At 39.7% G+C, this 118,337-nt stretch overlaps 1 long non-coding RNA gene and 25 other non-coding genes across 26 annotated transcripts; 13 read left to right on the forward strand and 13 right to left on the reverse strand.

Annotated features, from left to right (window-relative positions):
* The first annotated feature begins 474 nt into the window (after window positions 1-474).
* Window positions 475-556, forward strand: TRNAS-AGA (transfer RNA serine (anticodon AGA)). Its single transcript has one exon. It is a non-coding gene; the product is annotated as a tRNA-Ser (tRNA).
* A 6,577-nt stretch (window positions 557-7,133) lies between these two features.
* TRNAS-AGA (transfer RNA serine (anticodon AGA)) lies at window positions 7,134-7,215 on the forward strand. The gene has a single exon. It is a non-coding gene; the product is annotated as a tRNA-Ser (tRNA).
* A 4,834-nt stretch (window positions 7,216-12,049) lies between these two features.
* TRNAS-AGA (transfer RNA serine (anticodon AGA)) lies at window positions 12,050-12,131 on the reverse strand. The gene has a single exon. It is a non-coding gene; the product is annotated as a tRNA-Ser (tRNA).
* A 2,679-nt stretch (window positions 12,132-14,810) lies between these two features.
* On the forward strand, window positions 14,811-14,892 carry TRNAS-UGA (transfer RNA serine (anticodon UGA)). The gene has a single exon. It is a non-coding gene; the product is annotated as a tRNA-Ser (tRNA).
* A 1,840-nt stretch (window positions 14,893-16,732) lies between these two features.
* TRNAQ-CUG (transfer RNA glutamine (anticodon CUG)) lies at window positions 16,733-16,804 on the reverse strand. Its single transcript has one exon. It is a non-coding gene; the product is annotated as a tRNA-Gln (tRNA).
* A 6,230-nt stretch (window positions 16,805-23,034) lies between these two features.
* TRNAS-AGA (transfer RNA serine (anticodon AGA)) lies at window positions 23,035-23,116 on the reverse strand. Its single transcript has one exon. It is a non-coding gene; the product is annotated as a tRNA-Ser (tRNA).
* A 4,847-nt stretch (window positions 23,117-27,963) lies between these two features.
* Window positions 27,964-28,052, forward strand: TRNAR-UCU (transfer RNA arginine (anticodon UCU)). The gene is given in 2 exon segments: window positions 27,964-28,000; window positions 28,017-28,052. It is a non-coding gene; the product is annotated as a tRNA-Arg (tRNA).
* Window positions 28,053-33,850: 5,798 nt separating this feature from the next.
* TRNAL-CAA (transfer RNA leucine (anticodon CAA)) lies at window positions 33,851-33,957 on the reverse strand. Its single transcript has 2 exons — window positions 33,920-33,957; window positions 33,851-33,896 (listed from the first exon to the last, which is right to left on the reverse strand). It is a non-coding gene; the product is annotated as a tRNA-Leu (tRNA).
* Window positions 33,958-37,384: 3,427 nt separating this feature from the next.
* Window positions 37,385-37,457, forward strand: TRNAK-UUU (transfer RNA lysine (anticodon UUU)). Its single transcript has one exon. It is a non-coding gene; the product is annotated as a tRNA-Lys (tRNA).
* A 3,230-nt stretch (window positions 37,458-40,687) lies between these two features.
* TRNAK-UUU (transfer RNA lysine (anticodon UUU)) lies at window positions 40,688-40,760 on the reverse strand. Its single transcript has one exon. It is a non-coding gene; the product is annotated as a tRNA-Lys (tRNA).
* A 185-nt stretch (window positions 40,761-40,945) lies between these two features.
* On the reverse strand, window positions 40,946-41,018 carry TRNAK-UUU (transfer RNA lysine (anticodon UUU)). The gene has a single exon. It is a non-coding gene; the product is annotated as a tRNA-Lys (tRNA).
* A 1,871-nt stretch (window positions 41,019-42,889) lies between these two features.
* Window positions 42,890-42,961, reverse strand: TRNAM-CAU (transfer RNA methionine (anticodon CAU)). The gene has a single exon. It is a non-coding gene; the product is annotated as a tRNA-Met (tRNA).
* Window positions 42,962-50,752: 7,791 nt separating this feature from the next.
* On the forward strand, window positions 50,753-50,860 carry TRNAL-CAA (transfer RNA leucine (anticodon CAA)). The gene is made up of 2 exons: window positions 50,753-50,790; window positions 50,815-50,860. It is a non-coding gene; the product is annotated as a tRNA-Leu (tRNA).
* Window positions 50,861-53,305: 2,445 nt separating this feature from the next.
* On the reverse strand, window positions 53,306-53,412 carry TRNAL-CAA (transfer RNA leucine (anticodon CAA)). Its single transcript has 2 exons — window positions 53,375-53,412; window positions 53,306-53,351 (listed from the first exon to the last, which is right to left on the reverse strand). It is a non-coding gene; the product is annotated as a tRNA-Leu (tRNA).
* Window positions 53,413-58,344: 4,932 nt separating this feature from the next.
* On the forward strand, window positions 58,345-58,417 carry TRNAT-CGU (transfer RNA threonine (anticodon CGU)). The gene has a single exon. It is a non-coding gene; the product is annotated as a tRNA-Thr (tRNA).
* Window positions 58,418-64,794: 6,377 nt separating this feature from the next.
* On the forward strand, window positions 64,795-64,888 carry TRNAI-UAU (transfer RNA isoleucine (anticodon UAU)). The gene is made up of 2 exons: window positions 64,795-64,832; window positions 64,853-64,888. It is a non-coding gene; the product is annotated as a tRNA-Ile (tRNA).
* Window positions 64,889-79,533: 14,645 nt separating this feature from the next.
* On the forward strand, window positions 79,534-79,606 carry TRNAF-GAA (transfer RNA phenylalanine (anticodon GAA)). Its single transcript has one exon. It is a non-coding gene; the product is annotated as a tRNA-Phe (tRNA).
* A 3,036-nt stretch (window positions 79,607-82,642) lies between these two features.
* On the reverse strand, window positions 82,643-82,715 carry TRNAR-ACG (transfer RNA arginine (anticodon ACG)). Its single transcript has one exon. It is a non-coding gene; the product is annotated as a tRNA-Arg (tRNA).
* A 1,138-nt stretch (window positions 82,716-83,853) lies between these two features.
* Window positions 83,854-83,935, reverse strand: TRNAS-CGA (transfer RNA serine (anticodon CGA)). The gene has a single exon. It is a non-coding gene; the product is annotated as a tRNA-Ser (tRNA).
* A 4,666-nt stretch (window positions 83,936-88,601) lies between these two features.
* On the reverse strand, window positions 88,602-88,674 carry TRNAV-AAC (transfer RNA valine (anticodon AAC)). Its single transcript has one exon. It is a non-coding gene; the product is annotated as a tRNA-Val (tRNA).
* A 4,231-nt stretch (window positions 88,675-92,905) lies between these two features.
* Window positions 92,906-92,979, reverse strand: TRNAT-AGU (transfer RNA threonine (anticodon AGU)). Its single transcript has one exon. It is a non-coding gene; the product is annotated as a tRNA-Thr (tRNA).
* Window positions 92,980-95,220: 2,241 nt separating this feature from the next.
* Window positions 95,221-95,294, forward strand: TRNAI-AAU (transfer RNA isoleucine (anticodon AAU)). Its single transcript has one exon. It is a non-coding gene; the product is annotated as a tRNA-Ile (tRNA).
* Window positions 95,295-98,287: 2,993 nt separating this feature from the next.
* Window positions 98,288-98,361, forward strand: TRNAI-AAU (transfer RNA isoleucine (anticodon AAU)). Its single transcript has one exon. It is a non-coding gene; the product is annotated as a tRNA-Ile (tRNA).
* Window positions 98,362-102,303: 3,942 nt separating this feature from the next.
* On the forward strand, window positions 102,304-107,785 carry LOC132374498 (uncharacterized). The gene is made up of 3 exons (XR_009505677.1): window positions 102,304-102,746; window positions 104,203-104,304; window positions 106,803-107,785. It is a non-coding gene; the product is annotated as an uncharacterized LOC132374498 (long non-coding RNA).
* A 2,346-nt stretch (window positions 107,786-110,131) lies between these two features.
* Window positions 110,132-110,214, reverse strand: TRNAL-UAA (transfer RNA leucine (anticodon UAA)). Its single transcript has one exon. It is a non-coding gene; the product is annotated as a tRNA-Leu (tRNA).
* Window positions 110,215-111,591: 1,377 nt separating this feature from the next.
* Window positions 111,592-111,665, forward strand: TRNAT-AGU (transfer RNA threonine (anticodon AGU)). The gene has a single exon. It is a non-coding gene; the product is annotated as a tRNA-Thr (tRNA).
* The last annotated feature ends 6,672 nt before the right edge of the window (window positions 111,666-118,337 follow it).

Consider the following 118,337-nt stretch of genomic DNA (forward strand, 5'->3'; position numbering starts at 1 on the left):
GTTGTATGAGTTCTTTATATATTTTGGATATTAATCCCATATCAGATATATGATTTGCAAATATTTCTCCCATTCCAATGGTTTTATGGTTTTAGATTCTTCATTCAAGTCTTTAATTCATTTCTATCTGGACATAGGTCTTGGTGATGATTTTTTGGATTTGACACCACAAGTAAAAGCAACAAAGGCAAAAATAAGCAAGTGGGACTGTATCAAATTAAAAAGCTTCTGCACATCAAAGGAGACAATAAACAAAATCAAAAGCCTTAACCTCCTTCCATCAGAGCATCCGAATAAGGTGTCATTCCAGTCTGAGGAGGAGGTGTTACTTGCCACAACTGCATATTTGTCTAAATGATGCCAAAGAGTAAGAAACTTTGCTTAATACAAGTACATTTTCTGATAGAAAATGTGACACTTTGAAGAGAGCCGAAGCTCTCTACAGCTACTTCCACGAAAGAGCTCTCTTGTCAAGTAGTCGTGGCCGAGTGGTTAAGGCGATGGACTAGAAATCCATTGGGGTTTCCCCGCGCAGGTTCGAATCCTGCCGACTACGACACCCTTCCCTATTGAGGCATAGCCAGTTGGGGAAGAATGCTGTTGCCTTAAAGAGAGAAACTGGATTGTTCTCCAACCTGGCTCTTTATGGTTGCCGCTGAAAGGCTCCACGAAGCACGCCGATTGCGCCCCAAACAGCGTGGGGTCTTCTTATTACTATTACTATTTTTAAGTAATTACTACTATTATTTTTAAGTAATTCTCCCTAGAAGAGCCAAGGCTTTGATGATGCCTTCCTGCTTCCTGCAATCAAAACCCTCCTTACAAGGCAGCCTTTTCTAAAGAAAACAACTTGGCAGAAACGTTTTCCCCTTATCGGGGCTCTTCTGCTGTCATGTACATCCTTGTTCACGTACAAAACGAAACTCCACGAAATCTTGGATCAAATACAAGTGAAAGCCAAGACTCATAGCTATGGTTGCGAATCCAAACTGGGTATTAATAGGCAAACCACTACATAACTAAAGGTATTAATTAAGCCATTTTTTGGGTAACCCAACAAAAATGTTGACGACGTTATGCCAGACTGACTTGTCCTGGGGTCCAGGACAGTGGTAAAGAGAGAGGGACTTAAAATGAGGTGAAGTTTTGACTCATTCTGGGCACAGAATTCAGATGCAAAATCCCATTGTATGATTAACATGTATGGGTTAATGTATTAAAGTGTTAAAGGAATGTTAACCACAGCTGAGCGCCTTTCTAGGAATTCCTAGGAAAATTTGATTATCACTACCTTGACAGTTTAATGGAACTGGTCCTCACCTCTCTTGTGGAGATTGGCGCAGTTGTCATACTTTGGTACACCTCACCCAAGAATGCATCTAATAATTTTTCTTAAACACAGTGCTTTCCATATTTATTGATTAAATACCAGATGCCTTCTTCTTTCATGTGTGTGTTCAGAGGAATGAAGTACAATAAAAAGCGTTGAGTTGCAAAGTCACATGGGTCAGTGATGCTGAGCTGTGACGAGTCCTCTTTGCTGAGCAGTGCCCGCCTGATGAACATGACTTGGTTTTGTCTACTAAGACCTGGGCTTCCAGAGGATGAACTTCTTTCTTTGCAAAACTCATCATCTCTCATCAAGCCGTCTCTCACATTCAGCATATGGGTTACTTTGACTCTGAGAAACTAACAGAATTCTAGAATGTCAAAGCTAATGAAATGTTAAGGCCCTTCTGTGGAAACAATTCCTAACTTTAGAGCTGAGGAAAGTGACTCACATGACATCAATGTACAGAATTTAAAAATAAAAATTTGTTCAAAAAGATACCTTAGAGAAGAGTGTTGATAGTATAAGCAGAAATCCCTCTCATTCTGGATACTTCTTTCTGTAGGAGCCCATGGAGAATGAAGCTCCGGTTCTGGGGGCTGGAATAGAGATCCTGAGCCAGGACTGACCATTACACAGAATCTTGCTTTGTGGAGAATCAGCCTGTGATCTGGTTTCCAAATACTGCTTAGGATTCTGGAAGGGGTTCTTCTCTCTTTACTTTTAAATCGCTGAAATTTCTTATAAACAAGGAAAATAAAACCAAAACCAAAACACACTGGTGAACAGTGAAACAAAAACCAGAGTTACAGCAACTGCAACAGAGAATGTAAATAAGGAAGTACATTTCCAATAGAAATAAATGTGAGCCACTGACATAATTTAAAATTTTCTAGGAGTCATATTAAAAAGTAAAAAGAGACAAGCATAATTCATTTTAATAATATATTTTATTTAACCCAGTATATCCAAAATATCATTTCAACATGTAAGCAATATTAAAAGTTGACAGTGTGATATTTTACGGTTTTTTTTTTTCATACAAAATCTTCAAAGTCTGGTGTGTATTTTGCAGTAAGAGCTCATCCCAAGTAGGACCAAGTGCTCAACAGTCACATGTCTCAAGTGGCTAAAGTATTGGACATCACAGATCTAGAATGTGTAGAGAGCATAGAACTGAGTTCATAGAAGACTGAAACCAAGGGAGGGTCTACACTGCAAGCAATAGGCTACAGTCCAAGATAGAAGTCTTCTTGGCATGCACTTCTCGGTGCTTTCGGGACTCGTGCTGCTGTAACACCCAGTAACTAAACTTGCTATTTCCGGGAGCTCTTCCTCACCTCTCTAAGGAGTGTCTGCGGAAGCCCAGCGAGTCCTGCTCCCAGTTCCTCTTCCCGCGCGGTAGGCAGCACCTGGCCCAACATGGTGGACAGCTCCTGTTTCAGTACCGTGGGCGCTGTCAGCCCACCGAAGATTCTATTTCTAGGAAAGCAGAGGCCAGGAAGTTCACGGGCCTCCTTCACTCATGTCTCTTTTCTTTTCATTTGTTTCAGCTGTGGGGATCATTCGTCTCTGATTGGCTGATTTGCTGTCCTTAAAGCCAAGGTAGAGTTCCTCAACTGTGAAATTGATTATTAGCTTCTCCAATGTTGTCACTCCCAGGTTCTTCACCTCCTGAAATCCTGTGCATTCTTAAAGATTGCCTCCCCACGTCTTCTACTTTGAAAAGTCCTCAAGTTCATCCTTCATTCCCCTCCTTCTCTGCCCCTTATGGTGTCTTTGCCATAACATTGTTTAAGAAAATGCAACAATAATATTAGTGCTTCCATATTTCTTTGTTTATATGTCTCATATGAAACTACTTCTACATTTGTCATGCATTCTGCCTGCTAGCATGTGTATTTTTGAAGAAATGAACTGTTTAAGTCTTATCTTAATCCTCCAAGCCCAGGTAGTCAGTTATTAAATAACTTTAAATGATGTAAACTAATGTAGTAGAAACTAACCCCATTTATGAATCGAACTGGTGTGTGTTCTTTAACTAGTATGTTCCTTTAGTGCATCCTTTCATCTCTTGTTTTCCTGGCACCATTTAAAAGTCTCAATAAAGTAGATGGTCAATTAATCCATCATTTTTCCTTATATACGTTATGAATCTTTGATATTTCCTTTGCTACACCTGTTAGTCTTTCAGAAGCAACAGAACATCCTAAATTAAGTGCTATTTATGAGCTATCTTTGACTTTGAAAAGGAAAGTGCCACCTCTACATGGCAATTGCAGTAAACACTCAGTAAAAACACAGAATTCAGAATAATCATTAAGACTTAAGAGAGCCAATGTTGTCTAGCATCTGTCTCCTTTTGCATGCTACCTTCTTCAACAAGAAAGGGAGAATATCACAAATCAAGGGCTTCTTCTCAGTGGAGATCTTAGAGTAAGGGTTGAAAAGGAAATGAAATAGAGGTTCCAATAACCTCTGGTTGAAAAAGAACAAGGTTCCATTCCACTCTGTGGGACCTACATATGTTTAATTCTAGTGTCCCAAATGGGTACCGTGAGAAACCCACACCCATGATCCCTCTGAAGAAGGCGAGAGACGCTCAAAGAACTGGTTTGACTGGGATTTTAGCTTCAGGCATGGGTGCACTTTGGCTTCCTAATTTACAAAATTGAGGTTAATGACTCATATAGCCATATGTCAAAGATGATATTTCTTCAGCAACTTTGTACTTAATTACAGTTTAGTAATGGTTAAGCTTGTTAGTTAAAATTAGGTTTTGTAACATAAAGGAGACTCTTCAATGTAGAGGGTTCTCAACCTCGTGTCTGTGTTCTCCAACAGTATTTGTGAATCCCTGATATGGTTTCTACAGTTGTTAGCTTTGTGTCAGGGCCATCTCTCTGTGAGAGGGTGAACAAATTTTATTTTACATACCATGGGATTTTGAGACAAAAAATAATTTAAGGGTCTCTGTCGTAATAACTTCATGACCATTGAATGAGAAGAATTTGTTAGCTCTATTTTGTTGTTTTGGGAAACACATAAAATGACTATGAAAAGATATGTGGGCTCCAAACAAATTTCTTCTAACTGTTGTAATAGATTTGTCTGACATGAACCCAACATCTGTCTTCCCAGTGACAAATTCACACTTACCACTATACTGGGGAAGAAAGTTTTATTGAAAATCACTATGCTCACTGCCATGCCTTTGTATATTTCTGATGTCCACAGACCAAAACAGGCACACGTCCATCTAAAGCAAATAATTTTCAAAGTCTTGCCTGACCCATGTTGCTAAGGGCATTGACAAAGTTTTTCTTTTTCTTTACATTTCACTATCACGTTGCTCCTGAGAACAAATAGGCAGTATCTTAAGGATCTAGTTCACAAGCTACCTCTTGTGTGTAGAAAAGACATGAACTGGTACTCTCTTCTAATCAGCACCTTCAAGTCCCATTCACCTAAAATTACAGATTTCAATTTTATTTATGCTTTTCACCTTATCTCTGTCATCATGCTGTCAGTCTTAAGCAGTTTCTTCAAACTGTCGCTGTGTGGGCTATATTTATTTGCCCTGTTTGTGGAGTATCCCGCCTAATGGACTTGAATCACAAGGGCAGGGGTCATGCTCTTTGCCTTGTTAACTTTGTGTTATTACACCCCAGTCAATATGATTAATTCCATCCAGAAATGGGGTTTTATCATATCATGACCCATATGAAAGAGACTTTTTAATTAAGGTGGTTAATTAACCATTAAGGTGGTTTCCAGATGTAATGATTAGCACTCTGGTCTCTGAATCCAGCCATCTTGAGTTTAAGGAAGCTGTTTATTTCACAGCTTTGTTTCCCTGTTGTCAGGAGTTCATTGTCTACAAAAGCCATACTAAGCAATTTTATTCCTGATCTCTCTCAGCACTTAATATCTGTATCTAGGAGGCTTCAGACAGCCTCATCATGTTTCATAGGGAAATAAAAAGGGGTCAAAAGTAAATACATTCATTTAAAATAGCATCAAAAGGAATAAAATATTCAGGAGTAAATTTAACAAAAGAAATGCAAAACTTATACTCTGAAAACTACAAAACATTGCTGAAATGAATGGACATCTAAATAAAGAGGAATATATCTCATGTTCATAGATTGGATCTTAAATTAACATTGTTAAGACGGCAATTTTCCTCCAAATCGTTCTACAGATTCAATGCAATTCCCATCAGAATCCCAACTGACTTTTTTTGTGGGAATTAATGAGTTGATTCTAAAACTCACATGGAATTTCAAGGGACCTGGAATATCCAGAACAATCTTGAAAAGAAGAAAAAAGTAAGAGGACTTGTACTTCCCAATTTCAAAACTAACTACAAGGCAATGATAATCAAGACAGTGTCATAATCGTGTAAGGATAAGCATATAGATCAATGGGATAGAACTGAGAGTCCAGAAATAAAGTCATATGTCTATGGTCAACTGATTTTTTTAAGGGTGCCAAGACCATTCAGTAGGGAAAGAATAGTCTTTTCAACAAATGGTTGCTGGGAAAACTATGTAATTACATGCAAAAGAACGAAGTTAGATACTTACCTCATACAATTTACATAAATTAACTCAAAATGAATCAAAGACATAATGTAAGAGGTAATATTATAAAACTCTTAGAAGGAAACATAGGAGTAAATCTTCATAACCTCAGATTTGGCAATGGATTATTAGATATGACAGCAAAAACACAAATAACAAAAAATAATTGCTAAATTAGACTTCTTAAAAGTTAAAAACTTTTGTGCTTCAAAAGACACTATCAGGAAAGTGAAAAGACAACCCAAAGAATGGAAGAAAATATTTTCAAATCATATATCTGATAAGGGACTTGCATCTAGATTATACAAAGGACTCTTACAACTCAAGACAAATAACCCATTTAAAAATGGGCAAAGGACATGAATAGACATTTCTCCAAGAAAGATATACAAATGGCCAATAAGCACATGCAAAAAAATGCTGTAATTAGTCATCTGGGAAATGCAAATTAAAACCACAATGAGATACTACTTCACATCTTCTAGGATGGCTTGAATGAAAATGACATATAATAGCAAGTGTTGGGGAAGAATGGAGAATTCAGAACCATCATACACTGCTGGTGGGAAGGAAAATCATGCGTCCACATTGGAAAACAGTCTAGCAGTTCCTGGAACAATTAAACATAGCTTTACCATGTGACCCAGCAATTCCACTCCTAGGTATATAGACCAGAAAAAGGAAAATATATAAATAAGTAATAATGATAGTAAAACTCAAGTTTTTTTGAAGTATGTACAGTGAAAACTAAAATCTCTCTCCAGTCTATGTGCTCAGCTATTTAATTTCTATCCACAGTAGCAAACTGAAACCAGGTCTCATATAACCTTCCAGAGTTAAAATATATGCATGCACTTAAGCTCTATTTTTTAAAAATCATTGCTGTTACATATAATTGTCAAGTGAATGTTAAAGTTTGTTCCAATTTGCAGGGGGTATCTATCTCATGAATCTCCACCAGAGGCTGTCAGAGCAGAAGCTGATCTCATTCCAACAATCCATCAAATAAGGAGTCCTTCCAGTTCTGAGGACAAAGTGTTACTTGGCAATATGGTTACAACAGCATGATAGTCACCCAAATGACATCAAAGAATAAGAAACACTGACTGCAAATACTCTTTCTGATACATGATTTAGTCTTTCTGGTATGTGATTTGCTTTTATGAGACCTAAGTTTCAGCACAGCTGTTTACTTTTATAAGGAACCACCTTGTCGTGTAGTCGTGGCCGAGTGGTTAAGGCGATGGACTAGAAATCCATTGGGGTCTCCCCGCGCAGGTTCAAATCCTGCCCACTACGTGGTAGTTAACTGAGTTAGTTCCTTAAGGCTGTACATTTTGACAAATCCTGGAGTTGCTAGTCCAAAGACAAAACATGAATTCTAACTAAGATGCAGGTGGTTACTAAACTTGCCAGTTTATGATCCTGCAATTAACTTACTCATGATGGGGCTCCATCGTGCTGGCCAGAAAAAAGAAGTCATAATTACTGTATTTTCCAGTAGGTTTGACCTGTATCCTAATATATTTTCTTTCCTCCCAAGAAGAGTCCTAGCTTCAGAGATACCTTGGTGTTTCCTGGTATCAAAATCCTACTTGCTTCTCCATGGAATTGTTACCTTTTCAGGGATTTCCTTTCTCATATATAACTGTATCCTTTATATGTCTCAACACACTCATATTTTCATCTGTCTGAGTGAGGTTGATCTACATCGCCAGGCTTGCTTCACACAACTCCAGCCTGTTTATGGGGAAAATAAAGTGCCAGAAGTAAATGCTATCTGAAGACAGCAAAATTCTTTGCCCCCATGTGACTGGAAAACTGTATCTACCAAAAAGCAGTAATCAACTGATATAAAGTTTATTTTCCTTCCCTATTAAGAATTTTAATACTTACAATAATAATAATCATATTATTATTATTATTAATCATATTATTATTATTAAACAAACATAATAATCATGATATGAAGCTCAAATGATTTTGAGGTTATATGCAATGAATAAAATCTATCTTCTATCCGTGTGCTCTAGCTGTTTAGTTTCTCTCCACAGTGAAATGAATTTTTGTATAACCTTCCAGAGTTATATGTGTGTATAGTATTCAATCCACTCTTTATTTTTAAATGAATGGTAGCAAACTTATATTCAGTGATGGTCTTGGTTTTTCCTCTCCCTTAAACATATATTCTGACCTGTACAAAATATGCCCAACTGATTTTTTGACAACAGTACAAAAAACATTCATTGGAGGAGGGATAGCCTTTTCAACAAATGGACTTCCATAGGTAAAAACAAAAACCCACATTGACCTAAACCTCATTCCGTATACAAAAATTAAAATAAATCAAAACTGAAATGTAAAACTATAAAACTTTTAGAGAATAACATAGGAGGTCTTCAGGATCTTAGTCCTTAGACTTGATACAAAAGCCCAGTCCTTAAAAGGAAAGCAGATAAATTGGACCTCATCAAAATTAAAAACTTTTACTCTTCAAAAGACACTATTAAGAGGTTGAAAAAAACAAGCTACAAATTGGGAGAAAATATTCGCAAACCACATATCTGACAAAGGACAATATCTAGACAATGCACAAGAATTCTCAAAACTCAGCAGATTAAAAAAATAAACAACAACAAAAACCCTAACAATCCAATTAGAACATGGACAAAACACATGAGACATTTCACTGATGGGGATATACAGATGGCAAATCGGCACATGACTAGGAACATGTGCAGGGAGTTTGGCTCAGCTTTATAAAGTTGACTCTAGCAATGGCAAAGTTCCGGGCCATAATGATCTTACAGCTTTCCCGCATACCCTTTTTCAGGTCTTGGCTCAAAACTTTCCATTTCCTAGAAAATGACTGATGCTCAGCTGCATAGGCCAAATGAACCTCTTTGGAGGTGGCTACTGTGTTCTATTAATGCTGGCGGGAGAATACTGGCAGTCGATACAGATGTACTAGTGAGGGCCCCCTTCTCCCCCTGCAAAATTGTCTTGGGCTGTCAACATTGGCTCTCCAGTTTCTGTGGCAGAGAATAGGGAAAAGAACAGAAACTCTGAGAATCAACTGGAGAAGGCGAGCAACCTGCAGAATTCAGAAGAGAATCAAAAAGAATGAAGGACAGCTCAAGGAGGAAACCAATCATCATCTTCTGAGGTTTGACTTCTTGCTGCTACAAACCACGCTTGCCTCAGGGGAAACTTGCCCCGAGGTTACGGCAAAATCCTCATTTCAGAAAAGGGGCTTGTCCTTACCCTTGGGAGCTGTCATTTCCAGTTCGGGACCTTGGCAACCTGTTGAGTTGCTGGGGCCTTCTATCTTAATTCCTAAGTCTCTCCATTTCCGAGCGATGAGAACACGTTCAAATGAACCTCCCATATGAGGAGACCTTTGAAAGTGGAGAGCGAAGCGTTGATGACTCCTTATCGGGTTATGGAGAGGAGGAATCGCAGTTGGCTCTGAATCCCGCAAGAAGGGGGAACTTGGAAAAAGGGAGGCTTACTTTGGCGTCTCCAATAAGGGAGAGCAGCAGAGCAAGTGAAACCTGCGCAGCCACAGGAGGAGGGGAGAAACTAAAGCTGAAACGGAGATATTGTCCACTTTTGCCTGATAGATAGGAGTGCGTGCTTGGAAGGAGGGAAAAGAAGAAAGGTAGTCGGTTCCAGGACCAAGAAAAAATCCTGAGGCAAGGGCTTTGGTTGAGGAAGAACCTGACTCTTGAAAGGTTTTATAAGGCTTTGCTGGGTTCTTGTTCTGGAAATCTGACATTGTAGCCATCCTTGTTCCCTACCTAGCTATCATAATTCCCAATCCAAAGGGAATGATTGGCATCCACTTGAAGAAAGGGTTGAAGATTTGTGAAGACCTCAAACCAGAGATGGTGTGGCATTAATATTTTGAGAATGACATGACTGTAAGGGCGGGAAATAAAGTGAAAAGTGTAGAGGAGGCGGACAAAGAAAAATAGTGAAAAGAAGGCATTGAAGTGTTGGGAAAGTGGGTAAGAATCAAGATTGAAAAGTATTTCTCAGCTTTTTACAGCGAGCAGAGTGGTGCAGCGGGAGCATGTTGGGCCCATGACCCAGAGGTCGGTGGATCGAAACCATTCTCTGCTAGGCTTGCATGTTTTTCTCAAGTCCGGAGATTTTTTCCTTCTTCCTACACCTACTGAAACATCCACAAAGCAGAAATGGTAGTCAAAAGAAAGCCACCGGAGACAATCTCACAATCATTCTCATCCTCACATCTTCCTGGGGCAGGAGTATCTCATTTTCTCTGCTCCAGCTATCTTCAAAGCCCACAGAATGATGGCAAGTGCTACGCAGTCTTACTTGTCTTACACCTCAGCTGCTTACTCCCTCACTGCTTGCTTGACTCTCACTTAGAGGTGCTCAAAAAATATATGCTGAACGGAAGAAGCCTTACCGTGACCATGGCCACACACATTTCCTCAACTGCTGGTCGTTGTGGTCTTTGAATGGGATGAAGTCAAGATAAACTGTGGAAGGAAAGCATTAGAGAAAGACCTGGAATGATGGGGAATCTCCATGTGTTGGGCGGAGGCAGAGGTGGATTAATGTGATTCCACCTTGTCCTAGAGGAAGGGACATGGAGGCGAAAGTGTCCAGTTGGGAAATGCTGGGTAATGGCGGGAGAAGAGGAAGAGGAGCAGAGAGAAGAGGAAAAAGAATGGAAGATGACGAGAAAGGAGACCAGAGTGCAAGTGGAGAAAAGGAAGACATAAGGAGAGAGAAGGAAAGGAGGAGCAGTTGAGTGGAAGTTCAGGAAAGGAAGGAAAAAGTACAGGATTGTGGCGATGTGGAGTTTGAGGGAGACGGTCTTCACCAACTGAAACAAAAATAATTTCAGCCTCCCGTTTGTTTGGTTTCAGGTAAGGGACCAGGAGGGAACTTGACACTTGAGCCTAGGACTTCCTGACCTCCCGCCACATACCTAAAAGGCATCAAGCAAATACATTATGCTTCAGTCCTCTTCATCAGCTGGATGTTGCTTCTTCCTCAAATAGAAGCCGGTTTCCCTCCGCACATTTTTGTATAATTCGGGCCTGGGGCTTTTCTCCTGACTACGCGGAGGTAAAACACACCCCCTTCATACACGTGCAATCATTGATTCCAGGAATAAACTCCCTGAATCAATCTTACCCTAAGTACGCAGCCCGACTTTGATCTACTTTTACCCTCTACTTTCGCGTATTTATCGTCAATAATGCAGAGATCAACAATGACCTGCTCAGCTGCCACCGACCCCCCGATCCCCAAGGCCTGGGGTGGAATTAGGAATTACCAAGACTTCGGAAAGACCCATATGTTCCCTCACATTATGGACCACTGAGTTGATAGAGACACACACTTTTAATCTGAGCATCTATGATTCAAATCCCTGTTATTCTTCTTTTGATTTCAGCCTCACCAGATATGACCTACCACCTACCTGGAAGATCGCTGCCCAGTGGAGAATGTCTGGGGACCAAGTAAGTTAAGAATAAGAAGAAAGTACAACTTGCACATCCATCCACAGTCATACCAATAACTGCTTTGGGGCCCCAGTAAATGCCAGCCAGGTGTAATGTTGTCGTCCCTATCTGGCTGGATCACAAAGGAAAATGGCTTTATTTAATTTCTTTAGTTGTGTAAGTAATTTGCTTATTAATACCCAGTTTGGATTCGCGACTTGGTGACCTAGCTATGAGTCTTGGCTTTCACTTGTATTCGATCCAAGATTTCGTGGAGTTTCCTTTTGTACGTGAACAAGGATGTACGTGATTAGAGAAGATAAGGGTGCGATTCTTTGGACACGGAAATGCTCCTATCAAGTTTTTTCTTTAGGAAAATCTGTTTTGTAAGCAAGGTTTTGATTGCAGGAAACAGGAAGGCGTCACCAAAGCCTTGGCTCTTCTAGGGAGAATTACTTAAAAATAATAGTAGTAATTACTTAAAAATAATAATAGAATAAGAAGACCCCACGCTGTTTGGGGCGCAATCGGCGTGCTTCGTGGAGCCTTTCAGCGGCAACCATAAAGAGCCAGGTTGGAGAACAATCCAGTTTCTCTCTTTAAGGCAACAGCATTCTTCCCCAACTGGCTGTCTCAATAGGGAAAGGTGCCGTAGTCGGTAGGATTCGAACCTGCGCGGGGAAACCCCAATGGATTTCTAGTCCATCGCCTTAACCACTCGGCCACGACTACATAGCAGTTGCTCACTCTATTAGCATAAGTAGCTGCATGGAACTCCAGCTCTCTTCAAAGGATCAAATTTTCTACCAGAAAGTGTATTCGTATTAAGAAACATTTCTTATTCCTTGACATCATTTAGACAAATATCACGCTATGGCGGCAAATTGGCAAGTAACACTTCCTCCTCAGTCTGGAAGGGCACCTTATTCTGATGCTCTGCTAGAAGGAACCTAAACAGGAGACATCCTGAGAGACCAGTTTCCTGCTCTGTCAGCTTCTGATGGGGATCCTTGAGATACACACACTCAACAACTGAGACACACTCTAACATTTGTTGCAGAATTATGAGTATAACCACGATTTGAAAAACTCGAAATGACCATCAGTTTTAAAAATAAATTTTGGGACATCCATATAGTGGAAGATTCTGAAATTTCTAAAAGATTTCAGTCTTTTAGAAAACTCACAACTATTTGATTTGAAGGATTGTCCCACCTATATCAACACTTTTTTTATTTTCCTGCATCCATATGCAGGAATAACTAGGGAACAAACCTCAAATAAAACAGCTCCCCAAACCTTAAAAACGTGAAAATTCATGTTACAAATTTAAAAGACTTATAAAACTGTGCTCAGTGTTCTTTCAAAATGATTTAAAAAGAAGAAAAAAACAGTTAAATGCTAGCAAGCAAGAAGGGGTGGAGAAGTCTTCATTATTTCTAACAATCTCTAAATGGCATTGATTATTTGAGAAACAAGTTTAAGGTGAATGCTTTCACTGTGGAGTGTATTGAACAAGACAGATGATTAATCCAACTACCACTTGAGGCAAATATCAGCTCTCGAGCAACATCAATAAATAACCAATAAATCAATAAAAGACATTGTTCTGCTATTCACTTACAAACGTTGATGATTACTTTACACTGTCAAAAGCAACAACAACAAAATTAACTCATAATCCTGCAACCCAGAAACCAGCACTAGCAGAGTTTTGAAGTATTCCTCCTCTACTCCCAATATTTCATATGCAAAAGTTTTGCATAGTTGAAGTCATGTTCTTTGCATCCTGCTCTTGTCAGTGAACATTATAAACATTTTCCCAGATCAATTCCAAAGTGTTCCCAAATTTTGTTTTACTGGCTTTGTAATGATCTATTACACAGATGAAGCAAAATTCTATTTTTAAATAGCTGTTTTTTGCTATCACAATGAGAAATAAAAATAAAGATTTTTATGCAGTACGTGTTTTTCTTTGTTAAGATTATTTCCTTAAGAGGGTGCTTCTCAAACTTCGGTGGGCATCAGAACCACCTGGAGGGCTTCTTGTTAAAACAAATTGCTGGATCTCCCGGCTTCTGCCCTCCCGCCTCCTAGCAAGTTTTTAATTCTGTAGATCTGAATTCAAGCCCAAGAATCTGCATTTCTCACAAGTCCCCAGGTGGTGCACACGCTGCTGCTGGGGACAACCACTTTGATAAGACCGCTCAAGGACAACAAACTTAAAAATAAATTTACTGTGTTAAAGGTTATAAACTCCTTATGAATCTAAATGGAGGTATATAGCAAGCGCCATGGTAGTAAGACCAAATAATATTTGCAAGACTACAGTGAGGGGAGGATTATTCTTACTATCCTAAAGAAAAACATGTTTTTTAACTACCAGAGAGACAAATTCCAGCCTCGATCATGGAGATCACGTTCCTTTTGTATCTGAGATTCTCTTTAAATCTACTAGTTTATGCCCTGGGGACGCACTTCCATTCCTAGAATTCAGAGAAAGTCCTTGGTTTTGGAGTCCTTGACATTTCCATAAAAAGGAATCTAAGCCAAGTGTCCCCTTCATCATCCCATTCTCATAAACCAGATAGTCTCTGACTCAAGAATCAACCTTATTAATTTAGCTAGATTTATTCTGACATACACATGTTTGCATTTCTTTTTGGCGCTATTCTGCGTTGAGAATGTCTTCCTGCTGAGTTCGGATCCCTGGAAAACCTGTATTCTGAGTTCCTTTCCCCCGGGCTCCGGAGGCTGAAGGCTTCGTGCGGTTGGGAATTGCCTCGCGTCCTTCACTAGGACAACATGAGTGACCTTCAAAAGAAGGGGTCCGAGACCTCTCCTGCCTTGTCTTTTCCAGTTAGGACAGAAATTGCTCTCCCCCCCACCCCGCCCCCTCATTCCGAACTGTCGCCGCAGTCCGATTTTAATCGTTCTTTTGGAAGCATAAGTCAGTTTGACCCATGGAAGAGATTCCTGATTTAGATTTTAAACCTGAAAGTAAACACGGATGACTCCCCACCCCCACCCCCGCCATTTCTCACACGTTCCCTTCATTCGAGTTCCTTCTCCCATTGGTATTTGCGACTGGAGGTTGTTTAGAGCTCACTCTAAACTCAAAGCTCCCCTTCAGCAGGTTCCCGAGAATTAGGTGTGATCGTGCGTGTCCAAGATTATCACCGACTTTTGGACAAGCTCCAGCGTCTAGGAAGTTCGAGTCACTTGTCTAGGAGTATTTTATTGAATTACATCACCAGTTGGCTCTTGATTTGCCCTAGATGAGCTCTTTCATTCTCGAGGGAGTGGCCTGGACAGGCTAAGAAACGTTTTGTTGCCAGACCTACTGTTGGGGAACGTGCCACACATCCACCACTAGTTTTCACCTTAGCCCACTAAATGGCCAGCAAGTTGGTAGTCGTGGCCGAGTGGTTAAGGCGATGGACTTGAAATCCATTGGGAGCTCCCCGCGCAGGTTCGAATCCTGTCGACTACGGTTTTACCAGGAACCCTGCATGGTTAAACACGCCTCAAAGAACATGGCAGTCCCTCTTGCTACTAAAAGCACAGTGATATTCTCCTACTGGTGATTCGTCACTACCGTCAACCAAAGGGCTGTCGGGATTCATAAAAAGTAGCGACATGGACCGTTTTTGTTGAACACTTAAGATGTGATATAAGCAAGAGCTCCATAATATTTATATCTCCATTTGGTATTTAAACTGTGTGATGGCAATAAATGTATGCAGTAAAGATAGAGTTACAGTTGCAGAGTAGAGGCGTTTTTTGCATTTTCATCTGGGACAGAAAATTTATGTATCAATAAATACAAGAAAGATAAAACAAACTTCAATTTTGACCAAACTAAAAGTGATCTGTGCAGTATATAAATGATGGAGCATGAAGAGTAGATTTCACATACTGTGAAGGTCAAAGGAGTGTAATGAGACCATAAGTAGTGTTTTCACAGTACAGTATTTGCAAAAACAAACAAACAAACAGAGGTGCATAGTGTTTCACAGTTAGTGGCACTGTGAGAGAGAAAACCAACACTCTCTGGTTTTGAACAATGGAATATGTTCACATGTAGAAGCAGGAACTTCACAGAACTCATTTATTATGAAGGAGAATCTACATATGAATGTTTGGATAAGCAATTTACACATGGGCAATGTTAAGAAGAAGCAGACAGTGAATAAGATCGGTGTATGGGGGGAGAATCTTCATTGTGAGCACACTTGGAGTGAGTGATATGTGTTGGTTGTGAGAAAAAAATTTTGCTTAAAAATTCCACACACAACCTGGTATCATAAAGAGACTATTTGTGTGTGGGGGGGGGGGCGTGGGGGGGAATCTTCCCAGCCCCTAGTCCATGTGAAATGCTTGCAAATTTCTAATTCAGGAAAACAAAACAAAACAACCCACACTTCATCCAAGACAAATACTATACTAAAAAAAAAAAAAAAAAAAAAAAAAAATTCCTGAGACCTTGGCAAAACAGTACAAGAACAAATGAAAAAAAGGAAAACTTATAAACAAAGAATGTAATTAGTAAAGAAATCATTCATTAGCATGTCACTCATTTTATCTGAGAAAAAGGAATGTTTGGTGTTTTGTGCATGGCACAATGACCAGATGAATATTGCAATGAAAATATCATTATGGTTTCCCCCCCCCCAATTTTAACCTGAAGTGTGTTAAATCTGTAGATATTTTTAAAATGTAATAATGAGTCTTGCATGCCCTTTTACTTAGAGTCACCTACTTTAAGATATTCCATATTTAGATCTGCCCCCCCCCCCACCCCGCCGTGTCTGTGGTGTCTGTCTGTATTTAGTATATATAAAGCATTTATATATACTGGGTTCAGTGGCCTTGTGGATGGGGTGGAGGGCGTCAGAAATTGTGCAGGTAGAGGTCATGGGCAGAAGAGAAATTTGCTATTAACTGTATATTATCCAATACTATTAGATTTTTTTATTTCCCATATTTGAAATATTGAACAATTTCAAATATTCTTTTTAATGTGCACAGAAAATAAACTTTATTAAAAGAGTCGTTATTGCTTTTTATTAGAGTTGGTTTTCTAGTCGCAGCAGAGTGCAGGGGTTTTGTTATCTTCCACCTGTACTTAACTTACTTCTGATACTTCTCTTATTCCTTATAAAATGAATTCCATTAAACCAGAATGGAATTCCACTTCTGCCTCCTCACCCAGATGCAGATATGTTTGGACTCACAGGAGCTCACAGGAGATATCAGAGGCAAAATTGATAGCGGTCTTTTAGGTGGACAGTATTTTCCAGGGGAAAACAAGTGAAATGAAAGGATGAAGCAGGTTCCACCGAGACTTGAACTCGGATCGCTGGATTCAGAGTCCAGAGTGCTAACCATTACACCATGGAACCGCACACAGGGTGCTTCACCTCTTAATTGTCCATGACATGTCGTAGTAACTCTACTGAAACCATTTAGCTTAAACAATCAAAATTTTTAGTTACGTCCACTCACGTCATTTTCGAAGAAAATCCTAGGGGATTTAATTTTATTTATTTTTTACTTTTTATCTTATTTTTTGCGAAGGAACCCATAGGGTCCGCCCCCACCATTAACTCAGAAACTTGGTGATCCTAGTCCTCGCTTTCTTCATTAAGAAAAACAGAGTGAGCGGTTCTTATATACACCAGCACTCAACTGAACGTCTTACATCCATTATATGATTTAATACTTAAAAACTCGCTGAATTTTTTTTAGTCTTTATATAGACAGGAAAACTGAGTCTTAGAAATTTCAAGTCTTTTATCTGCACCTCTGCTCAATTTCACCCATGTGATATTTTTCTCCACAGAGATTATGTAGTTATCAGGTCCATTGCCTCTAGGAAAACAAGCTTTAATGTGTTAATTTCTGGCACAGTCACAGAAGAAACCTTGAGATAAGCTATGTTTTCGAGAAAATGGAAAAGGTATGCTTGAAGAAAAAGTCTGAATTTTGTCACCTGTAGCGATCGGTAAGGGACGCGATATTTCAGGATCAGAGACTCATCACACTCGCCTTCATCAAGAAGGTGCCCAGTGAAGGCTGCCAAATTGTACTAAAGACTTTGTGGGGTGTTTTTGTTTGTTTGTTTGTTTTACTGCTATTCCACAGACACCGTTTTCTTAGATCCGGCGCGCTTCCTTAAACACTAGGTTTCTTGGGCGGGGTCGGTGGATCCCTCCGCGTCCACGCAGCCAATAGAGCCCCTGTCTCCCTTCCAGCTCGCTTGGTCTCTCGCCTCCTTTCGGCTGCACTCACCGAGGCCTCCCAGCAGCAAGTTTCTGTCGCGATTTCCACAGAACTTTAGCCGAGTTGCGCTTTGGAATTTGTGTTGGTGGAATTCCGGGGATGCTGGCTCCTTTCCCAGCACTCGTCCCAGTAGATGTGTATATAGGCATTCTCCTACGACTGCATAAATGACTTCTAACTCCATGGAAGGACATCTGCCTCCTTAAATGAGGCGGCGCAGCGACTACCCGGGGAAAACAAATGTCCGCCCTCAGGACTGTTCTGAGAGTTCAGTGACAGAGGCCTCTGCGATGGCAGCGAGAACGTCGCCACGTACGGCCCTCCGCCTCTCACTCACAGCAGCTTCCTGCAGTCTGGTGCACTCGCCCACGCGGCGGAAGACAACGGAATGGAACTCTCCTGCTAACTGAGATGAACAAAATTGCAAAGGGGGCCCACTTCTCCTTCCAGTAGTCTCAGTGATTACAAACAAACACACGAGGATCTTGCAAAACATCAACCCTGTGCAAAACCCTTATAGTGCGGACCTACTAAGGGCTATAGGAACTTGTACCAGACTCTGAGTTGTGTTCGCCCAACACAACTGCATATGATCTCCAGCGCGTGAAGAAAGTATTATCCGTAACTCACAAGAGCACAGAACAAAAACCATAGCCAAAGGAAATAATTGTAAAGGGAATGTAGAACTAACTCTTGCAGAGTCCAGAGATAAAACCTTCCCACCTTTCCTAAATAAGCCATTCTCTCAGGCCGGGTGATAAACGATGTCACCTCTTTGTCTAGGGCTACCATATATATATGTATATGTATATGTGTGTGTATATATATCAGAAAATCAGGAAGAAGGAATGGGATAAGAAGAAATTAGAAATGAAACAAATCAAAGAATTCAAACAGAGATTTTTTTAAGTTCTTACTGTGGAAAAAATTCATTACATTAGCACCTTTTTCAAATCATTTGTTTAACTAGTTTTACTGAATTCCTGTGAAGGATCAGATGCTGTGCAAGGTGCTGGAGGCATAAAGATAAATAAGATAAGTGCGCAACCCCTGTCCTCGTGGAGATTCGTATCTACTAGGAAGGAAGCTCTATCAACGTGTACATAAAACAAAGCCTAGCCAGGAATAGGTTGGAGAAAGCGCTTGTAACGCAGACTAATGGCACAGGTATGATGGAAAGCTAAAATACAAATAAAATGGAATTTGGTTTGCACAAGAATTAATACTGCTACTCTGCAGAAAGTGCTGGTCCATGATCTTCCATACACAAAATGCATAATAAGAGTGCAGCATATGGATCCTGATTGTAAAAGGAGTGGTTTATCTTGGGCAGCAACAATATAGTAACATATAAAAGAGAAAATTAAAGAATAAGCTCCATAATGGACTTAGAATTATGGCTCAGACAAGCCCCATTGCTGTTTACTTTTAGGAGGACATGCCAGCATCAGTATGTGAATGTGAAAAACAAGTAGGGCATTGCTGGTGAACATAGGAGCTTCCAGTGGGGCTTTTATCCTTAATATATTGGTGAGCATTGGTTGCCATGAGGGAAAAAGGCATTGAGCCCATGTAGAAAAGCTGCTTGTACTAGTTAAAAAGAATTTGCTTGGGACCTCATGGCCACCGAAAGGCATTTAATGCATTTTTCAAAATAATAAAATTAAGTTGACATTTTCCTCTCTCTCCCTTTAATAGATTGTGAAGTTATTAGGGGAGACTTCTAAAACCTTTGTTTCTTTAGCACCCCATGGCAAATGGAATGGGAACTTAGGCACTCTCTCACACCAAGATGAACCTAGACACAAAACACAGCACTTAGCAAACCATACCAGGGAATTCACAAAATTATTGAAGACTCTGTGCCTTAGGCTAAGAGTTTCTCCTTTATATCATGTAGCCTAATTGTAACTATTAAAAAATGAAATCACTCAAGTAAAATTAGGCATAAAGCTGCTAAAGAAACATCTTTAAATTCAGGCTCCATGATTCATTAGCCCCAATATTGTAACTTAGGAGGCAAAGTTGCACACACGCCTGAGGCTGAGATTCTAGTCAAACCAGTTCTGAGTGTCTCTCTCATCTCAGAGTGGTTATGGGATGTGGGTTCCTGACTACGCAGTTTTGGGAAGCCAGAGTTAGACATCTCTAGGTCAGGACCAGTGGATGGAACCAGGCTCATTTTTAAGCACAGGGTGATCAGAATCTGCACTGCAGCTTATCCTCAATCTTTATCCACCGTTTCCTATGAGACAAATTATGTTTGAATTACATTTTCCTCATTTCTTTTGAGGAAGGAAACATAAATTTCTAAGTAGCAGCATGTCCCTAAAGTCTCAATGAATATTCTAAAGCTTGTATAAATTAAATATATTTTTTTCCCGAGGCTTTTCTTGTTGCAGTTGTCCAATTGGAGGGAGCACCTGGTATCTCCAAGTCATAGCTGTTACATAAATCATGCTCTATCCAGAATTTCTTGCTTCTGGAAGTTTAAGAAATGGAGAAGAAAATCCAGAAATTGATGGAAGTACAAAGAGAAAGATAAAAATCACAGTCTTGGTGGGTTATTTTTGCACAATACACCTCTCTGAAAAACTAATTAAAAACACACATGAAAAAATAGCCATAAGACAAAGGAATGCAATTCATATAATATACATACATATATAAGGAACCGTGCACATATCAACTTCTGGATTCCAACTTTTTCCAAGCACACGTGGAGTTATCCCAAACTTGACATTTTACCAGGCCACAAAGCAAGTCTCCAAAAACAACAGGGTTAGATACATGCTATTATTTCAGAACAATAAAATTATGCCAAAAATCAAAACATAAAAATTAAAATTTGTATTTGTTTACAAAATAATAAATATGCTTCTAAATAATTTATGGTTTAAAGACCAAATGTCAATCAAAATTAGGAACTATTTTATATAACATTGTAAGTCAACTATACGTCAATAAAAATATTGACAAAAAAAGAAAGAAATTAGGAACTATTTTGAAATAAATGATAATAAAAATAGTGCATGTCAAGACATGTACTGTGCAGCAAGAAGGGTACTTAGAGGGTAAGTACCCTAAATATTCTAGAAGGGTACCTTAAACACATATGTATAAATAAAATAAATGCTAAAGAGTAATTAAGCATTCATTACCTGAAATTAAGAAGCAGCCACTAATTTAAATTCAATTGAAACTAGGAAAGGAAATAATGAAGCAAAGAGCAGATAGTAATGCAATAGAAAATAAATACAAAATGGACTCAGAGTGTTCATCAAAAAGAAAGCACAGCTAACACTTTTAGGAACGGAAATGGACTATGTTGAAGACAAATCATCCAGTGAGTTTGTGTCCATTAACCCAAACAACAAAGAAACAAGTGGTTGTGGAGAAAGCTTTAATATTTGACTCCTAGGGACTACTCAGGCTGTAAGCTCCAGGAGCGCTCATGGAAACTCTATGGCTTTTGGAAGAAATCTTGTGACAGTCACATACTTAAAATTTAAAATGTATGGTTGCCTTATGAGTAATGCATTTGAATGCAAAAATTAAGTAATGCACTTTGAAAATGAAAAATAACCAACAAAACTAACAACAAAAATGGTAATCTCTTTTTTCTTTTTGATTTCTTATTGTGACAAAATATACGTAACATAAAATTGACCATTTTAACCATTTTTAAGTGTACTGTTCAACGGAATTAAGCACATTCACATTGCTGTGCAACCATCATCACCATCTATCTCCAGAACATTTTTCATCTTCTCAAACTGAAACTCTGTATCCATTAATTAATAACTGCCCATTTCCCCCTCTTCCCAGCCCTGGGCAGCCACCATTCTACTTTCTATCTCTATGAATTCACTCTAAGTATCTCATATAAGCACATTTATACAGTATTTGTCCTTTTATTACTGGCATATTTCACTTAGCACAATGTCTTCAAGGTTCATTCATGTTGCAGTATGCACCAGAATTTCACTCCTTTTTAAGGCTGAATAATATTTCATTGTATGTATATTTTGTATGTTTGTACATTTTGTTGATCCATTCATCCATCAGTGGACACTTGGATTGCTTCTGTCTTTCTGCTATTGTTAATAAAGCTGCTATGAACATGGGTGTACAAACATCTGTTTGAGCCTTTGCTTTCAATTATTTGGGGTATACTAAGAAGTGCAATTGCTGGAACATATGATAATTCTATTTTTAATTTTTTGCAACTTCATTGAGATATAATTGACATATAACATTGTGTAAGTTTAAGGTGTACAACATAATGATTTGATATATGTATATATTGTGAAATGATTACCACAATAAGGTTAGTTAACACTTCACTAAAAGGAGTATGAAGGTGGCAAATAACACCCAAAAGGATGTTCAGCATCATTAACCATTAGGAAATGCAAATTAAAATAACAATGAGGTATCATTACACACCTATTTAAATGGTTAAAATTAAAGATACAGACAACATCAGTGGCTGGTGAGGATGAGGAGCAACTAGAAATCTCATTCATTGGTGATATTAAAGAAAAGTACAGCCACTCTGGAAAACAGTTTGACAATTTCTTATAAAGTTATACACTTGCCATGTACCCCAGCAATTGCACTTCTAGGAATCTATTCAAGAAAAATGAAAATGTACATACGCTAATGTTAATAGCTTTTTTCCCCACAATTGCCAAAAACTGGAAACAACCCATATGTCCTTCAATGGATAGGTGAAGAAATAAACTGTGGTACACCCACACAATGGAATTCTATTCAACTGCAAAAAGGTACAAAATTTTGATATATGCAACAACTTGCATAAATCTCAAGGCATGTTCTATCTTAAGTGAAAGAAGCTAATCTCAAAAAGCTAATCTTACATTTTGTATGATTCAGTTTCCATAAGATTCTCAAAAAATTCAAACAAAGCAACAGAAAACGTATCTGGTTATCCAACTGTTATGTACGGGATTAGGAGGTGACTATAAAGGGATAACACAAGGGAGGTTTATGGATTGATGGAACTGTTCTGTATCCTGATTATGGTAGTGGTTACACGAATATATGAGTATAATTTCAAAAAGCCAATATTACTCTATGACAAAATTTTTAATAAAATAGAAGTAGCTTAACACTTTCACCAACGTGTCTCTTTGGGGAGGGTTTTGGGGAGAGAAAAACTCAGACACCCTTGAGCCTTGTACAAGGATGGGAGCTGGGAATTACTAAGGCTCTACTAGGGCAAACTTCTTGAGGGAGTAATTTGTTCTTTCTTTGTTTTTCGCCGGAAGCACGTTTTTGGCAGGCTGGGGCAGGTGCACTCTCCGTCGTAGGTTAAAATCTCAGTCGTAATCGGCAGGATTCGAACCTGCGCGGAGAGACCCCAATGGATTTCTAGTCCATCGCCTTAACCTCTCGGCCACGACTACTGATGTGGAAAGAGAAGGTTCTCTTTATAAAACGATATGTGGCAGATATAAAGATAAGACTCCTGTGTAGATAAAAGTGTGTGCAGCGAGTTGGGCAAAAACACTCAGGTGAATGAAAGCTTGGGGAGGGAAGTCAAACTCTCTCCGGCAGCCACGACATTTAGGAGAACTGGGATGAGAGTACTCGCTGTACAAGTATCTTTGTTCAAAGTTCAGGTCAGTTCACCAACTAGCGCCTGCCTCCCTCGCAGATGAGTTGGGTTCATGCTGGGTGCTGGGGTCTCCGAAACAGGAACCAAATTTACTCAGCACCGAGGTGAAATCAGCGTAATCCTACTTTTAGGCGTGGTGGGACCAACCCTTCTGCTAGAACTTCTAGCCTGCTCGATGAATGATACTGTGCTCAACGGGTTTCAGGGAAGGAAATGTTCCCTCTGATTTGTGTCTAAGGTGGAGGGAGAGAAAAACGACGTTGAAAATCTCCTCTGGATTCCCTCACTCGTTGTTCCTAGGCTCCTAATTTAGGCCCAAAGTGTTAATCTCACTGTGTTTGGGAAAGTGCTTTGCAGATGCAAATACGCTTTCCCTTTCCAGACACGTTAAGAAGAGGCATAGCCGGTCCTTGAGTTTCATTTTCTGTGAGATCGTAGCTGCTTTCTAAAAAATGGGTTGCGTGGTTCAGTTTTTTGGGGGCAATGCAAGGGCTCGTTTTCTCTAAATGTAACCCATACTGCACGTTTCCCGTTCTCCTTTTTACGTTTGTAACTCACTGGTTCCTTCAGCAGAATTTCCAGATGCTCTGCAGAAATGATTCAGAATAGAATGGTTAAATGCAGATGCTGGATCCCAAGATGCATATATAGATCCCCATTTTATGACCAACAAACTGTTAATGGGTAAGAGGTGAGAGCTGATGAATAAGATGTATCTTGAGAAAGCTGGTAGGTAATTGCTTGGATTTAATACATTATATTTAACCAGACGTAACAAAGTGTTCTTTAAATAGAGTTCTATTCAATTCAGATATCACTGAGAAAGCCTTATGGGGGGGGGGGGTAGATCTAATTAAATATCAAATAATTTACTTTTATCTATATCCAGAAAAGATCAATAATACCATGACTAACAGAAGAAATCTGGTCATGAAAAGCAAGTGCATCACTCACCTGTGTGCTCATAGATTCAGAGCATTTCTAATGTGTTTTTCCATTGGCAATTTTGGAAAATTCCCAACCATTTGCATTAAGAGATTGCCAAATATATTTAAAATCTTTATCTTCTGTCCATGTAGGAGTATTTTTGGGGCAGACCTGTGTCATGAGGGTTCCTAAAACATTTTTTTAAAGTTACAATTTTTTGTTATGAAAATAAAAGCCCATAAAAGATTAGTTTATCAAAGTATGCATACAAAATAATTTTAAAAGTCTAATTAAATATTAGCAGGTGATGGGGGGAGAGACACCTCCATGGATTCTACAAACTTCTAACTAGCATCAATTATTCAAGAAACAAACTCAAGGCCCACGTGATTGTGAAGGGCATTGAAAAAGACAGTTGCTCAAACCAAAGACTACTGAGGTAACATTCAGTAACCTCAAAGTCCTTGAGTCTACGTTTAGAGAATTCGTCTTTCTTGTGCCAAGTAAAATAAGTTTCTCCTTCTTGAGAAAACTTGGGTAATGATGACTAACACACTGGGGGTGGGGTGGAGAGAAACCAGCAAAAGCAGCACTTTGGTTTATCTCTCCCTCAGTATTTTGAATGCAGAAAAATGTGAATAGTTGAAGTCATACAGGATATGAATTGTGCCAATATCTTCCAGATAGAAACCACCAGGAATACATATGCATTTGAACAAGTTGGACATAGAACTCCTTGTAGCAATTGAGAACACAGTGGGGAAGCATGGGTACATCCTAGTAAAAGAGTACTAAAAAGTACTTAAAGAATTTAGTCTTGTGTTGGGCGATTTGGCAAAAGAGTTAAAGAATCAGGACTTTGTTTTAGATTAAATGCTGTCTGGAAGTAAGGGGTGATTCTGTGATTAAATAGCTTAAATTTAGGATTAGGATTTAAAATCTTATCCTGAAGGAAGGAAGAATAGACCAATGCTAAAACTATGATTGGCAGAAAACCGTAGTCATTTTTTGGCATGTGTATTTACCAAGATAAGGAGGTTTGGGGTCATTTTTGTGGTTTGAACAATGTTTTTGTGCAAGTGTGTGTGTGTGTGTGTGTGTGTGTTTCATGTTTGTGTTCGTATTCAGACATGATTACAAAGTGATCTTAATTTTGTCTTGATCCACCATGGTCATAGAATGGCCTTGTCTGACATTGGTGTTCTGTGAAATTGTTTCTGTTCAACAAAAGGACATCAAGTCCTAGCTGATAGTACCAGGTCAGCTCCCAAATGTCAAGGGCTGCTTTTATCTCTCTAAATTGTGTATTTTACTAATTTAATTGAATATTATATCAATATTTTTTCAGGAGCTTTCTAAATGTTATTTTAGTGGCTTTGTAATGTTCCATTATTCAGATGAAGTAAGAATTAATGAAATATTCCCCTTTGTCGGACAGCTATGTAATTTCTGCTGTGCTACTGTTATCAATTTTTTTAAAATACCATCATTGTTTTTGTGCACCAAATGTTTTTCTTCAGTTAATATTAATTCCCTAGAACAGTGTTTTACAAAACGAATTACTGATTCAAGTGTTATCAAGCTTAAAATTAGCTGAAATGAGTGTATTTGGTAAGTGTTATGGTTTCAGGAACAAATAACATCTTGTGAGATTATAAAGAAGGGAATAATTACTCCTGTTACACCAGAGGAAAAGAGAAGCTGGTGAAATTTAACTATGAATGAGACTTTGGGGGATATGGACTTGAGAAAACTTTTCCCTTGTAATCTGAAAATGTGTTGGTATTTACTTGTTTGTGTCCTAGCAACACACTTCGATTCCCAGAATGGGGATTGGCAGTCTAAATTAACTGTCCCTGCCATACCCAGTAACAGGAAGCTGGCTCAAAATCCTCCTCTCATGAACCGCATAATCTCTAAACCCAGAATCAACCCTATTTATAATAAAACTTAATTTTACATAGCTTTATTTACATGTTTCTACCTGTCCTTTGAGCTTTGTGCGTGACAGAACGTAGCTAAGGCCGGCTCTTTGGAAAACTTGCTCTCTGGGATTGTGCCTTTTCTTCTGTGGCCGCGGACTTCCCTCTTCGGTACGTTCTCGCGTGCTTCACTAAGGAGCAGAGAAGTGAACTTTGTCTGAGCGGGTTGGAGACCGTCCCTGAATCCTCCTTTTCAGTAAGGAAGAGAGCTGGTCAGCTCCCCACCGACTCTCAGCCAGCATTCCCCGCACGTGAGACTTGGAATAGTCCTTTGGGCCAGGGGAAGGGCAACCCAGTTTACTGTTATCAAAGTCAGTTACCGGTTAGCTGTGAAAGCAAACGCAGACGACCCCGATTCTTTCGAGTGCCCTTCATTCCGGGTCCTTCTCCCACTAGCATTTCCAAGTCTGAGGCTGCCTGGAGGTGCCACTCAGCTCCGGCCCGCGTCTCCTCAGTTCCCGAAACTTGGACTTGAACCGACACGTCCTCAAAGACAAGAGGCTGGAGTGTAAACTCTGTGGTCAAGGAAGCTTGACCAGATCTACCTCCCACCTCCCCAGTCCTTAGGCTGCCGGAAGGAGCTGAGGAGCTAAGGAAGTGATGCGCGGCGTGGTCCTGGGAAGAAGCCGAGCACTGGGAGAGAAACCACGGCCCGGAGGAGAGGATGGGGAGTGGGCTGCGGGTGTGAACGCACAGGCTCTCAATACCCAGGCTCCTAGGCTCTAGGGCTGCAAGAACTTTTTCACTCAACTCAAACTTCAGCTCTGGTCTAACATGTCCTTTTTCTGCTTTGCGTTTTTGCAGACAGTCGGTTCAGAGATCGCGTTTTGTCTTGTAATTTTCAGAATTAATTATTTTCATTTCCAAAATGAAATGGCCTGAGCTTTCTTCTCTTCCTTCCACAACCCTCCTCCAGTTTCTCAGATCACAACCACTCGCCTGCTCCGGGTCAACAAACCTTGGACTCTCCCGCACTTGAGTTTCACCCTCAATGACCTCACCTGTAATTCATCCCTTTCTGTCCTCAAAGACATCAACCCACGTGACCGACGGTCGCTAAATGAGCCAGTGCGACTGGACCATACGGTCTCACAGAAAAGCGGCAGCGAATAAAAAGGTGTCTTTTGATCTCAGCGCAAAGAGTCACCAAAAGAAAATTCCCGAGTTAGAAAACCTGGGATCTCTCCAAAGCTCCCTGGACGCATTTAAAAACGGTAGCCCTCTCCTTCAAGAGAGAGGGCGAGAGTGGGATTGCGTTGCTCCATGAGCCCATTGGCAAAACAACATACGAATTCATCTTTTTCAAAAAGAACACAAGTACGAACAAGAAGGCCCCCCAGATCGAAAGAGAGAACTCCAGACTGGAGCTAGAGGAAAGGGAGTTGTGGGGCTGGCCACATATTTACAATACCTCCCAACGTCATTTGCTGGAAGTTCCTCAAATTCCATTTTTGCGAAGCCAACCGTCCCGAGAGTGGACTTGGAGAGACCAAATGAAACTGCACAAACTATTTATTTCATGACAACGAATGACATTAGTCACTGAAAGGCTCAGAAATTCCCCCATGCTGGGCATTGCGTGTCCCTTGCATTGTCTTATTTGTTTTTGTGTTTCTTGAACTTTCACGGTGACTGGAACAGATTAAATCTCCACGAATTGTATTTATTGATAAGCAAATAAATGATCAAAAGTCTTTGGGAGCCAGCCAAGGCCCGTATGTTGTCGGGCTCTGTGGCGCAATGGATAGCGCATTGGACTTCTAGTGTGGAAGCTAAGGCATTCAAAGGTTGCGGGTTCGAGTCCCGCCAGAGTCGCGGATGTTTTGTCACCAACTGGATGCCCTTGGCAACAGTCGGTCCATTCCTGTATGAATTGAACGTTTTCTCCACAGTCAGCGAATACGAGGTCCCTACATTTCTCACTGCCGATATTTCTACTTTCTGGTGTTTACATTTGAGGAGCTTCTTCATAAGCATCCCCACGTGTGTCAACAGTGATTTGATGAAAAAATTATATATCCTACCCATCTTTTGTGTGTATATACATGATAGCAGGAGAAGAGAAAGAATCAGAAAGCTAGATATCAGGGAGAATTGTTGGGGCTTAAATTATACTTGAAATCCTATGGGAGGAAAAGTGGATTCTGTCACTCTCAAAGTTGAAAGTGTCATTCTCATTCCTTGGAGTGGCTACATATTGTAAGTAGAGCTGTTACTAGAGCCCAGGACTTCTAAAAAAGAACTTCTAAGCACCCAAAATTGGGTCAGTGGATAGACAGATTATATTGATACTAATAAGAATGCAGTAATAAGGCAGAAGTAGAAACGGATGTGTGCATGGGTCATTCTCTGGGTCCAAAGATAAACAGTCACAGATAGGACATTCATAAGAAATGTGGTCTGTCACAATGAGAAAAAAAACTTTTTTTTTTTTTTTGCTTGAATGCTTTGCTTAGTCTTGGGGAGTTCGTTCTAATAATGCCAACGTTTCAGGCCATAACTGTTTCTTATGTCACTTCCGTGCATTCCTTAGGAAACCATAATTATGAGTAAAAGTAACTGATTCATAGGAGAAGAGGCTGGTGATCCTTTCCTGGAAGAAAAATGTGAGGTAACTGGATGTGAACCCAGCCGTGGAAGTAATGGTCCTGGCTTCTGTACTAGGATGACAACACAATGTCTACACTTCTGTGGCAGAAAATTGGAAAAAGAACAGAATGCTAGGAATCGCTTGGAGAAGAATGGCACCATGCAGAATTTAGTGGGAAATCAAGAAAGGGCCAATGATGGCTCTTGCAGGAGGTCAGTCAGCATCTCCTCAGTTTGGACAAGGCACAGCTGCCCTGGGCTCTGGAATTCTGGGCTAGTTTCACCACAACTCTTTATCACTTGGAGAGCAGTTGTTTCTTTTTCCTTAACATACTCGAGGCATTAGTATACTCTATCTGCAGAATCCCACTTAAAACCTTACTTCTTATTGTTAAGAGTATTTTGTCTCTAAGAATTTTTACTTCAGAGCAATGCAAATTCATTTAAAATTAAATAGGCTAAAATTATGCATTTGAAAGCTAAGATGTGAATATGGCTAACTCAGCACCTGGTCCCAGGGGAGGAGACTAAAACTGGCTCTGGTCTTGGATGTGAACAAAGTCTTTGATGAAGGAAAGATCATAAGTTTGGACCCTAATAACTAAAAGATTAATAATATCCAGAGAACCAAGGGAATATAAGATCTGCACAGACTTGAAGACAGTACCAAAAATGTCTAAATAAGTTTTAGTGACCACTCTTGCTTGGCAAAGAAGGAGCTTCTTTGGGAGGATAGGGAAAGGAGGAAGTTAGTCTATGAGAACAAGAACTAAAGTGGAGGGAAATGGCTTTGCCTAAAAAGGATTTAATAAAAAAAGTTTTTAAATGGCTTTGCCCAGTTCCCCATCTGGAATAGTGGACTGTCACTGACAAAAAAAATCCACAGACATAACCATAAAGTTCTATTTTCTGATCCATCATCCATAGACCAAATGGTCAAGACACTACCAAAAAAAAAAAAAAAAAATCAGTTTCCTTTATAAAGTGAAATGGCCACTTCAATTTTCTTTTAAAAATAAATAAATGACCTAGACAATATTATTGTATTATAATCCTCAAACTTGCTAAGAGACTAGAACTTAATTACTCAAACCACTAAAAAGAAATCATAATTACTCTAAGCTAAGAAGTTAGCCTACTACAGTTTCATGGATACTGGCAGAAGATATGAGACTCCTGGATGAGAGACAAAGGACAGTTTATTATTCACCACAATATCAGTAGCCAGATAACATCATTTGAACTGATTCCCCAAGTATCATATCCCCACAGGGATCACTGGGAGGACATCTTGGAGGCTGGCTACCAGATATGTCTAAGTGTGGTCTTCTTTGTATTTATCCAGCTTGGTTGTAGTAGGGCTTTTTGAATATTCAGATCAATTTGCAGTCATTATCTTTTCAAATGTGGCTTCTTTCCAATCTTTTCTCTCCTTGCCTTCTTGGCTGTAACTGTCAATGTGCTATGCCTTCTCAACTTCTTGATTGTGTTTTCCTTTAATAACCTTTTTATTCTGGATATTTTCATCTTACCAGTTTATTAATTCTCTTTTTGCTAATTTGTTTTAAAACCCATCCATTACATTCTTAAATTATTTTTTAAAGTTTTGTTTTAAAGTTTATATTTTCTTTTTCTATTTTCAGGTAGGGTTTTTTCTGAGTCAAAATTCTTAATTTTGTGTGTCATTTCCTTTGACTATATTAAGTTCAGCTAATTTTGAATCACTTTGTTGGACTACCATTGTATGGATTCCAGGAGGGTCTGTTTCTATTGTCAGATGTTTCTCATAGTTTTGGTCAGTTTTGTTGGTGCTTTGGAAATCTGCCATCAGAAATGAAGTGTTTTACCAAAGAATAATGGATTGCATACTTTTCTTTTAAACCTCCCCTTGCCATGGGACCACTGGTAAAGTAAAGTAAGATCACTTGAAACAATATGTACTGGTTTGAAGACTATGCTTTTAAGTCATAGTATGCTTTCCAATAGTCATCAAATTTTGGAATAAATTGAAGCATTGCTAGCTTGATTCAGTTCAACTTAAAATTTTTAGATGGATTAGAAATTACATGGAGTTTCTATAACAAACATTATCCATATTAAATTAAGATATTGAGATAGAAATTACATATTTTATTGTATGTCCTCTGAAAACTCACTGATACTATAGTAAAAAGATTTTTTAAAGCACAACTGTGGGAAGAACACAAAAGAAGTGAAAAGCAAGAAACATTAAAGCTGAAAAACAGGTGGACAAATAGTAATAGACTTCACAGAAACAACCTGATTTATACCAAAGATTCTTCAAAAAGCTCTGGAACTGAGAGCACTATGTACTGGAGGCTAAAGGGAAACTTAAAGCAGATTGTCTAAAATTTGAGAAGCAATTAGATTCCTAAATTCTCTGCACTTATACATACTGACTGTTTGGCCTTCCACCACCCAGGAAAAAATCTGGAGATTTATTCTTCAAAGAAAATAAAGAATGGGGTTAGACTGTTACAGATGAGGATCTGAGTACCATAGTGAGATCAGGAGAGATTAAGCATCTTGGTGTATAGGAACGCTGAAGGGCGAAATGCCTAGCTCTTTTTCCTCACCTTACTCTCAGATCTCTGCCAGTTAGGGCTTTACCCTGCTGGCAGGACTGAAAAAAAACAGACTTTCAAAAATGAAAGGTAAAAATAGTAAGAATCTATATATGGGGCAACCGATGTAAGTTGGGAAAGTCTAACATAACAGATAAGCATATTGAAGGCTCTTTTCACCATTACCTTGACTTTGAGTTATTTTTATAACCTAAAAAAAATAAAAACAAAAAAACCCTTAAGAACACTCTCCACTAGAACAGTGGAGCAATTAAACGAACAAAAAATAGATTATAAACAGGTGAGCAAAGAGAAGATTGAGATGACAGCTGTGCAGCAGGTCCACAGAGCAACCAGTTCAGACTGCAAGCAAGTAGAGGTCAGCTGGAAAAATAGCTTCAAGAAAACTATTTGAACTGATATATTACCTGATTTGATTGATCTTGTGGAAAGCTCTACTGAAAGCTATTTGGCAGTTAAGGAAGAATTAGCAATTACCAATAGATGTGAAGGAACTTAGGCACATTAAAGTTTTTCTTTTTAAAGTTTGCCTTTTTAGGCAATTATTAGCATCCAGTAAAGAATGGAAACACAATCATAGCTCACAACAATGCTGTGTGTAATACTTTCATAGGAATATGACATAAACAATAAATGTTGAATTAAACAAAAGCTGAAACATAATTATTTTGGAAGGATAAGGAGTAGTGGGTGATGGTGGTGTAAAACAGTTAACTAATTAACATGATGGAAAGTAAGTAGATAATATCTAAATTGATTAATCAATAATAGGTTATACATATTATTTAGGAAAATAGAGATCTGTAAATCCAAGAAAGAAACAGTTAAAATGTTAATTTTGGTGGCATCGAGACAAGATAATTTGAGGAATTAAGGGACAGAAGACTTATGTATTTCACAATAAGCCTTCTAGCAATATTGAACCTTTTAAAGCATATGCATGCTAGAGGAATTTATACTGAGACATTCAGGAAGCACTCATTTTTATTTTTAATATAAGGACTATTTATAAAGATGTATACAATTAGAGAAAAACCACCAGGGAGAGTGTAGTTCTCCAGCACTAGTAACAGTAGGGGTATTATTACTCCTATACCTGAGGAGGCATGGAGAGAGTGTAATTACTTGAACTCAGAAGAAGAGAGCCTTGTAGAGAGGGCTACCTTGAATGAGGTGTGGTCTCCAGTCAAGGAATGCAGCTCATCTGAAGTGACCTGCAGGGAGAGAGACAAGAAGTCAATACCTGCCGCTCATATCTCCTCCTGGGACTCCCACTGACCTAACCCAGCTAGAAACCAAAGAGCTCAAAAACCCATACAGACCAAGTCCAAGGGCTATATCAGCATGCAGTAGGGTGAAGAGCCACACACACACACACACACACACACACACTATAAATATATATAAATATATATATATGGCACAAGCACAAAAGAGAATTGACAATGAGAAAAACAGCAAACAATATAGAGGATATCAGAAGAGAACAACAAAAACAGAACTAAAATTTCAAAAAGGATTAGGTAGAAAATGATATGTAAAAAGAAAAGCAAAGAAGATCCAACACATGAATTGCTGGATTTACCAAAAAAAAAAAAAAAAAAATCAAAGTAATAAAACATATATTTAACAAATAATTTAGGCTCTGGTAGGTAGAGCCACCCTTAGGGGCAATGGGACCTGGGCAAGTTTTTCTTTCTTTCTTTTTCTTTCTTTCTTTCTTTCTTTCTTTTCTTTCTTTTCTTTTCTTTCTTTTCTTTTCTTTTCTTTTTCTCTTTCTTTCTTCCTTCCTTTCTTTCTTTCCTACTGTCTATAAAAACAACTTGATTTTAAAATTACTCCTGGTTGAGAATCACTGTTCTACTCCTTCTGCCTCTCACATCTCTCTTATCTTATGCCATAGAATATATCACATCCAGCCTCTTCATTTCACAGCCCATACCCTTAGACTAGCAAAGAGACGTGATGGGAGAAAGTATGCAAGAAAGGAAAGAGGAAGGAGAAGAAAAAAAGAGAGTCAGTTGAGGACAGTGGAGAGGCAGGGACACGCAGGAGAGGTGTGGAAGAATATTCAAAACTTATCCTTACAGAACAGTTAAAATACTGAATATAGGAACTTATAACCATCACCTCATACATATTTTAAGACATGTATTTTAATACTGATATATTAGTATTATTCCATGTAGATATTCATAAACATGCAATTTTTATTGAAAGAAAGAGGGAAAGAAAGAAAAGGAAAGGAGGGAGGGAAGGCGGGCGTGATGAGGGAGCAGACATCTAAATCGCACTGGTCTAAGAAGGGTGAAACATGGATGGTAATGGGTAAGATTTGGCAACGCCTCCTACTAAGGTAGTTGTGATTCACTCACAGAAGTTGCAGAATTTGAGCTTGATAAGAACAAAACAACCCCATGTCAGAAGTGGGATTCGAACCCACGCCTCTAACCAGAGACCAGAAACCCCGAGCTCGGGAAGTAGAAACTTGAGTCTGGCGCCTTAGACCACTCGGCCATCCTGACACGTCCGCTTTTAACCGTGGTATAATCTGCTGCTGTGATTAACAACCAATGAGATTCGTATTACATCCAGAATACGTGGGGTGAAACACAAGCTCTGAACTGATCGCAAAACGGAAGAGGCAAAAAGACAAATTTTGATGGAAGCTGGAGGCTGTTGCTATGGCACAAAGTTAAGTCAGACCCAGAGCCAGGGAGCCGGGGGTATTGATAAGCCGCTCCCACCACACGTCCCCTTACCCTCCCGCACCGCGCTGCCTGCCTCCCAAAGGCCCGCCAGGCCACGGCCCACGACGGTCCCTATGGTGTGGGAATTTCACAAATCACAGAAAAGCCCACAGAACAGAGTTAGCGCTGGTTTCGAAGACCGCTTCAGCCTGCTTCCCGCGGTGTTCATGCTCTCTCATTCCCACAATAAAATAAAAAGTAACATAGGCAAGAGCCCGTGAGAAGGGCTAAAACCCTCCTTTAATAAACCTATTTTTAAAAAAATAATAAAAATATACCTATTTAAACGTTAGAACTGTCCGTCTAAGAGTACGAGGCAGGCATATTGCACACTCTTCTGGTGTTTCTCCCCATAATCTTCACTTCTCCTTCCATATCTTCTCTTCACTGGCTTTTATCTCCCTCATTTCTTTTCTCCTGTTAATTTCCTCCCAGTGGCCTAGGGAAAGGGGATGCGATGTATTATGTGATACAGGATAATAGATACACGAGTTAAAAGGTTTGATGGCCATTACCGAGTAACAAATAGTTCCTCTCTCTCTCCACCCCAGCCCCCCAGCCCCCAGTGGTAAAGGTGAGAGGTTTTTACTCTGTTGTTTATTCTTCATTTTGTGTCAAGCTAGTTCCTACTGTCCTTGTTTCCATTTCCTATGGTTAGGGCTCCCAGCGTCGTAGACACCAAGTGTAAATCAGTTATTGCAGTCTACTTTGTATATGGACAATGGCCAAAGGGGAGTTGATTTTACTTTTGTTGTTTACCTGTCTGTAATTTTTTGTCTGACTGAGCACCTAAAATATTATTTGCTGCTTTCTTGACCTTCCCTTCCCAAGAATGTGACTCTTTGCTTTCCTATGGATAAAGCTGACTCGATTTATTTTTTTATTCACTTATTTATTTAACAATATTTATTTAATGTATACTCAGATTCTGTAGTTGGGTCCGAGGATACAGAAATGGAGCAGTTGGGGGCTGGGGGCAGACAGTACCCCAAGCTAATGAGTGCCAAAACGCACTCCTGCCAAAGTCTGCCAGTGACACACCTGCAACTGAAAAAGTTGGTTTTACTAACTATTGCAGCAAGAGAGAATGCACACCAGGGGAACAGTGGAGTGTCTCAGTCAAAGAGTGTTAGAAAGAACTGATTATAGGATTTGGGCTTTGGTTAGGTGATTTGGGGGAGGGTTTAAGGAAGTATGGCTTTGCAGTGGTTTGTATACTGTCAGGAGGTGGGGGTAATTCTATGGTTGGATATCTTAAATCTTATCTAAAGGGAGGGCAAAGTAGAGTGAAAATAGAGCTGGAATTCGTAAAGAAGCAGCAGTCGTTTATATGAAGTGGGAGAGGGAAATGTTTGGTATTCTGTGGCTTGGACAATGTTCATGTTTTCATTTGTGTTTAGGCGCGATTATGGAGTTGTTTTCTTTCTGTCTTAATTTACTAGAGAGGTCTTGTCTGATATTGATGTTCTGGGAAATTGTTTATATTCAACAAGAAAACATCAAGACATAGCTGTAAATGCCAGGTCAGCTCCTGGATGTCCAGGACTGCTTTTCTCTGTCTCATAATTAATATATACAGACAGCTAGATGGTGGTAAAAGCCATAAAGAAACATTAAGCAAGGAAGAGATACGGGATGTGAGGGAGATTTTTGACATTGTTAAACAGTGTTATTATTGAAGGTCTCATTGAGAACGTGGCATTTGCACAAAGACCTGAATGAATAAAAGGATTGACTCATGTGAATATCTGGGGTAGATATTTCCAGGTAGAGGGAATAGCAAGGGCAAAGTTGATAAAATGGGATGAGGCCTGATGTTTTTGAGTAAAGGCAAAGAAACCTATCTATCTGGCAGAGAAATTGTGCAACATATAATCTCATTGCTTAACTTGTCTCCATCCTTTCCCAAATCAAGATTATCATCCCTTCCTGCCCACTCCTCCATCCCTAGGCCTCACCGGAGCTCTCATCCTGTTCTTTCTTCCACGTCTGATTTTTATCTTATCAATGACCTTGAGAGTCAGAAAAAGTACCTAAAATTGCATGAAGCTCAGAGATATAGAAAGGATGTTTACTTTATACATTACTTGGACATTGGGGGGAAAAATATTCTGCAGGTGTGATGGTTTGTATTTTTTTGGTCAAGTCAAAATGACCTCTGATCCACATTTAGTAATATCTAAATGTTATTCCCCAGGCATATAATTGTCACATTATATTTAATTTCTGAAATTCTGTGTGTAACTTATATAATAAAATGACATTTACACACACATTATTTCATAATGGTTAGTATTATGGGTAATATATGAGTTTTATGCATTCTTTTCTTCATATTTGGTCAGGATTGCATTTGGCTTCATGTATAGAAAACACAATAAATAATGCCTTAAATAATAGAAGGATTACTGATTCAAAAATAAGTAGTCCTGGGTTAGGCAGTCCTCATGAAACTAAGCACTTCCTCTCTTCCTCTTCTGCCACCTATGCTTTGGGATGTTTGTCCCCATGATCTCTCTACGGGTGCTCAAAAACTGTCTCATGAACCAATAAACACTGAATGAAACAAGAGCACTATTTCCTTAACTGCCAAGTCATTCCTGTCTTTGGAGGAGTGGGCCTCTAGATAAAATGTGGAGGAGAAAATTAGAGGACGTCTTGGATTTTTTTCCCCCTAGCCCTGAAGAACCCAGACATTCCATTTCTGAAACTGAGGGGAAAATACCAAAGGGTACAACCAGATTTGATTCTCCTGCATTAGGTCCAGGTTATGAATCTCATTTCTTTCCATCTTTTCATTCTTTGGAAAATTCTCCTCAGTTACTCCAGTCGTTCCTAAAAATGGTCATCTCCTCCGGGTTCCCCCACAGGTTGGTGAGGGAGCCTGTGCATCTTCTCTTCAAACATATCTGAGAAGTAAATACGGTCTCCGAGGGTCCTTCTGCCTAGATCAGCGAATCCCCTTCGGCAATAATTGACTCTAGGAATAATCTTCATTCTCCCAGCAATTAAAAAGTGTGCTTGAACGTACAGTGCAGAGGTTAAATGGTCTGTTTGGTGAGTAAATGACTCAAGTGGTCGAGCCACACTTTTGGAAGACCCTGGTTTTTCTGAAGCCATGGATTACTCCAGCTCTTCCTGAGCATCGAAATTGCTAATGGAATTTGGTTATTTATAGCACGAATTAAAACACCCAAGAAGGGCCTGGATAGCTCAGTTGGCAGAACATCAGACTTTTAATCTGAGGGTCCAGGGTTCAAGTCCCTGTTCAGGTGCTAATTCCTGTGCTTTGTTGTTGTTTTTTTTCTTTTAGGCAACGCACATTGACGTATTTTGGAGAAAAGGGGGAAGGTTTATGTAATGTACTTTAAATGACTCAGAAAAATATGATATACATAGAGAAAATAATAAAAACAAATGGGGCAAAATGTTAAGAAAAGGTGAATCTCGGTATAGTGTGTTCCCTCTAGTATTTTTATTTTTGCAACCTCTTGTAAGTTTGAAATTATTTCCAAATAAGAATTTTACAGTTAAGTATATTAGTAAATGTAATTTTATAAACATCAAGAATCACCAGACTTTGAAATTTTAAACTACAAGTTCAGCAATTTTTACAGGTTGTATATGTCCAAATTTCAAAACATCCAAGTATAAAAGAAACCAGCACACTCTATATGTTTAGGTGTACTGTATAACTTATGTTAGCTAGCACCTAATAGCGACAACATTATCAGGCTTTTTTTTTTTTAACCAACACAATAGGTTTTCATTTTTACATATAAAAATTAAACTACTTTGGCAAATTAGAGCTATGGAAGGTGTCAGCTCAAATGTCCATATTTTTACATGAATTGAAACATACTATCCCCACTGTACACTTTGACACTCTGTGGTGACTACATGATTTGGAGGAGAAACACAAAGTTACTTCTGTTGTTGCTACATAATGAGTAGTAACAATATCATCTACGTTAGATCACTAGTGGGTTTATGGTTTTTATAATGCTTTACAAATAGTTTAAATTTTATATTAAATACAATAAAAAATTGAATATGTTAGTAACATTGTCAGAGTAACTAATGACAGAGAAATGACCAGCAGCTCCCAAACTTTAAGGCATATTGAAATCACCTAGGTGGGGATTTTAAAAATCTACTGAAGCCTGGCTCCCACCCCCAGATATTTTAAAAGCACCCAGGTTATTCTAATGTGCATCAAAATTTGGGGACCATTGAGAGCTTTCCAAGGGCGGTTCTTGCACAAGCAACATCTCCATCACCTCAGTCAACAAATGAAAATTCCCACTGCAAGATCCTGGAATATTTCCAGAGCCAAATGGGCATATTTTGAACCGCCGCGCTGAGGGTAACTTCTTCCAGAGAGAAGGCGGCCGTGGATTTCCATCTGTAGGCCTTTGCTTGCTTGGTGGACGCATTGATAAACCAAGACGCAGGAATTCGAATAAAACAAAACAACGAAAAGAGAGAAACAAAGCAGCAAGATTCCCTCTCTGTACGGGTAAAGACTGGGAATACTGCCTCTCTGCCGGGGAATCAAACCCCGGCCTCTCGCATGACAGGCAGGGATACTCACCACTATACTAACGAGGAAGACGTAACCGTCGACTCAAGAGTCTCAACTGAAGAGACATTCACGCTTTGTGTCCGGAACTCTTTATGGACAGTGAATTCCTGGGAGTTTCACCAATCTTTACAATAAGAATCTGTTATAAGAATCTATAAAAAGGAATTCCCCACTTATCTAAATCTGAAAACGGCCCCACAAAAGATTGCAACATTGCTATAGTTTTATCACTAATAGCAAAGAAATGTTCGTTAATAGTAAGGAGGGCATTAAACTTTAAAGCAAACAAACAAACAAACAAACAAAAATCTCCCTCTGCTCCAAATAACTTCCTTTCTTCTTCACCTCAAGCTTTTTCCTGAATTTAGATTTACCTCAAGGGTCACCTTCCCCTGGGACTTTTTCTCACACCAGTGTGATTTAGATGTATTTCCTCTGTTTCACTTTGTCATGATAAGCTCATATATAGATGTGTGAATTTCTACGTGGAATAAAGGTAAGGGCTTAGTCTTAAAATCTAGGTCTTAGATTTTTCAGGGTTGGCTTTAAATGCATGTTTATTTTTGTGTAGCCTCTTAGTAGTAGAAAGTCCACCGTTAGGAATAGTCCTCAGTAAAATTCCAGCTCAGTTCCATAGGTGGCTTTGCAGAGGATAGTCATTGTAGCAATTCTAGGCAGCAGAGAATTGGAGACAACTTGGATATCTAAAATGAATGTGCTACACAGAGAGAAAAACAGTAAGTTTTCTAGGGCTGCCAGAATAAATTACCACAAACTGGTTGGCTTAAAAACAACCGGAATTTACTCTCTCTCAGTTCTGAAGACTAGGAGTCCAAAATTAAGATGTTGGCAGGGCCATGGTCTTTCTGAAGGTTCTCTGAAGAACACCTTCCTTGCCTCTTCCTAGCTTCTGGTGGATCCCCAAAATCCTTGATTTTTTTATTGGCTGTAGCTGTATCATTCCAATCTTTGCCTCTGTCCTCTTATGACTTTCTTCTTTCTCTCTGTGTCTGTGACCTTTCTTATAAGGATACCAGTCATTGAATTTAGGTCCCACCCTAACCCAGTATGACCTCATCTTAATTTAACTAATTATATCTGCAAAAACTTATTTCCAAGTAAGGTCACATTCAGAGGTTCTAGAAGGACACAAATTCCAGCTGACACTATTTAACCCACTAAAATTAAGAATGAAGGATGAAGTGTTATATGCATAAACATAGTTAACTGCACCAAAGTATACATTAATAGCTGTAAAAGTACTGATTAAAACTGGTTGTGATGAGAAGAAAGGGAGGTGGGGAGGAAGAGTATACAATCTTGTGTTATTATTGTTCAGACTAAAGAAACAAAAGAGATTCTCTAAAGAAAGACAGGCACCAAATGCCTAAAAGGCAAATCTTCATGGTTCATGTTCTTTGATTGTCGGTGAGAGCTTCCTGGTTCATGGACCGCTGTCTTCTCACTGTTGCCTCACATGGCAGAAGGGAGAGAGAGCTCTCTGGGGTCTCCTTTGAGAGGGCACTATTTTTATTTAGGAGGGATTAACTCATGACCTAATCACCTCTCAAAGATCCCACCTCCTAATACCATCACATCTAGTCGGGTCCACCCAAATTGCTCCCCTCCACTCCCAGATTAATAAATCATTTTAAGGGAACTTTAAAATGGCTTACTTCTCAATAAATCTATTACTGGTTTATTATTTTTATATGATGCCCTTTTTCGATTCCTCTTAGAAACTTGGGGAAGTGTTTCTGTGAATATTTGGGAAAGGAAAATTAATGAAAAACTAGGAGGTAAACTGTTTTAGGTCAGTGCCTTTGCCTGATTTGACTGTTAAGGTTTCACCACTTTCAGAGGCATTCCTAAATGGGCTCTGTTACCTAAGTTTAAATGAAATGGAAAAGAGCACCACCCCGCCTGAACAGGGACTTGAACCCTGGACCCTCAGATTAAAAGTCTGATGCTCTACCGGCTGAGCTATTCAGGCTCTGTGAAGTGCTTTCAAATTCATTATAGAAATGACTCAGAACACCGAGGTGTGCTAGTGATGCTCATGATTTCGGAAATCACTTGGGTCTCCCAGGGGCGTTGATCGCGTACCTCCGACCCAGCGCTACAACTGGCTTGACTGTATTGAAGATTCCATTTAACCCCCGGAAAAGAGCACCACCCCGCCTGAACAGGGACTTGAACCCTGGACCCTCAGATTAAAAGTCTGATGCTCTACCGGCTGAGCTATTCAGGCTCTGTGAAGTGCTTTCAAATTCATTATAGAAATGACTCAGAACACCGAGGTGTGCTAGTGATGCTCATGATTTCGGAAATCACTTGGGTCTCCCAGGGGCGTTGATCGCGTACCTCCGACCCAGCGCTACAACTGGCTTGACTGTATTGAAGATTCCATTTAACCCCCAAACTATTTCTTCGTTGCACAGACAATTATTGTGTAGCACTTATTGCAGGGGGAAAGTCGTGCTGAGAGTAGGGTGGGATCCGTTGGGGAGGGAATATTCCTGCAGTTAATAATTGCAGACAGAGCCCTTTGAGGCCGCACCCACTAGTCAGAGGCGGCTTTAGAGCGGGCGCGCAGGCTCCTTCACCAGCAATGACTTCAGTAGGTGGGAAGAACTTCAGGAAAATCAAAAATTGGGGAAAGAATGAAGGTTATGTCACAAGGAGGAGGTTTATTTCCCTTTGTTTCCTCTGGTGTTTTCTTTCAGAGTTGGGGTCTCCTGGAATTTTAATGCCAGAGCAAGAAACAACCTAACGCCCACTTCGAAGTGGTGCTTCCGTCCAGGAAAAGAGCTCCCTGAAAACCCACTTCTTCAAAATTTTCGTACATCTCACTTTTTCAGCACGCCCACCTTTCCGCACCTTTCCTTCACACTCCTTTTCTTCACCCTCTCCCCAGTCTCCTTTCCCCTCTACTCTTCCCTTTGGCTCTCCAACCTCCCTCTTGCCAGTGCGGGCAGTCCACATTTGTCCCTGTCCTATTCCTTTACTTTCCAACCCCACATTTTATCTTGAGCTCCACTCTATTTAAAGACAGGAAGGACCAGGCAGGTGGAACAGCATTCGCTGCCTCTGTCACGGCAGGTCTTCATTTGTTCATGAGACTGTTACCGAAAGTGGGGTCCGGCTGCCCGCTGCCCCAATACTTGAGAGGCAAGGTTGGTGAAAAAGAAAGTTTGCTTTATTTCGGAGGCCGGCAACCAGGGGAGAGGTCGGACTCCTGTCCAAAGGCCGACTCCCCCCACTGACAATCAGTGGCCAAGAGCTTTTAAAGGGGGGGTTTCAGGGGTGGATAGGCGGAGGGAGGGCGCTACATGCAGAAATAGCACTGTTAGCTCTGACAGCCATCTTGAAATTGGTCGTGGTTGGTCTGATCAGTGTCATCTTGATTGTTTTGAGTACAGCCAATCTTTAGTTCCAAGGCCGATTTTTTCCCATTTCTTTGAGGTCAGTTCTCAGAATTGTGGCAGCTTATGTCGTAGGTACAGTCTGGTCATCAGGTAGTTAACTTCTTCCACCTGGTGGGGATTTCAGTACCTACAAGACAGCTCACAGGATGTGGCTCAGAATATTACCTATTGCCCTTGAGGAGGAACTAAAGGTCATTGACTTTGCTTAATGACTAAACTATTACTATTTTGTCCTGTTTGACTGCTTTCCTTTGCTTCTGCATTTTCTCACTTCTCTGATTACACTTATTCTTTGGCTAGTTTTTCTACAGACAAAAGGCAGGCGGGGGGGCATGGGGAGGGGCGGGGAAGACCGCAGAGTCCTGCTCCGTTTCAAGGCTTGTTAACACGTCTGCATAGGCAAAAATGCAGTGATAGAGTCACTGCACACAGACGATAATTAAGATGTTGCATTGTTTCCCAGTATGTTGCGAGCTTTATAAACATTGATAAAGACATTTTTTTTTAAAGACACATTTTTGATAGAGGTCAATTTTCATCAAGATCCAAAAGAAAACAAGAAATGTAAATCAGTAGTGTCACTGTCATGAGTGTTTGAATTTACCTGCCTCTGCCTGGTGCTCCTGTGGGAATCTTGGAGTTTGAGGAAGAGAATAACGTGTGTTGGTCCAATATTGGAAAAGGAGAAGAAACCTAGCAGAGGATGGTTTCGATCCATCGACCTCTGGGTTATGGGCCCAGCACGCTCCCGCTGCGCCACTCTGCTCTTCATTTCACCGGCCTTTCTTCTACCTTACCAATTTGTATATAGATTGATAGACGCTCAAGCCTGTCGATTCTTCCCTCTCCCCCTTTCCCACTAACTTCCTTCTTTCATTCTGAGTCAGCCCCACATTTCCTTCTCAAGATTGCTGCCTACGAGCAAATCTCTAAGGCTTCGGCACTTTTGTAATTTACTCAAAAACCGAAGCTCTGAAATCCTTTCTCAGGAACTTGGTATTCAACCCGTTAGGGTCTCCTACACCGATTTCTAGGGATGAATTTAGAACTCAGACTTTTTTCCCCCGCGCCTCCCACAGCTCACTCCCGGACTCTGAAGTTGGGACGCCTTGGCTCTTCCCCGTCAATGGCAAGGCCGAGGACAGGGCAGGGGCATTGTACGATCGCGCCCCTGGAGAAACTGAAGACGTGGCGGAAGAGAAGGAAAAGCAAATACTTCCGAGAATCGTCACTCGCAGAGCTGAGGGAGACGTGAAGCCCAAGGTGATCTACCCTAGCTGGATTCTTTGTTCACACCTCAGTCCATGGCCACCTGCTGCTTGCTTATTCAAAACCAGACGTCTCCCTTTTTATTTTCATGGTTATATGCCATATTCTTTTGTATGATTTGGATTGCTCTAATATATTTTTAAAATAAACGTTGGACATCGAAGGTGCTACTGAGGAGGTGAAACTTTTAAGTGGATTTTTACAAAGACAGGTTATCAATACTCCAATCTCCTTAGGAACCAGAAATGATCATTTTCCAAGGGCAGAGAGAACTCGAGTTTCTTGAGATGAACCTAGCCACCAATATTCAAAATCCAGAAGGGTGATTTTTTGCTGCATAAGTCTACCTCAGAAGATGATTGATTGATTCCTTTTCTGAGCTGTTCTTTCCTTCTCAATTCCCCTCTGAATTCTACAGGGCTCCGATTCTACTTTTTTTCATTTTCTCTGCTACAGAAGCCACAGACTTTGTCTTAACCTCCTAAGACAGAAGCCATGGAATCATCACTTCCTCAGATATTTTCATCCCCAGCTACATTAACAGAATAAAACTACCACCTTCAAAAAGAGAATCATTGGCCCATGGTCTTGTAAACCAGTAACTTTTAGTCCTGAGTGCTGTCCCAGGAAAACCTTGGAAGGAAGGTTTGGAAATTCGATGAGGTACGGTTGGGGTCCAGGCCTTGGCATTATTAGTGGACTTTCTGTAAATCTCTTCAAAAGCTCAATGCAAATGTTCTTATTCCAGCAAAGTAACCTGAGTCCTTGAGGGTCACACCCTTTTTGTGGGCATTTATGTAGCTTTGGATTCTAGGGCATATACCACACATATTTCATTTCTATTGTTCATTCCTTATTGCCTCATCTTTAGCTTCAAATTTATCTTTCAATTTCTATTCATCTGCTTAAAGTTCTTATTTTAAAGGCCCATATTGCAGTCACTGTTCAGCTACAGGATGGAGCAGCTAGAGGAGCTGCAGGTGACATTTCATCACCGGAGAGACCAAGCCAGTATCTCTCCCACAAGATTCTGAATACGACTTATGCTCCCTAAATGGGCCAGATTCACGGGCCTGAGACCTATGCAGTCACGCAGCTCACTGCCCCCGAACCCACACTCAGAAGGGTCCTGCTCCTGGGGTTTAATGCTCTGCAATTGCTCTCTTGAAATTCTTAATGGTTTTACCTTTACACACGTTTTGTGAGGTCCAGTAGGACATGGAACATGTGTAGATGTGGGGCTTTCGCTGAAGCCTTGGCTCTCACAGGTCCCGCCACCCAGAGATGAGTTTTCAGCGGCCAATGTACCCTTCAGCTGGCAACCTGCCCTGCTATCCTTCCCCACCCCCCTCTCACACCTGCCTCAGCAGTAAGCCCCCTGGGAGGTCTGGGGAAGAGGTAGTTAAGCAGCATAACCCTGGTGCCTCTCGGCTGTGGCACAGTGTCTGTTGTCCCTGCCCCAGGCTGGCAGTCTGACAGTGTCAGGGTAAGTTGGGTGGGAGTCTTGGTGGGCGTGAGCCCTTAACCCAGACTCATATGGGTATATTTTCATAATTTTAACAGCACTTTCTTCCTGCTTTTTGAACAAAGGGCCCTCATTTTCATTTTTCACTGGGTCCTGTAAATTATGTAGCTGGTCCTGCTCCCCAGATTTCCACAGAGTCTGGTTCTCTTGCCTGCAAACCTCCCCCCCCCCTCCCCCACAGTTTCTTTACTATCTTACTATCACCTTTGAAAGGTCAGGCCTGAATTCTCAAAGAGGGAGCCTGATATCTTCATGGGAAGAATGCAGGATCAGCTACTCCCCACAGGACAGGCCAATAAATTGAGTGACGAGGTGTTGAGGCAAGGAGAGTGACTTTATTTGCGAAAGCTAAACAACAACAGCAAAGAAGAAAAAAGAGAAATCTAGCTAACCAAGAAGATGGCGGACTAGTGCCCTTAAAAAACCATCTTAATATGGTTTTTAAAGGCACAGGCTTTTAAAGGCAGTGTGAGGGGGGGCTCCAGGGTGTGTGATGAGCTTGTGAACAGTTCTCAGATTGGTTGGCATCAAGGTGAAATTTTGAGCACCACGCGTCTTCTGGTTTCAGTCAGTCTGGGGTCTCCATGTTTGTGGTCAGCAGTTTTCATCTGGTGGGCATCTGCTTCCTGTAGAAAGTTAGTAATGTGTGTCAGACCTTTACATCTATCTTTCAGGGAGCTGGGAGTTCAGTGACTCTGCTATATGGCTGGTTTATAGTCTAAATTGTTACTAGTTTCCTGGACCAACAGCTGTTCTTTGTGTCTATGTCTTCACAATTCCTAATCATTAACTCTTGAGTCAACATTTTGAGACTCAGAGGAGGCCTGGGATGCTAAAGCAAAAAGCCTTTAACCTCAAAGGACAAGAGCACAGGGGCTTGTATATGGTTTCAAAGCTTCATTTTGAAATCCCACTGCTTAATGCTGCTTAACCACTCCCCTGTAGTACTCCCTCAGCAGATTTTTTTTTAATGTGGTCATCTGGATTGAATTCTACTGAATTGACCTTGAAGTGTTTCCAGGGAGGAGACAAAGTAAAAACACTTAAAGGATACCAATGAAGAATATCTTTAGGAACTAAAGGTAGAAAAGAACTTTAAATTAAAAGGGAAAAATCCAACTATAAAGACAAAGATGACAACTGTGACTATATTAAAATCAAGAACTTTTCATTAAAAATATTGCACTTTGGGGGAGGCGTGGTGGTGGGATGAACTGGGAGATTGGGATAGACATATATACACTAATATGTATAAAATAGATAACTAATAAAAAAAATCGCACATCATTCAACACTCAAGGGATGGGGCTAAATTAAAAATTAGATACAAATGAAGAAAGAAAAAGTAGAAAAAATATAAGTGAATATTCCTGAGTCAATAAAACAGAGATTAATAGATGAAAAATATGAAAGACTAGTAAATAAGCATGAAAAAGGAGATTTAAAGTTCCAAACAAGAAATAGAGAAAACAGGATTAGAAGTTGCTCCTTGACTGGAGAATCAGCCAGTGATTGTTTATATTTAGTCTGTAGATTCTGGAGTTAAGATATCACATGATAGGTAGTCTTCCTGTTAGCATGAAAAGATAGCACCATGTCTAATAAAAGAGAAAAAATGTAATCTCTCTAAAGTTAGATGTTGAAGGGAAGCAGAATATGCCATACCAAAATATGCCTCTTTGGCATGTGAATTATTTTGAGCTGAAGGCAATCAAGACCCAGCTGACTCAGGAAAAAAAATGTTTTTACCTCTCCCATAACTACCCAAAAGAGTTTTGATAGGGAGCCTGTACCAGAAAAAACAAACAAACAAATACAACAACAAAAACAACAACAAAAAACTATTACCAGATGTAACTTTTCTATCTGAAAGACCTATTTGCATGGCAGGGCAAATTTCTAATTACCAAACTTCTCTTCTTATCCTCCTGTGAACTACACACCTCCCCTTTGAAGCCTTAGGCCCCTATCCCATTCCTGAGCTCAGGATGGCATAAGCCTCAATTCGCCACTTTGCCCCTGAGCCTCATATCTTTGGGGCTCCTGTATGTATGAAATTAAATCAGCTTTTCTCCTGTTAACCTTTCCTATGTCACTTCAGTTACTAGACCAGCCAAAAAACCTAGAAGAGAAGGGAAATATTTTCTGCATAGTACAGTCAGCTCTCCATATCCCTGCATTCACATTTGCAAATTCCACCAAATTCTGATAGAAAATATTTGAAAAAAAATTTCAGAAAGTTCCAAAAAGCAAAATTGAAATTTGCCAAGTGCTGGTAAATATTTACATAGCATTTACATTGTAGTTACAACTATTTACACACATTTACATTGTATTAGGTATTATGAGCAATCTAGAGATGACTGGAAGTATTAATATATGGAAGGGTGTGTATATGCAAATACTGTGCCATTTTATATAAGGAATGTAAGCATCCTCGGATTTTGGTATCCTTAGGGGTCCTGGAACCAATCCTCCAAGGATACTGAGAGATGACTTTATTTGCATATAACCTACACTCATCCTCCCGTACACTTTAAATCATCTCTCGATTACTTATAATACCTAATACAATGTAAATGCTATGTAAATAGCTGCTGGTGCATGGCAAATTCAAAATTTGCTTTTTGGAACTTTCTGGAATTTTTTTTCCAAACATTTTTGAACCACCGTGGGTTGAATTCAAGGATTTCAGAACCTAGGGATGCGGGAGGGTTGACTGCATCTCTGGGGGTGGAGCCCAGGCATCTGCGCTTTAACAATTGCTCCAGGTGATTCTTTCATATGTTAAATGTACTGAATAAGAATCTGCATTTAACCAGATCCCAAGGTGATTTGTAAGCTCATTAAAATGAGAGAAACACTGACCTACAAAACTTAAAAAAAAAAAAAAGAGGCTACTGTTCCAAGATGCTTCAAGTAATATAACTTAGACTTGCAGATACTAATTCCACATTATATGTTTATTTCAGAAACTGTTCTCTTTTCAAGCCAATTTCTAACCTATTTTGAGTAAGTGGAACTCAGTTGCAGAAGTCTTTATTCCATTGATTTCTAGCTTATGAGAAAATTCCATGACTTTGTGCAAATAACTGCCATCACAGACTATCTTCTTTATGGCCTAAGCTGTCCCAGTCTCTCTTTTCAGGAGCTCTTAAAACAACCTCTTTCAAGTGCACACATACAGTTTGTGGAAAATGTATTTTTGTTGCTTTTCCCCCTAAAAGATAGCCTTACAAGTGAAAGTTTCAAAAAGTTCCCAGAAGGGATTAATATGGAGTTAATCAAACTGTGGAATCTCTAATGTGGAGTCTTTATTTCTCTGGTTTGCCAGATTTTGACCATTTCAGTTGAGCTGCACATTGTATTGGGCTTGGGAAACAAAATTCACTTGCCTTCTGGAGACCCTGCTGATTTTGAATTCCCTTCACGCTACATACACCTGATATTTTAAATAATCAAGTGGGGAGGGATAGAAGAAAGATTGGAAACAAAAGCAGGATAATACATTTGTTTTTATTCATCTTGGAAACACAAGAGTCCATTAGAAAGCATGTAAACTAAGGAAAGTATAAAAGATTTTAAAATGTTCCACCTGACTACAGCACTGTAATTAAATATATACCCCCTCAGTTTTACAAATAGGTAAACTAAGACGAGAGTCAGAACTCAGGGACCTGATCAAACATGTCTCCATTTCCACTAACACTCTCCCAATTAGCTTACTGTTAGACGACTTATATAAATTGTCATATGTGTCAGGAAAATGTGTCAAAGATTTTAAAATGAACAACAGAATTTACTGGGTCCTTGCGTTAGTGAAGTATAGAGCATTAGTCTAGTAGACCACGTAGGAATTATCTGATTTTATAGGGGTGTGCGTCTCTGACTGACTTTCTATTTACTAGGCTATTCTGGAATTCTATGGTGGGAGAAGTTAACTCACAGAAAACTGATAATAATGCAAATGGCTCTTGTTTACATCAATGCAAAGGACTTTGCTCAGTTGAGATACAATTTTACCCAATAGAAGAAATAAGTCCAATCTTAAGTTTTATTGCCCTACAGAATATTAACCAATTTTGCATCTGTTAGCACATTTATTTCAGCCTTTCAGATTGTGTGTTGTCTGTTCTTCATATTCTCCTTTGAAGCAGTCTTAACAGCTTACTCATTGATTAGTGAGATATATGAAATCTTTGACACTGTGTTCGTATTATATTTGTTTGAAAGTCAAGTTTTCAGCTTTTCATTGAATGATAACACCAATATGTTTGGGGAGTTCAAAAGAGGGAGAGAGAACTCCTGCCTGGAATGTCGAGGGCTGAATGACAGAGCACATGACCAAGGGGAAGGGGGAGCTGTTACGTTTGAAAGATTATTAATTGGCAGAAAAGGAGAACCCAGAGCACAGTTTCTAAGTGTTTGGAAGGTAGGACACCATAGTTCAGAGGGGGCAATGGAGCAGGGAATTTGGGTTGTCGCAAAACCGTATAAATGCCAGAGGTTGTAAATAGAACCTCGAAGGTGAATGGTCTGTTCAGCGACTGCTCTTTGTCACATGGCTTGCTAGGGAAAGTACCTACATAAATTATTTTTAATCTCTCAAGAATCTTGAGGTAGGGATTTCCCTCTAAATTTACAGATGAAGGAAGTGTTCACAGATGGTCACAATAATATAAAATATCACACATCACAGTTTTGTAAGTGATGAAGCTTGAATTCAAACATACGTATCTGATTCAAGATCCTCATGTTTTCTACTCTTCCTGCATTGCCTTTAAAACTGTATTTTAGGTTCTCTGCATGAAGACCAAAAACGAAGCAAAAGAAAACAACTCACCCCTAATCATTGTGCACACAAAATTGGATCTTTCAATAGCTGTTTTGCCAGTTCATACATATGTGTTTGGGTTGTTTTCTGTAGGAAATGAAAAGTTTCTGAAGGCTATTAATTTGGGAGACTAACTAAAGACTACTATGCGACAGAATGGAAAGAAAACATTGGATGAACCTCTCTTTAACCAAAGCAGGAGGGATTTTAACAACAACAAAAACATTTTTTAAAACTCAGTAGAGATTTTAAACCAAGACCAAGACCTAATTTTAGTCCTCCATGCTCTATACTTCTCTTATTATGTGTCCTATAATAAACCACATCCTGCCTCTTCACTTCACATCCCTTCTTTCACGCAGGTGGAAAGAATGGAAGAGGGAAGATAAGTTAGAGGGAGAGAAAAATGGCAACGGAAGGAAAGGGAGGAGAGAAGAGGAGAGAGGAGAAGGGAGTGGACCCTTGCAGGAACCGTTAAGATGCTGGAAATACTACTGTACAGGGAATCTTTAAGTCCCACTCACAGGCCCAGTCTCCACTAATAAAAACTTGTTAAGATAAAATACTGTGAGATATTGTGAGCACCGGGGAAAGCTACTGAAAGACGGTAGTTGCAACATGGGCCGATAAAATCTATATCCCAAGTCCCCTACTCCTTAAGGTCGGTCTTGTAACCGTGGTCAGCAGGGGTGGAGTGGGAGAGAGACTCAAAGTAGGTGATGTGGGCTCCCGGTCTTCAGAGCAGTATCAGTTCTGTCGCCCAGCGCACGTCTTCACCGTAAAACTCCTCCTTTCCTGTCTTTCGGTTTTGCAGATAGTGCTTGGTTTGCTCCTGTAATTTCTAAAAATGACTGGTTCCTCTCCTTCCGGGATGGAACAGTTTTCAAACATGGGCAGAATTGTTACCGCTGAGGTTTTGCTACCGTCGTGTCAGGATGGCCGAGTGGTCTAAGGCGCCAGACTCAAGGTTGTGTCTTCCCTCGCTTGGGGTTTCTGGTCTTCGCGTGGAGACGTGGGTTCGAATCCTACTTCTGACAGGACTCACTTCTGTTTTCGGCAGGCACACTCACCTTTCAGCCTTTTAAAAATCTCACTCTTGCCCTTCCACCTTGGTTCCCCCGGCACTTGAGCGTCATCCTCGCTTATTCCGTAGTTCGGCCCTTTCTGCTTCTAAAGACACCCCGCCACCAGCATCTCTCGAACCTCCAGTCAAGCCTTTGACAAATGAAAATTCCCAACCAGAGAACCTGGAGTATTCCCACAGCCGATTGGGCACATTTAAAAAATCTTAGCGCCACCGATGATGACCCTCTCTTCCCGAGAGAAGCCGGCAGTGGATTTCCAGCAGAAGGTCGTGCCTTGCTTTGTCAGGCTGTTGATCTTAACGAAACCCAGGAACTTGACTCAAAACCAAACCAAACAAAACAAAAATACAAAGTAACCAAGAAGATCTCCCTTTCCCGGAGAGATCCACTTGCTGTGGGCAGGAGGAAAACGTTATACTGTCTGCCTCGCTGTTGGCAAATCAAAGGCCAGTCTCCTGCATGACCACGCCAGCCAGAAGGACCCAGACTTTCTTTAGTGGTAGCTCAGCTTAAGGGTCTCCCACACAAAGTCTTAGACTTTTCCAGTGGGGAAATTACTGGCAAATTCACAGCTTTTCCCCATAGAGAGGAATTGAAAGAAACAAAATGGAAACAATCATACAATTGTTAAAATCAATTTGCAGCCTTTGTATTTTTGTATTAATGAGAAACATATAGGAAGGAGTAAGTATATACAGTTTCTGGTTTTGCCTTTTGCATTTAAAAACAACATCACAATACCTTATTTTACCATCTTCCAAGTTAAATAAGAAATGACACGTTGGGGAAAGTGGCAAGTACTCAGAACATTGTCTCCTAAGTTTTTGTTTTTGTTTTTGTTTTTGTTTTTTTTTAATCAAGCTCTGTAACAATTTCCTGGCTAGAAGGATCCTCAGAGCTCAGTACTCAGGGTCTTGAGCAGGTGTTGGGTATCTTATAAAGAGAAGTAAACATTGTAAAATTATTTTTATTTTATCAATACTTTTTAGGTTTCTCTGTGTAGTCCAAAATATAGTAGGAATGCTTTGAAATAGAAAATAAAGCCAGTAACAGGAAAATAAACAGTCCCAACTCGAAACAATGGCTGAAAACGATGAAAATGGAGAATGGAGAAAAATAACTTGGAATTTCATGATTGCAGGGGAAATGCAGAGCAGAAAAGTGTGGTGGGTGCTTAGGAATCTGTAGAGTGTACAAAAGTGGAATTTAATGATGGAAGGGAAAGAGAGGCTTTGGGTTCAAAAGGTAAGTTAATCACACTTGGTTGTCCAGGGCTCATTTGTGTTATTGGTCCATGAAAGGTCATTCTCAGTTCTATTTTGTTTCATGGCCTGTATCCATCCCTTTCCTCTCCACCCAACATATAGATCCTCTGTAAAGTTTTTAATGTTCTTTAGAAAAGAAACTACCCTCAAAAAAATGCTGTTGCTTTGTGTGATTTTAATTTTCATTGGCACTGTTCATCCTGATATTTTTTCTTTTACTCAACGCAGTTTGAAAAATCTATTGTCTTGCTACATTTACATCTGCTTTTATGTGCAGCTGCTACATAGTATGAAATTCATGGGTGGCCACTGCTGTACACCTGATGGACATGTAGGTTGCCTCTAACAATCTGGTACTGCAAAATGCTACACTAGGTAAGGCCAAGCATGGAGCTGAGCTGGAATTTCACTGAGATACATTTCTAGGAGAAAAATTGCTGTGTAGTGATTTAAAAGCTATACAGGAAGAAAAACTCATTTAATGTCAAAGCTGCAGAAGTCTAAGATCTTAATTTTAAGACCAAGATCTTACTTAGCCTATGTAGAACTTCATAGAAGGCATTTTTTACTTTATAAAATGAAAGACAAGACAACTAGATCACATTCTGAAAAGAAATCTCAAAATGAGCTATTAATTTACTTAATTTTAATAGTATGAGCATTTTTTTGGCTATTGATAACCAAAAAATGTTTTCAGCAGTGTCATAATCTTGAGGGACTTTCCCTCTTAGATTTTAGAGGTGATATAAGAAGGTGACAAAGGAAACTTTTTGTTAGAACTTTATAACAGATTCCTTTCTGTGTGCAGAAAAGCAGTGAAGGTTTCAGTAATTCTTCCCACAGTAAAAACCCAAGATCCAAGTGTGGATGACTGGTCAGTTGATCCACTAAGGAAAAGGCCACAGGTTGTTATGGTATTTTTTTCCTGGGAAGAGGGATCTCACAGAAGGCAGCGCTGGAGGTTGCCTCCATATAGCTCTGGAAGTATCCTAATATTCTCAAACTGGGGAATTCTCATTTTCGAGTGTCCTTCAGGGCGGGAAGTATTTGCGGTGTTGAGGGTTGAGTTATTATGAGCTATCCAAGGTGAAACTTTTGACATGAACGTGGCAAGTGAAACAAAATAAGGATGTGTCAGAAGTGGGATTTGAACCCACGCCTCCATTCGGAGACCAGAAGCCCCAACAGTGAGAAGCGGAAGCTTGAGTCTGGCGCCTTAGACCACTCGGCCATCCTGACACGTTGATGTCCTGGAAAGCGTTATACTGTAGACTCTGAGGGGTTAGCGCCTAGCTGCGTCCCAGAAGAAAGCTTCTGAAATTTGTCGGACTAGGAGTTCTGAGTTCAGAGACTGAGAAACAGAGAGGTAGGAGAGTACGAGCGTTAGTGCGGACCTGAATAATTCTTTCCGCCTTGGAGACGGGGTGGCAGGGTATTGAGCGACACTCTCTCCTCGCCCCTCCCCCTCCCCCAGTACTCCCAGCCCAGTCCCCTGCCTTCCGCTCCGCCGCCAGCCAGACCAGGGTCCCGCGCCTCACACAAATCTCCTCCTACGGCCCCGACCCCCACATGTGAGCTGGACCCCAGGTCACTGTGTCCTTTGTGATTCAAACCTTTATCCAGCAGGTCCAGTTCGATGCTGCCCCAGGATCGGTGGAAACTTTAAGTGAATAAATGGTCAACCCCACTGCTCTGGACAAGAGAGGGTCAGTCCCCTTGTTCTCGACCCATCCAAACTGTGATTTTATCTCCTGAAGCCATACTTACATCATTCATTCCACCCATCACCGTCTTCTGACCTGCAGGGTCGCTTGTGCTCTACAGTAATAATCCTGCCATTCTTCTCTCTAGAGCTCTCAGATGCTTTCCAGTAAATATTACCCATCTTGGGTGACCGCAGCTATTCTGAAACATAATGTTTACCTTTTATGACTGAAAAAAATATGTTTAAGTGACTGAAAATGAAATAGCCAAAGGGGAGGGGGAACAAAAAGGAAAAAAAAGAGAAGAAATATCTTTGTTGCAATGATTATTCTATGATTAAAGGAGAGAAGAAATTTAAAATTCCGATAACTAGGAGTATCACCAAGTTTCTATAATTAGGCTGTAAAGTCTAAATCTATAGGACACTTAAATTTGAGAGCTATCACTTTTTAATTTGTAATTACCTCATCTATTACCCTAAAACTAAATGGGAAGCATCTCTTTTTAAAAAAATAAGTTTATTATTTGTAGATTTTACTCTTTTTATTGTGACTATTTTTTCACTATACTAACAGTACAATTACAAAGTATGCAAAATTGACAGTTTATATTTTAATATATACATATGTTGAATTTTTGCACTAATGCTTCCTATACCTTGAAGCATAGGTATATTCCTATACGCTCTTGAAATCTATATATTTTTTTGTAGAAATGAAAAAGTCTGAATACAGGTTTAAAATATTTGGGATACTTGAAAATGGATATTATCAAAATATAATGTAAACAAGAAATTGTAACTGAAATATGCCATAATTCAATTTTCTTTATAGACTGATTTTTGCAGGGCCCAGCACAGTCAATATTCCATGAACTGCTGGGTAGTATGTTTCCTAGGCACCTGTTTAATATTAATATTAATTTATTTTAATGTCTCAAAATTTTCATTACAAGTCCAGGGGACATTGGATAAGTGAAATCTGAGGAGATAGAGGCTTCTAAGTGGTTAGAGTTCCGTCATAAAAAACCTGTAGTAGATTGTATTTTCCAAAGATGGTCATACAGCTGTATCTCATGCCATGTGTTTTTCTTTGAATGCAATTTTGACACATTTCCTTCCAGAGGTTGGGGGGTCTCTGTTCCCTCCCCTTGAATCTGGATAGGCCTGTGACTACGATGGAAGAGATACCCTATGACTTCCAAAGCTAGGTCATAAAAGGTGATAGAAGCTTCCAATAGTTTTCTCTCAAGACATTTGTCCCCAGAACCCAGCCACCACACTGTGAGGAAGCCCCAACAAAGCTGCAGGGAGGGACCACATGGAAAATAACTGAGGCCTCAGCCCACAGCCAGCAGCAGCTGCCATACATTTGAGTAACCCATCCTTCAGATGATTTCCTGCCCCTGGTCTTAGGGTCTTCCACTTGAGTTTCCAGAAATCACAGAGCAGAGGCAAGCCGTCCTCATTGTGCTCTGCCCAAACTCTGTGAAAACCAACAAATCTGTGAGAACGAATAAATGACAGGTGATAAATTAAGCCGTTTAAGTTTTAGTATGATTTGTTACGTGGCAATAGTTAGGTATGGATCAATCTTGGTCCAATGAGGAGAGAGGAACAAATAACTGGGCAGGAAAAGTTGTTTATTTATTTATTTTTCCAGTTTTATTGAGATATATTTGACATATAACATTGTGTAAGTTTAAGGTGTACAACATAATGATTTGACATATGTATATATTGCAAAATGATACCATAATAAGTTTAGCTGACAACTATCAACTCACATAGTTACGTTTTCTCCTTGTGATGAGAGCTTTTAAGATCTACTCTCTTAGCAACTTTCAAATATACAATCCAGTGTTGTTAACTACAGTTGTCATGTTGTACATTACATCTCCAGAAAGTATTTCTCTTATAATGAACAGGGAAAGTTTAATACAGAGAATTATTACCTAAAGAAGAGGTTGGAGAAACAAGGAATTGGCTAGTAAAAAAGTAAAGACAACACTGACGAATAAAGGAATAGCAAATATAAGGAGCAGTCACTACCCTTAGGGCTGAAAACACCTTAGGAAGTGCCCCTCACCTACAGCTGAGCCAAAGCACAGAAGGAAGAGCCCTCTACCCTTCACCCCACCCCTAGCTAAGATCCAGACCTCGATGGGGAAGGCACGGGTATGGCTCACTGAAGAGCAGAGAAATTGCTCTCGGGTTGTGCCAGCAGAACTTGCTTGAAATGTGCCCTCTGGAACTTGCTGGAGATCCGTCTTCCAGCGTTTCTTGGAAAGCTCTTCTTGGAGAGGTATCTCACTGAGAGCACTCCCCTACAGAACACTCAAGGGGGATGCTGGCCAGGGGAAGTTGGTAGCTGCTGGTTGCTGCTGGATCCTGAAGCAGGGGAAAGCCATGCCTAGTGTAGGAGCAAGGCCCTGGGGAAGCAGCAGGCCAAGTAGTGCGTGGGAACCAGGATGTAAAACCCCCTTCCTCCTGCAATGATTCTCCACCATCCTCTACCTGCAGAGCTTCAGTGCCGATTGGCAAAAGAAAACTATTTAAAGGATTCATATCCATTTCCACAAGGCAGGCAAAAAGGGTGAATTTGGGACTGAGAGACAATAAATTCATGATGAGTACTGGGTAATGGACATTTTGTTACCTGAAAATGGGAACAAACCCTAAAACATGTGACTCTGGGCCCGGGCAGCAGACAGAAACCGGAAAGACCTTGAGGAGAAGGTTACTGAAAAGTCCTGAGGACAGTTTCTTCCTGTTGCCCGTCTCGCCGTATTTCATTGAGGTTATACATTACTTTAGGTGCAAGAAAACCAGAGGTGATCACTATACCTAAATACAGGATGAAATCTGAGAAAACTGCAAATCACAGGTTTGTTGGGACTTTATGATCTCTCTTGAGCCTGCATCCCCTTCTTCTCTGATACTCAGGAGATGAGGAGGAGCTTCCGGAGACAGGCCCTTCTGCACGGGCAAGTTTAGGATTTTGGAGAATCTGAACAAACTGGCTCCCCCCGAAAGCAGGAGGCAGACCTTGAGTCCAGAGAAGTTTAGGAAGCCGCTGATGAGTAGTAGTGATAAAATTGACCTCACATTTCTTTCCCTCCCCTCACTCTCAACTTCTTTAATACGCCCATTTCTTTTTTTCTTGCGTTTCCCTATTATTTGCATTTATGACACTCCAGGTCACAAGGGCATTGTTTGACCTGTATATGACTTTGGTGAGTGGGAGGTGAAGTGTGTTGTTTTTTACCCTGGGAGACCTTTTAGAGAGCTGGCTGGCTGGCTTTTCAGAGATTCTGCAGCCTCTCCTCTGGATTATGGGAGAACTGTATTCCAGGCTGGGACAGATGCACAGAGACTGGATTTCCCTCTTCTCCACCAATAAATCTTATTTTGCTGAGTTGTTTTAATGTTACTTGTATTTGTCTGTAGTCGAGGTGTTTTGGTTTTGCTTTTCGTTTGGAATTAAGAGACATTGTTTCTTTATTAGCCAGCTATCAAATCCTGAAAGTAGACAGGAAAACAGTCCTTGCTTTGTTTCAGGTGCACAGGGCCTCTGACTTGGGACAGGAGACCTAGGATTTGTGGTTGAGTTTTCTTCTTTACCAGCTCTCTGTACATTATGGTTGGTGCTTGTGCAAGCTGCGTCGCTATACAGATTTTTTTTTTTTGGTGAACCTCACAGCCCCTTTGCCCGGGTGGAAATTAACAATTTTCTGGTATCTTTGCCACAGCACCTTTGGACAGAACTTTTCTATTTGGATTTCAGCGACGCGCGGTGGAGGAGAAACATGGCCCTTTCTTTACGCTCCGGATTGAGGCTCCAAAAGGTATTCCAGCCTCAAGAACTAGGCTACAAAAGGCAGAGCCTTTCCTCGGCTTCTGTTCCCGGGAGGTCGCTCCATTTCCTTCTTCCTGCTGGCCTCATCATTACCCTCACCCCTCAGTCTCTCTTCTGATAGTTGATATCGGGGAATTTGAGACAGATCTTGCTTGCTTTCCCCCCAAGGCTCTAAGAACTGAAGTCTGGAATATCTGGGCTTCAATCGGTGCGAAAGGTACCGCAGAGTAGCGGGAGTGGCTGTAACTAAAATCAAGTGGCCCAGTAGTTCTCACCCCAACCTCCGCATCTTGGCAAATGGGCAAGCTGTTTATTCCCCACTCTCGTCAACGTGCAACCTCTGACCCTCGGCTGCTCTGGATTCAAACAAAACTCTCAGAGGTGATTGAAGGGTCTTGTACTTCCTTTGACAAAAGCGAATCGAACGGGATGTTAAAACTATCAGAGAGTGAGGGAATTTGTTTGACCACAGCCCAGAAAATCGAAAAGGCGATGAGGGCAGAGCGTCAAATTTTCTAGAAACCAATCAAAACAAAACAAAACAATAAAAACCTAAAGATTTCAGCCTATAATCTGCTTTAGGACAAGGAGTGAAAAGCTGGCCAAGCGGGGCTCCGTAGCTCAGGGGTTAGAGCACTGGTCTCGTAAACCAGGGGTCGTGAGTTCGAATCTCACTGGGGCCTTAAGGGTGTTCGTTTTCCATCTGGCGCAGACCTTAATAAAGAGATGTGTTTCTAAGGGGTGAGTTTCGGTTATCCTTGACACCAAAACCTAGAACTAAAAATGGACCTTTTCAGGTACAAAAGGAAGTACATAACAGAAATAAAGCTGCTGTGCCATCTGAGTTCTTGATGATACCTGAAATTCAGGTATGAAAACCTCACTCGAAGTGACACCAATACAATTAATACCAATATAAGCCAGCTGATAAACTATCAGTAATTTTTATTGGGATTCAATAAATTGCAACGTAGAGTCCTGACTAACTTGGGTGCTATAGGCCTAAAGAGATATTGTAATTATCGATTTTATCATACTTACCTAATGGACTTTAAGCTCCCCTGAAGGCAGGAGTCATATCTTGTTTGACATTGTATCTCAGAGCCTTGCAGAGTGTGGAACCTAGTGGGTGCTCAGTAACTGTTTGTTGAATTAAGCCGAGCTGAAGAAATGTAACCAGTGTGGTGAGTTTGCAAACACCTTAGGAGGCATAAAAGTTACCTGAAAGCCAAGGAACCAAGGTCAGTTCATAGAGAAGAAAAAAGAAAGTAACACAGTGTTGATGAAGATTCTACTTAAGTAGGAAGCAACTAATGTTCCCGGTCTCAATTTATTATCTCATTATTGGAATTAGCTGTCTGCAAAAGCAAACTCCTCATCACTTCTGAATGGCTAACATAAATTGCTAAAATCAAGAATCTAGATCAAAGATTATAATGATGGAATTTCCATATACCACATTTGTATTAAATAATTAATAATACAATAATACCCAAAAGTCACAGATACATTCCTCAAAAAGTACTTTGGATTCTTGAAACAATCCAACACACTTTACATTGTACCATGTTTGAAAATTTTATTGTAAATTGCTAAAGATGCAGGACAGGCACAGATGATTCGTTTTTGTTAAAATCAACCAGAGTAGCTGTCTATTTCTTGCAACTGAGGACTCTGGTTGTTCCTCAGTCTTCAGAGTTTTTTATGCTTTTCATAGCTTCATGAATACCACTCTCTGCTCGAAATATGCCTCCATCCCTTCTTCTAGCTAAGTCCTACTCATCTTTCAGAATTCAGCTCATGTACCACTTTACTTTCAATCTAGGTGAGAGGTGTCTTTTCATAGCACCATTTGAACACCTTTGTTATAGCATATATTGAATAATATCTAGTAAATAATTGAGGTATTTTTTCTCTTTTTCTTCTAAAGTGACACTTATTGATAGTAGAAACCAAGCCTTGTTTAGAGCTGTATCACCACAGCAAGTTGGCATTCAAATATGTGTGAATACATTTTTTAAAAATGAATGAGTGAATGCTACATTTCCAAACCTGCATGTACTCTGTAGATAGATGACATTATCAGGAAATTATTTAGCCTGGTGTTAAAAGGAAATAATATGGAAAATTAAAACCATCTTTGTAATAACTTTACAGTGTTAATGTCTATAATATTTGCAGTTTATCCACTGAACTTCAGGGACCTTGATTTTGGCACACACTGGTAAAAAGCTGTTAATTATGTGGCACCGTATTCAGTAATGTTAAAAATGCAACACGTGGTTTCCAGTTCCTCAGGTAAAGAGCTTGGAAGTCTCCGCCCTGTCCCAACAACAATTAAAAAGCTTTCAGACTAAAAGCCAACAACTCTTCTTGAATCCTTAAGAGAGAGGAGAATACAGGGCAAACCCCTGCTGGCAAGATTGGAGAGACAAACTGGTAAATATGAGTCACAAACCTACCAAGCAGAGACCCATGACCAGAAACTGCCAGGGAACCAGCACTGGGAAGAAAACCTGAACTGTAATTTATGAATTTCTGGAGGCTCAATGTGGAAAACTCTGAGAGTTAAAAACTCCAGGGGAACTCAGTCACAGGGGGGCCCTAACAATATTGTGAGATTTACCACCAGGAGTTCAACCAAGTTCTCACAGTAAATATTGGAGAAAATTTTTTTTCATAATACTGGCAGAGGAAAAAAAAAAGAAGAACTATTTTTGAAATACACCAGAAGACTCTGTCCATCTATAAAAGGCCTGCTCTCGGGAGAAACTAGTTAACCAGAGCCTAACCTGATGGCATATTAGCAGAGCCATATTGACTTTGGGGAGGGGAAATACTCATTTCAGTCAGTTCTAGCCTTCTATATGGGAGAAGGAAAATGCCCAACACCAGCACAGTCTAATCATCCTATTCCATCTAAGGGGGGGGGGCAGAAAAAAACAGAAATTTTGTGAAGTCCACAGTCCAGATGCATAGACTCACTAAAAGGTCACTGACCAAATCGTATGACTACAGAACACTTCCCTGACCCCCACACCTCGCCACCACATTACTAAAGGTCTACTTACAGCAGTCCTTTTTACTCAGCACATTATGTCTGGCTATCAAGAAAAAATTACAAGGCATACCAGAAGGCAAAAACCAAAAACCAAAAACCAAAAAAAGACACTTGAAAAGACAGAGCAAGCATCATAGCAGGGATGTTGGAATGATCAGACCAGGAATGCAAAACAACTATGATTAATATTCTAAGGGGGCTAATGCATAAAGTAAACAGCATGCAAGAACAGAAGGACAATGTAAGCAAAGAGATGGAAATTGCAAGAAAGAAAGAAAGAAAGAAAGAAAGAAAGGGAAAGAGAGAGAGAAAGGGAGGGAGGGAGGGAGGAAGGAAGGAAGAAGAGAAATGCTAGAGACCAAAAAATACTATAATGGAAATATAGAATGCTTTTGATGGCTTTTAAGTAGACTGCACACAGCTGAGGAAAGAATCTCTGAGCTAGAGGATATATCAATAGAAACCTCAAAAACTGAAAGAGCAAAGAGAATAAAGGCTGAATAAAACAGAACAGAGTATTCAAGGACTGTAGGACAACTACAAAATGTGTAACATATAAGTAATGGCAATACCAGAAAGAGAAGAGAAAAAGAAACAGAAGAAATGTTTGAAACAATAATGACTGAGGCTTTCCCTAAAATTAATGTCAGACACCAAACCACACGTTGAGGAAGCTCAGAGAACACCAAGAAGAATACATAACAAGGAGACTACAAGTAGGTATATCATTTTTAAACCACAGAAAAATCAAAGATAAAGAAAAAGTCCTGAAAGAAGCCAGAGGATAAAACACCTTACCCATAGAGGAACAGAGATAAGAATTACATCCAACTTCTCCTCAGAAACCATGCAAGCAAGAAGAGAGTGAAGTGAAATATATAAAGTGTTGAGAGAAAAAAACCCACCAAACCAGAATTCTGTACCCTGCAAAATTATCCTTCAGAAGCAAGCAAGAAAGAAAGACTTTCTGGGTTTCCCTGATGACGCAGCAGTTAAGAATCCACCTGCCCATGCAGGCGACACAGGTTTGAGCCCTGGTCCGGGAAGATCCCACATACCGCGGAGCAACTAAGCCCGTGAGCCACAACTACTGAGTCTGCGCTCTAGAGCCTGTGAGCCACAACTACTGAGCCCACGTGCCACAACTACTGAAGCCCGCGTGCCTAAAGCCTGTGCTCCACAACAAGAGAAGCCACCAAAATGAGAAGCCCGCGCACCACAGCGAACAGTAGCCCGCACTCGCCACAACTAGAGAAAGCTCACGTGCAGCAACAAAGACCCAATACAGCCAATAAATTAAAAAAAAAAAAAAAAAGAAAGACTTTCTAAGACCAACAAAAATTTAGGGGATTTGTTGCTAGTAGACTTGCCTTGCAAAAAAATGCTAAAAGAACTTCTTAAGAGAGAAGGAAAAAACATAGGTCAGAAACTCAGGTCTACATAGACAAAGAAAGACCACTGAAGAAGGAATATGTGAAGGTAAAATAAAACCCTGTATTTTTCTTATTCTTAATTGATCTGCCATATAACAGTTTGTTCAAAATAGTAGTGTAAACAAAGTATTTGCTCATGTATGCTTATTTGTATATCATATGTATATGTATATATATTTGCTTATGTATGTTTACATATATGTGACATGAATGACAGCAATGATACAAGGTACAGGAGAGACGAATTGAGATTATTTTGTTATTATAAGGTACTCACACTATTCATGACGTGGTATAGTGTTATTTGAAAGTAGACTTGGATTAGCTGCAAATGTATATTGCAAACTCTAGGGCAACCACTAAAAAAAGTAAAAGAAGTATAACTGATATGCTAAGACAGGAGAGAAAATAGAATCATATAAATGCTCAATTAAAACCTCAAAAGGCAGAAAAAGTGTAAGATGACAAAAGTAGGAAAAAAGAACAAGGGCAACAAATAGAAAGCAATAATGAATTAGTAAATATTAATCTAACTATATCAATAATCACTCTGAATATGAATGGTCTAAATACCCCAATTAAAAGATGGAGCTATTATCAAAAAGACAAGAAATTACAAATGTTGGTGAAGATGTGAAAAAAAGGGAACCCTTCTGCACTCTTGGTGGAAATGTAAATTGGTGTAGTCACTATGGAAAACAGCATGGAGGCTTCTTAAAAAATTAAAAATAGAACTACCATATGATCCAGCAATTTCACTTCTGGTATTTATCTGGAGCTTGAAGGAAACATCCACTTTGATGAACTAGACCAAGTTGACCCAGAGAAAGGGATCCAGAGAAATAAATACTCCAACCTCTCTGTCTTCTCTCATTCTGGTTTCCTGCTAGTGCTCCCACAAATGAAACCCAAAGCTGAAGTCACAGGGCAGGGGAGCCCATGTTGTAGTCCATACAGACTGGCCTTCCATGGAAGAGTAGGCAGAGATCAGAAGGTGTGTGTGTGTGTTTCAACATTAACAATTAAAGCACTTAGCTTTCTATCAACATTTTTCTCCATGAACGTGATTTCATGCTTATAATGCCTATGTTGTGTTAATGAAAGTCAGTTTAATATCCAGTGACATACTGTGAGTCTTGTAAGTTTTCATCTCTTAAGAACAGTAATTCCCTAGATACTGGTTCTTCTTACCTAGATCCAGACTTGGAACACAGCACCATGAGTGCTCTTATGAGGTTTATATAAATCACTTAGAACAGTGTCTGGCCCATGATAAGCTCGATCCAACTAGTGGCTGCTATTATTATTTAGATGGAATGACCTCTAGAGGTTCAGGCAGATCTCGGTCTCTCTCTAGGACTGTGTGGTGGGAATGTAGGAGGAGATCGTGTGGTGAGATGGTCATTACTAAAGAGTCTATATCGCTTCTCACTGCTCCTCACTTTAAGGTGTACGTAAAGATCCCAATTCAGTAATGCAATAGACACCGAGATGTGGAAACACTTCTGCCCTCACATCCCTTCAGGCGTCTGTATGGAGAAATTTGCTCACTGGTCTATTGCTCTCTGTCCTGTTTGTTAAGTATTCTGTGGTCAGGAATAGACTATTCCCTTCTTTACACAATTCTCCTTTTCTCTGACAGGAATTATTCCATAAAAGCCAAAAGGCTTCATATCTCGTGTGTATGTGACAGCTGCGATTTCCCCACGCCAAAAACAAGCAAGCAAACAAACACACAAATAAACAAAACTAGCCTTTATAATTAGATGCCCCAGGCAGGAAACGAGGATACTGGGTGGGCATTAGATCGCAGAGGCAAACTATCTGCAATGAACCTCTAAAGAAGGTCAAAACAGGTGGAGGAGCAGGGTGGGAGTAGGGGTGGTGGACACCGCCTTGATTTCTGTAACACGCGCCACAAAGGAGCGGTTACCACTCTGGCTTTTCCCGCAAGAGATGTCGGACCAGCTGGCTGTATGACTTCGAATGCGGTTTTCAGGCAGGCTCGGGGAGGATTTGGGGGAACCGGGAGGCGCAGCCTGGAGGTGCTGGACAGCGAGGCGGGTAGTCCCTCCAGGAGCGCGGCGGGTGCTGGGAGACTCGCGGAGCGAGGGCTGGGCTGTGTCGGCTTCTCGGCGTCCTCCATCTGGCAGGAAGCGTCACGGACCAGCCAGGCGGTGCGCGGTGATGCTTTGCCTCAGCCAAATAGCCCTTGTCTTCCATGGATATCTTTCCCTTCTTGGGGTCAAGGCGAGGAAGAGCCAGAGTCCGCTCGCCCTTTCTCCTCAGCCTTCTCTCGGGACTTCTAAAAGGAGCACCCCTGGATCCCGGGAAAATGCTGATTTCCGCTGGCGTAGAGGAAGGATCACATACACGCTTCTGCGAAAGATGAAAGCGTCTCGAGCAAAGCGTGTTTTATTCGCCAGGGTAGCCGCGGTGGATGAGGGTAGGAGTGAAGAGGGTCCCTAGCAGTGCCGCGCGCTCCAGCTCCAGCTTGTCGCGGGGACCGAGCGCTCCCGTCGCTCATGACTCTGTAGAGCGCGCACCGAGAAACTGAAGAAAGCATGCTCCAGTGGCGCAATCGGTTAGCGCGCGGTACTTATACAGCAGTATATGTGCGGGTGATGCCGAGGTTGTGAGTTCGAGCCTCACCTGGAGCATGTTTTCTGCCCTTTACGATTTCAGTCTCTTTTCATTCTACTGCTTTCTGTCCCTCTTCTTTAAAGAAAAAGCTGAAAAGAGGTTATTACATTTTCCATGGTGAGAATGCAGATATTCCATGATTAAGGAGGATATTTGGTCGTTTTCAAACATAGGAAGAAATCACAAGCCAAAAGGAAGCAAACTGAACATGTTCTAGCAAATTCGATTCTCCTCAATCAGGAGAATTTAAAGTCAGGTTGTACAGCCTCAAATGAGTCTCCCTCACCCTTTCCTCGCTCCTTTTAAAAAACCATTTCTCAGATCCTTGGGGACTGAGCAAGGAGGAGGAAAACCTGGGTCTTGTGCTCTGCAATTTCGTGCAGCTGTCACCAGGGCTCACGGATTTGCAGAAGCTGCTGTCAGGCATCTTAGCTTTGAGTTCCACAAGATTTGCAGTGAGGTTGCTGAACTCCATCTTTGAAATATAAATTGTGCTTTGAGTCGTGCTCCACCGCCTACTTTACATAAATCAGACAGTGGAACAGAAAATAATTTCCCCCAGCAATGAAACATAGGTGGTTATGTATGTATCTCTTCCTAATTTCATCAGAAAATAAACGGCCTTGTTTGGAAAAACGACATTCATCCTGACGTTGTGTCTGAAATAAATGATTGAATGTTGCTCTGCTTTTAACCAGTTTTTCCTGGATTTCATTGTCTCACAGGGCCCACCTTCTCTTCTGTCTCTTACATATGGCTATATCCCACAGCTCCATCTCAGCTTTTTTCTCATCTAATGATATACACATTCTTTGTATTATATTCATTCCCTTGATTACGACATCTCTCTAAATACTGATGATTGTAAGATTTCTTTCCCATCCAGACCTATGCATCCTACTGCCTACAGGACATTTTTGTCCAGAAATTCACGCAGGTCTGTAACATCAACACGTGGGAAAATCATCAACTTCAAATCCACTCCCTCTCCTGTGCACTGTATCTCAAAGGCAGTCATTCAACAAATACCTGATGCCTGCTTTTTGCCAGATCCACTCTAGGTGCTGAGATTACTGCAGTAAAATTTTAAAAATCAAGCCTCTGCTTTCTGGAATCTAAGTTCTAGTAGGGAGAAATAAACAATGAACAATTAAATATAAATATATAGTTAGACAAAGTGATGATACATTTTATAGAGAAAACAAAATAGTATGAGAGGGATCAGGGATACCAGGGATTATGCTGGGAGTGCCATATGAGGTAAGGTTGTTAGAGAAGGCCTCTCTAAGCAAGTGACATTTGAGCAGAAACCTGAAGGAAATAAGGGAGAAAGTCTTGGATATATATGTTGAAAGAGGTGGAGGCAGATGTAAGAACAAATGCAAAAGCCTAGACATGGGAATGGCCCCATGAGCATAGTTAGAGAAGAACAAGGAATAGAGGTCACTCCAGTAAGTCCCCTACATACAAACCTTCAAGTTGCGAGCTTTCAAAGATGTGAATGTGTGTTTGCATGTCCAACCACGTAAGTTAGTTCACGTGTCTGGCGTACCTTGTCATGTGCATGCATCCGCTACAAGTGGGTGTGTTTTTGTGTACGTTACTGTACAGTACTGTACAGAGTACAGTAGTACAGTATCTTTATTTCAAGCCCAGGATGTCTGGAGGCAAGCATAAAAGCAGTGGTGATGTAGATGGTACTGCTAAGAAGCACCAGGAATTGGAGGCCCAGACAAAGGACGAAGAGAGACTAGAGGAAGAAGTAACTGAAGAACCAAAGAGATTCACGATGCAGTCAATGGTAAGGGGATTTTCTTTCTTTGAGGCGGCACTGTTAGTTTTGAGGCACGGGACCTGAAGGTAGAACAGTGCATGAAGGTTGCAGCAGCCGTTCAGAATGCAATCCAGTGCTACTATGTCATCTATGACAAGAAAAAAAGAGCTACTACCCAGACATCACTGGATTGTTTTTTTCAAGAAGGTAGATAGAATTGAATCCAGCAAGGAACCAGAACTTGTGCCATCAACATCAGGCATTAGTGAAATTGCAGCTTGCCCTCCATCTCCTATTGCTGACGATCCTTCAGCTCTACCATCTCCCACCTCCTCTCCCTCCTCCATTCCGTAGCTCTTCTTGCCTGTGCACTCAATGCCAGCCCCTGTGTGGCAGCTGTTGGACTGTACTACTGTAGTTTTCAAGGTACTGTACTGTAAGATTAAAATTTTTTTTTAATTTTTGTGTTTGTTTTTTATGTATTATTTGTGTGAAAAGTATTATAAACCTATTACAGTTCAGTACTATATAGCTGATTGTGTTAGTTGGGTACCTAGGCTAACTTTGTTGGACTTCGGAACAAATTGGACTTATGGATGCACTCTCCCAAGGGAACTCATTTGTATGTAAGGGACTTACTGAATTTTTAAACAGAAAAGCCTCTTCAATGATTCTTAAAAGCTAATGCCTGACATGATATTTTATAATACTAGTTAAGACAGTGACCAAACGATGTTTGAGGAAACAGTGTGAAAGTAAAGTTGCCAGAGGCACAAAGATGTCTCCAGGGACTATTCATGTTTCCTGTAGGAATCTCAGACCAGTCAAGGGCTGGGGTTGTCCCTGGTTTCCATGGCTTGATTTTAGAACTCTGTAATGACTCTGATCACACCAGCTTCTGCGGAGCTGTTCAAAACAGAAAGCAGAGATATAGTTCTCTAACATTTCCTTTTTAGTAAGACATGCACGTACAATAAGATTCACCCATTTTAAATGTAGAGTTTGATGAATTTTGATAATTGTATTAATTTCCTATTGTTGCTGTAACAAATTAGCGCAAATTTAGTGGCTTAGCACAAAATTATTTTATTTAGAAGTCCAGAATGGCTCTCACTGGACTAAAATCAAGCTGTTGGCAGGTCTGTGTTCCTTCTGGAAATTCTCGCAGAGAATTCTTTTCTTGCTTTTTTTAGCTTCTAGAGGCTGCCCACATTCCTTGGCCATGGACCCCCATTCATCTTCAAAGCCAACAGTTGCATCACTCTGATCTCTGCTTCTGCTGTCACATCTTCTCTGACTCTCATCTTCTTATGCCTCTCTCTCCTATCTTTAAGGAACCTATGATTATATCAAGCCCACTTGGATAATCCGGGGTAACCTCCTTGTTTTAAGATCCTTACCTTAATCACATCTGCAAAGACCCTTTTGCCATGTAAGGAAGCACATTCACAGGTTCTGGGGACTATGGTGTGGACATCTTTTGGGGAACCCTCATTTGCCTACCACAGTAGTTATACACCATTGTACACATAGCACTGCACTTAACATGGAGAACAGCACCTTTCCCCTGAAAAGTGTCCTCCTGCTCTTTGGTAGTCCATCTTCTCCCTACACTCCTGCCTCTGGCCACCACTGATCTGCTTTCTATCACTACAGTATGTCCTTTTCTAGAATCTCATGTAAATAAAATGACACCTTTTATAGCCATTTGTGTTAGATTTCTTTTACTGAGCTTAACACTGTGCTAATCTCTGTGGCAGAGAATCATTTTTGATTCCCGGCTTCTCCACACTCCCCATATTTATCTGTTACTGAGTCTTCTCAGTTCTATCTTACCTCCTTAATATCTCTCAATATTTCTGTGCCCACCGTCCATGTTCCCGAAGGCCTCTGTACCTTGGCAAATACTCCTCTTCTGCCCTGAAACTTCTTTGCTCCTCCTTTTCATTTGCTTCTACTTCTTCCATTGGAGATCACTTGTCTGTCCTCAGGGCGTGATGAGAGCTCCATCTCCACAGTTTGGATCTGACGCTCTCCTGTGAGCTACATATGCTGTGCCAGGCACTTGATGTATTAGTTCAGTCTTATCTTAATTCACTCTCATTTATTGGGTCATAAGCTCCTTGGGGGAGACAGGGGCTGCATCTTCATTGCACCCAGCTCAGCTGCTGACTCTGAAGAGACTGTAACTCTCAGCATACTTTTTCCGCCTGTGGTTTCGTGGACGTCTCTGCTTCCTTTACGGTACTCCTTTGTCTTCCCCCATTCTCACTGCTTAGGGTGAAAGTTTATTGTATTGATTTAATTTATTCATTTTGGCAAAATAAAGGTTAAATTTCAGCTCTGGGAAATGAGCAACGTTAGCAAGAGAGTTTTGTTTTGTCTTGCAGTTTCTTTCACTAGAGGAATGTAAAGATCTGAGGTCAGAAAAGAGATTTGCCAGTGCAAATAAAAAAGATCTCTTAAGCTCTTTTCTCCACAGATAATGCTCTTCTTCCTCTTGTCCATGTGACAAATGCCTACTCATACTTCATGGCCCAGAAAAAAAAATCTGATAATTTATTTCTTCTTACTAATAGGTAATTCGTAATATTAAATTCACATTTATCTCATTGTAAAAACGATGTATTTACACATACAACTGTCTTCCTACTAGTTTGCTTATCAAGGACAATTGCCATGACTTTATTTAAAAATTTTTTTTTTCAATTAAGTAGTCCAGTATGTGACACTTAGTAAAGCCTCAAAAATATCAATAGCGTCTCAAAACTGTACAGTGGAATAAAGTCAGAACTTTGGATAGAAGAGGAGGATAGGAAAAGAAGAAGGAAAAAATAAGGTGGTTTGGATGGGAATGATGAGAAGAAAAAAAAACGTGTTTCTTTTTGGTTGTTCCAGATGAAAATATTGGACATTTTGAACACTGTTACTCAAGGTTTTTCTAGAGTTGACATATGCTTCTGCCAAATAAAGGACTAATATATATGTTTGGCTAATAATTAGAATTCGAAATGAGTTTGTTTTAGCCCCATCGTAGGGTAAATAACTACTCTAGATCTCATACTATTATGAAAAAGAGTTAAATAGTCTACATAAAAATTTTTCCTCTTCATATAAGAATACTCCAATAATTTTTTAGACTATTTATGGAATTATAGCGTCTTATATAATAGTGGAACAAGAAACTTTTCTTACCATTTTGACCTTCTGGGTTTCTTTACTATTTATTTCTCCCCAGTTTCCGTTTCCGTTGCTGATGCAAGCTGAAAAGATTTGTATCCTTAAAGGGTCTCCAAGTGATTTTATCTATAACATAAATATGGCCTACTTTTGTGTCTTTGGCATGTCCAAATTATATTTCATATAACTACTTTGTTAATTTTCAAATTTTTTGTATACATAATATATGGTTCAAAATATTTTATGTATAAAGGCCCTCCCTATTCCTATCCCCAGCCAACCAGTTCCCCTCAGTACAGGCTATTCATTTATGTTATTAGTTTCTTGGAAAAAAAGAATTATTCGCATCCTCTTTGCCAGATACCATTCTAGGTGAGGGTCTGGGGAGGAGCCCATCCCTTCCCATGTAGAGAAAAATTTGGCCACGCCCAAAGAGCGGTCTGGCCTTTGCTCTCAGCTTTTGGGAAGTAATCTATATCACATGTAATAGTAGTGTGTTTGGGGGGCGGGGGGCGGTGGGGTTGGCCATTCTCTGTAGCCACGTCAGAAAGACCAACCATGTAATTTACAGCGAGGGCTTCGGGTCACTTAGTATCAGTCAGCCTAGTGAGTGAGTTCAAGCATGTGGGTAGTCAATCACTCATGCCTATGTAATGAAGATCCAATAAAAATTCTGGACAAGGAAGGTTGGGTGAGATTCCTGGGCTAGCAATAGTCTGTGTGTATTGTCACACATCGTCGTCAGGAGGGTAACTCATCCTGAGGACAAGGAAAGTCATATTTAGAACCCTGCCAGAATCTACACTATATGTCTCTTCTTTTGGCTGATTTTAATTTGTATCCTTTTTCTGTAATAAGTCATAACCAGTGAGCATAATAGCTTTTGGTGAGTTCTGTGAATTCTTCAAACCCAAAGGTGTTTTTGGGAACCCCCCCCCCAAACTTGCAAATAGTGTCAGAAGTGAGGGCAGTCAAGGGGACTTTGCTGTTTGACTAACTCCAAGTAGAGAGCTAAATACCTCTTCCAATTTGACAACGCTTCCCATGCAACTCATCAATTGTAATATATCAAATAAATTAAACTCTTTCTAGCACCTCTCTTTTTACCTCTTTTTCTAGGGCCTTCTGGGAAATCTCAAAGCCAGTTTTAGCTGCAAATGATATACATTAGGACTTGATTTGAGGAAGAAAAATGTCAAAAGTTGTCAGATATTTTGAACACCTAATTAAACAGGATCACTTATTACTGGAAAACAATACTTGGCTGCCTAGTTAATCAAAGTGACAATAAGATTTTAAAAGTAGACATAGAGGACTTCAAGTTTCTACCCCAATTGTAAAAAGTTTGGAAGTCATCACTCCCTACCTCACGACAACAGGAAAGCTAAGAAAAACTAAAAACTAACAACTCTTCTTAGATATATCAGAGAATTGAGTCACAAGGAAACCTGCTGACAAAAAAAACTGGAGAGAGAGGCAGGTACCATGAATCACAGTTGCCAGGGGGTAGAAGCCCAGGAGCAAAAGCTCACAGCTGGAGCCAGTACTAGTTGGAGTATCCAGTACATGAACTCTAATTGATATGCTAAGAGGAGAGAAAAAAGAATCTATAAAATGCTCAATTAAACCCAGAGAAGACAGAAACAGAGTGGAAGACAAAGAATAAAACAAACTTATCAAAAGTTGTGGGATGTAGAGAAGGTAGTGTTTAAAGGGAAATAGACAATGAATGCATATATGAGAAAAAAAAAAAAAGAAAGATCTAAAATCAGTAAGCTTCCACCAGAGGAAACTAGAAAAGAAGAGCAAATTAAATCCAAGGTAAGAAGAAGAAAAGAAATGACTGTAAAAATTGAACTTTAGAACTGAAATAGATCAAACTGAAAACAGGAAATTAATGAAAAAAATCAACAAAACCAAAAGCTGGTTCTGTGAAAAGATCAATAAAATTGATAAACCTTTAGCCAGTTTAACAAAGAAAAAAAGAACACAAAATTACTAATATCAGAAGTGAAAGAGAGGTCATGAGTACTAGATAATAAAGGAATATTACATATTATTATTTATGCCCACAAATTTGATTACTTAGATTGAATGAGGTAATTCTTTGAAAGATACAGTTAAAATCCCAGCAAGTTACTTTATATATATTGATAAACTGATTCTAAAGTATATATGGAAAGACAAAAGATCCAGAATAGCCAACAGGACGCTGAAGAACAAGGTTGGAGGTCTGACATTATCCAACTTCAAGATTAGTTATAAAACTACAGTGATCAAGACAGTATGGTACTGGTGAAAGAATAAACAAATAGATCAATGGAACAGAATAGAGAGCCCAGATATAGATCTAAACCAATATAGTCAAATGATTTTTGACAAAGGAGCAAAGACAACTTAATAGAGAAAGGACAGTCTTTTCAACAGATGATTCAGGAACAGCTAGACATCCACATGCCAAAACAAAACAAAGCAAAACAAAACAAAAACAGTCTAGACACAGATCCTATGTCACAAAAATTAGTTCAAGTAGATGATAGACCAGACCTAAATGTAAAATATAAAACTTCTCTAGATAACATAGGAGAAAACCTAGCAGACCTAGGGTTTGGTGAAGACGTTTTGCCATGCTGCATGGCTTACGGGACCTCAGTTCCCTAACCAGGGATTGAACCTGGGCCAGGGCAGTGAAAATGCTGAATCTTAACCACTAGACAACCAGGGAACTCCCATGGCAATGACTTTTTTAGATGCTACACCAAGAGTATGATCGGTGAAAGAAAAAAAGTGATAAATTGGACTCCATTAAAATTAAAATCTTCTGCTCTGTGAAAGCTCATGCAAGGAGAATGAAAAGATAAACCACAGACTGGAGAAGATATTTGCAAAACACATATCTGATAAAGGACCAATATCCACAATACGCAAAGAACTCTTAAAACTTAGCAATAGGTAAACAACCCAATTTTAAAATGGACAAAAGATCTGAACAGACATTTCATCAAAGAAGAACTACAGGTGGCAAGTAAACGTATGAAAAGATGTTGAACATATATCTTTAAGGATTTGTAGATTAAAACAACGAGATATCACTACATACCTTTTAGTAGGCTAAAACCCAAATGACTGACAACATCAGATGCTCTTGAGGATGTGTAGACAGAGACTCACTCATTGCTGGTGGGAATGCAAAATGGCACAACCACTTTGGAAGACAGTTTGACAGTTTCTTACAAAACTAAGCATAGTCTTTCCAGATGATCCAACAATTGAACACCTTTGTATTTACCCAAATGCATTGAAAACTTATGTCCACACAAATATCTGCACACAGACGTTTATAGCAGCTTTATTCATAATTGTCAAAATGTGGAAGCAACCAAGATGTCCTTTGTTAAGTGAATGAATAAACAGTGGTACACCCATACAATGAAATATTATTCAGCACTATAAAGAAATGAGCTATCAAACCATGCAAAAGACATGGAGGAACATTACATGTGATAGCTAAGTGAAAGAAGTCAGTCTGAAAAAGCTACATACTGTATGATTCCAACTATTGAACATTCTGGAAAAGTCTATAGAGACAGTGAAAAAGGTTGATGGTTGCCAGGGGGTGGTGGTTTGTGTGAGGGATGAATAAATGGAGCACAGGAGATTTTTAGGGCAGTGAAACTATTCTGCATGACATTATAATGATGGATACATGACATTATGCATTAGTCAAAATCCATAGAACTGTACAACACAAAGAGCAAACACTACTGTAAACTATAGACTTTAGCTAGTAATAATGTACCAGTATTGGTTCATCCATTGTAACAAATGTATCACACTAATGCAAGATGCTAATATTCAGGGAAACTCCAAAGTGGGGAAAAGATGGTATATAGGAAGTCTCTGTATTCTCTGCTCAGTTTTCATGTAAACCTAAAAATTCTCTAAAGAATAGAGTCTAGTTAAAAAAGTAAACATAGGAGGTAATGTAATTATAAATAACCTTAGCTGTTTCGAAAGTGGAAAGACTTTGTTACCTTAAATAATCAAGACATAAAAAAAAGAGTGTCCTAGTAGTTAAATTCTGCCATTTTAGGAGGTAATGAACTGAATTGTTATCATAACGCAAAAGCATGTAATGGTGAGGGTTGAGGGGTGAATTTTATATTTTAACCCAAAATGCCAAAGGTAAACAAAAATTGGCAACAAAACCAAAACAAAATAGTGCTCAAACAGGGAACCAAAATCAAATCCTTACCATACTACAACTGACACATGTCTGGAGCACAGGGACCAGGAGCTGGGCTCACTGAGCGATCTCCAAACTGCCAGTCAGGAAAGGACCACAGCAGGCTTGCGAGGACTCGGTGCCTGGATGGAAAAGATGGGTGTCTGAGGTGGGCTGTGACTCATGGCAACAAACTGTCAAAGACAAAACCCAGATAAATGAGATTTATTTTATTCGGGCTATTGCATTCAGGAGAGAACTCCAGATTCAAAGATCAGTGTCTCTGCAAAGTGGTTTGCCTTAGATTTTTATAGGGAATAGTAGACGAGTTACAGGTGAAGTTATTTACATTTGGAATTGCTCGGAAATCTCAATCAGATGAATAGAAAATATTTATCTCTGGGTCTAGTTACTTGTAAGGGGATTGTACAGAAAAGGGTTAACATAGAAGCCTGAGATTGCTATTCTTAGAAAGATCAGCTTGCAAGATGGGCCCTTAGCTGGCATCTGGAAACTAAGATTTTGAAATAGTTCCCACCATTTCTTAAATGACACAAGTGGCTCACTCTGCCTAAACTGTGCAAACAATATGGTTTATCCTGAACACTTTCTTTGTGGGAGTTCTGGTACATGCTAGGCAGCTACCAATAAATATCTAGACATTGAGTCTCTAATGAATGAATTTCCCTTGTGGACATTTCCCATGTGTTGCCTTTGCAATTATATACAATATATATTATATATAATATTATATATATATATATATATATATAACGACTCCTATTTATAGATTAGAATGTTATTGTTGTTAATGGTGCAGTAGATACTGACTTTGGGATTTCTCATTATTCATGGTGCTTAGTTAATTAGGCTTTAATTACAACAACTGAACATTTCTAAATATTGTATTTCCATTTTCAAATAGTTATGATAACACTTTTCTATGTAAAATGGTGTAAGAAATAATTTTATTAGGATCAGTGGGTTCTAATAATGTCCTCATCAAGTATCCGAGCTCTTTCTTCTTGATAAAGACAAAGACTGTGTCTTTGTTATGGCTAATGTGGGTAGTATGCTGGGTAATGCTTTAATTCTTTTAAGATGAGGTCCTAAATTCAAGCCCCTTAATATGAAATTTGAGCTTAACTTCTGCCTCTGAGAAAAATTATGTAGGACACGAAATCCTAAAACTCCCACTACAACAAGAAAGACGGCGAGATGAATCACAATTACCAACATCATATTTGTAAAACATGGGAGTGTTATGGAAGCAATGAAGACTGTATGAATTGGAGTTTCAGAGAGGGGTAAACCCTTCTGTGGTGAGCTTATATTAACTGGATTTTTTTCTTTTGTTTTGTAACATACTGAGATTAGCTTGTAAAAGGACTGTTCTGGAGGAAAGAGAAGCCCGAAAGGATTTGGTTGGTTAAGGGAGCTGACATGACAATTTAGAAACTACAGGAGCCCCAAATATGATTAGTTTCCCTAATGAGACAGTTGATAGATTGGAGGACTATACAAGCATACTTGGGGAGTTTGGCCAAAGGCTTCTAAGGACAGAGTAAAATCTTCCATAATCATACTGTTTAAAACAGAAAGTCCTGCTAGAGACAGGCCTCTACCTTGTACACACAGCTGCTCTCCCTTTCAAGATGTTTGCTAGATTTGAAGCTGTAGGAGATAGGAGACTAAAAACTCAAAATATCTGAGGGCCAGCACGTCATCTCCTACGGTCTTCCACAGCTAAAGAGACAAACATCTGTCAGGGTAAAACAAACAAACAAACAAAAAATGCTCAGGAAATTCAAGGTACAAGAACAAACTAGACATAGTAAAGATGTGAAAATTTAAACTGCATGATTAGCCAACCTCACTAAATTGACATATCTAAAACAATATATAGAACAGTGTTAGAATGCATATTACTTTCAAATGTACATGGAACATATATCAAAATAGACCATATAATGAGTCATGAACAAAATCTCCAAAGACTTAAGTTACGTAGTATATACTCTCACATCACAGTGGAATTAAATTATAAATCAATGAATGTATCTAGAAAATCTCCCACTGTTTGGAAATTAAGCAAAGAACACATTTCTAAATAACACTGGGGCCAAATAAGAAATCAAATGGAAAATATAAAATAGGTAGAATTGAATGATAATGAAACTATATTAAAAGTGCTGAGGTGTAATTAGAGCAGTGTTGAGAGGCAAATTCATGTCTTTAAATGTATATGTTAAAAAGAAAAGGTTGAAAATCAAATATTTAAGCTTTCATCAAAAGAAGCTAGATAAACAAAAGCAAATTAATTCTAAGAAAGTAAAATGAAGAAGATGCTAAAAATAAGAGGAGAAATCCATTGAAATGAAAGCTAACACAATAGAAAAAAATCAACAAAGCAAAAATATTAACATCTTTTTGCCAATGAAGTTAACGATTTAGATGAAACGATTTCTCACAGAGTGAAAAATGCAATTTGCCATAGCTGACACAGGAAGAAATAGAAAATCTGATCTGTCCTATATCAAGCAGAGAAATAGAATCTCTAATATGAAATTTTCCTACAAATTAAACTTTAGGTCAATATAGCTCACTGGTGAATTCTTCCAAATATTTAAGAAAGAAATAATACAAATTGTACACAAATTCTTCCAGATAATATAAAAGGAAAGCTTCCCAGCTTACTTGATGAAGTTAGCATGATCCTGATATCAAAACTTGACTAGGACTTTATAAAACTAGAAAATTTCAGGTCAATATATCTCAGGGAAATAGATGAAAAATTCTAAATATTAGTAAATTGAATCCAGCAGCGTATTAAAAGAATAATCTATTATGACCACATGGAACTCATTCTGTAAATTTAAGAATATTTGGTTTAGCCTGTAAAAAACAATATACATTAGCACACTAAATTTTAAAGGAAAAAAATTATATGTATATCTCAATAGATGCAGAAAAATCATTTAATAAATTTCAATCCCCATTCATAATTACAATTCATACAAACTAGGAATAAAGGTATCTTCTTTAATCTAAAAGAGTATTCAGGGGAAAAAAAAAACCCTACAACTAACCTTATGCAATGGTGAAATATTGAAAGCTTTCTTTGAGATTAGGAATAAGACAGGAGTGTCCACCATAGTAACCTCTATTCAGTATTGTACTGGATGTTGTAAACAGCAGGTAAGGGAAAAAAAAAAAAGTATAAAGACTAGAAAGAAGTAAAGTCAGCATTGATCACACTGACATGATAGCATACACACAAATCCAAATGGTCTACTAACAATTATCATTAATAAGTAAATCTAGCAAATTTACTGTATATAAAGTAGATATACAAAAATAAATGGCATGTCTCTATACTAACAATAAGCAATTAGAAAATGAAATGCCATCTAAAATAGCATTGTTAAACATCAAATGCAGAGCAGTTAATCTTTTAAAACAACACTTCAACACTGAAAACTTCCAAACATTGTTGAGAGAAATTAAAGACTTGAATGGAGGAATCTACCATGGTCCTGGCCAGAAAAATCCAATCTTGCTAAAATATTAATTCTCCCCAAACTTACTTATAGATTTTATGCATCGCCAAAAAAAGAAAAAACAAAAACAAACAAAAAACTACTAGCAGGATTTTGGGGGAGAGTGGGGGGTGGAAATTGACAGTTGGTTCTAACATTTATATTGAAATAATAATTTTTTAAAAATCCAGAATAGCTATGGCAATCCAAAGTGAGAAAATCAAAACTGAGCCCCTATATTATCAGATATTATTACTTACTTTTAAGTTAAAAAAATTAAGACAGTAATATTGGTGTAAAGACAGACATATACCAATGGGACAGAATAGAGAGCCTAGGGAAAAAAAAAAACACATATGCAGTTCCCTGTTTGATGACAAGGAGACATTGTAATTCAGTGGGGAAAACATTGACTTTTCAATAAATAATGCTGGGTCAATTGAAATCATATAGTAAAGAAAATGATTTCAATCCTTATCTCACACCATACATAAATTGAAAATGGAATATCAACTTAAATGTTAAAAGTAAAATACTTAAACTTCTAGAAGAAAACATAGAATAGCTTCATGACTTCAGTGTAGGCAAATATTTCTGAACTAGGCTGCAAAAAAGCACTAACTGTAAAGACTGGACTTCATTAAAAGTCCAGTTGGACTTCATTAAAACTGAAAAGTTCAAAATACAAAATTAGGAGAACTAAAGGTGTGCCACAAATTAGAAGATATTTGCAACACATATCTGACAAAGGACTTGTATTCACAATACGTAATGAACTACAAATCAATTTTTTAAAAACTGGAAATCAACCCAATTTTTTAAATGGGGAAAACATATGGGAAGATGCAAAATATCATAGTCATCAAAAATGCAAGTCAAAATCACAAAGACCTATCACAACATCCTGGCCTGAGTAGCTAAAATTAAAATGACAATACCCAGTAGTGGCTAGGCTGTGAAGTAACCAGAAGCCTCATACATTGTTTTCAGTAGTGAGAACGGTACGTGCATTTTGGAAAACAGTTTAGCAGCACCTAATAAAGTTAAACATACATCTGTCCTATAGACCAGCAATTCCACCTATGTATCTATGTATCTATCTAATAAATCAGTGATTATGTTCACCTAAAACCATGCACAAGAAGGTTCAGTGCTTTTTATAATAACCCTAAATTGAAAACCAAATGTCCATCGACTTTAGAATGGGTAAATTGTAGTATATCCATAAAATGGAAGTCGATAAATAGGAACAAACTGCTTTTAACTACTTTAGAAAACATAGATGAATCTCAAAGACAATATTGAGTGAAAGAAGCCAGACATAAGAATGTGGAGTCTACCTGATTCAATGTAGAAGTTTAAAAACAAATGACAGTAGATATAGTGAAAGAGTTCAGAACAGTGGCTTCCTTTGGGAGGGTATCAAATCAGAGGGAGCAGGAGGGAGCGTGCATGGTGACAAAGGGGTGTAAACTTGTAAAACTCAACACGCTGTACACTTAAGATGTGGGTGTTTTACTGTATATAACTTATACCTTAATAGAATAGAAAGGAATAAAAAACGACTGAAAGAGTAAAAGATATTTAAGCGTCAAGCTAGAAATGATCCCAAATGATGTTGTCTTATGTATCTAGGAAGCTTACCATTCCAACAGGAAGCTCTGAATCACCACAACCCTATAGCTATCCAATTCGTATCCTTAAGAACAATACATAAATTTTCTTTTATCACTGTTTTTTTGTTCTTCCTATCATACTCAGGAAACTTTGAGTATGTTTCTCTATTGTCTGAGTTTTGGTTGGTACAATTATTTTTGAAATGGGAAATACGTTACATTTTCAGAAAACAAGGCAAAAATTTTTTTTTTTCTTTCTGAAATGGAAGAGGTTGTTAAGAAAAGACTATTTAAAGGGAGTAGCTGAGAGAAAAGTAGCCACTGGGTGGCCGAAATAGCTCAGTTGGGAGAGCGTTAGACTGAAGATCTAAAGGTCCCTGGTTCAATCCCGGGTTTCGGCAACTCTTTGTCACCCTTTTGTAATGTGAACCAGGAGATACTGACCTAATACCAAATGTCCGTCACCTTCAAATATATTGTCCATAGTGTCATTTATACAGTGAGGAGTTACAAACATTTACCCTTAATTTCCATGGCAAAACGCAATTCTATGCCCATATGCATAAATTCTTCCACAGCTTCAAGTAATTCCTTGCGGTAAAGAAAAAAACAAAAAACAAAAACAAAAACAAAACCCAAAAATACCCCCCAAAACTTAGTGCTTTATTTAGTTTGCACCTAGATGTTATTAAAGGCATCTGTAAGAAGCAGGGCATAAGCACTTTCAGTTCTCCACTTATTTACAGTAATTCTTTCAGTGTTCAAATTACTAAAACAAGCTCATTCCTTCGCGAAGGCTTTCTATGTGAACATCAGGGATCTATACACAAATTGTGGGATGTACAAGGATCTTCAAAAGCCAGAATGTGTTAGATTTTGACAAGTACAGAGGACGTGTGACTGCAGAAGAGGTGTCAGATAGATTTCTTTTCTGTGATTTTTGAGCACCTGGAAGTCTTAGCTCTTGAAACCCAAGACAAGAGCCCTTGAAGACTAGAGGAATAAAACTTAGAAGACTCTGGCGGAACTTGAGCCCGTAACGGTTGAAAATTTACCACTAGAAACCCACGCTTCTCTCTTGCGCCAGAGTCGGCCTAAAATTAAACAAAATCATCACTTGCTGATTCATTTAGCTTTAAATTAATATATTCGTTGAAAATTTAACTAGGGGTCAGTCAGCATGAAAGTTCGAAAAGTAGAAAAGAAATGATACAACCTCAGGAAATGTAAAGGGACACTTCCCGAGGCTGCAGGAGATTCCTTCAACTTCAAATGATAAAAACTATAGCCTCACCAAGGACCAAAGAGCACATCTCACTTGTTCTATCTTCTCCGACCTAGTGCTTGGATCCTCTGCTTCTCAAAATGGAACTTGAGTGTTACAGAGAATGCACAGTTGGGTGAAAATTTTAATACCGACTTGAAAAAATTAGGTCACTAAGTTGCAAGTCATTAAAGAGACTTTTGCAATTTGTGATCCAGTAGGGACAGGCTTCTAAAAACCGGAGGCTCCCTTCATTCACGATTGAAAATCTCGTAACAGTGCTTTCTCCACAAATAAACTAGACAGCCTCTGCACGAAAATTTCTCCGTGGATTTTCTAGTCCAAATAAGAAAGAAGAATTGAAATAGTGTAGTTTCCCCAAGAAAGTCTATGAATGTGGTTTGAGGGAGCGGGGGAAAAGAAGTTCCTTTTATTTTTCAAACACAAAAAATGTAAACGAATTTACTTTCTTAAAAGAGAGTAACTTTCAGAGTAGCAGGTTAGTTCAGTTGGTTAGGCCGTGGTGCTAATAACACCAAGAGCGCGGGTTTGATTCCCGTAGCGGCCAGTCGAGGTGTGGTTTTGACCTTCTGGTGCCTGCCGAGTAGGCACTTAGAATCCACGGTACGTATTAACTCCGAAACGCCGCTGCTCAGAACCGGAAGTTCAGATATTGTCTCCTTTGTAAAACAAGAAGGCTATGTATTTTCGTTTCGCCTTGGTGGTTGTAGTTTTTCAAAATAAAAGTAACTTTAAAAGTTCAAGTTTATTGAAGAAAATTGAAGGAGTAGTGTGGGAACGAGACGGTTGTGTTTTAGGGAAGGATTAAGGTTAAAAAGAGTTACGAAATGTGCCTGCTTAGTTTTTGTGAACCTTCAGGAGACAGTATTATTTTGGCGCTTTAAACGAGTTTCAATCGAGAAAAGGAAGCAAGCTCAGGGTGGCCAGTGACCGAGTTGTTTAGAGCGTGGTCCTAGTAGCAGCAAGACCCGGGGTGTGTTCCCGTAACGTCTGTGCTTCGTTCTCTTTCCTTATCCCAGGCAGTTTCCAAGGTAAATGCCCGCTCCACGTGAGGTTGCCCCTTGGCTTTCACGGAAGATCTTCTCTCCCTTTAGCAGTAAAGAGCTGGGAACGGAATACGAAGCTGTAAGACGCCAGTTCTCCTTTCAATCCGTTCACAGCCCAACAGACTTGGGCCCCCGGAGGTAGCGCGTTTGGTGGTTCCTTTCGTTTCAGCCTCAAGGGCTCCTCATAGCGCACGTCGGCAACTTCGATAAATTTACCTGCGGTGCAGAGCGAGGATACAAGCTACACCTTCGGAAATCGAGCCACATATTAAGATGCTCTTTTGGTTTAGTTTGAGGAATCCTCCCCACCCCCCACCCACCCTCCCGCCTTGGCAGTGATTTCCCCCCAGCCTCTCTGTTCTGTCTCCACACAGAGAAAAGAGGTAGGTCTGTTCTTTGGAGAGGCCGCTCCAAAGCTGCCTTCCCACGTCTTCCTTACACGCTCATCTTCTCCTGGGGTGTTTACTTTAAAAAAATAATGGGGAGGGCACTCCTCTTGGTTCTTCTGTCCACTGAGGTCCGGTTTCCCAGCTCCTGCCTACTTCCAGAAGATGGTCGGTTCTGACTGGTGAGGGAGGGGGAAGAGGGGCATCCGCCGGGCTTCAGAACTGAACCCTAATGGGCCCAACTGAGTGAGGCAAGGAGCCTCTCGCATCCCGCGTCCCCAACAGCCGAACCTTTCTTGACCCAACCTTTCCCCAGGAGATGTCCCTTTTCTTTTTGCTAGTAGCCATGCGAGGAAAGAGCTGTGCAGGGTAGTCCTCTGTGAGTGAGGACTCTTCCCAATGGGAAAAAATATTGATGGAGAAGATACTGCCAGGAAATTTTTTTCGTTTATTTTTCTTTAAAGTTTGATTTAACCCACCGCCCCCCACCCTTCCAGTGGTCTTTTTCAGCCAATCTCTTTTCTCAAGTTCAAGAAGTGATGAAAGGAAGAAAATTTTCAGGATGGTCTTCTGATGCTTCTGAAGTCTCTTTCAGACTCAACTGACAGAAGGTGAAAGATCACTTCCACGAAAATACATTCGAAAGACTTTAAAAATTGTTTCAGTATCCTTTTGAAAAAAGTACCTAGGAAGATGAAGAAAAAAAAAAACCAAGCTTGCCGAGCCAGTCAGGAGTTGAACCTAGAATCTTCTGATCCGTAGTCAGACGCGTTATCCATTGCGCCACTGGCCCCTGCTGGACAGTTGTTCTCATGTTCATATCTTCATTACTAGCCACAGTTTATGCCAGCTGAAAGAATGATTGCTTTTTTTTTTTTTTTTTAATTGAGTAAGAGGTTAAAACCAGAGACTGTATGGACTTTGGGAAAGCATGATTTCTTTTGTGCTTTGGTTGCATAACATAGATTTACATAAAATGTTTTCTTTGAAAACAATGGTTAATCTTCACTTATTCTATGACTATGCGTTGAAAACTTGTTTGGTGCTTAGTATGCAGCTGCTCTCGTTGCTTGAACAAATCTCTATGGACTCAGTTATCTGTTCACTTTTCCTCACTCTTATTTCACATCCTTTCTTACCCAGCTTATATTACTGCCTAGTTTTGAGCTCTTCATTCCTTCTTTTTTTCCCTCAGAATATTCATCTGCCCTCAAAATGCAATAAGGAGACAAGAATTCAACAGAAATATACATTTTAAGAATTTCATTTGACAAAGAAACTTAGAAAACAGAATAGAATTGGCTTAAAAATGTACTTAGCTGTTCAAAGTAGGCAAAATAGCTGAAAATGCAAAAGTGCTCTAAGAGTGGTTTACTACGTTAAGAAGGAGACCAGGTTTTTGAAATTCAAGGCAAAGTCAGAAGTTAAAATGTAATATATCCTCTCTGTGCCTCAATTTCCTCGTTTGTATAAAACGCTTGTCTTAAAGAGTGCGTAGCAAATATGATGGAATATTATCTTAAATTTTTATGGCTCTCACCAGCAGCCGCTGATATCAGGACAGACACTGAAGATTGCTGCCTGGGAATGCTTTAAAGAAGCTGCGGCTCTCTATAATCACAAAGATAAACGATTTCCCCAAATTCCAACGTCTCCTCTGTACACTTTGCTGCTGTAATCTCTCTTAACAGATTTAACAACTTCATTTCAACGCAGCCAGTACTTTTGAGCGCGCTCTAAGCCCGGTGAGGACAGTGGGGAGGCTGGGCTCAGGAGGCTCACAATGAAAGGGAATGAAATCTGGCTGCCGCCCACGCTCTTTAAACCTCTTTAAAAACTTGGGTTTTAAATCGGAACTGCAGCCTGAGGGATTTCTGTGAGGCTAGTTGGCACAACAGTACATTTTGCGGAAGCCACATCGAAAACGAGAACGCTGTGAGCAGGATTTGAACCTGCGCGGGGAATCCCCATTGGATTTCGAGTCCAACGCCTTAACCACTCGGCCACCACAGCTCGAGTACAACGCTTTTCTTCATCAGACTAAAGACAAGTATGCATTGTTGCCATGCAAGGTGGAAGAAGGGATAGGACCACGGACTTCTAGGTGTCCCCAAGAAAACCTTCTCCAACTCCAGGCTTGCTTATTTCACTCAGTGGCGATTTCGACTTTTCAGATATTTAGGCAAAAAAAAAAATCTTGGCAACATTTTTTAATACTTCAATTTTTCTTTCATTCCACGGATGTGGGGGAATTGTCTTGTTCTACCTACAAAATGTATCTAGATCTGATAAACTTCTCACCACCCCAACTGCTACAGCCCTGCTCCAAGAAACCTTCATCCCTAACATGGAATATTGCACAAATCTCTTAATAGGTTTCCCTTCTTCCACCTTTTTCATCCCTACAAAACATTCTATGAAAAGCAGTCTGAGAGATATTTGTGAACCTAAAACACTTTATGGCACAGCTTTGCTCAAAACTGAACCGGCAACTCTTCATTTCATCAGAGTAAATGCCAAAGTCCTCACTGGGCCTACTGGATTGTCTGTGATCTCATTTCTCTGGTTATACTCCTTCTTGCCTACTCTGCTGTCGTTACTACTGACCTTCTTGTTTTACATTGTATATATCAGGCACATTGCTGTTTCAGGGCCTTTGCACTGACTGTTCCCCCTGCTGGTAATACTCTTGCTTTGATATATGTATGACTCAGCCCCTTATCTACTTCAGGTCTTTTCTCAAATATCACCTTATCAGTGAAACACGGCCATAAGTATAAGCTCCCCTCATTCCAATGCTTCTCCTCCCCTCATTCCAATGCTTCTCCTCCCCGTTCTTTATTTTTTTCCATATCACTTATGATCATTTGACACACTTTAAAACTAGCTTGTTTATTTTGTGTATTTTCTGTCTCCTCTATGAGAGTGCAAACTCCAATGAGGGCAGAGATTTTTGTCTGTTTACTGCTAGACTCCCAGTACCTAGAGGGATGTCTGGTACATTTATTGAATGGATGACATTCAATAAATATTTGCTGAAAATGAACGCAATGGGTTTTAATATCCCATTTTGCAGACGAGGAAATGAGATGCAGAGAGGTTATTAAGTTTCCCAGGATCACAACATAATAAAACCAAGACTGAAACCCAGCATTCAGACTTCCTTCCTAAAGATATTTCTGCTCTTCCAGAGATGCCTTAAGGGTTAGGGATCAAGTTGAGGGGGGAGGATAGGGACGCAGTGTTGGCTGACTTGGGGAAAGAGGAAGAACTATAGAGGTTGGGATGGTTCAAAACAAACAGCTTCCTCCACAAGAACCATGTATTTGACTAGAACTTTTCTGATGCTCACATTCAAAGGCAGCAATCTATATAGTTTGTCTTAGGGAACACTACCTCAACATCAGGACCATTGTTCATACCCATTTGCTTAAATGAAAAAATTCAAGTCTCCTTTTGCTCTGAAATATGCATTTCCCCATTTCCTCCAGGGGAGCAATACCAATAACAAGCATAATGTTTGTGACAGTTATCTCTGGTTACTCTCCATGTCCTCTGAGACTCTTCATATCTGGCTTTCTCTGCCTTCTCCCTAATCTGGTAAAACCGCTTTCATATTCTATGCTCAGTATCACCATCTTAATATCCATGTCTTTCTTGTAGGCCCCTCCTTCTTCTAGAAAACTGCAATAATGTGGAACACTTCAGCCCCAGTCACTCATGGATGCAAATACTGGCTCCAAATGTTACAACTTGGTGATCTTGAGCACTCCTCCACGTCTGCATCTATAAAACAAGTAAATGATTGTCAATAACAACGGCACCTACCCCCTTAGGCTTGCTTGTTAGTTTATATATGAAAAATCAATAACTACTTGATTTAATAGCTGGTAACAAATGGTAGCTATTACTACTGTTCTAGCTCTTTCTTTTCCATTTTTAGTTTCAACAACATAACATGGGAAGGGAATCAGAATATGCCACCCCAAAATATGCCACTTTGGCATAAGGATGGTTTTGAAGGCAACGGAGAAAAAGCAAACACAGGAAGGACTCTCAGTCCTCTTCCTCTCTGTCTAAAAGCAGGGGGTAAATTTCCCTTTGTGAAGATGTTCCCCTCCCCATCCCCCATACCAGAAGGAGGAGAACAACCCTTATCACCAGAGATGGAAAGTCAACACCAAGATGAGTCTGCACACACAAGCCTTACTAAAATAACTCTTATCTTCTATTAGTTTCCCCATGTATTTACCTTCCCAGATTACTGCCTTTGGGAGCCCAAACCCCTCTTTTCTCTGTCTCTACTTCTCTATAACTTATTGCCCTTTGTTAAAACAGTATAAAATCTTTTGAGTCTAACTGCTTCTTTGGGTTTTCACTTCTTTTCTGGGAAGTCTCTGTGCATGTAAAATTAAAATTAAAATATTAACATCAATAAAATTTGTAAACGTTTTCTTTTAGTAGTCTGTCCTTTGTCAGTTTAATTCATAGGTCCCAGCTACAGACCTAAGAGGGTAGGGAAAAAGTTTTTCCTCCCTTACACACGGCAGGTGCAAAGATCAGAGCTTTGCGACTTTGAAGAAAATATACCCACTTCCAATGGATATTAAGGAATGAACAGGTAATATGGAGCCAGATGTCCTCATGTTTGAGTCATAACACACACACTAGCTCCACACTTAGGCCAGATAGGCGATCACTGCAAGACTCAGTATCTCAAATTACTGAGATACTGAGTCTTGCAGTGAAATTAGGAAAAGAATACCTTCCTCAGAGAATCATGGTAAGGGTTCAAACTTAACACCAGTATCTACTGAGTGTCTATTTTGTATCAGGTATATGCAAGGCAGTGTGGATTCATTGATGAGCAAAACCAGACACTGCTCTTACCTTCATGCAATTTACTACATTCCAGTGAGAGAAACAGACATTAAGCAAGTTACCACACTGATAAATGTAAAATGTGCAGGGAAAGAGAATACATGATACTATGAGTAATACAGGACGTTCACTTAGGGATTTTAAGGAAGTCTTCCCTGAGAAAGTAATAATCCAGCTGAGATCTAAGCATGAGCAAGAGATAACTAAGCAAGGAGGCAAGCACAAAGCTCTTCAGCTAGAGGGGACATCATGTGCAAAGAGACTGATTACCTGAAGGCCCATGAGTATGGAACACAGACTGCAAGAGACAGTGAGCTGTAACATGAGGGTGGAGAAGTACTTAAGAGTTGGTATTTGGGGCAGTTATACGTAATGTGTTGTATAATATGACATCTACAACGCGTAGTGTGGTTCAGACTCTTAAAATGCTTGTTTCTGCCTCCTCTTGCCTTTATCTAGCCAAAATATCCAGAATATAAGATCTGGTGTGACTTAACCTCGAAGGAAAAACCGGTTAAATTCCCCCAATAAGTTTGAAAGAATTCACCTCAGAAGGATGTGAGAACCCTCCTAGGGGCTGGTAGGGGCAAATTCGGAGCCCCTGCTTCCCATTCGGAGATCTCAGTCTCTGTCGCCCCCGTGTGGTCACTTCGTGAAGGCACGGATGTTAACTGAGTTGAACGCTTGCAAGACGAAATAATTACCCTGAAGGTGGGTCAGGAAAGCGGAAGCACCTTCGTTCCTGCGTTATGTCCATTCCAAAAGAAAAACTGTCCTCCTTAATGGTTTTTAGCAAAATATATCATGAAATACACACAAGCAAGTCACCAAACTTCTCAACCCTTTCTTATTTCCGGAAAATCCCTCAAACTGCCCGAATACCTAACTGATTTCAGAAATGGTCAGGATCCTTCCTTTCATCCGGGACGGTCTCCGCCTGAGCTGGATGCCAGATGCTGAGTTTTAGGAGAACGTTGCCTTGATTCCGTTGAAGAAAAGGAATCAACGACAAGCGAAGGCCCCGAGTCCGCCCTGAGCCTGGGGGCGGAGTGGGGGGAGGGGGCGGATCCGGCATTTCCCCCTGCGGGGGGACACCCACTGGAGTTGAATAGCCTAAGATCAATCCCACCGAGAAGCAGACCCAGAGGATCTTCCTGGGGTGGTGGGAACGGAGGGGAAGGGGCGGTCCCGAAAATGCAGGCAAGAGTCGCCTTTCTCCAGTACAGATACCCAGGGGATTCTTGAGGGCAGGGATCTTCTCTTACTCAACCCCCGACCCCTACCCCTCCCCACAACTCTTCTTCCCCATCTACGCCTGATGACTTTTGGAACTACTGGATGGTACTAACAGGAATAAGCATAACTGGACAGTTGGGCGGTCGCTGCTCAGTTTCGAAGTGGAGCACTTTTCTTCCTCTGAAGTTCAGGAGAAAGTCACTTTGCAGAAAACCCACACGTCCAAGGGAGCCAGTGTCTCCCGCGCAGCGCAGGCGGGGTCTTGTGCAGCGGGTGTCTCCTCGGGTGGACACCATTCGGGCCTCTCGGCCCTTCCAGCCAGAGGACGCCGAGCGCAGGAGGAGAAAGAGCGGCCCGCGACCTGCGCGGGAGGGGAGGTGGGGAGACCCGGGCTTCAGCGCAGGTGGCGTCGGGACGGCTTTTCATTTGAAACCCCTGGACCTCAAAAGAAGCGCAAATGTCTGTGTATGTTTTGAAGTCTGGCACCACCAAAAGGAAGAACGGGTTTCGTGCTGAAATGGGAAACAACTCAGAAGTAAGAGTAGGGAAACCCACCCAGACTTGTTTCCGCCCGGTTTCGAACCGGGGACCTTTCGCGTGTTAGGCGAACGTGATAACCACTACACTACAGAAACTGGACACGGAGTGAAAACAGGTGAAGGTACTCCTTGATGCCCTAGGTCTCTGAAATTTTTCCATTTTTTGAGATCAACGATATTATACCTGAATAGAAATGCGTTTACCAACTCTATCTACCACAATGTTCAGAAGAAGCCTGTTCGAACAGCCAAAAAACTGGAATGCCCTTGAAGGCTTCCCAGAGAAAATGACACCAAATCTAAGACTTCATAGATGAAAAGAAGTATGGTGGTTGTAGAGAGGTAGAAAGGGAATTTTGTTACTGAGAACTGAATGAAGTGGGAATAGTTCGTGGAGTGGAGCGGGGGTGGGAATCCAAGAATTTGAAGCAAGGCATGGAAAGAAATGAGACTAAATGGAAATATATGAGCCAGATCAGAGGGAAGAGGGATGTGCCTTCCAAAGAGGGGAAGGTAGATTTCAATCCGAATATGATGAGAGATTGGAGACTAACCTTTAATTCTTGGAGTATAGACGTTATCACTGAAGGGTTTTGTGTTTTTTTAAATCAAAGTGTAATTTACATACATTAAAATGCTCTAATCTTAAGGGTACTTATAGCTCAATGGGGAAAAAAATGTGACAACAACTCATTGATTCAATAAGCTCAGCAAATAACAACCAAGATAAACATAAAGAAAACTATAACTAGCCAAATTATGTTGAAATTCTTGAAAAACAAAGATAAAAACATCTTAAAAGAAGCTGGAGAGAAACGATACTACATGTTAGATTAAACAAAGATTAAATGGAATAACAAATATTAATTCAAAGAAAGGTAGAAAAGGAGAAACAGAGAACAAGTAGGACAAATGGAAAACAAATTATGATGACCAACTTAAACCCAAATATAAATAATTGCATTTAATGTAAATGGAATAAACAATTAAAAGGCAGAAATTGACAGGCTAAATAGTAAAATAAAACAAAGAAAAACAAGAGCCCTCTGTGTCCTGCTTACAAGAGGTACACTTGAAAAATAAGACAACAGATTGAAAGTAAAGTGATGGGGAAAGATAAACTATGAAAACATCAACCATTAGAAAGCTGGTGTGGGTATACAATATGAGACAGAGTAGACATCAAAGTAAAAATTCATACCAAAGATAAAGAGGAACATTTCATAATGATAAAATCAGCAAGAAGACATATTAATTCTTATATGAAGCAAAACTGAGAAAACTAAAACAAGAACTACAATAAGCACAATCATGGTTGGTGATTTTAAAGACCACTTTGAGCAGCTGATGAGAAACTGACAGAAAAGGGGAAGTAAGTAGGGATAGAGAAGACGAACCATAGCTAGTTACTAATCAACTTGACCTAATAGACATTTAGACTACACCCAACTACTGCAGAATTCACATTATTTTCATATTAAAATATGAAAAGTGCATATTAAAAAGTGCATATTAAAAATTAAAAAGTGCATATTAAAAGTGCATATTAAAAATTCACCAAAACAAACAAGTGCCATCAAACAAGTCTCAATAAATTTTAAAGGACTAAAACTATTTTTTAAATGTTTTCTGACAATAACAGAATTAAACTAGAAGTCAATAACAAAAAGATAATTAGAAAATTCTAATACTGGGAAGCAAGCATTACACTTCTAAACGAAGTATAAGTACAATGGAAACTAGAAAATACTTTGAACTGAAAGAATGGAAATACAGCATGCAACTAAGCAGTGTTTAGAGGGAGATATATAGGTTTAAATGCATATATTAGAAAAAGAAGAAAGGTTTAAGATTGGGAAATTTTAAGGAGGAAATGATGTTTTGTATTTTAAGCCAGAGATTTTGGTCTGCTGTGTTGAGAATGGCTTTAGATGGCCAGTCTTGGAGACAGGGAGAACAGGAAGAGGCTGTTGTAGATTGTGGTGAAGAAGAGATATTGAAGATCCAAATAGAAGCCAACAGATGAACAGAAGGGAAGAACATCTCACATATGCTGAAGGTAAAATCAGGAAGACTTTGAGATAATTTGATTGGTCGGGTAAGGCAGTGGGAGGAGTCAAGTTTAACCACAGATTTCCAGTGGGATTGACGATCAGTTGAGCTCATGGTGTACTCTGCTAGTGGTACTCACGTGAAATGCAGGTGGCAATGGAAATATGAGTTTGATATTAGGGAGAGACCTGTTTCAGACATGGATATTTTGAAAGATCAGCTCCAGGCAGGCAGCCAAGGAAGGGTCAGCTCCAGAGACTCCACAACGGAGACAAGATGTAAATGTCAGCCTTGGAGAGTGCCAAGTGCTTTCAATTTTTCCATGTGTGATCGTGGTTTAGGTGCAAGGCTCAGAGAACTTTAAACTTAACAATGTGTGGATGTTCAAGACTCCTAAGTTTGGTGTGCTGCCTATGTGGAATTGTACACACAGAAAAGAAAGTATGATAACAGGAAACAAGGACAGTTGAATCCAGAAGATCTCAGTTGAGTCTGCAGAGTAACAATGTTTGGAAGTAGTTTTCCATAGTGTAGTCGTTATTATATTCACTTCACACACCTACGTGTGTGGGCACCAAGTGGAAACACTTCTTAATCATTTCTCTCCCCCCAACATTTTCCATCATCACCGTGCCTTACCTTCCACCTTTTTAAGGGACTTTCCGTTCGAATCAGTTCACCAAACTTTATCCAGTGCCCAACATGAGAAATGAATACCTGGCCATGAAGAAGAAAGAACCACACAGCTGGCCTAAGACAACGTCAGGCCTACATTGAGAGCACAAAAGTGGAGCTGTCCATTTGAGGATCCCAAGCCAGGACACATTTAATGGGGGAGGAAGTTTGAATGAAGAATTTAGGTCAAGAATGAAATAGCATTTCAGTTAGAGAGAAGTCCTTTTAACAAAGACACGATTGTGAATGTCCATGATTTGTTTAAAGCTGTTTTATAGAATAACAATAGTTTTATCATTTAGTACTATTAAGTAGTCAACATTTCTGGAGGTACAGAATATTACTGATTAGATTCAATTCCATTTTAAGGGGTTCTTTAAAATGTCAGTCCTCTGACACATTTGCATACCTGATGCTCAACAAAGGTGTAATTAATCTGTTGGCCCATGACAGTGAGAAGCAAGGAGGTACTTAGGGTGCAATCATTGCTTGTAGAATTCTGTGCACATTTCTAAGTATGGGGGAGTGGGCATTTGTAGAGTCTGACAAATTATTTTAAGGTATATCTTAGAATGCCAAAAGAAACTGCAGATAAAACAGAAACACATTTGTTTTTAGGATTTGATGTGTTTTTCAGAACTTTTACGTAAAAATCTGTCTAGAGAAGAGTCTAAGACTTCAGACCTCAAAATGCTTTTTTCATCTGTCTCCAAACTCTTGTTAGATGCTTTATATGTTTAGTCACTAACCATTTTTCTCTTAAGATGACATCACATTCTTCTCTTTTCAAAAATTTCAGTGATGTCCTAGAGTCCAGAATCACTTAAAAAGTAGAAACAGCTATTACAGTACTCAATTTAAAGTTTAAATTAGGTTTTTTTAGCCCTTTCTTTAATTTTTTTCCCCTTACCTTCCTTTAGAATAGAGTTAAGAGCAAAAATGCAAGGGAAAATTGTAGGTTTACTAGGAGAAATGGTGAGTAGCAAGAATGATTCAATGGTAGAGGATTTAAACTCACCCCCTTTGACCATGGGTCTCTGTCTTCAGTGCACTATCCATTGTCCCTCAAAGGTACTTGATAAATACTTCTACTTATTACCTTGAAATTAGAAAAGCCATTAGCCATTTAATGGTCCATTGTAAAAAAAAAAAAAAAAAATTGAGTGCCAACTCTATTCCAAGTGTGTTTGAGTCTGCAAAAATAATTAAACCTCTCAGTAATCAGGCAAATCCAAAGGATATCTGAAAGGGCATGTATTTAAAGCTGTTGAATCTCCATCACTTGATTCAAACACTTGGATAAAGGGGCAAACCTCTGCTAGGCTAGGCTGCCTATCCACTGCTAATATCATGATTCGGACAAATATTCAGAATCCTTAAATTACTCTTGGTATGTGTATTGGGAATGCTTCTCCGGGTATTATTCGACCTTCTACCTCTGTCCTCTTCTACAAGTACCCCATTTTGCCCAAGCAAAGCTTAAGTCCTGACTATTGGAAGATTCATCCGGTGTCAATTCAAGTTGGTTTCTACTCACCTAGAGAAAAATATTTTCTATCACGTTAAATCGCAAAAACCCGGAGCTCAGCAGGGTAAGAGTAGGCCCTGCTGGGACTTGAACCCAGGATCTCCTGTTTACTAGACAGGTGCTTTAACCAGCTAAGCCACAGAGCCTCACTTGTTGTAGTATCTGGTTACATATCATTTGAAAACAATTTTACACATCTCTGCTCTAATGAGTCTAGTAACTGGTTTACCAGGTGATTAAAAAAAAGACACCTTATCTCAGTCAAAACTAAGGAAAAAATGTTCTTTTAGAAGAATAAATACAGGGACTAGATTAAGATGACTATCTCCTCTTGGGAAATTGTTCCAGCGTGGACACCACTAGATTCACTAGACTGTAGACTCTGGCAACAGGGGTCAAAGACTTTTGTTCCAAGAGAAAAAATGAAATGGCTTTCTATTAACCAGCATTTTGTTTAAACCACACCTGCTCTCTTCTCTGTTAGTGTGTTGAGGCGTTACTGGTCAAAGATTAGCACATGTCTGACACATGGTTGCTGAAAGAACTGTGTGCGTTGCACCTGTCAAATCATCCTCGGGATGGCAGCACTTATTTCTCCACTTCAGGAATGTTGACTTCTGATGGCTTACTACTGGGCTGGTCTCTGTGCACTGTCCTCAAGGGAAAAGAGGCACCTAGCTCAAAGTTACACCTGCCCCTGGGTGCAGCTCAAATCCAGCCTCAGTTCAGAACATTACTGAAGGGCCATTTCAGGTTCAGATATCCCAGTGAGATCAGCTGAGGCCTCTGTTACAACAGCAAGTTCAACTTCTGCCTCTTCCTAATCCTGCTTCCCTCACCCTCTCATTGCTGTTGATTCTAAGAGTTTTATTGGGAAATTAAACTCCTGCACACAACTCTCCATCTCAATGTCTATTTTCCAGGGAACTGACCTATGACCAAAAGCAAGTGACTGTAGCCTACTATCAAAGTAAGTCTGAATGTGGCCCAGATTTTCAAAAATCACTTAACCATACCAAGTACCCTAGTAAAACAAGAATGATAGATACTACTAATAATATTCTGCTCTACAAACTTTCAAAATTTTCACCACAGAACAAAACAAATGAAGACACCTGCAAGTTGATTTGGAAGATGTACAAATTTACTGAAAGGTGCTAAAGAACCAGAAGAATCATTTACATTTATGATATTAAAAGCAAAGGATTGAAATGGAAAGTTAGAAAATGAATGGCAAATTTAGCTAGTCAAAGGATATGATTCTCATTTCTAGGGGGAAAAAAACCTGTGAATACCAAATACTAAACACTTTATATACTAGCAGTGCATATCCAAAAGGAAACTACGTAATATTTATAGATATATATGCACACATGTACTTATAAATGGCGGGAGAGAGCATGAAGAAGGCTTTTTACAATGTACACAGGTCAATTAACTTCTGAAAAATACTACTACCCCTAACTTAACAGAAACAGTCGTGGTGGGAAGGAGGGAAGAAGTAGAACCCAGCAAAGAGAGCAGAGGGTGACTCAGGAATTAGCTGCTCTACTGGCCCCTCCCTGGGTTGACACCTGCCCGCAGGTGGATCAGGGTGCACTTTGGCCTGGAAAGGGTGCATTTCTCAGTTATGCCTCTCGAAGGAGGTTTCCCGCCTCTTTCCACTGAGTTGCCCAACTGGGGCCTCGGCTCCTCCTTCCCTTTCAGATCCCAACGTTCGTCTCAGGTCCAGATAACTGACCTGACCCCTGACACGTCCTGGCTTCGACATCCCTTGTCTTTGGTTCTACCCAAGGACGTGGCCGGTCAGATGCTCTTGAGAAGCCATCCGCAAGGTTCTTTCCCTCCCGCGGACCCCAGCCGCTCAAGTGTTCGATGACCAGCACTGCAGCACCAAGGCCGTGACTCTCTCCTTCGGGAGAGGGAGGCCCGAAAGCGCAGCTGAAGACTCAGGGTCGCGGTGACCGCGGAAGGACCCCGGGGCCAGGTGGCTACAGGGTGCAGGTTCCCGGGTCCCGAGGCTTCCAAGAGAAGCTGACCTGCCTGAAATGGTCTTCAGGAGCAGAGAGGAATCTGGATCCCGCGCGCATGAGCCGAGTCCTTCGAGGTCTGTGGCGGCTCAATGGTCAGTTCCGTGATCCACCCGTCGCGGTCTCAGGAAGCCCTGCCTGGGGACGTTGGCCTGAGTCTTCTCGGGCCAGAATCCGATGTTTGAGAAAGATTAAGTTTTCCCGGAAGAAGGACACTTCTTTGAGACAGAATAAGAAGCTTTTTCCTCCCTCCTCATCCATTTCCCCGGCCAAAGAAGCAACTCTCTTCCCAGTGTAAACTGCAAGACAATGCTGTTTAAGTATCGCTGGTAATTTGAAGAAAACAAATCTTGCTCCGGCCGGTTAGCTCAGTTGGTTAGAGCGTGGTGCTAATAACGCCAAGGTCGCGGGTTCGATCCCCGTACGGGCCAAACCTCTTTGACCTTTTCTATCTCCCAAAAGAGATACTGCACAGAGGAAGAGTGTCTGAACGTAGTAGGACTATCACATTTCCTTCTAACTTCCTTGCTAAGGGGTTCTAGAACGTTGCTTGGGCGGAGTAAACAGACCCCCCCCCCCCGCCCCCGCCGCGCCCAAGACCTGGTACCTTTTCTAGGCTCCAGGCACTTCTCCAACTCACAAAGCACAACAGTAGTAGAAACCTGCAGGTAAAAGGTACAACAGAGGGCCATTCTTTATTTCATTTTGTTTTGTTTTCCTGTAAGGAAACTATTTCTTGGAGAAAAAACTGGGTTATTTGATTGCTTCCTCCGAAAACAAATTGTAAAACCACCCATTCTTCATACTGCTCCCTCTGGGTCATTCTGTACTCCCCAGTTCCTTCTAAGAGAAAACAAGATTTAAAAATAGAAAAATTGTCCAAAACTTAAGTAGAAAAAATGACAAAAGATCTTTGTTTTATACACTCTGCACATTTATACCAACATGAAAGGTATACATAACTTTAAACATTTTTAATTTTGTTTTTCTTGCATAAATAAGACATTCACATGTTTAAAAAAGCAGAAACTAAAAATAGATACATTGGAAAGTTTCCCTTCCATTCTTATCCTCCACCAGCCCACTTCTCACCATCACCTCCCATAGGTAAAGTCTGTCCTTAATTTTTCATTTATCCTTATTGGTTTTCTTTATGCATATACAAGTAAACATGTATATTGATTGTTATTTTTTCTTGTTTTTCCACACGAAAGATAGCATCATTATTTATTCACTGTTTTGCATTTGCATTTTTCTCTTAGTATATATTGGATGTCCCAAATTGCACTTTCAACTTTGTACACTGTCAAATCAGAGTTTATTTTAAAATGAGTTGGTCCTGCCAGCCAGAAGTTGACTGACTCTGCAAACTTCTTAACCATTGTACAAAGTGTAGGCTTTTCCAACCCAAAGAAGGAGGTGGTGGAGATGATATCCTTAATTTTCTCTTATAATGTGAAAAAAAGCACTTTCTTAAGCCATATAATGTTCAAAGAGGTTTGAATATGGGCTCCCAAGCTGCTCAATAATCAAAGAAAATTAGATATAATTTCAACAAATATTTATTGATCTCTCTCTCACTTTTCAGTATGGCAATTTATTGTCCTTCATGAAAAGATATGAAGGAAATATAGCTAATTGACAAATTAGAGTACAAAAAAAGTGTGTGCGTGAATATGATCTCTCTTAAAAAAAAATACACTGCAACTAACTCTCAAATGGTTCAGGGGGGAAAAATGAGTACATATGAAGAGAGAACAAAAAACCAAACAAATGTAGAAAATGTGTTAACAATTGCTGAAAATGGATATAGAGTATATAGGAGTTCTTTGTATTATTTTTGCACTTCTTCTGTAAGTCTGACATTATATATATATATTTAGAACCTTAAAAGTGTAAACTCAAGGAGAATGTGTACACACATATATTAAAGGACATTCAACAAATGTGCTGCATAGTAATTCCCTCCAGATGGTGGAATTTATGGACCATATTTATTTTCTTCTTTTTGTTTAGCCACACCTTCTAAATTTTCTACAACGAACCTTTATATATAATTGTATAATATAAAAAGAAAAAAAACTTCAGAGAAAAACAAAGAGGGAGAAAAAAATCAGTCAATCTCTAGGGTGTTTGCTCTCAATATACCTCCTTTCCTTATTGGGGAACCAAGAAGAGGGAGTGAATTACTAAATAATAGAGTAAAATTCCTAGAAAGAATTACCCTGCCATAATAATGCAGTGCACATGGCTGATGCTCAGAGTTCCTTACCTGGGATAGGACTTTTCAGGTCCATGTTACATATTCAGTATTAGTGGTGAGATTAATATTAATTGAAAATTGAAGCAATTAATACCCTAGGGTATAAATCAAGATGCTATGAATTTGGTTATTTGAATAGGGGGGTCCTCAGAATATAGTAATCCAGCAACAAAATGATGAACATGATTTTAAGAAGCAGTTTAGTGACTTAGTTAAAAGGAAGTTCTCTAGAGCTAAATGATCAGAATGCTGACTCTAAATTCTGTCCTCGGTTATTTGTAAAATGAGCATGATTATAATACCCACCTCATAAGTTAGTTGTTATGTTTAAATATGTTAATTCATTTAAAACACGGAAATAGTGCCTGGTACATATGTCTAAATAGTAAATATTGAAAAACCAGAACTGCAGTATAGCATAGCAATTCTGGGATCAACCTTAAAAAGCAGGTCTATTGTATTCTTACAACACTACATTCATTCCCAAATTCAATGTATATTCTTTTCTACCTGTCCTAAGAATCAGCTGACTTTTCTCACCTCAGATCTAGTTCCTCTTTTGTTCATGCAAAGTTTTGTTCATTACTATTTCCTGGGTTCATTTTAGAGCTTTTTCACGATGAGTTTTTTCCTAGCTTAGCCTCATTATCAAGGTCATAGGCCTTTTGTTTATCACAAGCATTACATTTCCATTATTTCCTTGTGGAAGGAAGCTTTTAATTTTTGCTCAGGGATGGATGGATGGATTGCTTTAAATTAGCTGTTCTTTAAAAATACTGCTCTATTCCTTCCAACCACTCATTCTTCTCATTCCCAAAGAGTCTGCAGGTTGGAAGACTCTTTTCCCATCTATCATCCTTTACTGTGGTCTCCAAGGTGCAAATACATCTAAGTCTTTACAATCGAATGTTTCAATTTGCCATTTTCATTACAAGTGGTTTTTGTACTTGTTACAAAAGAATTTGCATTGGTTCCAAGAACGGATTTCCTGAAAGACAATGTTCATTCTTGACCAAGACAGAGCTTTCTTCTTTACTTTCTCTTTTAACGAAAGTGGGCCCGGTGGAAATACGACTGATGAAATTCCTGTTAGTGGTAAAGAAATTTCACGAAGTCAACGCTATTAAAAATATTAACGAAGAAGGTGTGAACCCCCACGTTGGCCTGTTAGCTTAGTTGGTTAGAGCGCGCTGCTAATAACGCCAAGGTCGCGGGTTCGATCCCCGTAGGGGTCAATTTTGATGCCCCCGCGGCAACCTGGGACAAAGTTTTCTTTGCTCATGATTCAAAAGGAAATCATAACTTCTTACAATCATGAAAGTTTGATTATGACAATTTAGCTCCCTTCCCTACCTCTGAACTGATAATAGCCAACCGGAGAACACCTTTGCTTATTGGTTTAAACCTAAATTTATAAATCAATCGCCTATAAAGGCACAGGACATAACATATTTATCATAGACTAATCATGAATTGCCCCTGGAACTTAAAATGGGGGTAGAATCTCTTGAGTTATCCAGTTTATGTGCATGAGTAGTGCATATCTGAACAAAATCAGAATTATATTAAGAAGGAAAAAGGGTGAAATGGATACCAGGTAGCAACTGGGACCAGTAGCATAGACTGGCTTCCTCTACACCTCTGCCACCCCATTGTAGTGTGCCTCCGATACACTGGGCCTGCAGCAGTAAAAGCTACATTTCTCAGACCTCCTTGTCACCAGGATTCCCTGTGTCACGTAGCTTTGGCTGAGCAGACATACTCGTGCGAGACTTTGGAGAAATGAATATTGTGAGATAAAGCCTGGATAGCTCTTCTGGCATATGTCGGTCTAGATAAACAGGTAAACTGAGGCAAGTTCAAAGGACCAGAAATTGAGTTTATTTGGGAATAGCAGAGGAATTGCAATTCAAGAAACGCATCATGTAGCAAGCCATGGGTGGGTCTGTTGAGGGTTTGGGGTGGCTGTATTTACGGGCAAGGAGTGTAAAGGGTGGGGGGGAAGTCCAGCCAGAATAGCGGCTATCCATGGATCAGGAGATAAGTCTCTGTCTTCTGTAAATCAGGCATTTAGGGGAAATCAGTCCCTCAGTTCTTACCTTCCATTCTTCTGAGGGTGCATGTGTGAGATTCTCTATTTCATATCCTCTGGTTCAATTTTAAATTGAAATCCTTTCACACGTGCGTGGTTGTTGGGATATTTTAGTTTACCTGCAGCTACTGTCTAGGATTTTGTGGAACCAGAAGTAGCAGCAGCAAGATTTCTACCCAAGCATTTTCATGGCTGGGTGCTTCTGACAGTGTAGTATCCACACTTGATTCTGGTCTCCAAGAAACTCTGTAAACTCATAAGAAATCCCTTTTAATTTACCTAATTAGAGTGGATTCTATTTTCTGAAACTAAGAACACTGATTAGCTATCAACATTGTCTGCTGCAGTTGTGGTAAAGATAAATGGTGGGAAATAAAGGCCAAAAAAATCCAGTTAAAAAAGCTGTGGTCCATATTTGAGGTAAAGTAAAACTTAAAGGAGTTTAGGCAATTGATGGAGTATAAGGGAAGACCTTGACATTGGGAACACTGTAAATGACTTCTGACTTTTTGGCTGGCTTTTGCACAGTGAGGCTTACCCATCATAGATCAGCCTACAGATCCTACTCCTTCATGGACCTTGATCGTTTTACTCATCTATCTGATTGACAGACACCAGATTTCTCTCTTTTCTTTCCTGTGCTATCCCACAGCCATGATAATTTTTCTCTTTACCCATTCCACTGATTATGATCCTTGTTTCTCTTTTTATATCTCTATCCTTGTCCACATTCCTTGATTTTCTTTTTGCCCCACTACTCCATCCTAGTACCATTACCCACCATTACCACTATCTGAGAGACCTTCACATTCCTACCTCTTTCCTACTGTCCTACTCTTTCATTTACATAAACTTCATACCCAGATATCAGCTTTCCCAAGACAGCTTTCCCAGACCAGGCCTGTTGGAAGTTTGTTGCCAAACCTTTGATGATAACATAATGCTTCAGATGATCTATGTCTATGGAATTGATAACATATGGACCTTAGATACTTTTATCTAAGAGATATCTTTTAGCTAAGAGATATCTTTTAGCTAAGAGAGTTCTCCCTCCAGCCCCTCCTTGTTACTCACCTGTGACCTCAACAGGTTTCCAATCTGCACACAAAATAGGCAAAGAGTTTGCTTTTATGGAGCTTTCATTCTAGTGGGAGAGACAAACAAGTAAACAAATGAAGGATCAAGATAATTCTGAATAGTGGTAGGTGTATTATACTTATGAGAAAATAAGACAGGGTGGTATGATGGAGAAGACTGGGTGGAAAGCTATTTTAGATGGGGTGGCCAGGGAAGGGCACTCTGCAGAGGTCACTTTCAAGCTGATAAGGGAATGTGGAAAAAGTCAGCCATAAATGATTTGAGGCAAAGCACTGGAAGCAAAGGCACAGCAACTCCAAAGGCCCTAAAACCGAGTGAGCTTGCAATGCTGTAGGGACAGATGGCCAGTGTGGCTGAAGAAAGCTGGGAAGGGAAAGGATCTAGTACTCTGGCTTTCCCTGCTCATATAAGTCTTGGAACAATCTCTAGTTTCAGGTGGTCCAGCTGCAAAGTCTGCTTTTGTGAGGTAGGTTTGCTGATCTGTGGGCTTTGCCATTAGGAAATAGACTAAGCTGGTGAAAGGTGGAAGAGTATGTTGGCCCCAAATATGCCATTTTGGCATAAGGATTATTTTGAGCTAAAGGCAGTTGAAAACTAGCAGCTATAAGAAGAACACTCTAATTTTCCTTCTTTTTCTTTAAAGTAGGAGATAAAATTTCCATGTGAAAGATGTCTTCCTTATACTTGGAGAAAAGTAACATTCCTATTATTAAGGATGGAAAGTCGAGGCTGAGGGAAATCTTTACAAATTAACCCTTATCTCCCTAGTCAGTTCACCCAATTAACTATCCTAGCCCAAGCCCCTTTGCCTTGTCATGGTTTCATAATATTACTACTCTTTTTCTGATTCAGTATATATGCATCAACTCTTAACTGCTTCTTTGGGTCTTCATTTCCTTATGAGGGCTCCCATATCACAAAAAACTTAAATACGTTTGTATATTTTTCTCCTCTTAATCTGTCTTTTGTTACAGGGGACCTAGCTGAGAATTTCGAAGGGTAGAGGGAAAGATTATTTTCCCTCCCCTACACTGGAGTGAGTGACTTGAGTTTTCTGATGTGTGCATTCTTAAAAGTCCCTGGGAAACAAAATCTCAGGTTTCTTCTACAAATACATGAAAAGGAGAAAGAGAGAAACTATAGATTCAAAAAACTTGAGACATATATGTCCAATGAATTGTTTGTAAAACACATAGATATGATATATATATATCTTGTATATATGTATGATTTTTATAATATATATTATAGAATATACTTACAAAATATATAAAACTGGTGAAATGTGAACAATGATTCCATACTTGATCTTATTTTTGTTATTATTTTTAGATGTGTTAAGGATATTGTGATTATGTTTTTCAAAAGCATCTTATCTTTTAGAGATACTTTAGTTTCAGTCTTGTGTCAGTCATATAGGAGCTAAGCAGAAGGAAAAATCAGTAATACTGATTTTCTATTTAACATACTGTACTCATTACGGGTTTTTTGCATTAATTTTCATTTAAAAATATTGCTTTAAAATATTATTTGCCTCTATTGCTAAGCTTTTTGGCAGCCTCTTAAATTTTGTGCCCGAGGCAAGTGTCTAACTCGTTTCATCTTAGTCTAGGCTTTGTTAGATTTATCAGTGACACGTGTCTGAGATTTACTTCAAACAATGTGTCTGGAGGAATGAGGGTTGGGTTATATGTTAATAAGATTGCCGTGAGTTGATAATTGTTGAAGGTGTGAGATATGAACATCGAATTCGTTGTACTAGTCTATCTTTGCATATATACTTTTGAAGTTTTCCCAAATAATTTCTCTGTCAAACCTTCCTAGCACATTTAGAAGGCAGGGCCTAGGACCGAGTTAAAGGCACGTGAAGCCTTAACAGCTAGAAATAACCACAGAGACGCAGAAACCTCCCAGGTTCCTAGAGCGGACCTGGAAATAACGCCAGTGGAGGTAAACCATCTTTTATGCAACCCCAGGGCGGAAGAGTTCGCCGTTTTGTTTTCCGGGCAGTGGGCCTCTGTGGTCTCTGGAACAAACACCCTGAATCTCGTGCCCAGGCAGAACCGCCTGGTGCTTCCAGGCGGCTTGAGAAGGGCTAGGCTTCGGAGCCTCCAACCTGACAAAGGTGGGACTTGGGCCAATGTCGAGAGGCCTAAGTCTGGGACTAGAGTTGGCCCCCACGGCGCACATTCTTGCTCAGAAGCAGCAGATCGCAAAAATCAGGAGGTGTCGGGCCGGGCGGGGAATGAAGGCAAGTAAGCTCCGGCGCTTCGCCTCCGGACCCCAACACAGCCTCCGCGGATTTGGGAGCTGAACGGAGTCGACGACTCTGCAGAGACGCCTCTGGCCAGAGAGCGGATGGCACAGGCCTGCACACTCGTCATCTGTAAGGTCCACCCGGAAGCGGCCTGGCCTTGCGGATGGTAATAGGTAACGAGTCACTATTTATGGGTGTGGTTGTGAGGGGCGGACGCATGCAGGGAGGCATTCAGGCTCGTGTGCGACAGGTGCTGGAGAGTCCACATGCTCTGGGTAATAATACCTGGTGGAAAACCGTTACCCGCAAGGCAGAAATGTTGCGACTGTGTTGAGTGCACTGCTTGATGATTCTGGGTATCAAGAAAATATGAGCTGTGTAATGGTAAAGGCGGGGGGGGGGGTGTTCGTCATCAGACAGTACGTCTCCACAGCCAGCCTGCCTTCACTTTAGAACCACCTGGAGAGCTTTTAAATTTCCTAGGTAATGCTGGTGTGCAGCCGGTAATAATAACCACCGGGCTGCTGTCAGATCCAAGAAGTGCATCTCACTCTTTACTCTTCTGGGCAGAAACCATTCTTCTGACACTGCCTAGTCGCAGCATTGCCGCCTAACTAGCACTTAATTTGTGTGTAGAGGTTCTCCGAATGAAATTTATCAGCAGGGTACTGAGTCCAACACTTGGATGAGACAAAGACTGAGTAGAAGAAGACAGTTCTCATTTGATGCTGTCTAATCTGAGGCACTCAGCAATATTTTTCTATGTTTAAGCAGATATTTCTTCAACAAAAAGAAAGAAAAGCCAGATCATTGTTTAGTAGAAGAATCAGGGATGTTTGAAGATGTGGTTGAGGATGTATTTGCCCTCAGGTTTCATCCTTGTGGTGGCATGTGTCAGAATTTCTTTTCTTTTTAAGGTTGAATATTATTCTATTGTATGTATATACCACATTTTGTATATCCATTTATTCATTGATGGGCACTTGGATTGCTTCCACCTTTTGGCAATTGTGAATAATGCTGCTATTGCACATGGGTGTACAAATATTTCTACAAGACCCTACTTTCAGTTCTTTGGAGTTTGTACCCACAAGTGGAATGGCTGGATCATATAATTCTATTTTTAATTTTTTGAGAAACCTCCGTACTGTTTTCCATAGCGGCTGCCCCATTTTACAATTCCACCAACAGTGTGCAAGGATTCCAATTTCTTCTCCTCCTTGCCAACACTTGTTATTTTCCTGAGTTTTTTGATAGTAGCCATCCTCATGGGTGTGAGGTGGTAGTATCATTGTGGGTTTGATTTGCATATGCCTAATGATTAGCGATGTTAAGCATCTTTTCCTGTGCTTATTGGCCATTTGTATATCTTCTTTGGTGAAATGTTTGTTCAACTTCTTTTTCCATTTTCTAATCAAGTTGGTTTTTTTTTTTTTTGTTAAGTTGTGATTTTTTTTTTTTTTTTCTAATTGAAGAACCTCCTTCATCTGCTATTCTTTGCAGGGATGGTAGATAGAAGATATGCTCAGAAATAAGTCTTGAATCATGTTCAATTCTTCTGGTTTTTTTTTTTTTTAGTATATGTGTGTAGAGAAGGTAACACTTAAAAAATGAATTCTTGTTTTCCAGATGGACAAGGTGGAGACAGAATTCCCAGGCAGCAGGATGGTAAACAAGTGCAGATCTGAGAAACAGCCTGCTGACCTTTGGTAACGTGTATAGCAACAGCAGGTAAGTCTGGAGAGAAAGAGCTTTATAGATCATGTAGGAGGCTTAGACATGCATCTTGTAGCCCAGTGCTGTCCAATAGAACTTTGCATAATGGTGGAAATGTCCTACATCTGTGTTGTCCACCATGGTAGTCACTGGCTACCTGTGGCTATTGGATGCTTGAAATGTGGCTAGTACTATTGAGTTTATTTTATTGAATGTTTATTAATTTTATTAGCTCCATATGGCTAGTGGCCACCATATTGGACAGTACAACTCTAGGCAGTGGTTTTAAATGAGAAGTAGCATAACCAGATTTATATCTTAGAAAGATTACTTTATAGTCAGGATGTGGAGAATGTGTTGGACAGGCGCAAGACCCCAAACAGTAAAATCAGTTAAGAGACTCTTGAAATAATCTAGGTAAGTGTGTATAAACTTTAACCACCTCCTCAGTTAACAGCCCTTTATTCTCTTTTTTTTTTTTTTTCCATGTATTTGTTAGGTTGTTTATATGGTTAGAACCCCAAAGAACAAGTAACAGTGGTTTAAGTAGGATAGAAAATTTATTTATCATGTGAATGTCCTGCTGAAAGGCAAGCCAGAAACTTCTGGAAGCTCTTCTCCAAAAAGTTCTGCAGTGGCCTGTGCTTTTCTTGCTGCTCTGCGATCTCCAGAGGACTTTCCTTGTACACATGGGCAAAACCGAATCACAGCCTGTAGGAAAGGGAAGGAAAATATTGTGACCAAGCAACTTCCTTTTAAGCAACATGACAGAATGAAAGTTGCCCACAACACTTTTGCTCACACTCTGTGTTAAGCTAAAACTTGGGACATTCTTTCTGACATCAGAGGGGCCATATATTTAGGAAAGAGTTTGTAAGTATGAAAAGCATGGGCAAATTTTCAGCCACAGCTCAGCCTTTATATAATAGCGTCCTTGCATGGAGAAAGAAGGAAGTGGTCTTTGAATGTGAGGAATAAGAGAAAACTTTTGTACAACATCAGAGAATCCTTGCTGTACCAGTCTGCTAGGGCTGTGGTAACAAAGTACCACACCTGGATGGCTTAACCAACAGAAATGTATTGTCTCACAATTCTGGAGTCTGGAAGTCCAAAGTCAAAGTGTCAGCAGGGTTGATTCCCTCTGAAGGGCTGGGAGGGAAAGATCTGTTTCAGGCCTTTGTACACGTGTAGATGGCCATCCTTTCTCTTATGTCTCTTCACATTGTCTTCCCTCTGTGTGTGTCACTGTGTTCATCTTTCCTCAAGACACCAGTCATATTAGATTAGGGCCCACCCTAATGACCTCACTTTAACTTTTCCTCATTTTATTTCTTTAAAGACCCTGTCTCCGAATAAGGGTCACATTCTGAGGTACTGAGGGATAGAACCTAAATGTTTGAATTTGGGGGGAATACAACTCAACCCATAATACCTAATAAATATCCGACCAGAGTTCACATCTCATTTGATACCAGGAATCCATATTCCTTAAGGAAACCATTCATAATTACATTTAACATGGTTTTATGGCAACCCCAAATAAATTTGCCAACTGCTGCTCTGTTTTGGTAGTTAAAGCAGAGGTGCCCAAAGTTCGGACTTCAGTGTTTTAAACAGTTAGAAAAGAAATAAATCCAGTCCTGCCTGTCTTCTTTAAATAGTCATCCAGTTTCTTCTGTCAGGGAACCTAAATCTCCAGTTATTAATGCCAGCCTGAAATTCAGGACAGAAGAATTTAATTCTTAAGTTAATGCTCCTTGTTCCCCAACTGTATATAAATGAAACAGGAAGAAAATACACGAAGAAGCCTTTTTTAAAGAAGTATATGATCTATTTGGGAAGTCACATTAAAACACAGACACACCGCAAGAACTACCCTGTAGGACTACTTATAAACAGGTATTTAAATAACATAAGCAGCATTTACAAGTTCAGTAGAATCTTTTAAAAAAGGAAGAGAGATAGCAATTAAGAGGCTTCCATGCTCTCAGGTTTTATGATTTCATATGATGGCTGAGATGGAACATGCAGGGGAGTGGACATCCTTTTTGTTAAAATATTTGGATGCTTGAGTCAAGAAATGTGGGCTTGAGAGCCATATTTTTTGGATCTTTAAAAATCTAATGAAAGCTGTGGACTGACTCCTCATAAAAATACACATACATTTGATATTTTGCATGAGTTTCTGTGTGTTCATGGATACCCTTTAGGCAGATGGTGTATATTATTTATCCTAAACTCCTTTCTCCTTTGATTTCCTCCACCATGGTAGCTAGAGAGCCAAAATCCTTCCCTTCCTTCTCTCTTGTAGTTGGGGTGGGATATGAGCTGGGTCTGACCACTGAGATTCAAGTGAAAGTCGCTCGTGGGGGACTTCTGGAAACATTTTTAAAATGCGAGTGACTTCTCTAAAAACATAAAATATAAAGGGCGGGGCTGTGACTTGGCTGGCATGCTCCATCAACTCTTTACCCTATATCCTTTGCTCTTCTCTCTCCCTGTCTGGAATTCAGACAAGATTCCTGGAGGAACACCAACTATTATAGGTCTGTGACGATAAAAGCCACGGAACAAAGACAATTGAGCAAAGAAGACAGAGGGAGCCTGGGAACTTCATGACATTCTTGAACAGTGGTGCCAGCCCTGGATGATTGACCTCAGGACCTCTTGCTAAATGACATATACTAACTCCTTTCTGTTTAACCCACTGGAGTAGAATTTTCTTTTGCAGTGAATCCAATCCTAACTGATTGGCTAATATGTATTAGCACCTGTTGTGGGCCAGTGGAGTTCTAAGAATGTTTATGTACTAACGTTTTTAATCCTCACGATGAATGACTTTATGAGATAGACCAAAGGTTCTCAAAGTGTGGTCCCTGAGCCAGCAGCATTAGCATCACCTGGAAACTTGTTAGAAATGCAGATTTGGGGGCCTGACCCCAGACCTCCTGAAGCAGAATCTCTGGGAGTGGGGCCCAGCAGTCTGTGTTTTAACAAACCCTCCAGGCGATTCTGATGTATGCTGAAGTTTGACAACTTTATCTCTGTAGATAGGGTATTGTTGCTGTCCCCATTTTACAGATAAGTAGACTGAGCTGAATTTAAGTCACTTGCCCAATGTCACACAACCAGCAAGACTGACTCCTAAGTCTGTGTTTGTAGCCGCTATGTTACATCACATGTTAAGAACTCCTGCTCTAAAGCAGTAGTCTTCAAAATTTGAAAGCATACTCCTCTGAAAAATTATGTACCCCCCTGCACATTTTTAGATCAACATCTGAAAATTTCACATAAGTTCAAACAGTTGTAAAGAATCTGATTTCCAGTACATTGTAAATTGTGACATTTCAAAATGTGTTCCATCACTCTTCTAAATCTAAATACCATAGTGATTATTTTTTAAATGGACGATCATCTATTTAAAAAAATAAATTTTCTCTAACATTTGAAATTTTACATCCTCTCTTTTGTATTTGAACTCGTATTTTCATTCCCCTACCCCACAAAAATACATTTTATTGTAACATGGCTGTTTTTGATCTACTCTGTTGTGCTTTCTGCAACAAAAAAGTATAAACATTGAACTTAATTTAAGAAAAAATTTCCGGTGACTATATAGCTTTGAGTTAACAATTTGTTTTCTGCATTAAGTTATTGCAATTTTTATTAGATCAAATCACTGTGAGTGTACGTTTTGATAAGTTATAGACATACAAACTAAAATTGAATTGCAAACTCATCTCTTAATGAGATGGATGGGACTAATATTTTCTAATTAATTTGTGTATCCATGGATGAATAGTCCTTGTTGCAAGACTGAAACAAGTTCAACATCAATTTTATGTGTATTTCATTATTATAGATATGAGATAAATAAGTAGATAGGAATTAAAGGAGTTTTGAAATAGGAATGCGATTCTAATTTTTCTAACCTCTATATTACATGCTAAAACCACATTATCATTAAAATTTTATTTTTTGGCCGCGCAATGCGGCATGTGGGATCTTAGTTCTCCGACCAGGGATTGAACCCGAACTCGCACCCCTTGTATTCGAAGCATGGAGTGTTAGCCGCCAAGGAAGTCCCCATTAAAAGTTTCTGTTAATCTATTATTGACAACTGGGTTAGACCCTCTCTCATGTTTAAAAGCAAATACAATAAGAAACCACCTGAGTTGCAAAAGAATTTTGTTAACCAGTCTTTTAAGACATTCACTTTCTGACACCATGTTTTAGAGTCCTTTTGTCAGATGCTTCGAGGAGGCTTTGTGTCTTGGGGAAATATGAACGGTAAGATATGGGATGGTTGAGAGTTATGTCCTTTTTCCTTAGTGGGAGAAGAGTTGTGACAAAAGGAGGTGGGAAAGCAGAAAGTTTTCAGGCAGATCACTCAGTGAATCCACATGGGTGTCCAAGGTCAGGAAAATGATTCCCTTAAAACTGTCAGTGTCCATTTATTCCCAGGGATATACACATTCTAGTTTTAAAACTAAAGGATACTAAGAGATACCTCTTAGAATCACCATTGTCAGGTCTCTTCCTCTGTCCAGAAGCCTGGGAGGATGGGGACTTAGTCGTCCCCAGCCCAATGCTGCATACTTGATGTCGAGATGTATGCTGCAAAACAAGTAGATTAAGGGATCAAATGGTAGTTATTGTTACATTATGTGTTAGATGTGAAATTAATATCTACAATAGATAATATATATAACACTTAGGAAGCATGCTTATATTAATCTAAAATATAAATATTGGTTTCCAGGTATTCATAGGGAGGAAGTGTGTGAGGGTCACTCAAGAGAGTCAGTGGCATCTTTGCTCTCCCTGTCCCCAAGAAAGGGACAGGGGGAGCAAAGATGGAGAGTGGCCCCCAGAGGCACTTGACATTCTACCAGACACAACTCACATGTTAAGACACAGAAAAAATCGAATATATCAAAGATCTAAATATAAAAAGAAATAATGGACATTCTAGAAGAAATCATAGAGTTCTTTTGTTACCTTTGCTGATCCTGTAGTGGGAAAAGGCATATCCAAGTCAGACATAAAACCAGAAGAAAAGACTGATAATTTCACCTGCATAGTTCAAAGTCTGCATGTCCAAATTTACCATAAAGTGCAAAAGCAAATAGCAACCGGACTACTTGTGACATATCAAAACATGACTTAATCGACTCATTTAAATGGCTCCTAAAAATCCGAAGAGAAAGACCTAACAATTAAGTAGAAAAATGAGTAAAGAATATTAAAAAGCAGTTCACAGCAAAGGAAATACAGATGGCTTTTAAACATAAAAGATGTTTGATAACACAACAAGAGAAATGCAATAAAAAACTCCATTAAGGGACCACTTTTACATTTCAAACTGGAAAAACAAAACAAAAAAACGTATTCTGCTGGCGAGGAATCAACAGTGTTTTCCAAAGTTGGAGGGACAGCCCAGGCAGAGTTGAGTTGGGCTTTCTGAGTACAACCATTTGGAAACAATGAGAATCCCCCTACTCACATCCTGGGGGCTACAGAGAGCTTCTTTACTGTTGCCTGAAGAACAAATGGGTCCAAAGTTCCATTCCTCTTGGAACTCAAAGGACTGGAGTATTTAAATCTCTTTAGGCAGACTATTGATTCAGGTGGTTTTTCTTATGTTGGCAATCTGATAAGACGGGGGGAAAATAATTCACACACTTAATACTGCCTACTGAAGCAATTTCTTTAGGCTTGAAGACAAAAAGCAAAGTAGTGTTTTCACAAAAGGATAGAAAAATAGACATGTAATCAATCGCGTATATTTCCAAAGCCCTGTATTCCTTTCCGGAAAGATTCTGGGGATCAAAACTTAACCTACCGAGAGTGGGGTTCGAACCCACGCGGGCACTAGCCCATTGGATCTTAAGTCCAACGCCTTAACCACTCGGCCATCCCGGTGGCTGGGTATTGTGCTTTTGCAATTATTTTTTAATTAGAAGCAATGTATTTGTGCTGTGCCTTTAAGGAAATACTGAATTATTTCTGGTTTTGTGGAATTGCATCAAAATATGAGGATTATTACAGAGAAGACACAGCAAGCTCTCTGTGCTTTCAGAATCCACCCACTTTTTCCGATCCCCTCTCACTAGATCACCTCAAGTTCCAGAGAAATGTTTGCCTTTACTCAATACGAAAGGGAGAAGACATAGTGGGAGGAGGGGAGCAGAGAGCAATAGAAACCACCGCATTAACGCCACCTACTACCTCGACTTTACCAAAGGCGCTGGCCCAATTTTTCCTTAAGAGATCATCGTTTTGCCTGCTGAATTCAAGCCCCCACCCCACACCCAACGAAGCATTGGAGGTAACAGGTTGGGGCCCCAAAGACATTATATTAAAACGAGCTGACCTTGGGGTTACATTTGGAAATCCCTAGTGGACACAGACGCAGTTCAAATTCGTGATTTTGATTTTAATGACAAAATGCGTTAACTGACAGACCAATATGTCCACAAAAGAAACACATTGAGCTAGGTATGGGCTACAGACAGGAAGACACCGCACCAGAACTCCAAGGGCTTCCAGAAAAGCCAGCGATTGTTACAATGGTGAATCCAATATTTGCAGCCAAAAGTATCCCCCGGGAGACTTATTACAAATGCAGATTCCATAACCCCTCTTGCAATGGATCCTTTACTAAAGAGATATAGGGTAGATAGATCCCAAGACTCTTAATTTTACCAAGCACTCCCAAGTAATTCTAACATCAATTGTCTGCTGGCAACACTGAGTTAAGAGTGCTGAAAGTTGTCATGTTTAAGTTTAAGAATCCATGAAAGAAACTCCCAGATAGGAATTTTGGTGTATCTGGAGGAGACAGAGCTGAAACGAAATCCTGAAGCAGGGTTGGAATATAACTAATTAATACTGAACACCTAATGTGTGAATGTCCCTCAGGTAACCAAGGGAAACCCCACAATGAAAGAGTTGTGTCAGCTGTACCAGACAAGCAAAGAGGGTCCAAGGACAACTGCTCAAGTTGATGAAGAAGCCCAATCCTTATTTGGAATGTTTGGACTGACTGGGTCCACACCCAGATCTTTCTCTTTGTCTGATAAATTCATGTACAAGAAACGGCCCCCTCAAGTCCTTTGGCTGTCCAGTTCTGAGTTTTATCTCTGGCCAGATCAAGGTTCCATTCTCCTCGAAGAGGAGATTCCTGCCCAGGTACACCTTCTAGTTAAATCCCAAGGAAACTGCTGAAATGAAAAAAAAATTGCAGATTAAAGTGTGACATTTTGTAAAATAAGATGCTCAGTAGCTTTCAGAATTAGTGGCTTCGTGGCTTAGTTGGTTAAAGCGCCTGTTTAGTAAACAGGAGATCCTGGGTTCGACTCCCAGCGAGGCCTTTCTCTTCACGGTTTTATAAGGTAAAGGCAAACTCCTCACCGCTTAACAATACGGATTTAAACCTGACTGAAACCTCAGACGTTGAATCTTGATGGCTGCTGTTTGAGGCATCTTGCAGAGAAACAAAGTAACAGGAGTTAGAGAATTATTCGCCATAAACTATAACTGGGTTGTTGTGTCATTGTGTTTTAACACATTTTGGGTAACAGTCCTTTATTAGATGTGTCATTTGCAAATATTTTCTCTCGGTCTGTCTTGTCTTTTCATTCTCCTCAAAGTGTCTTTCACAGAGCAGAAGTTCTTAAATTTGAATGAAGTTCAGCTTTAATTCTTTCTTTAATGGATTGTGCCTTTTCTAAAAATTGAAGTATAGTTGATTTACAAGGTTGTGTTAGTTTCAACTGTACAGCAAAGTGATTCAGTTATTCATACCTATATCTACATCTATATATACAATCAAACATATTGTTGGTATTATTATTTTGAACAAACCGTTATCAGTCAGATCAATTTAGAATAAGAAAAATAAAAGTTTTTATTTTACCTTTACATATTCCTTCTCTGATGCTCTTTCTTTATGTAGACCCAAGTTTCTGACCTATGTCGTTTTCTTCTCTCTAAAGAACTTCTTTTAACATTTCTTGCAAGGCAGGTCCACTGGCAACAAATTCTCAATTTTTGTTTATGTAATTCTTTATTTCTTCTTCACTTTTGAGGGGTAATTTCACAAGGTGCAGAATTCTAGTTTTTTTTTTTTTCTCTCAACGCTTTAAATATTTCACTCTACTCTCTTCTTGCTTACATGTGTTCTGAGGAGATGTTGATATAATTCTTATCTTTGCTCCTCTGTAGGTAATTTTTTTTCCTCTATCAACTTTCAAGATTTTTTTCTTTATGTTTGTTTTCCTGTAGTTTGAAAATGATATGCCTTCGTATAATTTTTTTGGCATTTATCTTGGTGTTCTCTGAGGTTCCTGGGTCTGTGGTTTGGTGTCTGGCATTAATTTGGGGAAATTTTCAGTCATTTTTGTTCCAAACATTTTTTCTGTTTCTTTTTTTCTCCTTCTGAAATTTCCATTACACATATGTTATGCCTTTTGTAGTTGTCACAGTTCTTGGATATTCTGTTCTCTTTTTTTCCAGTCTTTTTGTTTTTTTGCTTTTCAGTTTTGGATGTTTCTATGGAGATATTCTCAAGCTCAGTGATCCTTTTCTCAGCTGTGTCCCATCCACCAGTAAGCCCATCAAAGGCATTCTTCATTTCTGTTACAGTGTTTTTGATCTCTAGCATTTCTTTATGATTCTTTCTTAGAATTTCCATCTCTCTGCTTACATTGCCCATCTTTTCTTGCATGTTGTCTACTTCATCCATTAGAGCACTTAGCATCTTAATCGTAGTTGTCTTAAAATTCCAGGTCTGATAATTCCAACATCTCTGCCATATCTGAGTGTGGTTGTGATGTTTGCTCTGTCTCTTTGTCTGTCTTTGTCTTTGTCTGTCTTTGTCTTTGCTCTGTCTCTCTGTCTCTGAATTCCATGGACAAACTCAGAGGAAAAATAGAAGTTTTACTGATATATTTGCCAAAGAAATTGAGAGAAAATTTCTAATTAAAATACTTTTAAATGAGTGCCTATAGTATGACAAGATAATATAAAGTCTTCTAAACAATGAGAATTTACAGAGCAAAATATCAAAAGAAAAAATATTAATAAAAATTTGCAGGAGGTGGACCTGTTTTGTTCCTTTACTTTGCTGGTGAATATGTTCTTATTGGGCAGGACCAACCACCTTCAATTTATTTTGCTTGTTTACCCCCTAAAAGCATTTTAAGTAACTAAATGTCCAGGCATAGGAGATTGGTTGAATAATCTATGACATGTGGACTCAGAGAAGAAATGCTATGCAGCTACAAAAAAGATAGGGAGTGATTTCCAGGAGATATTGTTAAGTGGTGGGGTGGGGGGCGGGGGGCAGGGGAAGGGGCAGATCAGGATTATAGTATGCTATCTTTTTTCAAAAAAAAGGGGAGGATTAGGAAAATATATGTGTTTTTCCCTTTGGAAAGAAAACAGCAAAGGTAAACCAGTGAAGCTGGTTATCTAAAAGGATAGTAATAGTTCTGGGGTAAATGGAATATAAGGGATATCGGGAGAACATTTCTCTGAGTACACTTTTTTGTATACATTTACCTTTTGAAAGCATGTGAATCTTCTACATTTTCAAAAAATAATATTAAATCAGCAAGGATAGGAAGTGGAGGGGAAAAAAATCCAAAACACAACAAATGAACTCAATTCTATCCCATTATCATAACTACATGGAAGAGTAAAGAATGTAATTTGTGAACACGGCAGTTGACAGTGTACCTTTACTCTCGGTCAATGTAGGGGAGAACTGCAAACAAATCTTCAACACTTTTCAGTAGATTTTTTTTGGTAGTGGACAGCAAAGCGATTCCTTAGCCACTGTGTGTGTCTAGAAAGCAAGTGAGTAAATATGCTGATATTGTTGGAGCTACGGATCTCAGTGTGGAAGAAGGGACAAGTAAAGATATGGAATGAGGTAATGCCAGAAAGAATCCTGCAGAGTTGGATTAGAGTTGGAGGTATCAGTGTGAGCTCATGATTTTTTAAGTATGAATATGTATGTATATAGGCATGTATATGTGCACATATATGCATATGCATATGTGTATGTATATATGCACATGTGTATATACATGCACATGTATTTCTTAGGTCTTTCCATTAAAAGGGCCAAGAAGCAGACATCATAGAAGTAACTAGAACAAGTCCCCAAGAGGGCCTCCAACACTATCCCGCATTGAAAGAAACCAGAAATCTCTGAGAAATGGCTGACTTTGGGGCTGGGGCAGGGTAGATGCAAGTCAAGCCTGGAACAATTAGTTATGTCAGAAGGTAAGAACGTGCTCAAACAAATGACAGTGGTATCTTCAAGGACCCAGAAGCCAGCTTGAAAGGGCTCTACTAGGTAAATATGGCTAATTTGAGCACCGTGTAATAGGAAAAAAAATAAGATTCCATGAGTCCAGATCAATGATAGATATTTAATTAATGGAGAAAAGGGAGGACTTTTGCTTAAAATGGAACATTGAGCGCAGACAGGTAAATAAGGAGGGTGTGCCCGAGGAGCCCTTTACACTTTGATGCTGTTACCCTCAACCTGCTGCATCTCCCTCCTCGGTCTTGACACTTGTCTTCCAGGCATGAGCTATGGTGGGATTCTTTAGACCTCCTCTCTCTGCTCTCACTTCACCACCTGCCTTGATTCTCTTCTCGTTCCTCAGATCCCAGCGTAGGCTTTACAGGGCTTCTTACTGAGGCTTCTCTGGCTTCCTTTATCTCGGCTTAGCTGCTCCCATGTATGCTTCCTCGGCACCCAGACTGCCCTTGTCATACCACCACATATTTTAATTGCTTCTTTAATATCTCCTTCCTGCCCTCTAGCATGGTCCCTTTAGATCTCTGTTTAGTTATCTTACTCGTAGTAAAGATGCTGGTGCCATTAAACACGGTCCTTTCTTTGGCGAACTCTGCAGGCTTTGAAGAGATCCAGAAGATAATCATAGGTCATAAAAGGGCTTCAGCATTTGTTTGAGATATTTGGGATGTGATAAAGCTCATAGTTTACACAAATAAAGCCAAGGGTTCAATCTCTGAGGGACATCTTTTGATTTGGAGACAACTGTGGAGACAACTAATTTTGGAGAAAAGTAACCCAGTTCACTGCATTCTTGGCCAGTGGTCTGGAGAAAAAGATCCACATCTGTTTTTCTTTTTGTTTGTTTTGTTTTGTTTTGTACTTAGTTGTATATGTTTAGCTGTTAGTTGTAGAGGCCCCATCTTCTGGTGCAGTGCCCTATACTTTGAAGGAGTCAATAAAATTTTGTGGAAATGAACAGAACATTTTGAGAGCTCAACTGCAGTGAGCAAGGATTTATGCAATTTTCTCACCATTCTCCAGGTGTTTCATTCCCAAGACTCCAGACGAATCCAGCTTAGAATAAACTTTCTGACTTTTCTCCACATAAATTCTTTGATTCATACATATGATATAAAAGCCTCAGTGTGATTTCAGGATTTGAAACTGCCATTCAATCTGTAGGTCTCTTGCTGCAACCATTTACAAACAAGCCTGATGTTACTAAAGTGCTTCTGACAGTTCCAAGCCTTAAATGCAGTCCTTCAATTTATCTCAAAAAGAGCAGCGACAATACTTCACAGTTGGTTTAGTTTGCAAGTAGGCAGGAAAGAGAATAAAGAAAACAAACAAAACTTAAAACAGGTCTGGTGGGAGGAATAGAGAAGGAACAGGGAACAGTGGAAGAGAGGGAAAAATAGAACAGTCACAGACTGTCCTTGAGGTGTGGATCATAAAAATCAAAAGATGTCCCTCAGAGATTGAACCCTTGGCTTTATTTGTGTAAACTATGAGCTTTATCACATCCCAAATATCTCAAACAAGTGCTGAAGCCCTTTTATGGCCTATGATTGTTATTTTCTGGATCTCTTCGAAGCCTGCAGGGTTCACCAAACAAAGGACCATGTTTAATGGCACCAGCATCTTTACTACGAGTAAGATAAATAAACAGAGATCCAAAGGACTGAAACCCAACTGCTGGGATTTGTCTACCCCAGGCTAACTGGCTCCTATGTCAGCTCATCTCAATTTGTTCTCAGTTCTTTACCAGGAGCTTGAAATTACAAAATGAAACATTATTTAAATCTCCAACCTCCCCCTCTTTATCTTCTTATTCCCCTGCACCTGAAAATGTCAGATAGCCTAGGGGAAGAATGCTCTATGGGTAGTAAAATGTATTAAAAGAAAATCTAATCAGAAGATCCTAGCACTGTCATAAGTACATACATAGAGGGAAATAGATAAATTTAAAAATGGATATAAGGATATGTAGAAATTAATAAATGATGAAGTTGATATTTCAATTCAGTAGGTAGGCAAAATTGATTTTAAAATAAATTGTGATGCTATAACTAACTTTGCCTATTGGAGAAAACAAAGATGGACATTTACCTCTCAGCCAGTAACAAATCAAGTTCCAGATAGATTAGTGACTTAAATACAAAATATAAAATAATAAAACATGTAGTTGCAAATAATAAGAGAACTCAGAAGAAAAAAATTTACTTGGAAACTATTGCATAAGAAAAGTTTGAGCAACAAAGTCTTAATAAAAATATGCTTTGATGAAAGCCTACAAAATCATAATAAGCTATCTTAAATCAAATGTACACAAATGGGAAATTCACAGAAGAAAAAAATCCACCTGAAAATTAGAAATGAATGAGTCTGAGAATGAGATGATGGTGAGGGGGCTGCTTTGGTCTATCACTTCATTGTTTTAACCAAGGACAGTGTCTTCATGCTATCTTAATTCCTTAGTCTTTATGAATTGCCAAATATTTTGATGCTCTTACACACTGCTTTCCAGTGGTCTTCTAAAATGTTTCTTAATAAATTTAAATCATTCTAAAGAATGTAATTGCCAGTATATGGTAAGATTTGAACATTAAAAGAGTCCAATCCATCATTGATTTTTTTGCATTGGCGCCTAAGATCAATTTGATATACCCTAGCATCCTTTAAAAATGTACTTGGTATACTTTTATTTAACAGTCGAAAAATGTTCATGAATTATTTTTCTCTTTCAAAGGCATTTCTGTTCTATAGCTGTCATGGAATTTTATCCCCATATATTGCATTTTTTATGCTTAAAGGCTGTGACTGATTATTATACTACTCTGAAACAGAAAAATATATTAAAAATGAGATATGATATTTAGTTATTTCCAATGAGTGTCTTTGTATTTTAAGAATCTCCCCCCCACCCCCCCAGTTTGAGTTGTTTTCAAGTTTAATAGTAACATGTGATCAGTAAAAAGTATCTCAAAGCATTTTTGAGAAGTATTTAGTATATGAAGAGTAAAATTATATTTGAACCTAATGAAAGGGACAGGACTTTTTCCCCCAAGTTAGCTCATGTGTCTGCGGATGGAAATTTCTAGGGGTTGGAATGGGAACGCTTCCGTAGAAATAACAAAATTATCAGAAATTTGCAGAGAGGAGATGGATAACCAGATAAAACAGGTAAACCTCAGGTTCCACCGAGACTTGAACTCAGATCGCTGGATTCAGAGTCTAGAGTGCTAACCATTACACCATGGGGCCTATTCTTAGCCAATAGTTGCTAAATTCTTTGATGATATAGTTCTTCCTCCCTAAGTCCCTTGATCTGGTTATCTGAAAGGTATATGTACATTTTGCTTTTCCTCCTCTAGGATTAAGTTATGGACGCTTACCTGTCACATGCCTGCATCCATCTTTTAGCCAGAATCTAATAGAAAACATTGACTTCCAAATGTTAGGAATCCTCCCCTCCACTCACCCATTCCCACAGAGTGCTCGGTTTTGTGACAAGTGTTCTGTACTATTACTTCACCCAAGGCTCACAATCGCCCTGTGAGATGGGAGGCATTATCGCTATTTTACAGGTGAAGAAACTGAGGCAGAGACCTGGTGTCTTTCACCCTACTTTATCGGATCCTGTTGCTTTCACGAAAAATCGTCTTTTTCTAGGGTGATAATCTGTCTCTTTTACGGACGCGTTATGGAAAGATTTACCAAAGTAGCA

This window comes from Balaenoptera ricei, chromosome 11, assembly GCF_028023285.1.
Source record: "Balaenoptera ricei isolate mBalRic1 chromosome 11, mBalRic1.hap2, whole genome shotgun sequence".
NCBI classification, from domain to species: domain Eukaryota; kingdom Metazoa; phylum Chordata; class Mammalia; order Artiodactyla; family Balaenopteridae; genus Balaenoptera; species Balaenoptera ricei.